Genomic DNA, 137,696 nt, shown 5'->3' on the forward strand with positions numbered 1-137,696 from the left:
AGAATCAGGTTCATACCACTCCTTAGCCGCTTGTGTTGAGTTAGGATCACGGTGATAGATCGAAGTCTCATTCATATTGATGATTCAATGCACAAAATCCACTTCATTTCGTCGAAAACGCTCTGAATGTTGCTGATAAAGTTGCATTTGAATATGTTTTTGTTCCATTTTTAGCAAATGTGGCACCCAATTTTTAGCAAATTTCAGTCACTTGGCGATTTTCCAATACGATATCCTGTATTTTTGCTACGATTTCAGGTGTTCCTGTTTTTGGACGTCCTTGACGTGGATCGTCTTCAAGGCTTGTAAATTTAAACGTTACGTTTAAATTCAGAAGCCCATCTTTTTAATGTATTAATTGATGACGAAGAGACCTTATATATTTTCAACATTCGTCCCTAAATTTCCTTTGCTCTTAAACCTTAAAAAATAAAAATTCAATTACTGCACGGTACTTGACAAAGCATGAATTTACAAATCGAAATAAAACTTCACATACGTTCATATGAAGAGTTTACCAACATAACAATAAAAATTGGGCTAGTAGCAATGCCCTCTGGTATCGATCCGCAAAACTTACTGAACACCCCAGTACCTTCCATTTGTTTCTTCTTCTTCATTGTACTCCCACCGTGTGAGTGTGGCGTTCTCCCGTGTCGCAACGCGATTAGAATCTCACCACCCAGGACACCCCAGGATCGCCGCTGAACCGGGGTGACGTTTCACTGGCGGGTCGTGTGCCTTGGTGTTGGTGCGACCGTGCAACGTGGAAGTGAAAATCGTGCGCCGTCGCCGCCACGGTTTATGTAGAGTGGCCTTGTGTGTGCCTTTCACGATCTTTTTCACGATCGCCGCCTCGTGCCGCGCATTTTGCACCATAACCTCGCCAGCCAGCGTGTCAGATGTGCCTGTGTGTCCCGTGGGTGTAGCCAATTCGCTGAGCCGACCAATTATCTATTGTTGTTACTCCGAGTGCGGCCGAATTGGTGTGCGAGGGCTGAGAGCAAACGAGGTCAATAGCGCACGCCTCGCGTGTGTGCGTTCGGAACAATGCGAAACATCGCGCTCGAACACACAACGCTCATCATTCGGTAGTAGTGAGCTACGAAGTGTCATAAATGACAGGTTGGGTTAGTGTGCGAATGGCCGGCACCGAAAATAAAGCGCCACGCCAGACTTCCGCCAAACTTTGAACTTTTGGCGTATTTTTTTTTGCTTTTCTTTTTGTTATGGCAAAAGGAAAATCGCCCCAACGTCCCGACCCGTCTTCCTGACTGGCCCGGAGGATTGCTGCCGGCGGGGTGAGGCGTTTGACCGAGATTTGAATGTGAATGAATGAACCCAGTGACGGGCGGTGGGTGGGTCGGTGCCGCTACCGAGTGGGGTGTGGTCATGGCCACCCGTTTCTGCTGACGTTTGCTGAATTGGTGCGCGCGAATCGCGCTCTGTTCCGCCCGAAGATCGTCTACCCGTGGCCGCCGACGGGAAGGTCTTTCGATGGGGCCGGCGACGACTTTGACGTGGCCATCCGTTCGTTCGGGAGCGGATTATTTGCGCATTACCCTTGCGCTGGCTGTTGAGGAGGTACTGTCGTTCAATTGATTCGCCCTTCATTCGCGCACTTTCCTGAAGCGGAAAGGCTTTGTGCGGCTATCGAGAGAATGAAAGCCAACATTCCGGCAGTCCCAGGAGAGATTGTCGAACGAGCCGAGCTACCGCGAGCTTTCCTGATAGACTGGCGCGACTAGTAGCAATGGCTGTCATCGGAGCAGCAGCAGCTGATCGCCATGATGTCCATCACTGTCGGGTCAGAAGGACGACTGATGGGCCGACAATGTAGGTCTACAAAATGTAGCGCAGTTACCTTCCTTTACGTGGCGTTTGTTGTTGGTTCCTGCGGGTCGATAAACATTCGGGTCCTATCGACCACAACTTTCGTCTGGTTCGCTGCTAGACTTCCCCAAGAGTCGTCGACGACGATACCGAAGCCCGTGATTAACTTCCATCCGTGATGGAGTCGGAATTGGGCGACATGGTTCTGCTTCTGACGCCTGGACGGTTTGGTTCCCGGTCGTTGTGGTGCCACTTCTTTCCCAGAGGCGTACTATAAATTAATAGTTTCCCAGTTTTTTACCGTTCGTTTCACTATTCCCGTACCGCGTCTGGGGTGCGCTTCCTCCCGCGGGGCCAAACCTGGTAATTTATTATTGGAACACCTACCGGAAGCCGGAAAATAAAAATAGATTATCCACTTCCCAGTTCCCACATGTGCAGTGGGTCCGACCGCGCGCGCCCTGGTGTCAGACTTTCGGAAAAGGAACCCGTCCGAACCCGTCGGCCGCCGCACGGTCGGCTGCTGGACGGTAATAATTTGCGTATTTTCGTCGGCTCCATTTTCTCCTGGCGCACGTCGAGTCCGAGGCTGGACTGTTCCACTTTGCCGCGCAGGGAGCGAGAAGTGTGAAGTTGCAAATTAAGCCGTCCATCTTTCTTCGTTACCAAGCCCAAAGGAACCAACGCGCCGGTCGTTCCTTTGGCGGTGGAACTTCTCGATGGCTTGCGGTGTTCCGGTGGTCAGCTCATTGGTGTTGATCCAAGATTATGAGGAGAAAGATACACGTCCCCGGTCGCCCGCCCGGCCGATGATGGGTGGCCAAGATCGTGCGCCTGGAACGATTTAAAGTGTGAAAATGGCTTGGGGCCGGTTCCGGTCCATACATTAATGATAAACGGTCGGAGAAGTTATGAAATGAATAAACATTTCAGCTATGTCCATGCCATTTGGGAGCGAAAAGAGCGAGCTTATCATTTGATTTGTCTAAGCCATTGTGACTTTCTTATCTGATTATGGATTTTCTTTTGTTTTCAACGCTCTAACTTGTTTTTAATGTTCACAATGCATTTTTAGTCCGTTCATTTCCGTTTTAATCATAAACGAAAGAAATGTGGCGAAGTTTTGTTTGAGTCCTTGTGATGATGTTGACGGAGAATATCTCTCGACACGAAAGCAAATCTAATAATCCTATTCGTTGATGAATAGGCTCTTAGGTATTTAATTTACGTAGCCACCGATCGGCTGGCCGAGTCGTGAAAAAGTCGAATCATGCTGTTCGTGAGCAAACGAACTGTCATGGCTCTGTAACTTTTTGGGTGAGCTGCTGATTTTTTCATTATCGTACGATAGCACGCCATTCCGAAGGGTGTGCTAGATAAATGATAAAAACGGTGAATTTTCTAGCCTACCTCGTTGGTTGCATGGTGATGTTATCTGTAGAGCCCGGCACACTGGGTCCATGGGCTTCGTGTCGTGTTCTAGAAATTTCCTTTCGTCCGATCAACTAGGCTCCACTTTTCTTTTGCGCTGAAATTTTTTCCCTTTCCGTTTTTGCATCCCATTTTCGGATTGTTCTATTCTGTGCGCTGAATCTCGGATTTAATGAATTTCTGTTTTCTGCGTAATTACAAAAAAGTTTGCGAAAGTACTAGCCGAAAACTAATCACGTTTTACTTTTTTTCTCATTTTAGGTAAGTGCAATTCTGTTCAGAAGTATCGCATGGATGAAAACACGCAATGAGAAGCACTGGATGAATGGAAGAACTATTATTCTGTGCTGTGGGATGAAAACTTTAGTTGTAGATGAATGGAATAGAAATAAGATTTACCTAGCTATAAATTTAGTAATTATTGATAAGTAAGAATAAGGCCAACCACTACTTTAATGTTGACGTTTTCGAAGGCAAGGAATTGAAACGAAACCTAAATAGAACCGCAGTAAAACATTAGTTGAGGTTGCTTGTTAAGGTACGTTCTTGTTAGGTTAAATGAAAATTGGCTAGTCCAGAAGAGAAATAAGATAATCACTTTGTTTTATCGGCATTGGATTGAAGATAAGATTTTTGTATGAAATTGAATTTAGAGAATGTGAACATGGTTGATAGAATCTGAACCTGAACCTGAATATAAAGAACAAAAATGTTTCAAATGTTTCTAGTTTCTAGTTTCTAGTTTCAAGATTTTTGTATGAAATTGAATTTAGAGAATGTGAACATGGTTGATAGAATCTGAACCTGAACCTGAATATAAAGAACAAAAATGTTTCAAATGTTTCTAGTAGTGTAGCTTCTAAAAAATACAATAGTTTTTATGAATTCGTTGTCAAATTTTCTCACAACACACCGTCATCTTAATTTAGGAGGAACTAGGTGAAGGAAAATCATACTTCCATTCTTGAAAATAATTGCAAAATTATGCTATGGCTCTCACGAAGCCCACAAAAGTGTCAAAGCTACCATAGTAAACACGAACACAATAGCCACGAACATATGGCGTTCAATTATCATGCATCGTGACTAGCTCGTTCTACTTTTAAACCATTGTTGATTTATACAATCGACTCTTCCGATCATGGTGAACGAATAATGTCAAATGAAATTACGTGACGAGGAGTGCAAATGGAGGACGAGGAGTGTCTGAGGTAAATCGACAATGACCCCGAAGTTGTAGGTACCGCAAGAAGAAGTCGTATGCCTCATCTTCTCATTATCTGAGATGTTAATGTTAATTCACGTAAAAAATGCTAGCGATTTAAATTGTAACGCTAATGAGGTAGAAAAGGTTCAAATATCCATACAAAATAATAGGAAATTGAAATTGATTCGAAGGGTTCGTTGGATACTTTAAAAGGTCAATAACGGCTAAAATCTCATCAAAAGTTTGACATCGTTAGAGTATGTTGACATAGTTCCTAGTTCAAAAGATTGCTGTTAAACATATTCATTCATTGCTAAACAAAGTAATTCTTTTGAAATGAAAAAAAATCATTTCAAGTTGATTCTTCATGAACTTTTGAAACTTAAATTTACTTTTACTCCTTGTTCTTTAAATTCATTTGCTAAAAGCCGATTACCAAAAAGTGCATTGGAAATCTTCAACAAATTGCGGTTATGCTACAAGCATTTAACAGACAATCTATTAACGATATTTTCTAAGAGGGAGGAAATGACAGGCAACATTATGTCATAACGGAATTACCGTAAAAGGTGCCGCTTAAGGCACGCTTGTCATTAATATGGCATGATTATGGTATTAAAGAAAACCGTGCCCAATTAGACGTGTGCTGACGTACCCTTCCCATTATTTGCATTGAGCTGTTGGATTCTTCAGTGCATTATACCGTAGCACACAAGATTAGGGTAGGCCCCAAGTCACGCTTGCCATTGAGCATCTATTAGGAAGCTAGTTTTTGACGCTGTCAAACAGGAAGGTAGCAAACACTGGTCACGCTAAGGTTGGTGTTAGCGCAACAGTATGAGATTTCGCATATCACATTAACGTGTCTAGCGGTACACTGCGGGTTGAAGTACCATAGGGTGCAGGAGAATCCCATAACAGTTACATCCACTGTCTGCAAAAGGTAAATTCCAACTAACTCGCAAGCTAGACTGACGGTCCCGATGTTAGCTACCAACCGTGGCATCTTTTGTGCTGTCGCAAACGATTATCAGTTTTGACGGCATCTCACACGCTGCAATTCTGCATCTTTACTTAATCTTTGAGAGCCTGGAAAGGGTTTGTGGTTACGAGGCTTGTTTGCCAATAATGGTTGCCTTTTGAGGTGTCAACTTTATCACAGAGATCACTTCTTTTGCCCGTTGCGAACTGGATTTGAAATTTTTGTTAAGTTTGGAAAAGTGGCAGAACTTGCAACTGGCACCATTATCGAAGATGATTTAGTAAACATCTGTGACGGAGTCGAATAAATTTAAAAAAGCCGGAAAGCATGCACTTCTGAATGAATAATTCCGATCTGTAAACGCACAATAGAGAATTATTTCATAAATTTTACCTCCGGCATTCAATCTGATCAGTATTTAATAACATCCGTCTCTAGGGTTGTGGTCGGCCAATACAACTGCAGGCATTACTTTCACGTCGTCTCGAGTAACGAACCTGTCATTGGCAGCATAAGCGAGGAAAAGTTTGGCACGAAGGCGTAACCATTTTGCATTGCTGGCTTCATGCTGTACTGTGTGCCAAAGCCGCAGTTCACGCGGAGATTATCGACGGACAACGACGATGGGATTTCGATTTTTGTTTGTTGCGCAACTACACCACAAGTCGCTGTAATATGACGCGCATACCTTTTCTGTTGGTGCATTGCACCATCGATGCTGTCTAGTGTCCTATCCGCAAATGGAATATAATGGGTGGCCATAACGAGCAAACAAAGTTCTCCGATTGAAACCTACGACAGTTGGCATCTCTATTTTGTAGATGTAAAGTATGTGGCGTGTCTTCTTATGTAGCTATTTACTCGTAAGATAAATGCATCTCTATGTCAGTTATAGAGAAACTTGATACTTCCTCTATTATTATACAGTTTTAAGCTGTTACACAAAGGCTTGGAGGATTATTGAGAATGGATCAACCCGACATACCTTGTACAAAATTATTGACACCTGCTATTACTGGCACTGGAAAACAGGCAGGTTGTGAAGAAACTAACAGACCAGATTCTTCAACGGATTTTTGTGGAAATCTTCATCGGCGCGTACCAATCGTGTGTTCCACAGTACTCTGCATGATCTGAGCTCGTTGCTAGCTCTTCACTGCAGAACACTTATCTTCACTTATTACACAAACTAACTAAAAAGAGAAGGAGAACTACACGTTAAATTGATTAGCTAAATTGGTGTAAGTTAATGAGTCCTTAGTTTGACCTCAATCAATTGTCTCAATATCCAAACGCACCCCGATTATGTGAATTAAATTTTCCGTTAAATGTAATGACTAATTAGCTAAACATCTTATCTTAGATTCTTGTATTGTTTGCTTGTTAATGGAAACTAATCTTTGCTTTCTTTTCTCTTACAGGCACAACCGAAGGTAAGCGATCGAATAGAACAGAACATGGGATCGGCAAATTTTCATACTCAGTGGATCAATAACGCGTCGTCAAGGATTTGAACTGAAATATTTGCAGATAAATAATCACACGTAATGAAAATTATCACGAACACTCGTATCAAAAAACATTCATTATTGATAGTAAAAAGAGTCTCCAATCGTAGCAAGAACATCGTTTTAATTTCTGTTAATCAACGAAAGGAATCGGTTTGATGATAAACACGTCGTCAAATGACGAAAAATGTAAAAGATCGACCCAGGCTTGTAATCAATTATAGACGGTTGGCGATCGAAGCTAAATTAATCGCCCTCTTCAGAGCTCTTTCTCTTTTTTGCTTCGCCGGTCAAATCAATCAACCGAAATAGACGGCCACTTCTTTCCCTTTTCAATCTTCCTCGTTGGTGGTGTTTGTGACGGTGTTCACCCCGTTTCGCGGACATTCGCGAGTTCACCTTTCGCGGCCAGTAGAGGACCCCACGCAGCGGGCCGGCGACCCCGTGTAATCAACGGTAATCGATCGGTTGTTTCTTGTCTGATTTCTCTGATTTTCGAATCACCTTCCGCTTATCGAAAGCTTGTTGTGGCAATTTTTCGTTGACATATTTTTGGCCCTGTTTTCTCTCTGTTTCGGATGCGTAAGCCTTCCGGGAGGGGGCTTACGGGGGATTACTTTGCCCGATTACGTTTGGCCGGAGCCGATTTTCGTCATGTAGTAACGAATTCGCCGCACCACGTGAGGCACCGGCCACCATTTCTCGGCCAATTTTCCACTCTTTCTCCCAGCACTGTTAGGAGACGTTTACGATGGGAATGGGATCTTGTCGGAGGTCGCAATCGATTCGCAAAACAGGAGGAAATTGACCAATCTTGACCACCGGTTGTTGGGTATAGGGGCCACGTTTCAACCATGGCATCAAGGCATTCACATGGAAAAAGCAGATTAGCTTTTTTCTATCGTGAACAGCTTTCAAGCGCTTGTCGGGGCTCGGTGGCATCGCCATTACGTGACTCCCGTTTCCGGTGGGGCTCAGCTGTGTCATACGCTGAAAAGGATGTTGTGGCTCGTGAGAGTCCTGCCCGAGGGCAAATGTTTTCTCATATGTTTCGCTTCGCAATGAATATTTTCAGTTGAATCGCTTTTATAGCCGGAAGCATTCCAGTTGTTGCTGCCTTGGCTGGCGTATGGCAAGTGACCGTTTCAAGGAGCTTTCGAGGCAAGTGGGGGTCTTAAGCGACTCACGTAGGAGGAGACCATAATCTTTTAGTGTACTGCTGACGATTGCGACTTGGTGATAGAGGGACTTCATGACATCTTTCAGATTCAACAATTCACTTTGGCGAGAGAGCCTTTTTGAAGTATTTTTCTTCAATTCGTTATAACTTTTTCAATTTGAAAAACCGCTAATCCATTAGGTAAGTTGATAAAAGAAAGAAAATCATACATTTTACAGTGCTTGAGACTTGAATTTTACATTAAGAGATGTTTTAATTATCGCTTTATGTCGCGAATGCGCAACTTTATTCTATTTCATTTGCAAGCCTTCGAAGGCAAAAACTGGTGTCGCGTTTGCGCGTTCAATTCCTTCTGGTCTCCGGCGGATCATCCGTCGGCTGTTGCCCTGATTCTGCACTTCGCCCCCGAGTGAACACTCGATCCGGGTGTGTTTACCTTCACTCACACAGCCTGGATCGAGTGTCTCCTTCATCCGCCGGCAGCGTCCTCTGTGCGTCGATCGCTGGCGTCACTTTTTTGTGACACTTTAGTTAATATAATCTTCTTCCTCAATTACTTTTAATTAGTTACTGCACTTTTGTTTTTATTTAATTGAGTTAAAAGTTGGGATGAGATGGTTTCTCATCTTCGTTCAGCGAAGCTTAAACAAACGAAATAACGACCCTTAGCCGGTATCGCAATCGTTGTTATCGTAAAACGATTCGAAGATCTCAAGAGGATAACCAGTTTTCGATTCGTTGGCTCCCATCTAGCTCTCATCTGTTCACGGTCTTAAGGACTTACCGGAATCGTTATGTCCCAACACGCTCCGTCTAAAAACTAGGAACTTTGCACTAATGAACGAAGGCACGGACCATTTAAAATATGCCACCAGAGACTCGAGAGCTTTCGTTTTGCGCGCCGTGCGCCGGGGTGGTGGCTGGCGGCGGTGGTACTTACGGTGCAGCAATTTTCTGCCGCAAATGTCATCTTCCCGTGGTGCGGGAAAAGAATCGGGGCGTGCCAAAGGCGGTGTAATGAATGAACAGAGCATGTAACTAGGCTGCTTCCTTGAGCAGGCAAAAAATCTTAAGAAAGACGTGCTTTCAGCGAACGTTGCCTAAGCCCGGGGTGTAATTAAAAGTGACTTAATCCACTTCCTCTACCCACGCGCCACCGTTGGTCGGAACCAAGTGGATAGCTAGAGCCACACTTCTTCGCCATGCAACCCACAAAGGCACCATAGTGCACCTTTGCAGGTAATTTGGGGCCCGACCGGGACGGTAATGCTGCACTCGTTTCCCATCTGTTGCCGCTTTTATGCGTTTTATCGACGCCTTCCTGTGGTTTGGTATTTTTGATACTTTTTTTCGTGCTGCCACACGCTATGCTGCTGGTTATGTGTTCACCACCCACTATGCGCATAATTAACCAGCATGCGCTCTCTGTTCGCGCTCTGTTATTAGCCAGTCGGAAGCCGGGAGCGATGATTAAAGGGCGTTTATCGATGTGTATCATTCCGATGCATCAGAACACAAACGATACTTATGTTTGCTTCCGTCTGGCAAAGCACGGGGAATGGGGTCCTCGTCAACATGAGTTCGATGCGTTGCGGCCACCGTTAATTGGCTTCATTTAAATTGTTCCAACGTTTATTATGCTGTGCGGTTTATTATTGCGTGATTTGTGCGATTTTCACGAAAAAGAAATATCGTATAACTGGTTTTGATGGTGATATTTAATGGTGACATTTTTATGCTGGGAGAACCACCACAAATGTCACGCTTCATTCATTCTCCTCGATGCCATCTGGTGGGTGAACCATAATTGGCAACACTCTTGGCTGTCGCCGCATAAAACTGCGGAAAAGCTTGGACAACAGTGTTTGTTCACAGCATAGAACCGTCCACTTTCGTAGCGGCTCCTTCCTTTCTCTCAGTAATGGGCATATTAAATTTAATATGCGTTGATGCTCATTAGCAACGTCTGGGCTGACCGTTTATTAGTGCGAACTTTGGTTTTTGGTCTTCTACTGTTTGGAGACCGTTACGAAGCGAAATGTGTGACAAACATGTAATTGTTAATCTGTTATGGTACGCTCCCAATAAGTTAATGTTGAAGTTAATTTCCTATAAGATAGGATGCTAAACATGCAGATTGTGGTTTTCCTCCGTCTGGCTGGCAACAGGCATCACACATCGATTAGTTTCGATGCTGAAATTTGATGGAATTGATTGTTGTTTCGCCATCGTGTTCCTCCTGTGTGGCCTCAAACTGGCCAGCAGGCGCTCGATGCGAAAGGAGGTGATGTAACCGATATTTCAAAATTGGATTGAGCCGAATTACTCAATTTCTTAGATGATAATGACGAGCCGCACTGTGCACCATCAATGTGTAGCCTTCGCCAGAGGTATGCCTTATTATTTTAGGCAAGATCACACAAACATGCAGTACGTATGCCGAATAATTACTGTCATTAAAGGATTTGCGATGGGCGCGTGCTGTGCTGTGGGGTTTGCTAAACAGTTTGTACTGTCGATCGCTGCCATCATCCGAACGGCGGCCTCGTGAGAAGTGGGCCTCCAATTTGTGAGATTTAATTTCCCATTTGGCGCCGTTTTGTTCGCTTGATTTGTGTTGCTTGCTTTTCGCCGGCCGTCACACGTGAATAGTAAGGGGAACGGTGTTGTCCGGCGTGTCTAGCGCACTACGGATTGCGATGAGAGATTTGCTTTCCTTGTGCTAAAAATTACTAGACCATTGAAAAGTAAATCATCTCGCCTCGTCTGGCCGTGGCTGCCAACCTGGTGGAGGTGTCTGTAGCGGTGATTGACGGCGAAAGTGATGGCCACATAATTTCAGTTACTAAGCTGCAGGATGCGTTAAAATGACGCGCCAAGTCAAGATGTAGAACCAATGAGCGAACAAAAAGGTTTGAAATAGAATGCTTTAGTGAAACGATTTCTTGTGAACGAACGAATTATTTACTTGTTGTTGATATTTTAGGATGAATGTTCGTCGGAAAGATATAAGGCAATTCAATATATCGTAATGATCTTCAATATTTTCTTTAGATTTTATTATTTTTTTCCAATTATTGGAATCTATCGTTTGCCGACCACTGCAATCGGTAAACTTTGTTCGATAAGACAAATATTTGTACATCATCAGCAAATGGTCGATCGGCAAACCTCTCCGAGTGCCTCTGTTTTTTGTCCTATCGCATAGAGCGAAAATGGGAGAGAGCTTTGAGCATAAAATCCTATTTGTATACCCCTCTTCACCATGCCACCAGTTGCGTGCGAAAATGTTATAGCCGGGGCCGGCTGTGCTCTCCGCTCCTCAGTGGTTCAACACGATGAACAGAAGTATGCGAAAATGTGCTTTCGTTTCCCTGGCGGTGATGGGTCGATCGGCACATTATGATGGGGGATGATGGAGCCCAAGACGGTTGATAATCATTTTAATGATGTTTGGTTTGTGGTGGCTGATCGGTGCATTGTTTTTAATGCGATGCGCTGTTGTAGTGGGTGTTGTTGATGATGTGTTTATCGGCTTTGTGCCAATCGGGACGCAATGTTTCCATTCCAGCGTGAACATCATCTAACAGAAACTCCAATCACTGAGTAATTTTAATCAACAGCATGCTAAATGAATTCGTTTGGTGAATCTTTTCGGTTTCGACTGCCGTGACTCAAGTGTTTTACTATTTAAAACAAAGGGAAACATCGTCCACTAAACATAACAGAACTATGTTGTGATAAGCAAACTAATGATAGTAAACGAAAGGAGTAAACGAAAGGAGATCAATTAAATCAATTCTCATTTGCAAAAGTATGCTATCATCAAAAAAGATATTAGTCTTTTAGCTTAACTGTTCGATTTGGTTTTAGGTAACGCTTAACTTTCACCTGAAGCCGACGGAGAAAGTTACATGATTGTTTACAAAATCGATGGGTGTTTAAAGCTGAATCGATTCCTGAACAGATATCATAATACAAAGAAAATATTTTTTTTCAACTCCGCTGATTGAACGAGTATTTTGTTTTGATAAAATCTTGAAAAATCGCCACTTCCATCGTTACAATGCAGTACACTCCACGTTGCGTTGCATCAGCTCATTGTGGCGCAGTGTTGGGGCCCATTTCGTGACGAAAACGACATTAAATCGACTGTCATCAGCAGCCCACCGATTCAGCGCTCTCTATGCTTGCTGGCACAGAATGCAACTGTTCCCCGACGGTGCACTTGCACTTGCTTCCGGATGTCTCTTTTGTTTCGTCTTACACCATGCTTGGTGAGAATGATCGGGCCGGGCCGTGCCAGGCCTAGTTTTTTTGTAAATCGATTGCATAATAAACCACCATCCTACTGTCGTCGTCACTTTGCCGTGCACCTTAAAAGGCGTGCGCCCATGACGGGTGCCGATGCAACTGTAAGGACCGACCAGAGAAAAATAGGACGGATGGGACGCAACGACAGTTCGCGATGCATTTGGCTACGGTTATGTGTCGCCCTTTTATGCTGCTTGCCACGGCACGGTGCCTTTTTCTCGCCCAATCACTTGTGCAATCGAAGAGCAGCTAATGCTGTGGAAGGCCCTAGTTAAATCAACAAAACTGTTGTAACTTAACCATAGGAACCCTTTCTTTCCACGCATCGCTTACAACTTCAAAAGCAAAAAAAAAAAAACGAAACAGATCGAAAGGAGCTCGGAGTGAAAAGATTTTACCAAGAGCCACCAACGTGGGGCAACAATGTTTAACAATTGGCCGCGTTGTTGTAGCTCGCCCCTAAGTGAACGATTAAAATCGGCGAAACATTTCCTCCGCAGCATGTTGTGTCGATGTCGCTTGTAGGGTTTTGTAAAAGCTTGTTCGCCGGCGACACGGGTGCGTTTGCTTAATGCTCCGTAGCCACCCAAGGTGGTGGCGAAACCGACGAGAGACGACATGCCTCTGTCGGAAGGAGTCATTTCCTTTTCACTTTTTTTATCTTTATTACCCCTGGCGGCGGTTTGCGAAAGATTAAGACTTTTATTTTCACATATTTCACGCCGGCCCCCCGGGGTCGAAGGTCGGACATGGAAATGCATATTCCGCCAAGGTTGTTGTTGGCTGGCCGGCCGCGCGATCGGAATGTGCTTTCGAGTTGCGAAACGAAAGGTGCCGTTACGGGCCGTTGGTTAAAACTTTCAAATTTACTCTTTTTTTCGCCTCACCCGTTGACCGGGAGCCTGCAACAGTTGGCCGGGCCAGAGGAGCGCAATGCCAATGGAGACATCAGTTTGGTGATAAATCAAAAGTGTTGCCTTGCCTCTGGTATGGTATGCTCCAGCCTGCCGGCGATGAGTAATCCTTGAGCCGCTAGCATAACTCATTCCTATCCAATGAGATCTGATCACCCGGCTCTCGAGCGTGTGGTTGTGGCGCAGTAATCGTGTCTTGAGAGCCGACGTTGGTCGGAGCGCAACCAGGGTGTTATGCTTTGTGTCCAGCCCGCTCTGTAGTTATGTGGCTCGCTGCTCCGGATGACCTTGGGCAGTTCGCGCACGATGTTGGCAGAAGATGTCCTCCTCGGGCGAAACACGATCCAACGCCAATTAGGCAACCGGTTAAATACCAGCAATCAGAGGGACTACGGGAGAGTAGCGCGAGGTGTACTTTTGCCACACTCTGAAGCTCATGATTCCCTCAGGGCCGATGGGGACGATTAGGCTTAACCGCGAAGACCGGTGCACTAAATGCTCTGGTAGTCTAATTGGTTTGTTGCCACAGGAACTACCGTTTTGTGTCGTGAGCTCAACAGGTTAGGCGGTGGGCAAGCGGAATCACTAAGCTTGAAGTGTTATTCGATTGCGAATCCAACTAGCCTTGGGTGAACTCGAACTGTCCGTTATGTTAATTTTGCGATCATCTTCTATGTCTGTTTACAATTTCGAGATATTCTTCAAAATATAGCTATTTAATTATAATACAAATCTAAAGCGAGTAAAATTTTACGGCGAAGAAAGTACAAATCTAAGGTATTTATTCAAATCTAAAATTTTTTGGTCGCATTATTTTCTTTATGCCAAGCCGAGGGCTCGTAACCGTTCGAACCATCACGTGTGCGGTAATAAAATTGAAAACCTTTTTACAAAACTAGCATAAATCTGAGTTGGAATGGATCGCGGGCGAGATCCCTCTTACAGCAGCAGCGATGCTGCCGGTGCTCCTTCGGTATCAGTGCAGCGTTAGCTGTGGGTCAGTCTAGCAAATAAAAATAGATTGCACAACCTTTCCGATGCCAAATCGATGGTGCTGCAATTAGCATCATCATCATCATCATTGGCAGCGGCGGCGGCGGTGGCTGTGAGTAGGGCCTCCTTCGCTGGTTCCTACTTCCTAGCTCGGGCGGCGTCGCGTCGCGGCGAGAAAACAATTGTGCGCATAATTTCCAACACAAAATTGGTAATTCAAGGTGTTATTAGTGGCGTTGGTACGTAACACTCGCTTACATACACACAGGTGGGAGCGCTGCGATCGATTCGAACCTAATCATCTGTCTTGGGTCAGTTTGTCCGGTCCTCGTCAACCAGACCCGGCCGGTGTAGCTATCTTGGCCACCGCGTTTCTAGAGTGACCAGAGTCCGACAGAGGGGACAGCATAAAACCTCTTCCTTTCGCGGACTCGTCCCACCCAGCCACATACACCCAATCCGTCGGGGCCAGCCCAGCGAATTGTCGAGTATAAATAATTCGACGCAATTATGAATCCCATTTTTTCTTGGGCGCGCGCGCCAGCCTGGCCGATGTACGTGTGTTTATTTAGCGCCGTTACGTTGTGCACGTTCGAAGTTAATTTGTCGCTGGCCTCGGTCGTCGTTCGATCGACTATGCTGCTGCTGCTGTTCATCGAGAAGTGCATTCCACTCCGGAGACGCACCAAGCAGTGCAAGAGGGAACGAGGCGGTATTTTGCACCGTTAGCATAATGAGCCGAGCATAAAATCACGTACGGGCCGCGAAGCGTCGATGCATTCGGCCACGCTGCCTTCTTCTCGCCGTTGAGGCGCTAGGCGATCGACCTCCCGCCGTTGGCTAATTTCCTACGAAGCTCCTTCGAGGCAGGGCAGACTCCAGTGAAGTAATTTTATTGAATTACTCAACAGCACCGCACACCAAATGTCATTGGGCGAGATACGATCGGTCACCAGTCGGCTCGCGGTTCTTGCGCAATCGATGTGGAAATAGACAAACGTTTTGATGTCCCCATTTATGTGCCCCATTCTCGGGTCATTTCATTGAACCGAAGCGACAGCCTCCTGTCCAGTTCGAGATAGAATCAAATTTTCAAATCGCCCATACAACATACTGTGTACAGTATTTGCTCACGGGCCGGACTCCTTGCGCTGTCAATAATCCTTCAAAAGCCCACGGAGTAGCCGTCAGCAGCCAAACGACCGATGACCGTGGTGCGTGCCGTCAAATTACTGTGCAACGCGATGCAATTACGATGCACCACCCACCCGCGGCACGGACGATGGACACAGCACAGACACGCCGATGATGGACCATGTGAATGACATGGCAGCTTGTACCGGGCCGGGCCGGGCCGGGGTGTTGAGTGAAAATTTCGAACGAGCGCCACCACTTATGGCGGGTGGAAAAGACGCCCAAGAAGCCCCGAGGGTCTTCTTTTGACCCATTTGTGCGAGACTTGGATGCACTTTTCCGCGGCGAGGTCAGTTTTCGAGGACTGTGCCTCACCCAATCCTGGCTTTCGCCATTTGGTGCTGCTGCACATGGGCACAATTATTTTGTCAGTGTTTGTCGTGCAACAACCACCACCATCTCCGGTATTTTTTTCGGGCTGAAGCCAGCAATAAATCTGTGTGCGAATCTTTGCACACTCTGTTGCAGTGTCGGGTCTTCGCTTTCAGCCCGCTGAGCTGTGGCAATAATGACCGTAATTGCTGTGAAATCACCATTGTGCAGTGCCAAAAGCGCAGCCCGGTTGCTGCATCGACAGCGCAGCTCAACACGATTGCTGTGTGGGCGAGTATTTTATTTTACTGTTCAATAAAAGGCGCAGTAAAAGCGCGCCACCGAGATACAAAGTATGCTGCCGATGCCAGACTGCTTTCATGTAACTGCGCCGGCTAACGAAGGAGGACGATCAAGAGCACCGATTATCGATTTTCTTCCTGTGATTTGTCGAGTCCGCTTTTGAGCTCATTAGTTGATTGAATTTTTATTAAATCGAAATGCATCTCTAGTCTTGTTAGCAATCGGGTTTCACTCTTTCTTTTCCCTATTTGCAGGTAAGGACTTTTCGCATTCTGTTCCGTTCGTAACTCGCCCGAATGTAAGTACAATGTAACGACAGTAACAAGACCATACATTTCCATACTGTCACATATACCGTTTAGTGTTTCCCCATGAACGGCCTCTTTCGCGTTCCTTTGCCCCAGTGACTCATGTCGTGCGATGCGTCATGTTCTCGGGCACGCTTCTAAATGGAGCCGCATGGTGACATAATCTGCCGCTCGATGGGTGTTGTAGTGCACATCGATTTTAGTCCCTCGGTGCCATTTGTTTTCACTAGGCGCTTGCCTGGACTCATTTCCTGTTTACTGCGTGCATTAATTTACTGCACCACGCTGCAGAAGCTTTCGCTCGTGTGCATCAGTGGCCGAGTGAGCCGCCGCTAGTGACTCGCAGTGAGAAAGCTTTCCTCACAGCGTGATGAGAGCGTAGTGTGAGTGAACGATTTCTCTTTTGCTCACGGTGAGAGAGCGCTCGGCTCGAATGCTCTCCCGATTGGCTCTGTTTGCACTTTCTCCTGCTGAAAGCCGGCACACGAGGACAAAAGCTCACTCGACACATCTCACTGAGAGAGAGAGCCAACCTTTCGGTGAGCGTGTTTGGAGCTTCTTCGCCCGTTCGATGTTTAGCAACCCTTCAGTGGCGTTTGTTGAGACCGCGTGCGAAGAAGCTACCGACCGGTGACCGGGACTCGTGTTTCTCTCCAGCTGGTAGGGCATTCGTCATTCGATCGACGCTACGATCGCCAACTCATCGCGATCTCTCGCACACCTCGGACTTGTGAGAGCGGCGACGTTTTGCGGGCGATGTTTTCCAGCGTGATTTACCTTCGCTCCGTACGACGGTTGTTGCTCAGCAGTGATACGCGCGAACGGATCGGTCGTTGGTGTGGTTCGTAGGTATCCCGGTGTTCCGTCGTTTTAGTCGGCGGTTTTAGTGTGAAGCACAGTGGTTCTTCCTGGCTCCAGGGTTGGTTTGAGAAGCGCAGTGCATCCTTCCCTGGCCCACACGGAGTGCATTGTTTTTGTTTTGCGTGCCCCGATGGGCATCAATTAAAGGCGGAATTGGTAGCGTGTGCGGGCGGCGGTTTCTGTGCTGTGTGCATTAAAAATGTTAATTCCAATTCACTCTCCTCCTGCTGCACTGACTGTCTGACGCACGGACGTGAGGTGTTTCTTGCGATTCTTCGCTCCGGTCCGTGCGCGTCTATGTATTTGGCACGTTAGTGAGTCAGTGATTTGAATTACTATCGCCCAGACCATGTGTTGGTTCGATGCGCTGCACGGATTCCGGAATCGGTGTGGTTTGCATTAACATACTAAATCGGAGCTATCGCGCCCGAGCCGGGTGATGCAAGCGAACTCATCGCATGACGGTAGCCGCGTGTGGCGGGTGATCGAAACGGGTGCCAAAACATTGCGTCAACCGGTTTTTGGCGTAAACACAGAGCAGGACGAAAATAAATCGGAACACCGCCCACAACACGGCCCCAATGCTGTGCGTTATGGACGCGATGCCGATGGAGAACAAGGACCAGAGAAAGTGTGACGCCAATCGGAATGGAATCGGCACTGCGCAAAAGCTGCAACCCGGCAGATGCCTTGCGGCGGAGGATGGGCTGCCTGCTACTCCGCAGCAGAGCAGCTGTTTGTGACATTGTAATCAGCGAACGTTTTGCGCGGGGCCAGACAACTGTTTTAGACCCGACGACGACGGCAGATACTCTTGCGTGATAAAATTTGGTTCAAGCACGCGCGCGGCTCTACTCTGGTGCTCTACTCTGCGCGGTGGATAAAAAGTGTGTACTTCACGTGTGCCTGTGCTGGATGCGCCAAGTGAGCCACAGTGAAACCTACGGCAGCGGCGAGGCTGTGAAATTGGGCCACGGCGATCGGCGAAGAAACGCTTCTCGGTGGCGTGGCACGCTTGGTGTCGATTTGATGGGCTCCTTTTGAGTGCCGTTAATTGAAGTTTTTTTCTTCACCCTCAACTCTTCTTCTTTCGCCATCTTAGTTCCTTCCGAATCACGCGTGCGCGGTGTACGGAATTTCTCCCAGAGCCACGCGAAGAAATCGTGTGGCGAATTCGAATTGATTAGATTTATTTGATTATGGCATTTTCGCAAAGCCTGGCCCCGGGTGTGTTTTGGCACGTTGTAGGTGCGAAATTGCCGCCCAACCACCCCAGTGTTGATTTCGAACGAATCACCTTGTGGTGGTGGTCACCCTTATCCGGTCTTATCTTGTTGATTGTTGGGCATCCATTTTTTTTTTCTGCCGGTGATGATGAATCCCCCTCACAACGATCAATCGCTTGATAGTGAAATGAAGCACAATGCTGATGAAATACAGCACGGCTTGCCATACGCTGCAGAAGAATGTAGATGCCTGTGGGCAAGAGAGTCAAGTAAAATCCCACAAACTACGAGCAAAATTAGAGTCCTATTGATAGTGTGCCGCGTAAATTAAATCGGCTTCGGCATGACAAAGTTAGCTTTCGATAATCTGCAATCTTCGCAAATCAATCGCCAATTGGCGCCAATCCCTTCTTCGGTGTTTCATTGGGGGCTCTCTTGCTCCATTTACGACGCCATCGGGCATTGGCAATCGCTTGGGCATTGCCTTGCGCGGTGGCGCATGGAAGAAACACTTCAATTTCACTAATTTTCGCCCCAAACCCGCGGGCCGTCGTCGGTTGACATGCAAAGTGCAGCCTCTCAAGCGGGACCATAAATCAATCAGAAAACGATGGTGCAACAGCGGCTAAGTAAGGATGCTGGTCACCGGCAGCTAATATTTTGTAACAGACCTGACCACCGGCGTCCACGGCCTAGCATCGCGAGCGTTCGGATTAAATTTCAATGCGAACCTCAAATGTCAAGGTGTTTGGTCGGCTTTTCGGAGGGCCGACGTGCCAGGAAAACGCCGCCGGGTACTGGTTGACGATGGCACGCTTTAATTTTAAAGTTAATGGAAGCTTTCTTCACTCTGACGACGCCCTCCTCTGTGGGTGTCACCCGGTGTCCAAAAAACAATCTTACCAAGTACTCAAGAGTAGGAGGAGTTCCGAAAGGAGCCAGCGATTACACGTCATCGGACGAGACCGGCAGATATCCCGCCGTTTTGCCGACGCCAGAAAGGCAGGCGTCTGTCTCTGAGGGGCGAATCGACAATGGACATGAATAAAACATTCGCCGGCCGGCGGCATGCTGTGGGAGTTTATTTTCTTTTCTCAAGTGAAAGATGGCCGAACGCGTTTAACAAATTGTGGGGAGGACTCCGGCAAGTTTCCGATGATCCGCTCGAAGGATCGGGGTTCCAGCTGTGCGCCTAGAGCTGGCTGGGACTCGCGTCGCAGTGGACAGTATGGGTTTTGGGAATGGCGCCAAAGAAGCTACTTTTTATAATTATAGAGCAAACTGTGGACCATATTTGCAATCTGGAACTGTTGGCCCGTCCCCCACGTCATGGCGTATTGGCGATGTATGGTTGCCGAATGGGGTCGAGCTGGAATACTAAAGACACCAAGAGGCGGACCTCATGAACTGTATGTGGAATATACACTGCAATAATAAGTAGTATCCGTTCTTTAGGTTGTCCGTTGGCCAAATATATTTTTTGAAAATTTCGTATAACTTGACACATCCCCCGGGGGGGCTCGAAAAGCTTTCGGTAGTCTCCGTCTGAAACGCGGAAAACTGCAAACCACATCGGCATTGAGTTGCGCCGAGTGATTTATGGACCAGTTTCGGTTGCGCAGGGTCACCCTGATCACGGCGCCCCCGTGCGGTGATGTGTGAAATTATTCCATAAATTGCCAAAATAAAACCAACCAAGTAATATCGTGTTAATGTTTGTGCAGCGCAGGCGAGCGAGCCCGCCTTTCGATTCGACGTCGTGCAAATTGGTATAATCTTTAAGATGGTTCACCCATTAATGTATTCTTATTGTGCCGCTCGATATGAAATCACTCAACCGGTAGAACAAAGATTTGGGTAACGCGGAAAAAAAAACGTTACGTTTGCGGGTTTTTCTGGTAGATACCGGAGCACGTACACCTGACGGTGATTAACTTTTCCCGTGTTTTTTGCCGAGCTTCCCGCGGGGGTTCGATTGAAGGAAATGAAAGTGACTAGTAAGTTTGCGCTTCATACTTAACGCGCGCGCGGTGGCGGCGTACGTGATGTGCGAACTCCTTCGCGCATTACTTTATTTCAATCACCGCCCACGGAAAGTGATCGATGCGGAAGTCGCTCCCGAGAAGGTCGGCCGCGGAGCGTCCTAGACTCACGTAGTTGGGGCCTGGTCAGCCAAGCGTAACGAGGAAGACGTTTTTCAGTCGCCACCACCGTGTACTAAAATGGTTTTTTGGGTCATTATTTCAAGAACTGCCGCGCTAAGGCTGAGGAAGAAGGCACTATTCTAATCGCCGCTACTCCAAAGTCCATTCCATTTGACATTTGCCGAACATACAATGGCCAAACGGCGGCTAGTCTGGCCTGGAATGAGGAAGAACGTTTGTCGGCGCAGATTGTAGCCTTTTTACGTTGCACACGACTGAACTATGCGTTCAGTTACTTTCGGTTTTTGTGGAAGAGGCGCGGCGATGTGGTTACGACGACGCTTCTGGCTTCTGGCTCAGATTGGATCGCTCGCACCGAGTAGCATTTAGCAAGCTGGTCCGGGGAGCATTGTTGTGCTGTTGTTTTGCGCAACAACGGCCGAAAATTGGTCAGCTCTCTGACGGGGCACAAACTTTTACCACCCAGCAGCCCAGGTTGGTGTCGCCGAAATCGACGCGCGCGTTAAATGAGCAACATTATGACAGGGCAGTGATGGGCGGCGGTTTTTTGGGCACCCAAGCCCCCAAGCTTTACACGATAAACAATAGACCTTCGCAGACCGTCAGGTGGTTTTGGTGGATTTTGTCAGCTACCGGAGTTTCATCAATCTCTAGCCTAACCGAAACGTGTCCGTCTGCGAGTGTGTGACCACAGTAATCGCAAGAAATCTTTACTTCGTTGGGAAATCATGCCAAAGATCGGTGAGGGGGCGGCCACAAACTCAGAGAGGACACCGAAAAAAGCGTAGAGCACGTGGAAACATTTAACGGCACAGTTTTGAACCTTCACGGCTCAACGGGTGCGGCGTGCGGGTTCGCCCATTGGCCAATCTAATTGGGCCAATTCCTCCGCACCAACCCCGTGTGATGAGGGGGTGCTGTTTCGCTGTTTATTGTCCTTCCCTCCGCGAGTCGAAAGCCGCCATTGAGGTCAGTGTGTATCGTAGGATTTTATATTCGACCTCCAAACACGCGCGCCTTCATAAGACATCGTCCATCGGTCGGCCACAGGTCTTTCTCTTTACGCTTACGATTATATTTTCCTTTGTGAGTTGTTAAATGACTTCATTACTTCTTGATGATGATGGTGTCTATGGTCGACAAAATCGTCTGGCCACCAGACCGAAGACATCACGCATCAACCACCATCCTTTGGCTTTGGGGGAGGTGTCAATCGGCGGTTTAATTGAATCTACTGTTTACGGCCCTGACACTTTCGAAACGGTGGCCACTTGCTGCAATGGAGCCGGCTTGTGGCAGTTGACTCTCGGTGGTCTCTAGGTGTGCTCGTCGGTGGCTTCCAAGAACCCGCAGAAACTCCCGCAGGTTACTTGCGACAGGTTACGATCGACGAATCGTCCCTCGCCGTAAAACCCTTCTAAGACATCCAGCAGATCAAGGGCGCGAACAAGGTGACGATAGCTGGAATTGTTTCTGGGAAATTAAATTCTGAGGTTTTGCGCAAGGGCTGGCTGACACACGCGGGGCAGAGTGATTGTGTTTCGCGATAAAATGATCGTTTCTTGTTTTTTCCGTCCGCGTAATTGCCGTCTTCCCGGCCCCCGGGAGATTAGTCGGTTGCTGCGCTCGCTAACCTCGGCGTCTCCGGCGTCCGTAAATCGGTCGGTTGACATTGACTTGCGGCCTTTTGAACGCGGTTTGGCGGTTTTATGATTGCCGAATGTTTTCGGTGTTGGCCGGGCTGGTTTTACTTAACTGGGTTGCCTCTCTGCCGATTGCCTAATCGTTGGTGCTGAAACAACGCAAGCCCCGGAGTGTTAAGTCTTGTCGTTTCGCGCTTCGGCTAGTTTTGTCCGAAAAGTGTGTAACAATTTGCCATCCAATTATTGGTTGGGTGCAATTTGGTGTGGTAGGCGTCATTAAGCTAACGAGTGCGAGAGAGAGAGAGAGCGCAAAAGGAAACTAAAGCCTAGCCTTTGCCCCAAACTGATTGGGAGTTGAAAGTTCACAGCTGTAGCAGGCCCACCGAGACTCGAAGGATGGCGTTACACTTACTGCTGGTGGTTTTTTCCGCAGCTTTCCGCCGCTTTCTGCGTGATTAATTCGAGTCCGTAGAGTGAAAGGTGTTCTAAGAAATTGGCCAATTTCTCGCCGCCGACGGCTTTCTCTCGTTCAATACGGACGACCCGTTTCTAGCAATCGTTTGTAGCATTCTGTGCGTTTATTACGTTTATTACGTGCGGTGTCAAAAGTGGACCAACTTTTGGTGGACGCCGCGGCCGAACATACGCGGCCGAAGGGTCTCGGTGTACAAATTTGACACTAATTAGACGGTGAACGGAGGAAACCTTGTGTCACGTCGCCCGGACGGACGGTCCAGTTTCTGCTTTCAACTGTTGTGTGCCCAAAATCCGCGTTCGTGCGTGCAAACGGACTAATTGTAGGAAGAGAGTGTGCGCGTTAGAAGGTGCGCGCGTGCATGTAATGGCCGACGCGGTCCTAATTAACCTCCGTTTGCGTGCGCAATGAAGCCTGAAGGAGGCCACCGTCGGGCGGCTTCTCGACAGTGCTTTGCTTCCCCATTCGCCCCTGTCCAGGACGAAGCCAGTCCCCGGTCGGACTTGGCGTTTGTTGGTGGAAGCTCTCCAGGCAACCCTTTCCAGATCGCTAGCGTTCTTAGCTTTGTGCCTCGGACATCCATGGAGACGGCCGATAGGGTGCTGGTAGTTCCATTTTAATGGTCTCCCGACTAATCAAACTCGATTTATCAGTCGCCCAAATAACGGCCCCCAAATCGTGTTACTGCCTAGAGGCTGAAGCTACGTAGGTCCAACAGGTCCCACCAGTGGTTGCTAGGGGCGGTCAAAGTCGAAAGTAGAATTTTGGAACAAGGTTCTCCATGATGTCGGCACTAAACGAGGAGTCGTTCTATGCGTTCATTCGCCCCGGACCCAAGGATGGGCAAGGCCACCTAGCGGCGGACCGACGACGATAAAGTGGTCCGAAACGGGGCACATTCCTAATTATGTGTTGGGATTGGGGATTGGATCAGCCCAATCCACCGCCGCTCTCTGGGCGCTGCTGGGCAAACATTCCGCGTTGGCGCTGGAGGAATTTCTGGAACTTCTACATCGCTTCTTGACAACACTCCAGGTCCCCAGGTCCAGGTCCGCGGCAGGGGTTAATGTATTCAGTGTTTCCTGCAGTCACGCCATGCTAAGCTCGGGTCCCTCTTACTTTCTCCGCTTTTTCATTCGATCTTCTGTTGGTGGTTGCCCTTCGGTTGCCTGGCCGAAGAAGTCTCGCGCCGAAGCTTGCGTGACATTTTTTTCTGGTCATTTTTCACACCCCAAAACATCGCTGCACCACGGGCGTGGTGTTTACTTCCTCTTCTTCTCGTACATGGGGCGTTTCCCATTTGCATTATCGGAGTGCTACAAGTGCAACCGGCCCGCAGGTTGGCGCCAAGCCAAGCTCATAAAGTGTGCGGCCGTGTCTCATTGATTTTCCACGCGCCAAGACCCCTAAGGGTTAATGTGGTTTAATAGAAGAAAAAAAAATGTTCGATCGATTAACGAAAGCTATGTTGTGTGTGGAAGTGTCCGCGCCGAGAAGCCGCCGATCGGCAGCGTTCAAATCCGAGTAATAAAATTTTGTTACGATCCGATGGGGCCACCTCAGTTCTGTAAATGGTCGCCGTCGCCGGATCACCGGGGCGTCGTCACCATTACAAATGGTTTCGTGTCGCGTCGCGCGTCGATTGGAATTTCTGGGTCTCGGAGGGCCGCCGAAGGGTGGTTCACCGCCCAGCACGGCGTGAGTAGCAGTAGGTCATTCACATGCCGACCTCTCGAGCCCGCCAGAGTGTCGCGAACGTCTCTCGGCGGCGGGGTGGTCTGACCGACCTCCCTGACCGGGGACGTGTATGCAAATGACGCGCCGGTCAGCGCGGTGACGACAGGTTGATGGGAAAGTGTACACCGAAGTTGTAGTCCCCAGCCCATGCGGTCAAGTTGCTGAGTCGCCACGGCAATTGCGATCGATCGAGGTGACCCAAACCCCGACTTAATGACCGACTTTGGGCGCTCCGATAATCGCACTGATAAACTTTTGGTGTCATGTGGGGCTATAAAATGGATTGGGTTTACTAAATCTTAGTTCACGTGACAACCTCGATATCGAACCCCGGGGGTTCCACAGACGGCGCTGCGATCATAGGAAATGTCAATTCTAACCAAATTTCTATGCCCCTGAGTTATACAACTTTAATGAGACATAATTTGGTGCGACCGAAAGTCGTCGATGCGTCGTTCCACAAGCGGACTTTGCGTGCCGAAAGTGCGTGTCAGAGAGGCTCCAATCAGTTATAGAAATTTAGTCGAGGTGAGGTAGTTTAATAGAGAACTGCCACAAGGCGGTCTGGCTCTCGTCCGAACCAGAAACCCGTATCAACATGTGCCTCGAGACACATCAATCTTGTTGCCGTGATTGCTATGTTTGCACTTTTAGGTTAAGTGGGGCACCGTTGGGGCGGCCGTTGGGTGTGCGCAACAAAGCAAGGTGTAACGCGATACTCGTGGTTTCTCAAGCTGCTCCCATCGGAAGGGTTCGTCCCCCACAAACTATGAGAAGACCGCACCGCAAACAAATCCGCGGAACCAAAAATATGTTTCATTTTCCCGTAACGGACAACACGCTGCTGTTTCCCGGGGTGTGCTTCTTTCATCAATTATTTCTGTTCTTTTATGTGGCGACGACAGAGAAAGAGAGAGAGAGCGAGAGTACTGTAATGTTTCCCTGTTTGTGGTTCTGGCAACATAAAAATTGGGCAGCTCCAGCTCCCCATACACACGTGCGTGCGTGCCGGGTTTTTCTGGGTCAGCGAAGAATTAATTTGGCGTTTTGGAACCGGGCCAGAATCGTTTTACATAACGGTCCCATTTAGTGGCGATTGTACCCCTATCGCACCCTACTATCACCTCTCGGTGTGTTTTTTTTTTATAGACCACGAGTATAGTGCCCGAAATCCGACGTTGAGTGGTGTGGTGGTCGTCCAGAAATACCAGGTCTCATGGCTGATCTCATATGCACGGGTTGTCCCTAGTTCTACTTTCCTACACCATCAGCAGAGCTAGCAAATGATACGTGTAATTATCCATAATTATCCGTTTCCGGACGGGGTGGTGGGATGCAATCCCCATAGTGGAACACATTTGTCAAACAAATGCCGATGGCGGAGGAGACGGCCGATGTTTCGATGCGATTCGGTAATTTGTCCGTTCGGGATAGTTGATTTCGGTCTGGTAGGAACCGAAATGTGACAGACAGAGAGTGTCATTAGTTAGCCCTCTGCGTGCGTGTGGTCTGCATTTTGTGGTTGATAATTGAAAATTAGTGCTCCACATTCTTCTTCTTCAGCCCTCGGAACGGAACTCGGGCATGGGAGGAGAAGGTACTATTTTGTGGGGTTCCATTTCGGAGCGACGTTAAGTTCCACAAACAACTTGCTTGCTTCGAGTGGGGGTTGTTTGTCTTTTCCTTTTGCCCTGCAAGAAATGTGATCCACGCGACGATTGAATGTGACTTGTGGAATGCTATTCCCCGGTCCTCTTTTCGGGTTAGGGGACTGCACGAGGGATATGCTGGCAAGAGGGCGACACTGAAAGTAAACATAAGCGCGACACGGGGGTTCATTACTCTTGGCCTGCGAAGGACTCCAGGACGACCTCACGGGGCGGACGTTCAAGAATGTGCGCCTGGGAAGTTGGAGACGATATTGGGTTACCACTTCATCGACCGTCTCTTCGATGACGAAGGACAAACACGTATGCGAAGCCATGGTAAAGAATTACAAATTATAGAGTAACACAAGATGTTACTCTCTTCCAAGCTCACGTTCAGAATGTAGCTCCATTAGCTAATGGGTCCCGCTTCATTGTTGTGTTTTATGAAACGCTTAATAAACGCTCCTCTTCAGTATCGGCATGAGAGGCCAGTTTCCGTAATTGCTATTTACGGTTGTTATAGTTCGTTCCCTTCGTTTCCGGTGGATGACACGCCACAGAAGGTCCTTGTTGCTGCCAAAGGGCGAACCCGGGAATTTCCTTCTCTAGGGGTAGGGCACTAACCTCACTTTGTTGGGTCATGGCCAAGCCGGTGTGTCTCCTTAGCGAAGTACAAAAAGTTAATACCGATGAGGTGGCACCGGTGTGTTGTGTGGTGGTGTGGTGAAACACGATAGAGAAAATACCTTGACACGGGCGTGGTTATAACTCATTCCAGTCATATTGCGCTGTCAAGTTGATTAATCCCTCAGGTGCCTCGCGCGGCCATTGCCATTTCTTGTCTAGGATGACGTACGACGAAGTGGGATTGCAAATAAATTCTTGGCTTCCCTTTCAGAGACGGATCGTAGCGGGAGAAGGTCAGAGGCAGAAGGAAGGCAGAACATGGTCCGATCGCCGACCCAAATCAATCCATTTGGTAGTCATTACTATACTAATGTGTCAACGAATTACAAGACTCCCGAGTCTCCGGGGTTGATGTTGGGCACTAGGACAATTATTCTCTAGACCCGAATGAGCTGTGTTTTGAACAAATTATTATCTGGTTAAAGCATAATTTGTTGTCCGTAACCGACGGTGGACTTAACACGAGGCGAACTAGTCGAACCGTGTGGGTTCTGTTGCGTAATTGTGGATTTCACTTCAATCTGCAGCAGCATAGATGAATCGATGCGACTGGCCACCGGGACCGGGAACGATGGCTTATGCAACGGCGTCATACGATTGACAACCATCATGTCCCCCGAGTTCTCCTCCAGTTGCTGTACTGTAATCACAATGCACAGAGCACTCTTTGCCATTAGCAGGCGCGCACTGGTAATGGCAAATGGAGTTCCATTGATTAGAATTTTGATTTGAAATGGTTCCGTGACGAATGTGATTGCATTATGGTTAGCTGAAGTTCAACCCGGTCCAATGGTTAACGCTGGCCTGGCACCAGTCACGACTTGCTGTTCCGGGTCATCCGGGTGACAAGTTGGAGCGAAGCACATGTAACACTCTAGCCCTCTAGCGGAGGTTCCAAGCCGCTGTTTCGTACGGTTGACGTGTAATCAATGGAAGGCTCGTCTAATCCTTCGGTGCTCTTTTCCCGCCATGTGACCTCATATATTGTAGACGTGAAATCCTAATTGACGATTCTTCCTGTTCGGGTTGGAAAAAGAAACAAACTTCAGGAGGTCGCCGTGTTGGGGAGGTGGAGAAAATGATCCAGATGGGGATTATGCAAGGATTATCGACCAGCTTCTTGAGCGGCAGCGTACCGGCATTGATTACAGTCCAACGCGCTAGCCTTGGACAGTTCGCCGCTTGCGGTCGATGGTGTAGTGGCTGCTTAGAGGCTATTTTCTGGAACTAATTGGATAAGAACCCGCAAAAGGAAAGAAGTGCCCAGGAAGTAGGTTGCCTGTAAAACGAAAATGTTTTACCTTGCACCGACCTAAAGGCGGCTTTCGAATGCGATGTCACCTCATATTTACTGAACCTCGATCGAGGCTGACTATCTCTTCAATGGTCCAAACCACCCGAGCTGCATCCAGTTCCGGCGGTCCACGGTGGGAATCACACGCCTTCACGATCGTTTGATTTGTTGAAAGCTTTACAGCAGTTTATGACGATTGACGGCGGAGGCCCTCCTTCCTGGCTGGGGGCCACCATCGCCGCCGACACTCGCCGTTGCGATGCGATCGTTGATTTTATTAATGCTCAATTTGAGTCACGCTTGCTTGGAGGCAAACCCACATCGTCGGTGCTCGTTTTCGACGAAGCATTAATTAAATGAACATTTTGTCGGAGAAGGAAGCACCACCCATCCATCAGCCCGATGAGACCCGATGCGGACATGGACCGGGGCTGGAAATGGGGTAGAGTGTGCTCTCCGTGGTGTGCCGTCCCCGTCTGGTGGAGACTTTCTTTCTGGCGACGACGACGATGAAGACGGAACACGGAAAGGAAGATCCGTGATCGCATCTCTAATTGTGGCTGACTTGCTCTAGTTAAACCGTTTTACATTATCGCGAACGGCGCATCTCGCTCGCTTGTCTCGGTTTGTTTACAGAAGCGCACGAACCTCTGCGTTTCTGTCTCTCTTTCTCTCTCTCATCTCTTTGCGATGCTAGGGGGCCAAGGTTTCTGCCACTGGGCAGAAAGAGGCGTTGATCGTCTGCCACACGTGCGCGCAATGCCATAGTCGGGTGTTCCGTGTGGAAGGTTTCCGGCGTGGCTCATACGGTCCTGGATTTCCAGAGATCAAAACAAACCGATGTAGAGCGAACCAGGCCCATTGCGTCGCGGATGGTAGCACACAGAAGCACAAAAAGCGCGCAGTCCGAGGAGGTCGATTTGGGGATATGAATTTTTTATTATTTATCCACTTTTCTGTTCGCATAAATTTTGCGCAAGAAACAACCGACGGAGGATATTGGTCGAAGCCGCCGATTGCTCTCTTGGGTGCGCGAAACTCCGCACGAAAGTGTAATTTATCGATCGGGAAACTCTAGTGACTGCTGGCCACTTCGGTGGCCAGAAACCAAAGCACGACACAGTCGCGAACGCGATTCGTTATCGTGACTCGTTGGCTCCAAAACGAGATTTATAAAAATTGGTGCAAAGGCCCAGTCTCTTTGTAGTCCAAAACTAAATATTGAACAGAGCCAGGAGACTGCATTCACTTTGTAGTTGCACCTTTTCCGATTTGGCTCCTTTTCCGACTCCGGTGAAAATTGGTTTGGAAAAACCAATAAATTATCGAATCGTGAGAGAAGCATTAGGGCGCTCCGGGGGTGTTCGTTCAGGATCATCGGTGGTTGATCATCACAGTCCTGGCGCGCGTAGTGCCACCGTGGCCCGCCCAGCGCCCACCGATCCGAGAGTGTAAATGGACGGAGTGCAATCGTCTATATCAGCGCCAGCCGGCGTCTGAAACCCGATTTTTATTTCCTATCATTATTTCTACTGCACGACTGTGGTATTATTTCGTGCCGATCACGGATGATCCTTGGCGCGGGGCACCAACCGGAAAAAAACGCGGAAGAGGCGTAATCTGGTGGTGCTAAGTAGCAGCGCAAATAAACGGCTCTCGGGAAGCTCTCGGAGGGACTTGGTGTCTTAGCGACCGCCCAGAAGAGTAAAGCAAAGGTAATTGTGGTGTGCCTTCTTTGTTGTTGGAAGCTAGCCAGAAGGTCCCAGCCCAGAGGTCTGGAGGACAGCAGGATCTTGTTGGCAACCTGTGGACCTAGGTCGGGGGGTTCCAGGGGTGGGGTTCATAATGCTGAACAATTTAGATAATGGGCTTTTGGGCAGTTCGCAACCTCCGATTGGATTCGCTCGCGTCGGCCCCGGTAAAGGGTGAAGATTATCCGCTAATTCGGACCAGACGAGACACAGTGTCCTAACGTGAGCACTGGAAGTCCAGATTCGATGGTGGTAGTCGGTGGAAAGTAATGCCCCACCGGAACCGTGAACGCCCGGCTCACAGATTGATGATCTTTGCCGGCCTACGCAAAGGAGAAAGATCGAGCAGTGATCTGCATTTGATGGTGATGATGATGATGATGATTCACAAAAGTGAAAGTTCTTCGCCGGTCGGTGTTCCAGTAGCTAGCGGTAGCTGGCCCCGTCCGTCGGTCTGCTTCTCGATATATCAATCAAAAGTGAAACACGAGTGATACACAAAACGGTAGCGGTGGCAATAGAAGTAACGGCGTGGTCAACTAGGTCGTCGTCAGAGCTTCAGGTCACTCTCGAGGGGCCACAATGAAGTCAAAATCCATTCAATATGCTCACGTGGGCTATGCTTGAGAACGTCCTATGAGAAACGTGTGGCGATCACCGTAAAGCGGGCGATCACCGTAGAGCAAATGGATGTTACCCGGAAGAAGTGCCAAATGCATATAATTCATTTTCAGGCACAAAAGTTGACATGGTCTAACATCTTCAAAGATAAATTGTAAATTACATTTATTTATTTATCAAGCTTAAATAATTTACCTGATGTCAAAACGAGGCAGTGTTGCCAAAAATCCATAATGAAGAGGACCAAATTGACAGCTAGAGCCATCTATTTGAAAGTGTCTTTTCATATGGTTAGCCAGCTGATACATCTGACGGGCTCGGCGAAAAAGATCCCTGCGCCAGCACTTCGCGACTTCTCATGAGAGGTAGTCCACCGAGAGAAAACACCGATCTCCGTTAATGTCCGGTGAGAAATGGTGTCGCAAAAGTCTCAATGGGGCGGCATTAGGTGCAAAGGTGTGCCACACGGAGGACATGCCCATCTGGGAACGCTGCTTAAATAAGAGCTAATCAATAAGCAATTATACGAACAATCGGCACCGTAATGGACGGCGAAAGGCCAGTAATTGCGCTTAAGCCACTGCGCCGGCCAAGTGACCAGAGCCCAAGAGGGGGCTATAGAAGCACTTTTTGCGCCACAACGCCACCTCCCAAGGGCTACCACCTGCTACTGATTAGAAGCAAGCAGTGCAAAGAGGAAAAGAACTTGCCCACTGCGAGGCACACACCGGTCACATATTATTTATTACTGCATTAAATGACTTTCCACGTTTCTCGGCCTTTTTTTGCGTGACTCGGCATACTTCTGGAGCTGCTGGATCTCGGCCCTTTCGTCTAAATCCTTCCATCGCTCTTGGGCAATGCCTTCGGACATAATACTTCGGACTTCGGACTCAGTCTCGTCCGGCGCATTACGCGACAACAATTGACCGATTCGAAGATCTTTCATATAGGGCGTCCACCGCCTGGGGGACACAATCTTAAGCGAGGCAGGGCTTTTTCTTACACCTGGACAAGTTGTGGGGCACCGAAAGGTACTTCTGGGGGCCACCTAGGCCATAGAAGTACTTCCAGCGGACCTGTTGTTCCTTTTTGCCCACCGCTGCTGCGAACCACTCGTGCGCAAACTGCATCGTGTCCGAGGGTTTTTGCAGGGTACAAAGGGACCGCCCCTCGCTGGACGTCGATCCCGGGTCTTTGCGGTTCTTCACCTAAGCGGTAGAAGGAAAGACCTGGACCGAGACTTAAACTCAAAGGTGCACACGAATTAAGTAACCGCGTTGCCCTCGCGATTGTCGCTTTCCGGTCGCCGCCCGGTTCAATGGGTTCGGGGCCCCTTTGACCCTACCGCTGACAGCGGCTTCTGGACCGATGCTGGCCGCCGATTGAAAGCCACCGCCCTAGCCTTGCGCGAGAAACCTTATGACCCCTGCGAAAAGGCGATGCATATCGCGCGGCCTCAGATTGTTGTTGGTCGCCGCGCGGGTGTGGTCTCTCCGCTCGGCAGTAGAAAGTGATACTTTCCGAGGCGCGGCCTGGAGTGCCTTGAAACGCTAACCGCAAAAAGGGTTTACGAAGGTTGATTACGGTTGATTTTCGCTATACTTTTGATTATTTCGAAAGTGAAAGTTGTGACAGAAACTCAACGGCAGATCAACGAAATCGCGGAACCCGGAATGGTTCTATCGATTTTGGGGTGTATTGGGGAATCGGTTCGTGCAGTTGTTGCGAGGACACCTTGGTTGGTAGTTGATCCCGGTTAACGCTTTGTTCCCAATTGGGCCTTATGGTGGGCTATAGTAGCTATCAAAAACTCAGACTCCAGCCGCAGAGTGTGCAATAGATCGATGCTCCACTTTGCTGTGTGGTTCACCAGAGCAGAGCAGGGCGGATGGAGAAGAAGATTGGATACAACAGTTCTTTATGAAACCGCGGCACGAATCGCGTTCGCCTGCAGTTACGGGCAACGTCTTTGGGGCGTTGGGCTGGACGCGTTCCAATATTTGTTCAATATCTTGTGAGACGGATGAAGGGAAGTTTGTTTGGCTGTGCCACATCACCTTAGCCTCAACCTGTTATCGTCCGATGGCGCTAAACAAATTATGCCTGTGTGTGAGCCTTCCAAATACAAGACCTCCTCCTTTTAGACCTCTTTTCAGAATGTTTTTATTGGTACACCACACACATTTTCCACCGAGCCCGTCCGCTCATTAGTCACGTTGATTGAAGTGCGACTTTCTCCCGTCGGCTCGTCTGCTCTGTGGGCATCGAAAGAAGGTTAAGCTGTGAGCTGCTTACGTCGTTTTTTTTAAATTCCTGCCGCCGGCATCTATTGGTTCGCCAAAAATCGCCCAATCAGACGGTGGTGGATTCAGACCGTACTTTCGGTCGGCCGCGGGGCATGGAACCCAAATTTGACGTCAGCACACGGAGCACGGTAGTTGGGGAAATTATCCAGCCTGCGGTCCAGCGCATACTTGTTGGGGAAAAATAGCAAAAATCGATCCGTAGAAATTGGCACAACATACGGACTTGCTCAGGCTTTGGCTTTTGGCGACTTCCCAAGAAATGCGCAGACCGTCCCAAGAGTGTGGTGGAATATGATCCAGATGAACGACGCGAAGGTTGATGAGCGTCGTACGTCAAGCAGGGCAGCACTCGCTGGTTTTTGCCGATCGGCTACGTACCGCTAACCATGTAGGGGGCAGGCTCAGAAAAACAAACATAATCGAGCCCCCCGTTCGATGGAAGTGGCCGAATCGGAGAGGTGTCGAAGGCGGCGAAAACCGAAAAAAACTTACGATGAGTTACGTTTCGACCCGAACGAAGGGTTTACGGTTTCTGTGAAGCATATGAAACCGAACCAAACAAACAAAAAAGTTTAATCGATCCATATAAAAACGAAGAAAGCAGAGTCGACGGAGTCAGTTGCTACCAAACGTTTTTCGTGCGCATGAAATCATATCCCATCATCGGCGATCGGTCGTCGTCGTGGCGATCATGCACAGTTTCCGATCGGCGTCAATGATGATGATGATGGGTGGTCCGCCACCCAAACTCGGTGTGTCATCGACAAGTTTTTCTCGACGACCGGCCCCACCAAAGAAAGAAGCAACTTTTTCCGAAATTATTTTTTTATGACGCGACCCGTGGCACGGAACGCACGACGCGGCACACATTCTTGGTGGCCGAGTGGCGAGAAAGAAAGTGAAAATTGAATTGTAACAACAAAACGGCGGGGAGGGAAAAGTGGGCCACGCCACGCGTGTGTGCTGCGGGGAGTGCAAGGTGGTCCAAGTTTGACACGGAATTGAGATAGCCTGGTTTGGGGGGTATGAGTAGCAGGAGGGTAACATAAACATGCCAGAGAAGCAGTGGCAGTGCCGGCCATCATCCATAACGCTACCGGGGGCCTCTCGGGGTGTGTGTTTCTCCATTTTATTTTTCCCAATAAAAGATGGCCAACCAACGCGAGAGACACCCTGCGGAGAACAGACTGACCTCTCGAGCCTGGCGGCGGTTGGTTTCATAAGTTTCGGAGCGCTTTTTGTGTGGAGATTACATTGTGGCTCACAGCGTGTGATGTGCGTAGTTCATAAATTATCAGCACCGCGGGGTAGCCTTTGGTGGCCACCCAAGAACACCACCCGGTTGCAGGTTTTGTTGGCTTAAGTTTTTCCGCTTGGTTGGTCAGTTTTCGTAGATCTCGATTCGTTTGCAGGACCGTCTGTGAAGATCACACAATATTTGGGTCGAGCATCCAGTTGAACTCCTGCGCAGTGACATTATTAGGTGCATGAATTCGTTCTTTCGGTTTGTTCGATCTAACGCAGTATAGATTTTTGTGTTAAATATTTACACCTTTGTTAAGCACCTGAGCAAATGTCGATTTTTGTTCCTGATAAAATGTTTTCGCGGGGAGGACTTCTTCATTATTTTAATGGATCTTTATGCTCTTGCTCAAAGTCAAAAAAGGTTGATGATGAAGAATTGGTAGTATGGCTCGATCGGGATGCACGTCAGACGCAAAAAGAACTTGGGGAAATGTTATGAGTTGAGCACACAACAATGTCCCATCGCCTGAGTGCCGTGAGAATGATTAGAAAAATGACTTATTGGGTGCCACATGAAGGGGTTCTTGTACAGACTCGTCCCTGGTGAAGAAAAGGGAAGTTATTACGATAATCGAAAGCCCTGGGTACAGACTGCTGATCCAGATCCATCGCAACCAAAGCGAAATATTCACTGGTTAGGTTATGCTGTGCATATGGTGGGATATGGAAGGTGTGGTGTACTGTGAGCTTTTAAAACTTAATGAAATACGATAATGAACAACGATATCGACAACAATTAATGCGTTTGAAGCAAGCCCTGGGGCAAACAAACGATCAGACCGCGGTTAAAACCTACCTAACGAACAGGTCAAAACCTACCTCGAAAATGTCGGATGGGGATCAATTCAAACACCTAATTACCAAGTTACACAAAGTGATAGTTACTTTGACAGACTCTGGAGATCGCCGTAGTCCTTTTGCGGAGGGTAGTGCATTTGAATCGAGGACTAAATTTTCCCATTGTCCCTGCTAGATACAAAATGATCGATAGCTGAAAGGAGAGAGTGGATAAGCAAGAGGCAACAGCTCCCCTGGAAGCACCCCTAAAACCACCGCGTGGGTGTGTGTCTGTGATAAAGTGTAACGATACGAGATTTCAAAAGTGTGTGGCAAAGTGCGTGAACTGTGAACGGCGCGACAGAAAGGTCTCTCTCCCCACCAAGTGCTCGGCGTGGTGTTCCGTTGGTGATGTGATACAGTTGGCTGTGTGTACGGTTCCGTCCGGACAATCTACTTCTACTTCTACTCCTACTCTCGAACCTTCCGCCGCCGCGAGGATAACCCGCCCGATGTGCGTGCTGCGTCCGCGTCTTAATGTCTGAGTCTGGATGCCCGAGCTGCGTGTTGCGGGCGGTTGTTGGCACTACTGGTCTCCTTGGGCCTCGGTAGAGTAGAGTATTACAAGAGACGAAAGGCAACCTCTCGGAGATAGTGCCAGAGCTATGATATCAGTGAAGCGTCCCAGTGTTCCAGGGCATCCAAGTGCACACCACCACCACCACCATCATCACCATCATCATCATCACCATCACCAGCAGCAGCAGCAGCAGCAGCACCACCAGCAGAACGGCCATCAGCTGCACAGTCTCCAGAACGGAGCGGCCAGCGCGGCTTCGGCTACGTCGGTGGGAACCATAACATCGGCCAACAACAACCGACTGATCCGCAGCCGAAACCAGCTGTCGGTGGTCGGGCCGCACCATCAGGTTCCCGTGCAGAGTCACTACACTCCCGGCTACCCGCTGACCAATGGCGGCCTAGGAGCGCCTAGTGGTGGTGCCGCTGGTGGTGGCAGTAACTTCCACCGACCGACGGGCGCATCCTCGTGGACCGGCACCGGCAACGGTTGTTCGATCATCACGAACGGTGGCAGCCTGTACTATAGTAGCAGCAACGGTGGCTACGGTGTGAGCTCGACCAGCGTCAATCCCAAGATTCGGGACATCTACGACTTTGACAGTCTGTTCATTCTGCCCGCCTGCGCCCTCACGTCCGACAAGGCGTCCAACTTGCGCAAGGACCTGGCGGCGTACGATTTCGACATCAAGATCCTGGAAGATACCGGCTCGAACGCGTCTTCGAGGGGCGGACACTATAACGTTTGGCAAAGTAAGTTTGGATGGATAGCTTTGGATCGATCGGATGATCTACGATAGTCCAACGTTGTGGCAATCGTTGTGTGGAGTTTTGACATTTTGCGAACCCTTGGTCATAACGTTCTTCAAAAGATGTTGATGATCACCATCTCCTGGTGATCTATTTGGACCTTGCAGGTTTCAGTTGGAAAGTTATTCGCTTAGCCCACTCTCTATTGATGGGTAATGGATTGTGGATGGATTGTGAACGATGGATTGTGTAGCTTTAAAATACGTCGACTGTGGTCGTCAAACTTGATACGATGATTTCTGTTTAGTCATCAATATTTTTCTATTTTTGTGATCAAAGCTTAACTAACTAAAATACCCCTCTTATGAATATCTCATTTCTACATTTTGAAGTGCCCAATTCCTAGTTCTGAGTTCGGTATGGGAGCTTAAAATCTCGTTAGTGTAGTACGCTTTGGTATTTCTCTCTCTTTAGTTGGAAAAGAAAACAATCACAGTCTCCGGTATTACTTCCGCCACAACATCTTTCTCGGCGGGGCTCCTATCTTCCAGTTGTGCACGACAATTGGATGCTAATTTTCATGCCTCTGGCCAGTTCGCCGTAAACCGGATGCTCTAGATCACCTCATATGGCACACGGAAGTCGAGGTACCTCGGAGATCACTTCGCTGGTATTAATTGGGCTCGGGAAAGAAATCTCGAGCGTGCGCGCGCCCAACAACGGCCAGGTGCTGCTGCCCAAAACGGAACCTCCTGCTGCTCACCTGGGGATCCGCACGACCTTCGCAACGCCACCGACAACGACATATCAATCGCGGCTGGTCCAGACGGTAAAGCTTACCGCGTTTTGTCACGCTCCCGTGCCCACGTGTCTTCTCGCGCTGACCACGTCGCTGGTCGCTCGAAACACTCGTTTCCGGTTCAGCGCCGGTGGACCCTTAAGGGCGACGTAAAACTTTTGCTTTTGGTCTCGTTTAAAAAAACGAGAAATTTCTCTTCGATTTTTTCAGCCGTCAATGGGGCGCACCCAGTCTGGGAGCGATGGCATCTGTTTTCTTTCTGTAATGTTGCAAAACACGACACGACAAAAAGGCCTTCAAGAAGTCGTCCTGCTGCGCTCATTAAACGCGCGCGCACGCACGTCAGTTGGACATCACTTTCACGCCTTTCGGGCACGCGAATCGGTGATGGGCAGAAAGTGAAGGAGACGAGAAAGATGCGTTTCGGAGGTGGCCGTGTTCGGTTGACAAGTCACTTTCGCGGACTGAGAAACGGGCCCCCGGCCGGTCCGATATTTGCTGCTCGTTAACTCGGATCGGTTGCGATCGGCCAGGAACCAATTGGGCGTAACTCTTTATTGTTTTTTGTTTTGGGAAGTGGGTTGAATTTTGGTCTCTATTTTCGATTTTTGTTTTATGGTTTCAACGCACCTTGTGACCGATCGTGATCGACTGATCGTTAGTTTAAAAATTGCGGACCACGCAGACGCGCTTTTTCAGGGTTTGCCGTTTAGAGTTGTGCAAATCGATCGCACTTTGTTTCGAGTGTCTTCTTCCATGGTCAAATTTAATGCACTTTTCAATACCAAACAGATTATGCTGCTTTTACCGTACCGGTCTAATGTGTGTTTTCTTTTTCAATTTTTCATTCCCAGGTAAGTGATCGTGCCCGATCTATCGCTCGAAACGAGATGAGCCGGTGTTCGAACGCCGCGCGACCTCATGCTGTTTGTAACTCAATTAAAACCCTCAAGGTAACGGGGTTGGCAAAAAAACATTATGGAACCACCAGAAGTGAACCGTCTTTTTTGGGGTTATTTTTTTTAACTCTATGCTTTGATTCTTTGATGGCTAATCTTTTGACCCGGTGGATCCCGGGGTTGCTTCGGGGCTGATAAATGGTTCCAGCCTTCCCGCTGCTATGATTGATTGTATGTTCCCGCCCCGATCTATCCACTTGCCAAAACGGGGGTTTTCTTTTCCTAGCGATCCACTTTAATATGACTAACAAAACAACAACAAAGTGTGTATAGAAAATGGTCTTTTAATTGCGCGATGTGCGCTCTCTTCAGCGACTTGGTTGGCTGAACGCACGCGAAAAGAATGTTGGCCCAGTTTATGTTTCTCCTAATCGCGCCCGCTCGCGTGCATAATGTTTAATTGTCGAACCAGGGCCTGAGGAGGGCCGTAAATTGCGATTCGCCACCATCTCCGGCGGGTCTGAAATGGATGCGGTGCGAACTCCTTTTCTTTCAATTTGTAGTTCCCGGTTGACGTTTGAAGTTTTGGTGTGTTACGCAACGGTTTCAGACATACGGTACTTCCTGCCTTGTTGTGGAGGACTCCTGTGGATACATCTGGAGCTGGCGTCTCAAGTGGTACCAAAGTGTTGCCTCAGATATTTGCGCGATTTAAATGCCAATACTTTACCATGTACCGGAGCTCCATTACAAGAGCTCCATCACACGACAGGACGCTCGAGGTTGCGGTCACTTGTCATTCTGCCGGTGAAGTTACATAGCAGACCGGCGATAAACCTATTTTCACCAACCACGAACTCGTAAGTGGGCCACATGTTGGATGTATGCTGAGGCATAAAAATTGATGCTGGCCCAACGACGAAACGGGGACAAAACAATGCACTTTAATGTTGATCGGCGCGCTGTGGTTGGAATGGTGAAATTTCCATTCCAGAATTACCGTGATGGTGTCGTGTGGGCCGTCGTCCCTGTCGATTGCTGTTGACCTCAAAGGGGCTGTCCCGCATGATAAAAAAGAAGAAAATCATGGAATCAATCCAAACGGCGGTCGTGGTTGATGCGCCGCCGCCATTGGTTTGATCGGCTAAGGGAAAATCGAAGTAGGAATACCACTACCACCTGAGCATGAAACTTCCCGAAGAAGAGCAAGAAGTTGGCCAATCCAAAAACAAACAAACTAGTCTCCAGCCCAGGCAATCAACCGAGGCTCTCCAGCTGGTACGTTTTGATGAACACGGGCATTCGATCGTAGAAAGGAGGTTAGGAAAAATGATGGCAACGTAACTCCCGCAGCTCGCCTGGTTGGAAGTAGTTTAAAGGGAGAAAGAAAGAACGAGAGAGAAAGAAAGAGAAGAAAGAAAAGGAAAGCACGATCTTGATTGTTGTAGTTTTGTTATCACAGTGAGACTTAATGTAGCGTCGGGGCCCTTTTCCGCAACACGGGACTGGCGCACGCGACGCCGGAAAAGAAGTCACACGGAACACGGAGCACCAAGAACAACAATTAACGTCATTTAAAGGGTGATTGTTGTGTGTGTTTTCGATCCACCGACCGCATAGACCCGCTTCCCGGTCGCTTCCGGGAAAGCTACCCCGGGTTTAGGAAAGATTTATGGTGAGCTTTCTGCTTCGACAGCACCAGCCAGCGCCAGCGCATGATGTTGTTGTGTTTTTGCGGAGAACGGGCCATTTCGTGGGCTACGAATCCGATCGGCGATCACGCGCGGCTGCCGCTTAGTGGCCATGTTTCGGTTTTGTCATTTTACGATCATGGTCTCTTGTTTATGGCTCAGACATCATGCAGTTGCTCTCCCCATCGCAAAACCGTTTAAACGACCGCGGATCGGTGGCTTGGCTGGCGGTGCAAATGAGTAGCAATGTTTGGTCGTTGATTTTGTGTGATTGTTTATTGGTCCTCCAACGGTGTGTTTAGATAAGATAGGCCAGGAATTCGGTCTGTGCTTCATTTTATGGAATGGTTTTGAAGAATATGTGTTCGTAGGTCTCTGTCTGAAAACAAAAGCTTAATTTTACATCAAATCAAATTGGTACTATTTTCAATTTCACATACTCCGTTTTTCAAGCATAGCTGTTTGTTAAACGTGTTTCTTCTACGTTCTGCAGGCACCATAATTATATGCACTAACGGTGATTCCGTATTGTTTAGCTAAACTTCTCGAAAAAAAATAGTAACTTAGTTGGAAAGGTTGGTTAAAAAAACACGTGAAACGGTTGAACTGGAAAAGCCGAATCATGATTTGCATTTAGCCCTCTCACGTCGTCCAACACAAACAGGTCCAGAGTGTGGCTCTCTGCATCGCAAATCGATGAGAACACACGGCATGGCATAAGAAACCGACAGCGCGAACCACCAGCCCAGCGTAAGTGAGCGCTCCTAATAGCGCTTAATGCGAATTAAACGAACGATTGCGAACGAATCGCGTTCACGCAAATCGAGCCGGGCGATTTACATTAACAAAATGAGCATAAGAAGAAGTATAAAAAACCGTGGGGAGAAAAATCGCCCGCTACGGGGGCCTCGGCAGACACACAATTATGCTTATTCTCACTGCAAAGCGGTGGAGGGATCTGCCGAGACCCCGCTAAAGACAGAGCAGCACCAATCCCATGGCCATTTAATTAAACCGGTCCGATTCTTCGGCCCGTTCGGCATACGAGAGATGGTTGCTGATTGTTTTTTATTTCGCAGCAGTTCACATTATGCTCGCGTTTTCCATCTCGGGCCGAGTGGGAACGCTCTAAAGTGTTCCTCTTCATCACGGCAGAGCATCTTCACGTGAGATGCACCTTTCGTTATTTTCCTGTTCAAACTTTAATTTTTAACCCAAATGCCGTTTTAACGAGAAGGTACTCCCCGTTCTTGGAAGAGGGATGCGCACGCCAACGAGAGGACGACGACGGGGGCGGGACGGTTTCCAATCAAAACACCGTCCGATTCCGGATTGGGATGTGTTTTACACCCTTGGTTTTGGCTGGCAAGCTGCTCTGCATTGCAAATCAGGGTTTGTTTTGATTGCGCAAGACTCCGCACGTGATGGAAGACCTGGAAGAACTCACTAGTTATACTCCCCACCTGGCCGGACTGTAAACGGGAAACCGATTCCAAAAGATAGCACATCATACCTCTTTAGGCAGCTCATTCGCGGTTAGGGAAAGCAAATTTGTGGCCAAGTTTGGCTAGAGAGCTATCCGCCATCGTCCTACTTTTCTGCCATGTTTGGCAGAATAACTGTTTCGTTTCGTTTGCGGAGTTCCTCTGTGCCCGGCATTCGAAGTTGCCAAGGTTCACCAGCCTTTGAAGACCTTGGGAGATGACTGTAGCAAGATTCTCACCTGGCAGGTTGAACATTTGCCAACGGCCCAGGGCTTTTTATGGTCTTTTATTGCCGTTAATGTGGTTTCTTTAGGAGTAAGTTTTGGAGGACGCGCACAAACTCCAATCGATTTTGTGGCCCCAAGGTGGCCACCCGCAGGTGTGGAGATACTTTGCAGATGTTCCCAGCAGTTCTCGGCGAGTAGGTACTCTGTCTCAACACTTTTTACCCAGCTCACTGAAGTCACCTTTTGGGATGATCGTTGGAAGCTGCGAACCCTTTCTTTGAAAGCTGCGTCCAAATTGCTGTAACCCGTAAAAACTCGGAATGCTATTCCGGTTTGACCCCAACAGTATCCACTGCGCCATGCGCCACTGACGCCACCGGTCATTTGTCAATCAACGGTTGTTTCTTGCGAACGGGGGATTTCTCTTATATTTCGACGGACTCAGCGACTCATCAATTGGGAGGAACGTGTTGTGTGAATGTTTTTTTTCATTGTCTCGATCGGGAGAAAGATCTCCCGATGATTGAATGGTGTCGGCCTTTGTCGGTCAAGATATCAAGAATGCGGCTGTGACCTAGACCCTTCGTCTGCAGGAAAGGGGGAGCCAGCTGGATTAACTATAGAAAGCGCTGAGATTTGCCGCATTCTTCACAATAAAACACATTACCATAAATCATTGGCTGTGGCTGATGTGGCGCTTTCGGGCGGACTTTGGAGGATCCCCATGCGAGAAATTACTCTCCGAATGACGGATCTGGTCACCAATCAAAGATGAACGGCTGTCTAATTTGACAGCCTTAGCCTTACCCAGACTGCGCCTGTCTCTACCGTCAGCAGTGTACGAGTTTGTGGGTCACAGTACCGAGTCCCCCATTTCGCTTCGTTCCATTTGTGTACGGGCGAAGAATGGAAATGTACTTCTGGTGCGTGGTACGTTGCGCTGAAGTTGAGCTTCCAATTGAACCCTGCTGCCATAGCGCGCACCACTCTTCGGAGCTTTCGGGTCGTCTTGAACGGGCGTAGAATTAATGTTTCTGGAAGGTGCTCTACCGATTGTGTTGGACTCTCTGGCACTGGCGGAGAAGGCTACAAAGAAAGTAATGAATAAAAATGGTGGAAAAAAGATGGTACAGTCTGCCGCCCCGGGGTTCGAAAAGATAATAGAATTGGCAGACAAGCAGCGCAAGGGTAGAGGTACTCCACACAACCCTTCGTGACCTCGAAATGAGCCACTTTTAACGGGACAGGGGAGAACGGAAAAAAAGGGAACTAATAGTATCCGGAACATATTACGAACCAGCGGTTCAAACAACCGTAGCATGACGTGGAGCAGAGGTTTTTGCCAGAATTCCAGACCCCTATACCTCTTTCTTCGGGAGAGGTTCAAAAAAGCATAGTTCCGTTGGATTCCAGCAATTTCGACATACGTCTGGTGTGGGACCTTCTTCCACATATGTGACTTCTAACGTGAAAAACTGTAGCCTTTCCGAAAACCTGTGGCCTCGTTTTGCGGAACAGGGAACTCCGTTTGTCTGGGCCGGGATTTGCGACACACTGCAGTGTGCCAACTCGTATTAAAAGTCTCCCAGGTCTTCGGCTTTGGAGTTTGGCCTATCTGTCTTCTCCGTATTCTCTCGTACCCACCTCGGGGCTACGCAAAAGCGGAGCGATCAAAAGATTGAGCTAGACTTGGGACCCTAGACTTCTCTTGTTAGCCAAGGTCTAGAGGAGGTCTGCGCTCTTTAACATTACTTGAATGATTTACGCATTCGCTACGGAGTCCCCGAGGGCAGCACACGCCCTCTCGGAAGTCGCACGTAGGAGTCTACGGATCCGGCTCAGTCCGCGAAACGAAGATGCAACTAATGAAACCCGCGATGGAACAGCCCCAAGTCTAGGCGCGCGTCTTTTATTGCGCACGCGTAATTGCGCACGTAGCGACCGGTGGCTGCCTTTCCGGGCCAACTAACGGGACCTTCGGGGGAGGTCAGAACGAAAGTGAAGTTTTTTGCTTGTGCCGCCGCCACCACCGAAGGCATCGAGCGTGCAATCACCAGGACCGGGAAAATGAAAAGGGCGTGTGGCGTTCCTACTTTCCACCCTTCGGTTTCTCTCTCATTTGCTGCGATCCTTCGAGCTCTGGTTCTTGCACATTTTGCTCGACACTGCTCCATCAGAACGGGGTGCCCTTAGATGTGGTCGCAGTGGCTGGCCGCAGATGTGATTGATCTTGCAGCAATTACGGGCGCGACTGGCACGGTTTCACTGCGCTACGAATTGGAGCAGATAATTTCAAGGCTTCCAGTGTTTCTAGCCAGCATCGCCAGGGAATTGAGGATCACCATTGCACTTCTCCTCGCGCACCTAACGGGTTACTTTAGCAATCTTGGCTGAGATCTTGGCCAACCAAACGGAGGCGGTGGGCTAAGCTGAGAAAGCCAACTCCATAGGAACTAGTGAACCGTTACAGTACGTTACGGACGGGATGGGCTTTTTTCTGGGAAGTGAGGAAGTCTACGGACGAAAGGCAATCAGAAATCGCACCGCAGAATAATGTAAGGTGGGCTCGCTCGGTGGGTGCCCGCGCCCCGCGCCCTGTTCTCCCTTTTATTTCGTGCCGTCTTGGTCGTCTTCGTCTGGGAAACCAAAATCGATGAATCGGTCGTTTACCCTTTCGATACGCTGCGGGGCCGGGCGTCTTGGGTTTGCCGGGGCTTTTTGACTCGGGATCGGAAGTGGCGTGCGTAACGTGGGTGAGCGGTGGGCGTTCTTATACCAAAGTCGAGTGATTCCCCTGACCAGCGCCAAGGTGAAGGTTTACAGCTTCACCGTGATGGTGAAGGTAAGCGCAACGAAATGGATGCCATTGCACCGGGACCATAAATATATTGGAATTTCTCTTAGTTCGAATGGTTTCCAAGAAAAAGTAATGACCTTTTATTGGAGATGTTTTGCTCCACGCATAGGAAAGCTTAAAAAAGGATAACGATTCTCTTCCATCTCGGCGACTAAGGTTTATGTGTCCTGAGCGGCATTTACACAAAGATAGTGGCTCTAGTCTCGCCGCCATGTCTCGACAGACTGTGAATGTAACGATCCCAAAGAAGGATGTGGCGCAAAAGAAGGAAGTGATGGGAGTTCCATTGTTGTCTGTCATCCAGTCCATTGGTGTGTGACTGGTTGGAGCCAGTTTCTTTCGTTGTGCTGTGCTTCCTCGCTCGCTGTTCCGTTCTATAAAATTTAGGATCGTTTATTCTCGAGGCAAACACATGACAAAGGATGCGTGGTCGGCGTTAAGTGCCGGCTTAATGGCGGGATGATTGTGTGCCGAAACGACTGAGTCAGCAGCCCAGAAGAATATTTACTTGGTCGTGAATCCGATAATAATTTCGTATTCGTACCCGGCCGACGATTGCTTACTTGGCGTCATTTTGTTTACCCTTTCAAGTCAACTTGAACGCCCGTTGACACTATCCGTCTGCCGCCGCCGAGAGATCCTGAGCGGACACAGCTCGACGGTTTAATGACTTCGCATAACTCAATCGAAGAAATGGAGAGTCACTAAACAACTTAACGGTACACGGTGTGGCCGTCCATTGCGTCTGGTCAAACAACCCGCTGGCTAGCCTTGTGTGCGCTGCTCCGCTCCCGACATACTGATGGCGCTCAGGGTTTGGATGGGCAGTTTGCAATGCAGTAGCAGATGCAGATGTAATTCAATTTCTCCAGTCCATCGACCGTGTGACATCATGGTGGTGGAACCGGACTTTCCCAAAAGAAAACGAACCGGTGGTCATCCAGCCTTCTAACCCTTCGGCTAAACGGTGTTACCGAAAGCGTCATCATCCGCCGGGAAAGTTGGTGCTGCATCTGGGTGACACTTCGCGGACTGCATCACACTCCTCGGACTGGATGGTGGGACCCCGGGGCATAAATCACTGACCCAACGGACGGACGGATGGATGGATGCAGTACGTCTTAATAATTAATTGCCTTTTTTGGGCGATTTCTCTGCTGCGCCTCGGAAGAGGACGAGAGCGACATTAGGCGAGGTACAGCTTTACGCGTGAATGTTTTGCTTTTGCAAATTCACAGATGAAAAAAGCACCCATAAACGATTCGCTAACCATTTTGCCATACACACGCTGGCGCAATGATGAGCGTGTCCCGAAACGAATCGGTACGAAAATATCGGAGTGAAAATTTAAGATGCATCTCGCCCGCAAATCGGTGCATTTCACGCATTTCCGGCGTGGTTTTCCCTGCTCTTAACGTGTTTGTGTTTGCGGTGAAGATTCTCCGCCGTCGTCTGGCAGTCGACTCTCGCCTTCATTAAAAGTTCATTTCGATAAATTTGCCACGCTTTTACGTTTCACTTCGAGGCATTGCTCCGTTGCGCGAAGAAATCCCAAAACCGTGTGGCGGTGTTCAGCCGAAGGAGCTGTTGCGCTGTTGTGGCGTATGAAGCTAGCCGTCGTCCCGGTCGTCATCGTACACAGAAGAGATGTGTCATTCGGTTCGGCTGGCCCCGGAGGGAGTGGTAGTCCTCGCCTTCGCCTGATCCCCGCAGTTCCGCGCAGCCCTCAATCAAGCTTTCCTCCCGCGAACCACGCATTCCAAATCCTCTCTTTGATGGACTGAAATGTGCGAATTGAAGAAAGGGCGTAGATGGAGTCCGGAGTCATCTTCCCTCGCAAGGGAGTCATTATTAAACCGGCAACGGCGTGGTCGGTAGGCCGGCGGTAGAGCGACATCCTTTAGAGTTCCTGGTCCTGGGCCCTGGGCTGGTGAAAGATGCGTTGGCGAATTTGTGCCTACGCACCGGACGTGGGAGAAGTATTTTACGCTTCGCATCTCTCGCGTGCCCCTCGAGGGCATTCGAGTAGTTCCCGTCGACGGTGGGGCCTTGCCCACGGGAAGCTGATTTTCTAATTCAACATCTCCGAAAAGACGGGCGGACACTTATTTCTGCAAGCCGAAAAGGCGGAGTCGCATCGAGCCCCGGGTGAGGGCCTCCATTCGGCTCGGATTCCAGGGTTTTTTGGGGGTCCGAAAGGCGTGTATCATCGACCGGTTGCGTGCGGAGTCTTTGCGGAGATGCCGATGTGAAGGAGGAAGTGTAGCTTAAATGTTTACGGGCGGCCACAGACAGCCGGAGCCGGACTCGAATCGTGTGACGTACGAAATCGAGTGTGGAAATTATGAAGTGCGGGCTGTCTTGTCCGAATGTCCGATGCGGCTAAGATTCGTCTGTTTTCATCGAAACGCTTTCCATTTCCATCGATTCCGACAATCGTAGATCGAATCGATGGCGCGGCGAACGGTTTATCTAAATACCATCTGACCATCCGGCTTCTGTGGCCGCTTCCCATTGGGGCCTTCCCATAGTCGAGGCTCTTGCCGGTAGTGGATGTGGTCAAGCACACTTCTTCGCACCCTTCGCTGGAAAGCCTGTCGAATCGATGTAACCGGAGTGGGCAGACGTGTAGCGTATTAGCGTATCGGCCTGCCGATCGCCACCGGACGCCGCGAGTGTTGATGGCGATGTGGAAGCTCCGAGTTCTGGCTTCGAGTTGCACCACCGTCGGCGTTTAATAACCGGGCGCAAGTGCAACTTTCCCGCGGGCGGCTACAACCTGCACGCAGTGGTGCAGTCGGTGGAGCTGGCCTACAGGTGAAGTAACGGAGTTTTAAATAACCAATCGATTAGATTATTAATTGTGATTGGTCTTACGTGTTACGTGTGGAAACTTTTGATGGAGTCCGAGACCCTCCGGCAGGAATTTACTTCTGCTCGAATCAAGATTATCGGCTTTATCTGAATATTTATTACTGTCACCATGTGGTTCTAACATAGTCTAACTCCATTTCCTTGGTTGTTGTTTCAACCTGTAACGCAATGTACTAAAGAAAATACAGCCATAACTGGTGTAAATTATTGCAATAACGTACAGTTATGTGACGTTTGTTTAATGTAGTTCCTAAACTTCTTAAACTAATCAGCATTCGTCTTTGGCGTGCGTTTACCTTTTTCTCCTTTTAAAACGGCGCTGGTGCTGCGTTTGACAGTTGCAGGAATCTTTAATTACCTCAATGACTGTTTATGCCATAACCTATCAGCCTGCCTCAAATCGGTGCAATCGGCAAAAAAGGCGTACGCTGTTCCCTCGCGGGGCAACCAGATCCTTCAGATCGAACCCTCAGCCGCGGGCGCCGCCGATCGGGCTTCGGGATTGTGAAAATTAAAACCTTATCCCGGACCCATCTATTACTTCTGTTCTGGTGCCCACGGCGCACCATTCCGTCTTCCTTGCGGCAGCTCTCTGCAGGCGACATCAGACCCACCTCCTACCGGATCGGAGTGAAAGGAAGCGTTTTAAATGCACACTTCATGCCTACACCTAGATGCTCTCCGATATGCCTAGCGAAAGCCTCCCAACCATCCCTAGGACAGGGCATAGCCCGGGGACCGGTGTCAGGTGGCTAACAATTTTCCAATCACCGCTGATCGGTGCTTGGACTCGATCGAAAGAGGAATCATAATTAATTAAGCATTGATTCCTTAATTACTAGCCCGCGGCCTAACCAGTCGTCGGGTCACCACATTTTCCCCCCTAGGTGTCGGGGGTACTTTCCGGGCCGCGGAGTAAACAGGGTCCGAAGCTCTATAAAGCCCTGGGGCAGGGCTCTCTGTAGATGAAAATTGAAAACCACATGAGATCGAAAGTGGTTCACGGGACGGCCGGTCGGCTCCGTGTCGAAGGTGTCGAAGAGCTGGTGTCGGAGTTCAACAAGAAAGGTGTCCCGGGTTATGAAACCGGCCCTCGCTCGTCGGTGGTGCTTACACATTAAACTGTGGACCGAAAGGTGTTTATATCCTGATTTTGGGCAACCCTTTCCGAGGTGAGGCTAATAATGAAACAGATATCATCGTCCGCAGCGGTGGAAAGTTGTGGTAATGATACCGCCTGGTTCCTTGGTGCCGCATAATTGATTGGTTGCCTTTTTTTGAGGTTAGTTGAGGTTATGTGTACGGAGTGCGAATGCGAAAAGAGCGCGATGGGAAAGCGCAAAGGTCCTAACGAAGGTTTGAGGAGGGCTACTTTTCTAACTTGAAAGGCCTGAAAATAACTGTTTGCGGACACAACACAATAAAGGCTGGCAAGATTTCTCCTCAAATGATGATGTTGTTGAGAGTTATGAAATACGATCTGACGCGCGCCGGCAACCGCGCGAGGTTAATAGGTAACGCGCAGCGCGCGCATATGGAGGAAAATAATAATATTTCTGCTCGCTTTCTCGACGGCGCGCTTAATTGTAGATCGAGCGCCCGACCCAGGATAAGGCCGTGCAAGTCTCTTTGCAAACGATGCGAGGAAAGTGAAACCCCTACCCGTTGTTGACAGGGCTTCGTTCGAGCACTCGTCTCAGGACGAGATCCTCATCAGTTTGCGAGGGCACACTCAACAGTCGGCGAATGGCGGAGACCGATCAGGGGTTTATTTAAGGCCCAGGCTACGAGCGTTTTATTGTAACGGGCGCGATCGATGCTTACGACCAGCGTTTTATGCGATGCCCGAACGACGATCCCTAGAAGGTTGAGGAGTGTCGGAGGAGGAGTGTCGCCAGTTTAAGTGTCATTTTATGGGCACCTTTTTCTCACCTCTCGCTCTCGGGACGGGTTTCACTTGTCGCTTGGTTTTGCGTTTCGTCTGCCCAAACACGGGAGATGAACACTAAATAGATAGATAGCATGGCCGTTCCCTCGTCACGCGACCCGGTCGAAGGGCTCGGAATGGAGCGTCAACGAAACATGCACACGTTATGCAATTGCTTTATGATTTGATTATGCGCGCCCGCCTCATAATGAGCCACGTCTGCGCATGCAAGTGTTACATCCGCCGTCGGATCTGGCCGTCGTCCGGTGTGCGCTGATCGTCTCAGAAGATACGCCGCCATCGTTGGCTGTGGATCGTGAACGTTTACGATCATAATGAAACGCATCTTGCTGTAGGGTGGGGGTTCGCGAAAGTGAAAGCAAATAAGAACTGATCTGTGGGAAGACTGCTTTCTGTGACCGCTCCTGCTGTCTGGTAAGGTCCTGCCCTGCGGGGCGTAATAAACGAAGTAAACGAAGGGCTTATTAAATTCGTTTAGCAGTAACGCGTAATGTAGTAAATCGCTGGCCCACGTCACACTGTGTGCGAACGTTGATTTTTTACGAACGTAACTTGCTCGTTTTTTACGAGCCTTAAATTAAACGTTATAGCCGCCGTGGTCGGGAATTACACAAATTAGTTGCAATAATCCGTAGCTTATGATTGTGCGCAAGAGGGTGCGCAAACAGAAAAAAAACATTCAACTTTACTATCTGATGATCTCATCTCGGAGCCGCTGTTGTTTCTGGGCGAAGCTGTATTTATTTTGCGGAACGCGGTGGTATTAACTTACAAACGTCATAATGGGTTGTAAGGCGGACCGAAATCGGAACCCATCTTCGCCCTCTTCTGAGGAGCTCGGCTTGCTCGGGGCCTATGAAGCCATTAACCGAGTGACTAATGCGATAGTTAGACGTCAGTCGTCCGCTTCTGTGTCCGCTGCAACACTAACTTATGCCGGACTAATGAAGTTCCTCACGGTCTTTCTGAAAGCCGACACCCGGCCACGCTTCGATGCACAGGTTGAGACTCCGAGTTCCGAGTTCCATCCCAAGCCGTTCGTCCTCTAATCAACTTCGGTTCGCTGCTTGCCGTTTTCCATCAATTCCTAGATTTCGTTCGCTGTAGTCCATCGCAGCGTCATGTTGCTTCGTTATAAAACGACTGGAGGACTTTCGTTTACCGATGACATTTACGATGACACGGACCGGTGGACCGACATCTCTAGACGAGATGACCCCGGCCAGTGTCGCGAATCTGATAAGTATCAGTCATAGCGGAAGAAAAGTTCATCAAGTCTTTCCAACTCTAGGCGACTGTCATGGGAGAAGCGCTAAAGTTTTCTAGCCAGCCCAGTCCAACAAAAAGGTCTGGGTTGTGTAGCTTCAGATCCATCGGCTAGGATGTTGTCCAACAAAAACCGAGGGAACCGAGGTGCACGGTTTGGACGAGAAGCCTCGCGATCTTCGATCTACGAGCCTGTGGCCGCCGTGTGCTAATCGGTCAGAAGTGGGCAGTTACCTCTGCCATCGGAGCGCGGCCAGCCATGTCATTAGCTTGTCACGTCACGACCACGATTTTGGTCTTTTCGGAGGCGGGTGTCCGCCGCCTGGCTTTTACGGCCACTCGGCGTATTTTGAACCGTTTTTTTTTTGTTCGCATCGCTATTCCTTCCGCTTTGCTCTGCCATCCAGGACCCCGGGAGAGAGCGCCCGATGATGACTTCATCATTGCCCGATCTGGTGGTCGCGTTGATGGACCCACTAAAAGCTGGTCACGCATCAACCTGGTCGAAAGCCGGGAGGCAGGCTCTACACAGCACTCTCTAGCAACCTGTGGTCGCTATCTTGTGTGTGCCTTTATGAGTCGTAGCACGTGATGGTTCGTCCGGATGGTTCCATGGTTGCGGGAGTTGAGTTTGTAATCCATCATTTGACTATTTGACCGGTTTTTCGTGTCATCTTTTGGGCCTTTTATCATGTAACCATCATCACCCTGCCACACCGCGAGAGGTGATAAAGGTTAATTCGTTTTTGGTTGCCATTTTTCCGGTTCTGTTCGTCCGCTAGTCCGACAAAGATTCGAAAGAAAGACGCATCTTCGGGAGAGTCGCACAAAACATTGTCGACAGCGGAGATAACACCATCGTTAAAACAGTCGTTGCGTTGAAAGTGTCTGTTGAGCGCTGCACCGAGTGCAAACGGTAGTCTACTGTTAGGCGTTTTTTCTGTTTCCATGACGTCATTCGCTATGCCGTGGATGTTGCATTTACACGCCGCTGCATTTGTTGCCTGGTTGCGACTTGCAGTGATAAGTTGGAGCTCGTCTCGGTTATATTTCAGTGGATCATATTTATGCTCTGGCAGGCAGCCTGTGGTGACCCTTGGCAAATAGCTCCAGAAAATAGAACAAAACGCAACCAGTGAGTGGTCTACAAATAGAAACCCGCCCTCGGGCGTGTTTCTGGTGGCAAACCGAAACCGAAACTGCCATTTTCAGTGCCGCTCGCCGCGTTGGGAGAAAGTATTTCTGGATCGCTGTGCGCTGTGCGTTCAAATTGAACGAATGACCCCATGCATCGTAAATGTCGTAAAACATGTGTTCCCCGCTGCGCGATAACCGTCGACCGTGGGACGACCCTCGTCGACTCCGGAGCCTCGATTAATGCGCATCGTTGCATTGCGCACCGTTTCCGGAACCCCGTTTCTGGGCTCACATTCCAGAAATGAATCTCGTTTCTAGCGCACACCATTTCGGTTCCGATGAAATTAATAAAGCCGAAGATCCGGCTCCCGGGTTTGGAATTTTCCGAATAAATTCTCGAGCAAACATTTGTTCACTCTTACGTATGTAGCCGATCGCGCTCCTGGCCAGCATTTGTGGAACTATTTGAAAATAATTATCGCTCGTTAATGAACTTACGGGCAAACGTCGTTATTAGCCCTTTGCCGTTGTTTGTGCTGTAAATTTGAGTCCAGCTAAACTGTACAAATTATGACCGAAACTCTCTTCACGGATCCCCGACTTTCTTCCGCACCTAACGGCGCCCCGGCGATTTATGACGTAATCGGGTTCGCGCGAACACCAATAAAATATCTGTTCGGTTCCATTGTGGACCTGTGTCGGTTGTGACTGAAAGGCGGAGTGGAGTCGATCGGCTCACGCCTAAATGTACGCTTCCCTCGCGATGCGGTTCAGCGACGGGCCCCCGACGTTACACCGCTCCAACTTAGGCCTTAGGCGGCCCAAGAGTGCGTTGGTAGACGTAAACGAAGAAATCACGACAGCGCGAACAACAACGGGTTGTCGTCGTGGTCGTCGTGGTCGTCGATCGCGCCTGGAACCGGCCGAGCATTAGAGTTCGGCCGCCAGTCTCGCGCTTCCAGTGCACGCGGCACGACGACGAGTGTCTCTCGGGCGGTCCTTGACGGTACGCGTGATCGCGCGGGCGCGTGCTTGTTGACTTAAGTCATTCTCGGAGCGATAGAGAGAGAGAGAGACAAGGCGAGAACGAGAACAAGAGAGACAGAGTGTGCGATAAGGAGTGCCATTTGGGAACTAAGACGGGGTCGTCACGAGAAGAAGAACAGAGCCACCCCGAGACGATTGGTTCGACGAGATGTGGGTTGGATTTGTTTTCCGCCCGGGGTGGCCCTGGCATGAGGCAATCGCTTCCAGGGCATATGCTGGCGTCGTGTGTTTTTCCGAGATTCCCGAGATGGTGTGGTGGTCGAGATCTGTGCACGGAATTGTGATTTGATGTGTGTGTGGTTCGTGTCTCTAACTAGTTGACAATAGAAAAGGAACCCGATCGAGATCGCTCTCAACGACCAACGGATAGCCGGAGCGTTTCTACAACTGTTCCGACGACAAACCGCGTTCCGTTCCTTCGCTCATGTTGTGGCCAATGACCATTGTGCTGTGTTAGTGTTTCCGCTGGCGGGCGATAAGATAGTACGCTTCGATTTGCCTGGTTGCCAACGCGTTCATCGTGTCTCGTTAAGATATTGGGCTTCATACAGTGGGTTGTATAGGATTAGGGGAACCTGTGGTAATCGGCGCTATTTCGTTTCATCGACCAGCTCCAAGCAAACCCGAGAAAGGCACGGATCGTGCAAGTCTTGGCCCCACATCAATCTTTTGCAAGGACGATTTTGACTCCGCCTCAAGGGCACCAGACCCCGGTCGTGTGTACGCGTTTGGACCTATTTCTGTTCTCGGACTCGGACATATGCAATTAGTCCAAGTTATGGGTCTCACCCGCCTAATGGCGGAACGCAAGCGGAATGATTTGTGGAAGCCGCAGCCCCAGCCCCAGCCCGTTTATCGAACACGGCGTTCTAGAAGGAGCCACACTTCGCGATAGGCTGGCCGCACTGCGGGCACGTCCACCTTGGACATTGGTTTCCCATCGAATGTTTGGCGGAGCTACATTCCGACAGGCGCGCCGCGCCGGTATCATGTTGTGGGCTTGTTGTGATGTGTGTTACTTTTTTCCCGTTTCACCTACTAACTTTGTGACCTTAGAAACCGCGTGCTTGGCGCGGTGCGAACGCCACAGTAACCTTGCCACAAGAGTCCATTCATGGACTGGTGGCAAGCGCCACGTCTTGATGATGATTATTGGTGCGCGGTTTTGCCGGTGCGTTGTTGGTTGTGGGGTATCGAGCAGCAACTAGCTGAGACGTGATCGAGAGACGATCGACCCGAATGCAATGCAAACCAGTCCATGCTAGCAGAGGAAGTAACGAGGGAGTGGTCTTGAGAATCGATGTTGTAAACCAATAATTTCCTCCCGTTCACTGGTCACGGAGTCTAGACTAAAAGCAGGTCATAATATTGAACTCCAATTGAACACAGATCAGTTTGTAAATATCAATCACTCGCCGTTTGGAACCTGCCATTGCCGGTTTCGGATATTGGACATGCTCCTACACTGTGCGCCCCAAAACTGTTGGTGGTGCGAACGTCAATATTGACCGAGTACTTATCGCTGAATGTGTCCCCTCCCCAAATGGCAGCGGCGGCGAGCTTCATGTCTTCAGCGGAAACGTACATTTTCTTGTCAACCTGCACACAACATATTAATGTCTGATAAAACGCCGCTGGAAAGACACACGTCGACTGCGACTTTCACGCGTCGCAGCGGAAGTCGTCGGTTCGGTTCAGAAAGAACACTCCCCCGGGAGCGGACCCGGGCGGTTCTTCCAGTTCAATGATCCGCGAGCGCGCGGTACCGGTTCGACGATGGCGCACAGTTTGAACAACAGTTTTGTTTATTTTCGTCCACTGTCCACTCGTGGACCTGGGCGTACAGCCCAGTGCGATGTTCTGTGGCCACTCCCGATAGCTTCACTTCTGGACTCTCTCCCTGGTGGTGGCCGCTGGTGGGTGTCAAATACATCACGTTCACGCATCGTCGATTTCTTGTCGAACCGCTTCTCGCGGTGCGCAGGGTCCGTCCATGTTTGGGCTGTTTTATTTTCAATGCAGCGGACGCGAACAGCAAAACATTCCGAAGTCCAGTCATTGCCATCATTTGGTGGTACTCGCGGGCTCTCTAACTGGAGGTTGTACTGGAGTTTGTTGAATCACACACCCCAAAGTTTGGTTTCTTCTTGCCTTCCTACACGAGAACCCTCCACGGTGCGGCGCACGACCTTGACGGAGGTGATCGGATTGGTCGCACCCCGCGCACGACATTGCCATCTTGTGAAGCTGTTTCGACACGCTGTTTGTTGTGGACGCTCGACGACGGCGGTTGATCTTAAACGGTTGACTTGGCGGCCCGCGGTAGGAGTTGTCTATGCTAATGAGTATAACCGGTGTCCCACGGAACCCCAAAGCTTTGAGGGGGACTGGTGGAGGATAACGGAAAATAGCCGTAAAGTTGGCGGTGACAGTCGATCATCAGCTATTTTGAAGGGGGATGAACTTGCAGTTTGATTGTGAAGTCATGTCGCGACCTCCGCGGTTTCCTATACTAGGCTGTTAAATAAGTTCGTTGCACATCGATAAGAAAAAAACGTTTGTATGGTTTTTCTTTGGTGCATTTTTTATTCAGTATAGTTTCCCTGAACATCAATACACTTGCTCCAAGGAGAATCCAATTTATGAATTCCATCCCTGAAGTATGAATCGGCAAGGGCTTTCAAATACGCTTCCACAGCTGTTATTACCTCACAAAATTTGATGAAAAACGCTTTCCACGCATGAAGTTTTTTAGGTCTGCAAACAGATAAACCAGAAACAGTTACCAGAGGCTAAATCTGGTGGATACTCTAACAGTTCGAACTTTAATTCATGGATTTTTACCATTGTCGAAATGTTCTTGTGACACAAAGACAAAGGATTTCTTTCTTTTACAAACCGGGTTTTTCACGAATTTTCTCTTTCAGCTGGTCTTCAGGTTAACATACTATTCAGAATTTATTGTTTTACCTGTTTGCAAGTAATCTACAAACACAATTATTTAGACGTCCTTGGCTTTAGACGTCTTCAAGGCTTGTACGATCACGAAGAGTCCTTATCTACTTTCAACATTGGTTCATAAATTTCCTTTGTTTTTAAACCTTTCAAAAATTGAAAATTAAATTGAACACGTCGATATTAAATGGCTTGTAAAAAAATGTAATGAATAATCAAAATTGAATGTACCAACCAAATTGAATGTAAGTGTACCAACATAACAAAAAAAAAATCCATAGCAGCGCCCTCATTTCTCGATGCTACGAACTTATTGAACAGCCTAGTAACTGCCCTGCCATACTGTTCGTTGTGGAAGTTCGTCATAGAGTACCGTCTACAGAGGCGATAGACCCAAGATGGACGTGTGCAGATAGGCAATGGTGCACTTGGCGCTGGTGCACTTCCGGCCGATGGCCGATGAAAAGCAAAGTATTCCCAAGGGTAGTTTGTAGTTGGGGGCCAACTTTGTCCGCGTATTCTCCAAGAGAACCGGTAAGCTTGTTGTGATCGTCGTACCGCGTCCGCTTCGACCGCATGTGACTCGTTTCCGAGTATGCTAATTGGCCTCTCTGCGGACAGAGGGCGTAGCAGGTGACAGGAGGGCTTACCCGTTCGCGCCAATCTCTAATGCGTAGCGTCCGCGCGTTTACTACACCCACGTGTGCGCAATCGCAAGAGCGCTAAAAGGAGCACGGCCGCCAGGCACAGGGCAGGGAGGTGTCAATTGCGCCGAAGGAGATCCATTTCGCGTTCGCCGAGCATTCTTTGTCTCATTAGTATGGTTAAGCGACCGATGCAAAAATGTTGGCCTGCGTTCGATCTCTCCCGGGCGGTGAAATAGTACGCCCGTATGGTTAGTGCTGGCCATTATGGCCAACACTGCGCACCGTGCGATCAAAGCCGCGGTTTCCATCGGGATTCCGCGCATAACTTACGAGGGCGTTGTGGAGAAGGTGTTGCAATTGGTGTGTACCGCCGCATGGCAGGAACAACAAGCCAATCCAGCGGTACCATAAGCCCCAACTCATACACATCGTAATCGTTTGTTCAAAAATAAACTCTTATGCCGCGACCTTTGGTTCTTCGGTGCCGTCTCGCGCATTACGTCACTGCTCGCAGGCGCCCAGAACTGGGGGTTTAATAATTGGTGTCTCCGCTCTAAAACCACGGACTCTGTCGCAATTACAACACCATTGCCAACGGTTCCCCGGTTACAGCTCTTTGTTCCTACTCCAGTTGAGACCGCCAGTGGCCCCATACCCCGAGCACACGAGACGGCGCACGTCTGATGCCTATGTGGGGTCTTTGTTTTGAGGAGTGAAGATTCGTTCGTTATTTATTTGCTTCATCCGTTCCCTGCAGCCAACCCTGAGGGCCTCTGCGAGACCTCTTAGTGTCGCGAATTCTCCGAGGCGATGGCTACCGTGCAATCGTTTATGTGAACTTCGTGCCGCTGGGGCCCAGGCTCTGTTGCGCGGCGCTACTATTATGAGATGCTGATGGATGAGTCAGGTTTCACTTTCTGGACCAACGAATGACGCGGCTGACGGCTGGTGATGATGATGATGATGATGACGGGGTCATATGTTATAAGGTGCGCGCGGAGGTTTCCCTGCAAACCGGAGCCAACCGACGAAGGAGACGATTGTTTATCGTGCCCGCGCGTGGTTTTGTGACTCCAATTTTTACTTTCCATTTCACGACGTTACGCAAGAGCGCGCAGAGAGCCAAATCAAACGGATCGGACACGATCGCGCCTAGTTCGGCCCGGTCCAATTTCGGCAGTTTGAAGTACATTTATCTAGCAAACAGTTATGCCATTCAGCATTACTCTAGCCTGGCTCGGCTCGGCTGGGAGGTTTACTCTACGGATGTGGGTCATTTGACGCGAAAAACCGAGGCGCACCATCCGGAACAGGCTGGTGCCTTCTCAACAGCTCAACAGCGGCCATAAAAGTCTTGCGCAGACGAGAAACGCCGGAAGCGCACGCAACTCCGCGGTTTAAATCGCGATGCTGATCTAATGTTTACGTAGCCTGTTTGACATGAGCCCCGGACTTCAGGCGGATGTCTCACTCGCCTCACAATCATTCGATGCGCCCGCCGTTCACGAGGCGAGTAGGTGTGAGTCAAGCGCTGCTGTAGACGGAACCTGAGCTCAAAAGTCACCCCGCGGGAGCCCGCGCCGACGGCGTGTTGGGTTACGCGTTAGAAGAGGGCTACACTTCATTGGGCCGACTGCGCGAAGGAGGAAATCTTATCAGGTTGCACCCTGGATTGAACTCTAGCGCTAACGTAGGCGCAGGATGTAAGTCGTGGTCTGTTCAAAAATTTTCGCGACATTTGAATTCCCCCGGGCTACCTATATTCGATTTTCCGTTTTTTGTTTTGTGGAATCATGTTGCTACTCATGTCACTCACTTATGCCGAAAAGTTCGGCCATTTTGAGTGATCAGTCAATTTTTGACCGGATTTTTGGCTGCCTGAGATCTGACCCCCTGTGACTTTTTGTTGATCGGGAAACTGAAGGGGGCCATGAAAGGACGACGCTAGGCTATGATGTAGGAGATAAAGACGGTATCGAAGGAAGAGCTGAAGAAGATCAGAAAACGTATTTTTTAAGTACTTCGAGGATTGGAAAAAACGCTGGCACAGCTGTATAATATCTGATGGGGGTTACTTTGAAGGGGACAAAATCGACATTCAGGATTAAAACAATATTTAAAAAAACCCAATAGTTGCGAAATTTTTTGAACAAACGCACAACCTACAGACCTACCCTTTGAACCTACAGACATGGTTCTCGCAACACCTTGCCAGATGTGTTTGGTTTTTGGCGCCTAGTAGTGGTTTAAGAAAAATGCCATAGAAACGATAAAAGATTCCGTGGAATCCATCCATCGTTGAATGTCACCGTCAAGATGCTGCACCGGCTATGGGTGACCATAAACAACGCTCAATGTCAGCGGCATCTCCGGCTCGATCGATGCTGAATGGGGGGCGCTACAGAGGGCACAGCAAATTGAATTTGTCAGATCTCCGAAATCACCCTTGGGAGAGAGACGACGTTGGAGGTGGTGATAGTATGCGCCGTTGAAGTGTTGGCTGTTGACTAACGCACCGGAGCGGAGCGGAGCGCGTGGGTCCAGCGAGAGGTGGTGGTGATATTGACGACAGTACGACAATTGCGCTCTGGCAATACTTGTCCGTGTCGCGACGCGCGTATGGTTCATGTTTTCGACGTCCTTTGCCAGTGGAGAGTGTCTCTCGTGTCACGTTCGCCAGACATCATCCAGCTGTGACGCTCGCCTCGAAAGAACGCTAATTGTTGAGAACCGCTAATATCGTGGCAGACATCGTGGGGTGAAATCTTTCCATCGGCTAACATTTTTGTAGGGTACGCGGTTATCTTCAGTCTCTCTAACTCTTGGTCTTTCCCGTGAGGGCATTCGTGTAGACTTCGGTGCGCGTCCATCTTTCATCCAGTTTGTTAAGTGAGTGTGACAAATACTGCAATGGTAGCCCAGTAAGCCACCGTGGCCATCGTGGCCTGTGTTGCTTTCGTCCGAAGCGCGATGGTTTTTATTGATGATGACGACCGGCACGGTGCGACAAGCCACCGCAGCATAGCGATGTTGCCCGACGAAAGTGATCGTATTCCGAGCACGACGCTGGCCGTGCTGCGCGGAATACTGGTGAAGTCGTTATCGCGCGAAAATCTCACTCTGACCGATCAGCAGCAGCTGCTCGGTGCACGACGAGACCGCCATGTGCAATTTAGCCTAGGTAAGGATGAATCCGTGCGTTGAAAGTAATTAAAATATTCCACGCTGTGGTGGGGTAGGCCGGCTAATAGACGCATCACTGATCGATGGGGGTCCTTCAGATATGCACCGTCGTGGGCCCGCGGTTCCAGTCGAACGACCTCGAGACGCCTAGCGACTCCATTACGTCATCCGGAAGGTATCGGGTGTTGGTCACGGCTACGCTGGTGTCAGCGATTCGCATCGGTTTCCGAGTCCGATCGGTCGATCCTTTACGTAGAGGCTAATTCATGCACGATTAGCTTACGCCAACTCACGCCTAGCTCACGAAAGATGAATATCATTACCCTGAGGGAGGGTTTAGCACACACAGGCGCCCGCCCAACACATTCCCACGTGTGCTGCTGCGGGACGACGTGTGTTGGAATTATATTTGAATTTAAAGCTAATCGATGGTGACAGAACGGTGGCGAAGTTCACAGCCGTTCGTTCTGACAGCTGGCCAGTGACAATGACAAATTCCTCTGCCACACGCATTACGGCCTATTGGTTTTGATCGCTATGTTTATCATTTCTATCTCTCTCTCTCCCGTTCGTTCACAGCTGGAAACAGAGATGCGTCCGCACAGAAACAGTCAAGGCCGTCTTCAGCCAATAGAGGTAAGTGAGCGTCGCCAAATATGGCCAACCCAACGCACTCGTCGGGCCCACACGGACGACCATTCAGAGGTAGCAGCGAATAAACGTTGGTGACGCGCCTGCCAGAAGCTATCGGTGTGCGGCGATCTTCAGCCCACAGGGGCCCCTTTCGCCACGGTCTCTTATCACCGCCGTCGGTAGTAGCAGTGACAGTAGCCGACTCCCACTCAATCGCGGGCTTGATATCGATACTGGGAATCGCCAAAACCTTTGCTCTCTCAACGGAGGAGCCTACCCTCTAGGATGGGGATTAACAGCACCTTCTTCAGCTTCAAAACAGTTACTCACTGCGCCCGGTTCTCGTTTCTTTCCACGTTCTTCATTCTTTGCGATGCGCAGATCGCACCACGCTGCACGATCCTGTGCCGCACACACTTCATTGGTTCGCTTGCGTAGGCGACGATAGCGTCGACTGCGGCAGCAGAAACACGGAAGGTACGAGACGATGCTACGGGCGAGACCGGCTCAGCGACTCCTACCCCGGTGGTGGGTGTCCAAGCTGGTCGCTCGCGTAGCGTCAAGACTTTGTTGTCGTCATCGTTGCTGTGGTCGTGTTTTTTGCTTGCATTTGCACGCAGCCACGGTGTTGCTACCCACGCGTGCGCATGGTGTGCGCATAATAGGAGTGAAGATAATGTTGCTTGCCGCGCTCTGCAGGGCCCCGCGATTATCCAACTAATTGCACTGTTGTGCATGTGGCCGGCCCCCGGCTGCCCCCTGCCAGATGCGATAATTGCACGCTACGTTAACATGTTCCTTAAAGCAGACCCCTTGATCCCTGTAACCGAAATACCAGATCTGTGAGGTCCTGGAGCTTATAGAGTGTCTTTGTTTTTAATTCATGTTTTTGGTAACATTCCAAAAAATAATTAAATCCCATCGAATTTTGTTTCACGCAAAAGTTGATGTTTGAAAATAGAGCGTACTTCTATTAGAGTCAATATGTTCATAACATCGAACGAAAGAAGGAACATCTTCGTTCGACTTAAAATTGAAAATTAAAAATTCAGCCCAATGTTTTAACAACCACTTCCACCCTTTGGCTTTCACATAGAAGAAAATTGTTGAGCATGACCCCGATAATCAATTAACAGATGCTGCACACAGGGATGACAATGAATAAAAATTACAAAACAACAACTCGATTCGACTTCTTTGACCTTTTGTCTTAAATGCAACGCCTCTTCCCAATGCTGCCCGCGTGATGTCGATTGTTGATTTACCAATTCTGTAACCTACTCAACCTGCACGCCCGTGTCCCGTATTATTGACCAAATCATTAATCAGCCTGTTGGTGTTCGTGTGAAACAGTTCCGCACGATCTTGCGGAGTGATCCTCTCGTATGATGTTGATTCACTCAGTGTTCACTAACAACTGCTTTTTGCTTTCACCCACCTCCCCAATTTCACCCCCATCGATCACTGGCAGAACTGCAAAAGGAGCGCGAGGAGCGAATAAAACAGATGAAGGAGCGGCAAAACGAGGAGCGACAGAAAAAACTCGAGGAACTGAAGGCACAAGCGCTGGCGGCACAAAAGTTCCGCGAGCAGAAAGAGGAAGAGCGCCGACGACGGATGGACGATCTGCGGAGGCGAGAAAATGACCGACGGTCACAGGTCGAGGAGCGGCGTCGGGCCATCATCGAGGCCGACAACGAGCGGCGGGAGTACATCCTGCGCAAGAACCAGGAGCGCGACCAGCGGATGGAGACGAAACGACGTAATGACCGCGGCTCGATTCAGTTCGCCTTCGGGTCGTCGACGCCGCGGATGATCGACACCAGTGACAGCGGCATGTGCAGTTCGTTCTGGGCGCACAGGAGGTAAGTAGGAGCAGTCAGAGCCTCCGGCGGAGGTCCTAGCGGATCCCCGAAACATCACTTCCTAACTTCACTTTCGTATGTTTTAGGGCAACGTCCATCACGAACGTAGCATACACGGGAGCGGCACTGACGAGGCGCAGTTCCGAGCGTGAGCTAACTGACGGTGCGGCCAAGAAGCGAGCAACCTCTGCCAGTGGTCTCGACCGATCGACCGATGGTACGTATTCTGGATTTGAGTCTACGGCCGCACCCCCCAGTTTGAAGGGCTTCTGCCCGGGAAGCATTCGGTTCCTTTCGCGACAGGAAGGACACCTCCGAAACACACTCCATTACACACGCCATCATTCTGTGACACCATCACCATCGTCATGAAGTTCGCATCCATTCCGGGGGGTTTTCAAGTCATCCGTTGGTCGGTTTTAGCTGCGCGTTATTTAGACAGTTCCGTACAGTTAGAGAATTGTTCCGTTCGCTTTAGATAAATTGAAGTTTAGGAAGAAGTGTTTCCTAGCTGGGCTGGTTCTCTACAACCATCTGACGTAGCGCTGCGAGCTTTTGCTGAAAGGGGATACCTAGTGGTTCAACATTCTCTCTCTGCCTCCCTGTCTCTTTTTCTCTTTCTCTTTGTCTTTTGATGTTCTTTTCGTCGTCTTCCCCGATGGTGCGCATAATGTTCTAGTTGCTTCATTTGTATACCGAAATAGTTTCTTCTATGCTTTTGCTTTTACGGTTGAGAGTTATCTGCTGGTCTCGGACAGTGGTGTCTTCGCGGTCAAACGTGTTACCGGAAAGCTACTGGTGAACGAATGAATAGCCGACGTGAACTAATGTTTCAAAATTGACGTGTTTCCTGTTCTCGTTTTCGACGCAAGGATCTCTCTTTTTACTACGACTCTACTCCACCGCTATCTAGTTTGACTGTTTACGTTCTAGTTTCTAGTTGTTGTTTGTTTGTCTCTTGTTTACGGCTGCGATTTTTTTAATTCTTGAGTAATTTTCCTTTGTGTTTCTACATTTGTTCTATGTCCGTTACACCAACACAACACTACACAATGCCTAAAACCGTTTTAATCTCTTCTTCAACCATCTCTTTTTCTCCGTTTCAATGAATTGTGTGTGTATTTACACGGCCCGCTTCAATGTTGCAACTCTGAACGATGGGGATTCTGTCTTCCTAAACCGGAAACCCACACACTCTGTATTTGCTTGTTTACACGCAAATTGGTGCTAATATACACGTGGATGACCGCGACGAATGGATACAACGCGAACCGCGTATCGTATCGTATTTTTCGTGTTCCCTTCCTGGCTTTGTGCTCGATCGGCGGCCGTTTTGTCACATCGTGCGCTGCTACCACCCGATCACGCGATATATGCTGCCCGTATCGGGACGAATTCAACCGCCAACGCACGCTGATGCACTTCCGGCTGTTCCTCCTCATGTCTCGCGATGGCTGTGGCGGTCACTCGTTACCCACGCTTTGCCCACCGCATCCCAATCAATGGTTCCGGCCACATACTCTTTGTGATACCTGTTCCCCCAAAATCCGTGCTTATTCGTGCACCCGCCACCGACAACCGTAGACCAACGACGAATGTCCAGCTCGATGTACGAGGTATTCAACTGGACCAGCAGTAGCGAAAGCTGCCCGCGAAAGCTCACCTTCTCGCTGGCCGCTGGGCCCGGCATCAACATCGACGAACCACCGACGGCGGCCGAGTACCAGCCGGCTATGACCCGCAGTAGTTACGCTAGCGGAAAGGGTAAAGCCACCATCCTTAGCCGTGCTCTTCATGCTAACCGAAGAGCATTGACGCTTCTCTCTTCTCCATTCGTTTGTTAGTTTTTACTTTCGCTGCATCCTTGTTTACATTTCCGTTTCCATTTTCGGTGTGCACCCTTAAGTTGTTTCCCTAAAGTTTTCTGTTTCCGTTTCATCCACTTGCTGTGGCTATTTTGTTATTTTTCATTATCAATTATGCACTGTTAAATATTTGCATTGGTTTGTAATTGTTTTCTTATTTCTTCCGCCCCTTTTCCTTTCCACTTTGTACTCTGCTGCTTCCCGAACTTGTTTGTCTTGCTACATACCGACTGCCTGTTTGTGCAATGTTTCCGATCGACGCTGACGTTCCTTACTGTTTTTTAGCATATACTTTCTCTAGAGCCTGATCTAGCTGTGTTTTTCGCGGGTGTTGCGAATGTTTGTTAAATACTACCTATACGCGTTACATTAGCGTTGATGTTCCTGTATTCGATCATTCGCCTATCATGCCTTTGTTCTCGGTTGTGGCTGTTACTGGATGGCTTTTCCTATCTGCTGTTTTCTATTTTACGTTTAGTTTGATAAAATTACTTGAACCGTCGTCCTCTGCGTCTCCTTATACACGCGAGGTATCTACGTACAGTGTAACTAGTACGACAAAAGTAAACATTACTCGGATATGGTTTTCAAATACTCTTGTAGTTTCAATACAGAATATCATTTTCAAATTGATTCTCAAACAGATGGAAAACGATGTTTGTGTATTTCAAAACGCATGCCTGTGGAATATTAACTGAGACAGTGTATATTTCTCAATGTACTTATTATGTACTTCGCTAAGCATTTTACGTACTGCTTTTCTTACGATTTAGTTTTTAGTGAAAAAGTGTTCTGTTGTTTGACTAGAACTTACTATGTAAAATAGCGGTTTTCCAAGTGACTAACCAACAGTTGATAACACTAATTGACACAGAATTAAAAATATTTTGTCTTCTTTTTTTCTTTCTCTTCATCTCTTTCTATGTTTTCTCTTATTGTTTCTACTATCAACCCTGTCTCTTACACTGCCACTCTCTTCGTGCCTCTTTCATCATGTGCAACTACCTGTTTTTCGTTCAAATAATACGACCAAATATCTACACTTCGTGCAACAACCTTTCTGGTGGGTGGTTTATTGAACGCAAATGTATCTTCTATCCTGTTTTGGGGGGGCTCAACTTACTTTATGTTTATGTTTCTCCTTTTGTCTCTTCTTTCTACTGTTTATTATTTTATTTTTCTATGACTATTCCTCGTGTGGTCGCATTTGTGTACTGCACTTCGACCTTCTGCCGTACTGTTCTTCCCGTGATGGCTGTTTTCTGCTATCCATTCCTCTCTTTCTCTATCTCTCTCTGTCTCTCTGTTTTTCTTTTTCTTCTGTTTCTTTTCCTATCGTTCTATCACTTTCTCTCTGTTTCTCCTGCAGACGATACAGCAGAAATGAACTATCAGCGCACTGTCAATCGTCGAAAGACCGATCTAATGCCTACCATTCCTAGTCCTCGCGATAGCTCTAGATCGTCTCTCGGTACACATACTCCCAGAACACCAGGTAGTATTTTATTGCTTTTGCGTCTATGCGTCTCTTGTTTTTTCTTCTCTCAATTTTTGTTACGTTCTGTTTCGTTCTTCGTTTGTTTCGTTTTGGTCTGTTTGTAATCTTATTTTGTCTCTTTGCTTGGAACGCTACCTACCTCATACTGCTTCAACGATTATGAACACGATTCGATTTAAAATTATTATTTTTTAGTTGTTTATCTTCTTGTTTGTGGTAATATTCAAAACAAAACTTTTCGGTCATGTAGAAAAGAAAAGGGCCGATAAGCGGCAAAACGTCATTTCTCAATACTTTAGTGTTCGGCTCCATTGCACGCGAACACGTCTAATAGAATCGCTTATCAGAGTTACACTGTTTCGTCTGCTTTACGTTTGAGGTTGCGCTCTTCATTTGCGTATTTGGCTTACGGTGCAGTGCAGTTGCAGCTAGAAAACGCAGTCAGATGTCTTTAATACACCCTTCGTTACTTGTTTCGTCGAAAGCCCAGTGCACTGCATGTTGTGAAGCGCGCTCAGTGGCTATGCATGACTTGTTAACCTTGTCACAGAGATCGTTTTTGCTGTGTCCCGACCCCGATTCACTGTGTATGATTGTTTTAGCAGTAGTTCCATTGGCTCATGCTCATATTCGACCCCATTCATCACCGCATCATCATATGCGCCTCTCACTGGCCAACTGGCTGTCGGACAAAAAGCTAAACTGTGATACGAACGAAATCGTCCGAACCAAACCCCGTTATCTATTACTTGCAACCGAGTCCACCTTTATTGATCCGCATATTGTTTTTCTTTACTTTTCTTCTACTCTACCCCATTTTACCCGACATTGTTCTCCGATCTTACTCGCAACTTCACTTTTATGCATGATCTCGACTCACATCTCACACACGTATCACACTGCCAACCGTGTTTCCCGTGGCAATAAACACTACCACCAATCTACGACGACAAACCCGACACTGCATCCAAAAGGACGAGCGTTCTCGATGACACGCTTGGATCAGCTGGCGACACCGCGTCGGCGCAACGGTGAACACATCAGCGCGATAGTGGAGCGCGAGCGCCGCCAAGCCCTGGAGCTGGACAACCTGACCCGCCTCTCGCTGTCCTCGTCCCGCTCGTCGCCAACCGGCACGGCCAGCAAGCGCATGTCACGCAGCATGTCCCAGCTGGCTGGCGGCGGTGGCGGTGGCAGCGGTGGCGCCAAGTATCGGAATCAGTCGCAGGACTCGAGCTCGGGTCGTAGCTACGGTGGCGGCGGAGGTCGCAAGTCCCTGTTCAACAGCTCGATTAACAGTGGCAGCAGTTCGCCGATGCGCCGTACCGACACCTCCAAGAGCATGTCGCAGCTGAACGCCGCCACCAACTTGTCGGTCGGAAGTGGCCCCAGGGCCACCACCACTAAGACCGAGCGCTTGCGTCACCAGTACCAACAGCAGCAGCAGAGCCCCTCGCACCAGCAGCAACAGTTGACGAATGGTGGGTCCCTCGTGCGCGCGTCGTCCAGCCTTTGGCCGGAGTCGAACGCACAGGAAACGATCGCAGGGTGATCCCCTCAGTGTGCCTGGGGTAGACTCTCTCTTGGTGGGGACAACTTTGTGGTTTGCTTCCCTCTCTCCCCGTGGTGGCTAACCGTGGTGGTCGTATGAAAATAGGGAGCCTCTTACCGATAAACGTATCGCTCACACTAACCACCGGTAGCAAAGGGTTGTTGGCTGAACTTTCGTGAGATATTTTACTGGTCGATAATTGCACGATAGAAAATCATCGAAAGGACGACGCGGATCGTGTCGTCCTGCTCGGCAACGTCCTCCTTTAAACCGTATCCCCTTCAATCTTGAAAACACCCTTGTTGCTGTTGGCCACGCTTGTTCACACTACTCGAACTAATGACGGGGAAATTGATAGAGTATCTGTAATTTGGTTCCTGGTTGTGGACTACTATGCAGCGTTGGAGATGAAGGCTTCGTTAAAAAAAATTATTTATAATCTACCCAAAGTTCTTGGTTTAAGCTTGAAAAACGTTTAGGAAGCGCAGGTCTCCTAAACGCTTGACTGATTCGAAGTTTGTTGATAATTTGTACATTTGATATCCTCTTTTCGGAAAATAACTTACTTACAAGCAGGTCTACACTTTATATTTACAGTCATCACTAACAAAAGTATCTTGTCTTCGAACCAATCCTCCATCTTTACTTGCTTCTCTGGAATGGCTTTTAGATTTTCATCCTCATTTCTCATCATGATGGTTGCCGCATTTGTCGTGGAATGGAATTGTATTGTTGCTCTTTCGCCTCGTTATATGCCTCGTAGTTTTGCAAACGCTATCGTAAACCAATGCGCTGTTTTTGCTCTTATTTACACGATACTTTAAGGTCCTTGTATATACTACATTCTAATGCATCAAGCTCGTATCTACCGCAACGAAGTTCGTATGTACGAACAAAATCCTTGCGCCATCTGATTATTCGATGTTTTCTTCTCTTTTCATTACTACCCGTTCCCTTCTTTACTTCTGCAATCCCGTGTCCCGTTGTATCGTTAACCAATTGGCCACGTAATCGGAACGCCGGGATCAACATCAATCGGGAACAAAACACACAACACACTACACACCAATACGATAAACTTCCGGTTTCGTCCTGTTGCGTCCATCTTTGCTTCCGGTGCCATTCCATGCTGTCGGGCTTGTGTCGGTACATTGCTGTGTTGGTGTCTTTTGTGTGCGTGATGCGTGCGTGTGTGTGTGTGTGTCCACTGGGTTCCCTTCCGAATGGTTCCGGAATAACCAATGATGGCTGGTTTTGTTGAACCACACCCCGGAAAATGCAGGTCTCCGTTCCGGCGAAATGACACCGACCAGTCTGAACACGTCGCGGCCCGGAAGTGCCCTGTCCAGCTCGACCACTGCGTCCGGGGTCGTGTACCGACGGTCCTTGCCAGCACAACGCAAAGCACGACCGGCTAGCATTGCCGTTACAGGGGTGACCGCCTCCGGGTTGAAGGAAGGTTTGTGTGTTTTTCTGTTTTGTTTCTTCAGCATTCCATTTTTATCGCCCCTTCTCACGCGGTCACGCCACCGTGCGTTGTAATCTACTCTGCAACAATTGATTCACTGACCGATTACGCTATTGTGCTTCTAAATCAACTAGTCGTTGGTGTACAGTTCACTAGGAAAACTAACATTGTAAATTGCTGAGAACACTAACAACTTGTGTGCACAAACGCAGAAGAATGGATCATACTTCTGTTAATATCAAACTTTCATTTTGTGTCTGCTAATTGTACTAATACGAACGTTAAACCTTTTTAAAGATTATATGAGCAAACCACACTGCCAACTAGTCACAACATCTCCTCCGCTGCCTTTAACACAAGGTTCCGGCACAACCACCGGCTTTTTGGCCTTTTTCGCTGCTGTTCCACAATGAATAAAAGCTTGAATATATGCTTTACTTGACAGTATGTTGCATAGATATCTTTTAAATATGTTTTTTGGCGCTTGTCTCTATCGCGATATCATCGCTCGAGATTGCGTGTCTTGTTAAACTACCTTAATGCAGGAGAAAGCTACGCTTTCTGACTTTAATAAGGAATGTGCTCGCTACCATTTCGTCAAAGCAAACACTATCTAACCCCACTGTTGTCCACATTTGCAGAGAAACCTCCACTTCCAAAGACAGGATCCGGTGCGTCGGCGGCCGGTTTTACGCACGGTGGAAGCAAGCTCCGATTGTCGAGTGCCGGTTCCGGGAGCATCAACACGACGCCCGTAAAATCAGCTTCCGGCACGGAGACACCGACCAGAAAGCCACTGTCGTTGCACTCAGCCGAAAAGCGTGCGGCGCGCGGTGCGATCACCTCGCGTGTACCGTCGACTGCTTCCGCCTCGACACCATTGCAATCGCCCGGACCGGAAAAGGCTGCTCGCAATTTGCAGGACTCACTGAAGAAATCGGCCGAGGCTACGAAGAAGTTGTCCTCGGCCTCGGACGATAAGCCGGTCCCCAAGCAACAGCCGGCTAAGCAGGAGCAGGAGCTGCCGGTTGAAGTAAAAGTTGAGCAGAAGCAACAGGAACCTGTTGTTTTACTGGAGGAACTGTCAGTTGCTGCCCCGGTGCAGCCAGAAACGATGCCACAGGAGCCGTTGTTGGAGTTTGAGCAGCCGTCCGGACAGAACAGTGAACAGCAGCCAATCGTCCAACTGGAATGGCAGCAGCAGCTGCCGGTGGAGGTCAGTACGGTGGTGCAACCGGAAACGATCCTGATCGTAACGGAAGATGTCGTCGCACCAACGGCATCGGCCGCTATCAGTGAGCTAGAGCTAGTGTCGCCAGTGAAGCAGCAGGAACCAGACGGCCGTGACACTGCCCCCGAGACTACAGTCGCTCCGGTGGCGGAAGTGCAAGAGAGCAATCTGGTTGCTGTCGATGCTGGTGCCGGCGGTGATGCGATGACGGCGTCGATGATCGCCAAGCGCATTACGACCGAAGAGGAAGCCAAAGCGGCCCTGGCCGAAAGACGTCGGCTGGCGCGCGAAGAAGCCGAACGGCAGGCGGAACTGGAGCGCCAACGGATCGAGGCCGAGGAGCAGGCCGAACGTCAGCGCGTTCTGGACGAGGAGGAACGATTGCGCAAACTGGAGGAAGAGACGATCCGTCTAGCGGAGGAGCAGCGCCGGACAGAGGATGAACGTCTACAGCAGGCCATCGAAGAGGCGCGTCGTCGCGACGAGGAAGACCGCAAGCGTCGCGAGGAAGAAGCGCGCCAGAAAGTTGAGCGTGAAGAGGCGGAACGTAAAGCACGCGAAGAGGCGGAGCGCCAGCGGCTCGAGATGGTCGAGCGACTTAAGAAGGAGGAAAAGGAACGCGAGGAACGCCGGAAGCGCGTGGAAGCAATCATGTCCCGTACCCGGGCGAAGGGAACGGCCAACAATACCCCTACGAAGGTACGAAGAGAAAGACTTAATGCAAAAGTAACATTTTAACTATAATTTTAATTTTTGGTTTTAGAACAATGAGGATGACAAGGAAAACTCCATGTCGAAGAGTCAGATTGTACTTTCGTCGACACCAGCCGCACTTCCGACTGGCACCGCCATGTCTGCGTCAACCATTTCGATGACCGACTCCTTCATTGCGTCCGAAATACGACAAGAGCAGGAGCAACAACATCTGCAACAACAAAATTCCCAAGAATCGCTGGAAAAGACCATGGAATCGTTGTCGCTAAGCAATAACAACATTAACGCCACCCACAGCAGTAGCAACAGCAGCAGCAACAGTAGCAGCAGTGAAACAATAGCAAACAACAATAACAACAACAATAACGGTGGCAACAACAGCATCGAGTTTGAACGGTCCGTGACGGACAAGGAAAATATGCTCCTTGCGTCCGGTGGTGGCGGCATTCCTGCTGCCAACAACAATCTCAACAACGGAACCAGCGGTGGTACGAGTAATGGTACCTCGGGGCCAACCAGCACAGATTGTGCCCTCAACGATGTTCCGATGGTCATGACGACGGCGAATGGTAAGGCGGATCCAGCCACTAGTAACGGCAGCCACGGTAGCAGCACCAACAGCACCTCGGATCTGATCATCGAGGACGCGCTGATGGGTCAAACCAACGGACACAAGAATGGCACCATCGACAATGTGTTGTAAGTAGCTTGTTTTGGAATTGGAAATTGCTTCATTACTTCACTATTTTCGCGCTTCTGGAAGGGATGCAAACATGGTCCAGTATTGTAGCTGTGGACCTAACGTTGCCTTGGCGTGATGCATACGAGTATGTCTTTCGCTTTGTGGGCGAAGCTTTTGCTGCACTTAATGCTGTCTGTCGTGGGTTTATTGTACGAAATGATTCAAAGCGAGACTATGACAAATTTACCTTCCGGTGGATTTTATACAGTTACAAAATTATCCCGAAGTATGGTAACTCTACTTTTTGCTTAAATAAAAAATGAGGTTACGAGTCCCTCGTACTTTGAGGCTGGTTTTGGCTTCCAGGCATGTTGGCTGCATTTTTGCTTTTGTACCACGTCAGACACATGTAAAGTCAATGGTTTTTCACGCCAGATGATGGCTTCTTATCTCGTTAACCAATTTGCAAACTTTTCCTCTTTTAGATTTCCGCGCGTCTCCGACATCTAAACATACCGAGATGTGCGAGCGGCGAGACTGTTCCATGCGTTCCGATTCGCTCGCCGAGCAACAACCATCCTGTCCGGTTGGCATCCATTGATTCTACTAGTTTCCTTCTTTCTGTTTTCTTGTCCCTTGGAAAGACTTATTCTTCCAACAACGTCTTCGTTGCACTTAATCGAACAGTCAGAGGTATTATTGAGGGTTTAGTTTTTGTTGATTGTTGCGGTTCATTTGAATGTGTGCCGTATAGGGCAGGCTAATTGTAGCATGTTGTTGGGAGTTTATCGATTTCATAACAAACGCAGAGAAGGCACAGTGCGATTATCAGCAGTATTTCGTGACATCAATTTTAACACAATGTGCCTCGTCGAAAAAAAAAACAACACATTGAAATTTGTCCTAAATTGCGACAGATACTACTTTCTAACTAACCGCAGCACTGCAACGGGAAAATTCACCAAAATTATTCCACAAAAATTAATCACAACACGTATTTTAATATGTTTTCTGTGATGTTATTTCGTTATAATATGTTCCGTAAAATATGTTCATTAAAATATGTTCCATAAAAGTTTCTTAGGATTGTTGTATTATACGTGCACGCTTCCCTCTATGTTACTGTTTCCCCGATTTCAATCAATCAACCGAAAGGCTGTTTAGATTATTCTGTATTTTTAATCCACAATCTTAATCTACACGGCCAGCGGCCCATATGCCCGCTTTGATGGATAAAAAAAAGTTTTTGAGTTCTTTAACATCTTGCGTCTCTCCTACTGGCAGCTGTGCGCTCGCACGCGCTCGTGTTCGATGACTCACAATGCATCCTTTTTAAAATCCTTTCTAAATCATAACAATCTTGCTTCCTAATCTGTTTGCTGTTCGCGCCATCCCTCTGATCCCAAACCACCAGCGAGGAGCATGTCGCTGACGCAATGCCACTTCGCACCGCCACCGTCCCACTGGAGATCGCTGACTTCCTTTCACCGAAGCGACAAAGTTACGATCTATGTGCCGCTGCCGCTGGGACATTTGATCCCTTTTCTCCTTACGACGATGGTTCATATGACCAGGATGCCGATCAGCAGCAACACTCTTCGTTCGATTCATCGGCGACTTCGTCGACTGCAACGACCGATACGACAACCGTTACGACGACTGGTACCGGGGCTGTCGCTGGCTACGCTCAGTTGATCGACTTCGCTAGTCTCCCAACGGCTGACGATGACGACACCGGTTCCAACACTAATGATTCCAACTTCAATCCCCTGACGGCACCGTTCGGTGGTGCACACGGAAGCAGCGATACCCAGCATCACCCGTTCGACTACCATAACCTCTCCAACAATAATAGTATTAACTTGTTCGACATCACGTCGTATGACGACGGGAGTAGTTCAACCACCACCAACACTACCACCACTAAGTTTAACAATAATAACAATGCATCCATCGCCAACCCGCGGCTAGTCTCGGCGACATCCGACGGTCAAGAACATCGAGGTAATTAGGAAGACGCGTGTCGTAACGCATTCCTCTGCTGCTTTGTTGGCCTCTTTACGGCGGTTCTAAATTACACCAACACCAATCACGGAACAATGGTGTTGGTGGTGTGTCTTTTTCGTGGTAAACGATTCGTGCACCAGTGTGAGCTTCCGTTTTTCTTTCCCGGTTTGGTATGCTTGAAGTTTCCTGCACGCTCTAATATCCTCGTCATCGTTGTCACTTGTTCTCCCCGCTGTGCTGTCGCAATTTTAAAGTCCTTACTTATTGGTAGTGTTTGGCAAAAGACGGATGGTTGTTTCATGATGTTGCACCGTATGTGGTTGGATAATATTTTTGCACAACGATTAAACTTTTTCTTGTACAGTATCATTTAATTTTAATTTCAACACTTTCTTATCAATTTTTTTCATCACAAACATCACGCAATAATTCGGCTCAATACATTGGCATCGACATGACATGGCATAACTGCTCGATCATCATCCATAAACACTGTAAATGGGATGTACGCTGAAGATAGTCGTAAGACTGCGCAGCTTTTGTTCCTCCGGACGTTTCGCCGTTTGGCACCTCTGCACCGATTGGCTCTAGTACTGTGCATTGTTCTCGTTCCGTTTGGCTATTTATTTATGATGGTTTTGCCGCACAACGACGTCAACTATTCCTGATTATAAGGCAACCGTACCATCGATAGAACTTAGTTTGAACAACTGAGTCTCAAACAGATGGTCTGATGCTGTTGAGATTTACTCTTATTGTTGTGCAGTTTGGGGTCAGTAAGAATGTTGTTATTATGGTATTCATGTTCTTTACTCTATGGTGTCTAATATTTTTGAGAAGAAAGCTGCTGTTCCGTTCGTGTTTTGTAAGTCACACATAACAGCTGTTTGATCGGACGATCGAGGAGTGATCGGTACGAATTTCTTGTTACTAAAAATGAATGTATGGTGTGACAATTTTGTGAAAAAATATTTATCTTGAGTTTGAATAAAGGATGATGAAGTAAAGATGCTTTTACTTAACGCATCATCCTTCTACATTCTGAGCCGTTGTCGGAAGAGTCAATAGGACTTTATTGTCACAAATAGGCTGTGATCTTCATTGTCAAATGATTCAAATTGTATTACTTCTCTTGTGTTTGTGTGATATCTTTGCTACTTTTTCCTATCCAATACGTGTTTCAACTTCTCTTCGTGATCTGCACGCAATTGTTAGCTTGCGCCGTGTGTGAGTGCTATGCATCGCAAAGGATCTTACAGCATATTTCTATTTCCCAAACTTCCTCTTCCAGACTTGTCGCTCTTGTGAACGAGTAAGGCGCATGAGAGATAAGCAACACGCCGAGATGAGGAATGCAGCTTATCAGATTGATCAGCTATAGCAGATTGTAAACCGATAGGATACTATTCGCCGTAGCAGTAAAGCGAGGCAACCGAGACAGCAGTAGACATGCAAGGACGAAGGAAAAGCATTCCTGATTTTCAGCCACAAGCAACTGATGATATCGGAACTAGTCCATCGGAGAAAAAGCGGATGGTTCCCTTAGTCTCAGTGCGGCACAGCGTGGATCGTAGGAAAGAATGTTACTGCTGCCAGGTGTTTCTCTTACGTTACGGCGCGACGTAACGTTGCTGTCACCAGCAGGATAGATGTGTTTTACCAATAGTCAAACATACTAGCTAAGTAAAAGAAAACATGCTAACTCACACACGAGCAAAGAGCCGGTCAACCGACAGGCACAAGGAACGGAAAGGTCGCCGCTGTGTTATTGTTGTAGGATAGTTAACAAGTGGGAGAAAAAAATAGCTTGTGTTATTGATAGGATAGAGAACAAAGTTTCAAATGAAGAGCAGCTTGACAGGCATCACTCCCAGCGAAGCGAATGTCGGTGGCGATCGGTGAATCGAATGGATATATATTTATATTCGCATATACATTTATACTACACGCAAACTGCATATCTAACTGAAGGGTTTGCTCCGCTGATGGACATTGAAAGGATGATTCTTTTTTATTCACGTTGGTTCGATGGTCAGTATCGTTTTGGACAGCGCGTTGCACACTCAATCGAACAAGTATTTGCGTTGCGCCTGAGTTTGGATTGATTTTTACTTAGCCCAATTTCTACTTCTATTTTGTCTCTAACGATGATGTAACATTTTGTTTCCAACATCCGTTAGAAAAATTGTTTAGCTCAGGTAATGTTTGAACACATTTTTGAACGTTTTTACATTGCACCAGTCATCCTTTCTGATCGTTTAGATTTGTTTCTTCCCTTATGGCCTCGACATTGTTGTTTATACAATTGTTTTAATCAAACTCTTTTGAACTGTTTGTTTTAGTAGAGTGCGTTTAATATTTAATGTCATGTCTTTTTCCTTTGTCTTTTGCGATAGAATTCTATCAAATGAGTCAGCATTTTGAGTGGTTATGCCAACGAGAATGTTAATCTACAAATGTTTAGTTTGCTGCCTAGTTTGCAAGTAAACTGTCCTACCTGCTACTGCTACTGCACATTATTTGGTAGATGACTGATGTTAAAGTGGCAATTCATATAAGAAATGACAAGAGCGCAACAACGATTGGTTGATGCATTTGAGCAACACATTCGCGCGTTGGAGAATTAAAACGAACGACATTATTCGCGGTTGTTGTGGAGGATGTGTGCAGTAAATCTAATTTACTATTAGTGCCGAGCTAATCAAAATCAGCGCAGAGCGGGAAGCGGGAATAGTTTCACCCAGAGAGGACCAGGATTGGCCGTTGTAGTTTACACAACAGGAGAGATTTGAAAGTGTAATGTACGCAGCGAACAATGCATAGCCCAGGACGTGAGCCTTTCCGGGATATTCAAAGTAAAGCAAACCAATAGTTATTGTATCCACATTCATGCGTGCTTGGTTGACTGTTGAAAACCTGCTGACTACTGATTAAGTATAGTACCGTGGTTGATGTGCGCCTTTTCCTTATCACTAATCAAACTAGTAGCGACGCAGTTAATGAAGGATAAAGGGGAGTAAGTCCACTGATTCGGCAGTTAGGTGCAATACAGAACAGTGCAATGTGATGCAGTATAGAACTTGGAAGGCAACATCAAATTGTTCGGTTCGCTGCTCTTCTTGTTGCTACAGAAATTGAGTAGGATGTTGTGGCACGCCGCTGAGGGCGACAACCCTGTCAGTGCCGAATATTTGATCCTCTTTGCGCAGGGTACTGCTGTGGATATAAATAGAATGAATGCGAATAATGCCGAAGAAACCGGAATGGTGGAATGAGCGAGAAACGATAATCATAGTATTCTAATCTGTTAAATTATGTATAAATCAAAACAATTGTGAAGTTAAGTGTCTTTGTAAACACACGCGTACACAGATGGACGAAGAGGGAAGTTAAAACAAGAGAAAAGGGGAAAGATAACGAGCAGAAAGAAAGATATGAGAGAGAAGGAGTCAAATTGAACGAACATGCAATCGTAAAGAAAAATATTGAAACAACACACTAACGACACTTCCTACATTAGCATGAGAACACAAACCTACATACACACGTACACACATCTACCTTAAAACTAAAACTATGCATACATGTGTTAATTAACGTATCACGACGACGAAGTTTCCCTTTGCTCCGCAGCTCCGAAAAGGGGTCTCATAAGTCTGTTGCTTTCAAGTCAATACCCCGAGCAAAATGAAGAAGATCCTCCACAGAACATCAGGTTCGGAGCTATAACCTAAAGTATGCTACGGACAAGGGATGCTCTCCAGTGGAAGAAGGGTCGGCATTCATCGTGGCCAGAGGCACACACATACACACACCCAACAGTAGCTCTATACTAGCCTAAAAGCTGCGCAGCGAGCAAGGGAGAACTAAAATTAAATTATTCAATTGTATGTTTTCCAATGATAATGTTTTTTTCTTTATCTTATTCTTTTTTGCAATAAAACCAGAAGAATAGTACCAGGATATTTGTTTTTGTTTTCGACGTGGATATTTTATTTTTAACTCAGCGATTTGATAGTAGCTTAGTACTTGTTTTTACCACATTTCGTTGAATGCTTTCGAATGCTTTTTTAAATGCGTTGAATTTCACGCCGAAAGAAATCAGGTGTCAACAGAGTTGAAGAGGGCGTACAATCAGAGTGCATCCGGATTCATACCCCAGTGTGCTAACCAATGGTCTAGTTGCGTATGGTGTGTATCTTTTGGCACACAACCCACTCTTCTGACGATGGTGATGACGGAGGTTAGAAGTATGATCCAAATTTAAAGTAAAGCAAAACGCAATACATAAGCAAAATAATAATCCTACTAACACTTGTGCAAAGACAAGACAGTTGCAGTCAGGCAGTGAACACTGTGCAGGGCACTCGTTGGTGATCATGATGAGAGCAACGTACTATACTCCTATAATCGACTTGTATGACCTTGTAATCATGCTATTTAATCATCCAGTAATGTGCGTATCCAGAGCAGTGACATTTTCTTGGAATTTTCATCTTCAGTAAGCAGAAGGAGCAGGAGCACGGTAAAGCATATACAGACGGAACGGCATGAGAATGGTGCAAGCCGGACGTGCTTTAGTTTCGGCAGTTTTTGGACTTTGGGTCTGTTGCTGTGAATTTGTGAACCAATTGCAAGGGACACTGGATTGGGTTTTGGTTAATAGATGCAGGTAGATACAATGAGCCCACCGGCTCAGTTACACCAGGGAAAGGAACCAAATGATCGCTTGTAATAAATGCTTTACATCAACCGGAGATATATGAGAACTAAATAAAATTCTATTTATCAAACAGTGTTTCGCTTGTGACAACGAGTTGCGCTTCTTTCAACAATACCTTGGCCGGGCACTTCAAACACTTTGGTGATCTCCGAGCAACTAGTAGTACATCCACGATGAGGAAAAGGTGGTGATAAACTAACTTTAAAAAGTGATGTTTTAGTTATATTTTCCTAAAATGGATAGGTTGGCTATGTGTGGTCTATGTCATCTTTTAGCCACTTACTTTAACCGGATCGTTAGCACAATTTTGTAACAAAATCGTTAAAAAAAATATGTAGATCTAAAACTAAATATGTCAACCTGTCCAATTCCCCATAGTGAGATCGGCAGCATAAATCGCACACAACATTTCGTCTAGCGTGCAAGTTATGTTGCCACTTGTATGGATGCTTTTCAAATTATTTGACAGTAATTGTCCTCCATTTTCACCACTTCAGCACACTGTTACGATGACGCGCTCTGAGTCAGAGTTTTCTATGTGTATAGTGGCAAAAGTATGAAGAAAACCTTTTCACCAAAACAGCGCTTTTGAGCACGCTTTCGAACCGATTTGAACCCCGCAGCACGTGGTTGTAAACGGGTTCCCGGCTTGGCGGGTTCATGAATTTCAATACCCACACACCGTTACTGGCGCTATGCAATCCGGTTTTCGAGATCGATGTGCCGTGTTTGCAGTTCTTCTAGTGCCGTGTACGCGTTCGGACGTTCCGCCAGTTGCGACTCTCGCCTCGTTCGGCTTCCTTCGCACGCGTTTAAGCTCCGTTCTCTCCATCATCCCCGTGCAGCGCCGGTTGGTGTACTTTAATCCATTTAGTTGCCAGTCCGCGCAGTCCACTCGAGTCTCATCTCTCGCACGGCAGCCTCTCAGCTGGAGCACGAATCCTGTCACCCGCGTCCTGTAATTCCGTGTGCTTCGGCGTCTTTGTGCCTACCGTGATAAGCAGTGACAACCTCTGAGGGTTACGTACCAACGTGCACGAGCACCGTAATCTCGCTAGCCCCAACACGGATCCCAACGAGATGTCGACCAACCGGGCCCCGAAATCTGGATTTGCCGCCGAAGCGCAGCGAAAGGTGAGTGTCGCCTGGTTGACCCCGAAACCCGGGCCGGGCGAGCGTGGGAGACGACGACGTCCACATGCCATATGCCAGTCCTCGGGCGATGCTTTCTCTCGGTCACGGCACCGAATTCCTGGCCGGTCAGTAATCTGCATTTCATCTCCCGTGCCGGGCCGGGCTGGGCTGGGCTGTGGGGGCCACCCGGCGGCCCACTCGAAACTCCGTAGAAACGAGACGCCGCTCCACGGTGGCCACGGTCTCTCGCGCTCGCTCTCTCTTGTCCCGTTCTGTCACCCGCTGGGCCACGGCCAAAACGGGAATAGGGAGTGCTTTGAGTACAGGTTTTGTCTTTTTTCTTCTCTGGCCGACCCAACCGAAAGGCTTTTGCCCGTTGTGCGACTCCCGATGGGTCCCGATGGAGTTTGTTTTCTTCCCGTGCTTCTTCGGTTCCCGAGTTTTACCGTTCTCTCTTTCGGTTTGTCTTGGTTTTGGGATCAGTGTGTGTCTCTCCATTTTTTTTTAAATTCTTTTCATCCCTTTCGTCGTTTCGGTGGCTTGTCACTAGAAGTCCTTATATTAGGTGGCGAGTGTTTGTAGCTAATAATTCGATGTTGTTGTCCGAAGTTACATCGCATGCATTCGTCAGTTATTTACGCAAAATATCATAAATTTCCAAGGTTCTAATCGTTATCAGAAACGCAAATCGTCACTGCATGATACGCCAGTTCCGTCCGCGATTGCGAACCAATCAATCAAACACTAGTGGCTAGTGGTCGTTAGTGTCATATCACGACCGTACCACGCCTTACTCATCGCTCCATTGATGACGATGGCATTCGTTTACCAAAAAGACTATCATATTCTGACGACACTTATATTCCGGCAAACCTGAAAAGAATGACGTTTGATGTGAAACATCATTTTTATCGCACACCGCGATTTGTGGCATTAAATTGCTGATAAAACAAAAAATAAGGTGTGATAAGCCACCGTTCACCTCGTGTATTGTTTCGTCACCTTTATCGCCTCACGACCTCACATAGGGATCGTTCTACAGGGTGTGCACATACTAAATTCATTTTTTGCACACATTACTCCTTCGGTCTGCCTTTAAGTGATAGCTTTTCGTCTAATGCCTTTTTGATTATGTTGATTAAAACCTAAACGCTTACCAATCGTTTGCCGTTTCCACGGCGGCCGGCAGGCCTGCTCTGTGGGTCTGTGTATAATTAATCCGCAATTAGACCGCCTCTGGCCAGCCGGCCGGCAGGCATCTGGGTCCAATTTGTGCGAAACGGTGGCCCGGGAGACCTAAACACACCCCAAACCGGCCTCTCGCGAATGGCGGCGAGCAGCATTATTGGGATGGTTTCGGTTTTTTGCCAATCCAATTTCCTGTGCCCGCATCGGTCACCCTTCTGCCGAATCTGCCGAATATCGGAGCATGGCTGCCGCCGACGAGCGTCGTATCGTGCCAGGAATAGAGCTGTGCCTTCTTCAAACCGGCGCTCCTTTTGTGGACGCCCGCAGGAGTGACTTCATTCCGGCATTCCTCAGAAGATAGGACACGAAGGACTCGGTTGGTGGTGTGCGGTCGCTGGATGAAGCAATAGGGGGTTTCGTGGGCCGCGCCTTTTTGTCGAGGAAACAAGGAAAAGGCACAACGAAAAAGGAACCACCAATCGGTAAGAAACGGATGCGCGGCTACGCCAACGATAACCGGTACGGATGATGTCATCCTTTGGCCAACGATCGCACCGATCCGTTTATTTATTCTTACTTTGCTTCTTTGTCCACGAGCCTTCGCGGTGTGGCAGGTTCGTGTGTGCGTCGCAGAGAAAAAAAAAGCAAATATCCTTCTTCGGGCAAGGAAAACAAGAAAGTCATTGAGGATGAGCTAAAAACGCTCATGTGGTGGCCCCTGAAGCAGGAATTAAAAATATCCAGACGATCATGGGACGAACTTTGTAGAAAAATAGTAATAATTTCCTACTTTTCCGCATGCTTAGCGCCTTCTTTCGAGCTGTCCAATTTTGTGTTCCTCTTCAACCCGCACTGAAGAAGCCTTGCGTCATCCGTTCCGTCACCGTTGCGAGAGCCGTTTGAGATTTGAATTCAAATTTTGCGCTTCACTTGACGGAGCTCGCGGATGGCTTCACGGTCGGCTTCTGTGCGATGATAAATTGGTTTCGATTCCAACGAGCGGCCTGCGAGTGACTCACATAAGCACATTCCGCGTGCGACCCAAACGACCACTGTGTATCCATAAATGGCCGTCCAAGGGGCACTGGTGAAGTGTTTTGCATAATCTTTCCCTATCTCTCTCTGTCTGCCTTTCGTTTTGGCCGCCCCGGTGCTTCACTCCAAGCGAGAGTGCTCTCCTAGCAACAGAGTTGAGGTACCAGCACTTTTTATGGTCGAGGACGCTGGGCTTGGGCTAGATGCTGGTCACTGTCGAGCTGCCGATTAATGCTTGATGAGCCTATTTAGCCACGCGAAGCAATGCGAACACCAACGCACCCGTAGCCCAAGCGTGGGATAGCGCATCTCGAGTGCCATTCGGCGAATGAAAGAAAGTGGCCCCAGAACCGGATAGAATTTCTGATGAGTTCCAGTAAATAAGGGAACGTGGCCACCGGGGGAAACTTTTTACCCTTTGCGGTTTGCTTTCGTTCCGGGAGAACCTTGACCGGGTGCTTCGGCGATCTCCATGTTTTTGCACCAGAAGACAACTCCTGTCCGGGGTACGTTCCGGTCCTGCGAAGTAGTTGACACCGTCCTTGGCGCGCTACAAGGTGTGGCCAACGCCAACGGTGGAGGACACCCACATTTCGTACCGCTAGGTTTTTGGTGGCACCCGCCACGTCCGGACCGCTTACCCGAAGACCTTCGGTCCGCTTGTGCTTCGTTACGCATTGTTGACTTTCTGGGCTAACGGGCAGAAAGTCCGGTGGGAGTTAGTGGGAATGCACTGTCCAAAAAAGCCCCCTCGGTGCTGGTCGTCGTATCAACAGCGGGACGATAAAGCCTGCGAAGCGCCACGTATCACAACCGGCACATTCTTGGCGCTTGGCGCAAAAACCTCAACCACAACATAAAAAGTCCATTAACTGCCAAAGTGTCCTGCGAAAGTGTTTGTCTCTGGAGCCACCTGGATGGTGGCGAATAAAAAAAAAAAGCCGTGAAAGGGCGTAAAATGCTATCACACGCCAAGGTGATAGAAAGTCAAGCCTATCGTGCCTGTTCGTGGAAGCTTTACTTTTCGCGCCGTGGAATGTTCATAAGAGGGAATTGGAATCGGTGGCCTAATTGAGATAGCAACAGAAAAAAAGGCTACAACCATTTGACAAACTGTAATTAACGGGCAGTTACAGTTTTGAAACTCTTTCCGATGTTACGGCTTTTTTGAATACTCCATTAACTTGTCCATTCCTCACTCACTGTACGATGTTCAAAAAAACAAACGGTAAACTGTGACCGTGACACTCCCTGTGCTGTAGCTTGGAGTCCAAAACAAACGACGGATACAACGCTTCACCGGAAAACGGAGCTGATCAGTAGTCGACTCAACAAACCCGGGCAGCCCGGGCATAGCCGTGCCAAGAAGGAACTAACCTCAAAATACATTAAAACCCCTGCCCGGTCTGGGCGTTAGAATCACAGTTTGGGGAAAGATACGACGAATAGAGGCGTGTCGTTTATGGTGGCATCGGTTCACCGATTAGCCACGCCAGACAACCCGAACCCGGGCTGCGTGCATTCCAGGAAACCGTTCGGTTGAACTCCGGTCGGGAATGGTTCGCTGGTTCAACCGCTACGGCAAAGACACGTGCCAGATCGTAACGCAAGAAAGCACCCGACCATGGGTCTCGGTCGTAGATTTATTTTTATGACACTCACAAGAGAAAGACGCTTTCGCTTCACGGTTCAAGATGTTGATGGGTCCTGTTATCTACCTGCGCTTATCGCACCAAGCACGCCAGCAACCCGTACACGTTGGCGTGGAAGAATGTAAACAGTCGGATGCGCCGCGGAGTGCATTCGTATTTGATGCATCGCATCGCTCGGGACAGTCATCAGAGCGTCCGGCTCCGAGAGATCAGCATGAATTACGGGTTAGCATACGGGTCGCGCCCTATTAAGTCAATCACTTGAAAATCGAGTCACGTCCCAGCGTTTCACATGCGCAGCCCGGGCGCTTTAGAAGGTTCCCGGAAAATGTTATTACGAAAATTACAGCAGCCGTCCTAAATGTAGGTTATCGTTTGCCAAAACCGACCCCTAAGGGAAGGAAAGTGCTTCCGTTCCACCCTCCGGGCGGGGGGCGAATACATTATTTCACATCGCCCGGTGCAAACCTGGCGTGTTAAACTTCCGCCTCGCAAGCTGGCGTTGGGCTGTGGCCGCGTTCCATTAATTATTTCATCCCGGGAGGTTTCCAACACCTCATTAATTGTTGCGTTACTTCGTTAATTTGTCCGAAATCTTAAACCGCCAAAAACGCGGACGCCGACGGCGCCGGCTTAGTAGAGCGTGCCCAATCTCCGGGTACTCCGGGGGCAGGCAGTTCCGATCGGAAGGATTGGGTGGGTCCCGTTAGCGAACGAGAGGATATGATTAATTGCACTGGTGTGGCGCAGTTTTTGGACCAGCATGTGGCCCAGCCCGCCGTAATACAGTTGTGTCCGCCCGTTAACGGGAAATCGAAGCGATCGGCCGCCACGCTTACGCTCGGCCCGTAATTTGCGCGGTACCATAAATCGGTGTAAAAGATCGGCAACATTAAACGGGGTTCGGCCAGGTTCCCGGAATCCGTGTAAGGTGTTAGGTAGGAGTCTTTTTTCAGCGAGCTTCTCGTTTGTCGCACCTTTTGTTCGCGTCATTTGCACGATTGACACGAAGTTTATGTTGCTGCATTATGTGGAAGCTTCTTTTTGTCGAGCTGTAGGATTCATGAGCAACTCCGTCCCGCCGGTGGTAGTGCGATACTCTTGTTTGGTGTGCGTGCCTCTGGCCACTGTTTGATTACAACATTTTTATCTCATTGAACCGCGCGCGCACATCCCATCATCCCGGCCCGGCAACGTGCACCCACCGATGTCACATCAATCAGCGGTTCTGTTAAAGAGAAACTTCCTTCCCCCCTAGGCGGTTGCGGAGAAAAATGGCGGAAAACAACGCCCCTCTCTCGCCCGCGAATGCGAAGGGTCTGCGGTTTGTGTTTGTGCTTAGTGGAACCGTGTTTAGATAGCGACCGACCGAGTGTACCTTTTCGGGCGGGAAGTGGCGTTTCATGTGGTGCCACATGCTGTCATATTCTCCGTCGCCTTCGGTATCGAATGATCGCGCTCTCGACCCACTCGACTGCCAATGGGCCGTGTCCTGGGCCGAGCGTGATCACCGCGCAGCTTACGTCAGCGCTCTGGTGCGCGGTAGATAAGCGTGGCCCAGTGTTAAGTGATTGGAGTGAAGCCCCGTTCGAGCCCTAGCCGTTACAGAAGAACACGTTCTCGCTGAGGTCATGCAGCGCATGGTGTCATCCCAGACGTTTTTTTTTCGGGGCTGAAGCCGTCAGTTCAATCAACCTCCCAATAAAAAATGCAGTCCCCGGACGATGGGACTTAATCAATCAAGTTGATTATTTCTGCAGCTAAGCTGCCATTCTCGGTCAACTGGTCCGCCGAGGCAGCCATTTGCAAACAAACGGACACATACACGCATGAACGATTAACGATGGAATGATTAGTGCCGCCATTTCTAAGCGATTCGAGTCGAAACAGAAACTCCAACCAGCTACAGTCAGCTACAACCACCCCCCGGGCGGGGGGCGTAAATTGAGTCAATCCGTTGGAAGGTTTCACTACGCGTCTGGGCTTGACAGGGGCTTTGCTGCAGGGGCAAATCTGCTCGCCATGCTCATGTACCGGGCAGAACTTAGTCCGATTACGGGCCGAAGGCAACACAGACGGGGGTTGGAGATTTCGCTGGCTCAACGGAAGCAAGCCTCGGTCCGATAAGGGCAACGGTAATGGCCGTATAAGGACACTTCGGGTGGCCTACGTTCCATGGCTGTAGTAATGAATCGGGTCGGCTTGCGTAGCGTTTGCTTGTGATTTGCACTTTGTTTCACATTCCATTCCGAAAGTAAACTAATGCTTTGTCGGACGAGAATAATAAATTACTTTTCGTGTTGAAAATGTTACACGAAATCGATTAATAGGCATTCATAACAATTCGTTTGATCGTTCTTTTTATGCATTCTAAAGTTTTCGTCTCGAGTGCGAGACGAAAGTTGGCCACTTCAAGCCTAGAATACCGATCACCTTCGTGCTCGGAGAGCGGACGACTCATAAACGCGAGCGATAAGGTGTAAAAATATTTATTGGCAGCAAACAGTTGCGTCATACTCGTGAGCTGAAGCAATGGAATGCGATTCACAGTCTGCGTCAAAGTGAGACAGACTGGCGATAAAGATAAAGACTGAGAGAGATAGAGAGAGAGAGAGAGAGAGAGAGAGTAGGAATTCTAGCACGTCGCGTTGGCGATACGTGATTAGTGCGTTCGCGATCGTCCTTCGCCGGTTACCGCCCCGTGAATCATCACCACCAACAACCGAGTCAGAGTCGAGCTAGGTTCGCGTGATTACTGTTTATCGGCATGTTTGCGATCGATTTATGATCTTAGATCTATTATGGGCCCGAGTTCAGAGGTCTACATGCCTCCTCCAGAGTTAAGAGGGAGCGTTTGCCTCAAAAACTTGTTGTTACGTCGATCAGATTTCGATCTGTAAAGTGGGCTTGCTGGACTGGGTGCTTAGGGTTGAAGATTAATTGAACAACCCACGAGCATCAAATGCTAGCGTTGGATGGATCACGCTTCGTAGGGCGCGTTGGGATGATGTTGTCTTTTCGCGGGACTTGAATGGGGCACTCGCGGAAGCGGACGGCCGGTGGAAAATGGCATCGACTAAATCAAATCAAACGCCATGATTTGGCAATCTGGTTTGGCCTGGTGAAAATGTGGCCCCAGGAAGCGTGAATGCCGACCATTCAGCCAACGCGCTCTCTATCTCTCTCTCTCTCTCTGCTCGTTCATTCTTTCGTTCAACACTTGGCATCATCCATCACCAACGGCGTAAGCAGTGCGCTTAAGCCCATTCCGTTAATTTGCAGGGAAGTTGCGATAATTTTGGTTGATAATTTCTGTCAAAATTTTGACAGCTCCGAAGGAAGCGCGAAAGAAGAACCGCAACCGTTACCATTAGTGCGCGGGGGATTTGGTGAAGCGGATCACGACCTCGCTCATCACGGCCACTGTTAGTCCATGGGTCCGAACTGGTCCGAGAACTGTGTATCTCTGATGTTCATTAAACAATCTTTTTAAGGAGCTTACTTTGAATGTTGAGCACACGTCAAATCGCAGTAATTCTTACGATGCGAAGACGAGATACTTCTTGAGGCGTCAAACGATCGGGTTTTTTCAACGTACTGTACATGTGCAAGTTGGTGCGAATAAAATACATTATTATTGTTCAACTTCGATGGTTTGTGCAATTTACTCAATTATTTAAATATGCGCGATTTTGGCGCCCTGCCTCTTACTCATGGTGGTAAATTTTTCAACTGATAGTGGAAAAATTCGAACGATAACGCGGGCTCGATAAGAGGTTCAGATTGATTCAAACGTGTTCTGTTCGAATTCGAATTCTTGGACCGCAGCACATTTTATCGCCAGAGACGCCAGAGAGTTGCCAGCAGCGGTCAGCCATTTGCCGCTATCTCTCGACGAAAGTGGGCTCGCTAATGAGCTTAACATTCCGATTCAAATACCGGTACCCGATCTGTAAAACTTTAATGTAGATAAACTGATTTGCACTCAGCCCATCGCGAACGGCCGTGGTGGGTATTAAATTTTTATTTCTTATGCAGCCGAGGCAATCTGAAATTCTTTCATTTATTCCACGATGTGTTTCATGCCAAATCGATATTTTTACACACTCGCCCATAATGATAAAGAGCAATAAAAATCCAATTTCGAAAATACACCATCATAAACCGACGATCGTAAAGCGAACCTGAAAGTAAAGCAAGTTGTTTGACCCATTTTTAACGACGATGAATCGCTACGTCTCCATTCGACGGCCGCGGCTCGCTCTTGTCAGATTGTGCACCAACCACCATTCAAGAAGGGGAAGCTGTTCTTTTGGGCTCGAAGGTTTCTTCGGCTTGACTCCGCCGATGCTGACCCACCGCGCGACCCACCACCACACCGGTTGCTCTCCTTGGTGTCAATTATGGTTGCCGCGGGTCTGCATCGTCGGGCCTCTCGGCGATCGTGCCATTGGGCTGACGTGTACAAATCGTTTCGTTAACCGGCCGACATTTAACGAAAGCACCGTAACACAGTGTGCCTTAAGTCGTGCCCGAATGCCGGGGCCCCCCAAAAAAGCGCCCTGGATGCGAAAGGGACACAATTGGTCGAAGCTGAGCATAAGTTTCCGGTCCACACAGAACCGGTTGGGCATCCGAGCCTGCATTGCACCGTTCCGAGGGGTCCTTAAGCCAAGGGGAGTGTGTCGTAAAAATGTCGTAAATTATGTGTAAAATAAGCCTTGCAAGTACTGCGAAGAAGTATCAACGTTTCACTCCTTGCCAGCATTTTGACCTCTAATGCTCCAAATTAATTACACGCCCATGTAAGGGAAACAATCGTAATTGCAATCTGCAATATTACTTAACATGATAACGAAGGAAAATTAATAGACGCATCCATCATTGGGATGCGTTCGTGGTCGTGTAGCCCGCGAACCCAACCGAAATGGGTCTATTTCTTTTCGGGCTGCCCAGACATAAATCAATAGAACGGGCGGACAATGCAGCAGCCCCACGGGCTGATAGCCGTTGACGTCGCGCCATTCAATTGAATCGACAATCGAAGGAAATTGAAAACGATTGCCATCGCTCCATTAGCGCATATGGTGGAGGAGATCCGCAAGTAAATACGATAGCATTTAAAGGCGGGACGCGAAGACCACACTCACTTCATCGCGGCGAGGCTCGTGACGATCGTCACGAACGGAATGGTTTTCTTGCCGGGCCCGGAGGGCATCATCATCAGCAGACTGATAACGGATTGAGCTGCACTCGACGACGTGCGCCAAATTCACCACCGTAGCGCGCCCTAAGGGTCACATGCGAAAGGAAGTTTTCGAGTGTAATGTGGGGTAAGCGAGCAAAATACATTAGCGGTGAGCCCGGGGCCGGCGAGATAAACTATTTATTGGATGCTTCAAGTGGAACAATTTAGATAGAGTCTCCGATGCTCGATAGGTTTCGCAGATAACGCTGTACTATGTTGTAAAGCGTTGTTATTGGTAGATCTTTAGGCCCTGATTGGAAGATCACACTTCACACGTATCGTTAGGTTATTTAAGACATTACAGTGCGGTAAGGGTCCTTCATTTTGCCGTCTCGATTCCATTCCGCAACGTAACCTGGAAGTGAGTGAGTGAGCATTACGATGGCTGCGGTAAGTTTTTGTGCAATTCCCAAAATTGATACCGTGTTCGATGTGCAATAGCCGAGCTTATCCGTCGGCAACGAACACCTGCAGTGTAATAAACAAAGCTCCAAGACGAGCATGACAAACAGAACTTTCTGTGCCTAGTGTCAAGATTGCTGGGGTGTCAGGTTTAAGGTTATGCGTGTGGTTTCGTCGGCTTAAGCTCACCGATATCGGGGAATCGCGAACGATCGTTTTGCGCGCTACTTTTCAAACCATTCGCTTGACACTGTTCTAGCCTCCGATGTGTCTATCGAGAAATTGCTTATGTTGGCACCATTCGGAACCCCACGGTGGCGAGCAACCGCAGGCAGGCAGGCAGGCAGGCAGGGAGGGAGGCAGGTATGTCAGGGCAAGTTCGGACCACCCTGCGGTGGCCTTTAAGTTGCAGCGTGAGCAGCCAAAGCCATATATGTTGATGAATCGCAAACGACGCGCGGCCTAAAGTTACAGCCTTCTCCCGGCGACCGACAGGCGCCCTCAGGCGGCCAGACGCTGATCGGCCCCACGGAACTGCTGACTAAACCATCTTCTCACAGGCGCCCTGCCCATTTCGGTGTGTCCCATAGGAGACGTGGTCCCAAAGTGCCAGGCTGCCCAGAGGTGGTGTTCCGACGACCGATCGCATGACCCGGCGGATCGTGACCCGAAAACGCGGTCGGTCGCAGTCGAAGTTTTGTGCAACGTTTTGCCATTTTTGAACGCAAAGCAGTAGCGAGTGGAGCTGAGAAAAGCGAGAAGTGTGAAAAAGTAGCCAAGCCAAGGCACAGTTACCCACTCTTACTGGAACGAGCTGTTTATGAGGCGGGCAATGCTTTCAGATCGATGTTGGCTACCATCTGTTCAGTGGCCAGAATCGTAAACAGAACGGGGTTCACGCAAGGGCCGTTGATTTTATGGCGCCCGTTAGTGGACTGGTCGAAAGAAAGTAATCTCGGGCCGCCCGAAGAATCCCATCCAAGCGGGAAGGATATTCCTGAAGCAATATCTGGTTCTGTAGCTACCGTGTATCATGCAGGCCCATAAATTTGAGATCGCCTCTCCCAGTTTTATACTATTTACAGCTGCCACACTCAGGGCAGTAACATCCGTTGGCACTCGCTGCGGGTGTGTGCCATATGGTAAATCAATTTCTTTATGATGATGTACTGCTCACAGAATGAGGTCACGCGAACATTTGGTGCACTGCCCAGGAACAAACTGTGTCCCTATTAAATGGGATAACGTGCCATACTGCCGTTGCCTAATTTGTGTGGCATTTCCGATTCGTTTGAGTCATAAAGCGATTACGTCGTTGAGTAAGCGACGAACCGGAAATCCTCTAAAGCCCTACGGCTGTAGGTTTTACTTTATCGGACAAAGGATTATCCACTGGGTGCGGCACACAATATTGGGGACAATAAATCACTGTACCTGAATGATATGTCTTTTGATTGCACTTACATTAATTAGAAGAAGGATATGAGTACAATAAACTTTATGTGTTGATCGTACCTGCTGAGTTTGCAAACGTTTAAGTTCACCGATGGCATTGTGGCATCAACGGGGACACACGTCAGCCACCTAATCGAGTCATAGGTAAATTATTCGATCAGTCGCCCGCTGCCGCGATCGACGAAGGATCGAGCAAAAATAGCGTCCTTCAACTTGTCAAAAACGCCATTTTCGGTACGGTAGACCTTGGCCGATGACTCGGCTGCTTAATTCGATTTGTGTGGCCATGGAACGTAGGCTCACGGTGTGCGGCGGATCGAACGGCAGACGGTCGCTCCGGTTGGCCTTATTTAGCTCCGCTAGATGATGATGTGCTTCACTTCAGCAATCTCCGCAATAATGATGATCACTCCGCAAGTGCGGCCAGGGTTCGCATTTGGCTTCATCTGGCGAACACTTTTAGACCCGGCTTCTTAATTTCCTGAATTTATGAAGAAAAAAAAACCATAACCGTGGTGGGGATTTCCCCACGGGGTGCGCGTGGCAGATGCCGCGGCGTGTCTTGGTGAGAAGTGTCGGCCGCCGGGACGAACACAATCGCGGACACAAGCCAAGTGCTTTCTGTTTTATCATCACCCGGCCCGGCGTTCAGCGGAACAGGTTTTGCCGGGGCCACGATCGTCACCCGTTGGCAAAAAAGGGAAACTGAATGCAGAAACTAAACAAACACGCCTGAAACCGGCCGCGCACGTAGCTGTGTAGGAGAGGCACCACCTAGGGCACGGGTCTTGGGCTGACCTCCCGGGCGAGCCGGGGGGAGGTGGGGCTGAGGGGGAAACAAGTTGCTACTCTCTGCGCAGCCCGTTCGCAGTGTGCCGACTTTTAAATCCAAATATGGAAGAATCTTTAAACGGAACGGATCGAAAGTGCGCACGCACGTCGCCTCCAAGGGTGGCTCCAATTGGGGACGCGCTGTTCGCCGTCCGAAGGTTGTGAGGTTACGTTCGAATCGGTTCGCTGTATGTGTGCGTCGGGACATGGCAGCCACTGGGCGGCTATCCGCTGCTTCAGGATTTGCGTTTCGGCCAGGATCTCGATCTCGTATGTGGCAGTCGATCGCGCATGAATTATGGAACGATCCGTAACTTCTTACACCGCACGGCTTGGCGTGGCTTACGATTCCGTTTCAGTTTCTTGCAACAAATTCGCAACCAAAGGCCGGCCGATTCCGTTTGTTTGCGATTTTAATCACGTCTTATGGCTTTACGCGGGACGAGAAGCAAACACGAACCTAACCGAGCGTGTCACAGCTTAACAGCTCTGATCTGCCAAATTGTAGCAAAATATGAATTAGCATCCTATCAACGTTCTGTCGGTGATTTGTACGATGTGACGGATTCGTCACTGAAACAGGAAATCAATTAAAGAGCCACAGATATCCCGGAGAGTGTATCGAGTGTCGGAACCTGCCTTAAAACACCTGCTGAACGCGGCGCTAAAGCTACAATGTTGTAACCGTCCCCAACATAACAGTCCTCACCGGCATCGCAACGGTGACAACAGGAGTTACATAGTAAAACACAGCGGTTCCCGTATTTGGGAAGGCTGATCACTCTTCGGCAAACTGCTTCGCCTCCATCAAGTGCTCGCCAAAAATGGCCACAATCCGCGGCGGGATTGATTTAGGTGCTGCCAGCTGGCTAGACGGCAACCAGTTGGCTAGTCGCACCCGCCGCAGGAAGACAAATCAGACGCAACCGGCCATGGCCCAACAAATGGGAAAATGAAAAATTTGTTTGACACGTTTGTTTGTTTTTTCTTTTTTGGTCGTAGTTAAGCAGGACTAACACGCCGTGGTCGTCGGGGCCCGGAGCTGGACCGCGGTCGATGGAATGATGTACTTAAAAGGCGATCCAACTTTCTGCAGCCGCTGGGGCAGCTTTGAGACACTGTGACAGCCTCTCTCGCAATTAGTCATCTGGTGTTCGCCGGGGTAAAGTTTCAATCGGAGATCAACCGAACTTGCCACACGATCACACTAGCCTGGGGCAGGATAGAGAGAGAGCTTAAAAATGTTGTCGTTACCGCGTTGCGATCGGTATGGAAATTTCGATTAAGCCCGATTTCTCCCAAACCGGCACGACGAACCGTGAAGACAAGCCGTTTGCCAAATGCACGCATTTCGAGTGGGGCTCTGAAGCGCGCTGCTAATTGCTGGAATTAATTAGCACCGTGCCTCTGGCTCCAATCTCCGATCTTCGCCGGGTGGTGCCCGGCGAACGGACCGTGATCGCGTGACATGTCACACAGTTTTCTATGGGCGCCACCGTCGTCAACGATCACGGGCTCGCCGATACGATGGGGGCAATTTATGCTACCGGGGTTCATGTGGCGAGTTTTTGTTGCAGTTCATCAAAAGTGCACATAATTTGCATACTCCGTTCAGCCACCGTTAACCGCTGCGCGTCGCTTTCCCTTTTAGCGTCAACGCTTTTTAACGACAGCAGTATTTTGAGCCTCGTTTATCTGCCTCAATCTAACACAAGTGGCTTGTACGGGAGTGAATTGTTGCGTCGGGGTTTTGTCATTACCAGGCCATTGCTTTGCAGGCCAATTGGAGTCGCATATCGTCTCCGATCGCTGGTTGGGAACTACAGAGCGATAATCTGAGTGCACAGTGCACAACGCAAGCTTGCGTTTGTCAAGTTGAAATTCAAATAAATGCAACTGTACAATCGTGTTCGAGGCACACGATGGCCACTTGGCGACTTTGTTTGCGATGACATCAGCCTTCGGACAGTATGCTTAAACAGTCCACCACCACACCATTTGGCGATCGTGGAATTTCGAAAAACAACGGAAGGAAACGCATAAAAAATCGCATGTTTTGAGACGTGTCTTGGATGGGAGAGTGCGATAAGAGCAGATGGTGCGGTCATATTCAGCACTAAAAATAATCTCCACCCGCGTTGTTTTCTGGGGATTTTTTTAAAAGTAGTTCAGTTTGTTTCACTGAATTCTTCATTTAAATATGATCGCACGAAGGCAGAGACCCTAACCTTTTCAGTCAGCAAGTGTAGATCGCGGGGTGTATGGAAAAGAATATTCCAGTTCCTTCCGGCGAGTGACACTCTCAGCGTGAGGACAGAAAAGAAACGGGTAGCGCCCGCGGAAGTGGCCGGTGATTTTTTGCGCGCATATCCTTGACGCTCTGCACATGTAGGTGCACCCGGGCGCATTGTGGTTGCCTCTCAAGTGCATACCTTGACCGGGCTCTGCCTTTAAAGGAAGCCCAACAGCGCGTACATTTGTGATGCAAAGTAAACTGGCGCCGGCAAGGTCAAGGTGCGCCTTGGAGAAGATTGTAAACGCACTAATGATCCGCACATTGGATCCGGCCGCGGCTGCGGTAATAGAAACACATCTCTCCCGTATTTGGAATTTAGCAAGGGACCTGCCACTGCCGATGCTCCACGGAACTTGGTTGGTTAATGTCGTATTTCGTTTCGCTCTGTTCACAGATCAACTCCAAGTACAGCGAGGAGTTGGCCGCCGAGTGTCTGGAATGGATCAAGGAGGTAACCGGTGAGCCGATCAACACGTCCGGCGATATGGACAACTTCTACGAGGTGCTGAAGGACGGCACCGTCCTCTGCACGCTCGTCAATGCGATCGAGGCGGGCACGGTGAAGAAGGTCAACACCAGCAAGATGGCATTCAAGTGCATGGAGAACATTTCCGCCTTCCTGGCCGCGGCCGTCAAGTTCGGTGTGCCGCCCCAGGAGACCTTCCAGAGCGTGGATCTGTGGGAGCGCCAGAACCTCAACTCGGTCGTCATCTGCATCCAGTCGCTCGGCCGGAAGGCGGGCAAGTACGGCAAACCGTCGATCGGGCCGAAGGAAGCGGATAAGAACGAGCGTCAGTTTAGCGACGAACAACTGCGGGCCGGCCAGACCGTCATTTCGCTGCAGTACGGCTCGAACAAGGGTGCTACCCAGAGTGGTATCAATTTCGGCAACACAAGACACATGTAAGCGGTGGGGAGCACCAACCACCACCGCGAGCGAGAGACATGCCCGGCCACCGAACGCGCGATGGCCACACGTTTCCGATGTCTGTTTAAGCTTCACGTAAACGAGCGTGTTTTTTAGCCACGTAAGAACTCAGTTAGAGGGTAGTGAACGGTAGAAGTTAAATCATCCAATCAAGCCTGGATACGCACTCACGCATCCCTCATAGCGCCTGTAAACAGTGCCGGAAGCACCGATCTTCGGAAGAGTAAACAGCTGCAAGCGTAAACACGATCCGAATATTTACCGCTTTCCGGTTGGTAGGGCCAAGGCCGAATTCTTCACTAGAAGGCGGCGCTAGGCGGGGAGACAGACACATGATTAATTACCCATCAGGCGATAGGATCAAACGATCGACGATCGGTTTTCAGAAAGTGCATTTGAAACGGAAACGAAATTAGACGAGTAGAAATTGAACGTACCTTTTTAACCGAAAACAAACAAAACTAGAGCGCCTTAACATTGAGAGACTTTTCCATTGGCTTAGTCAACGTAGAAGCAAGAAAAACTATTTACTCAAAAGTGAACATTTTTACACATACGACAATGTATTTCTCAAACTTAGTCACTGTTATCATTCCAACTCGATTCCGCGTATATTAGAGCGAGAAGGATATAGATATTCATCGACAGTTATGCATTCCATAAAGAGTTACATTTACAAACAAGCAACGTATCATAAAATAAAAACCAATTGACCACTAGCGAGTTTAGCACCGTAGCCTTTCCTCCATTAGAAAGGAATTCCGGGATGGAGATGATCATAACCATTTACCGACGACATCCAACCTTCCTGGTAGGTCAAGCCGAAAGGCAGGACATTTTGGTTTACCAGACGCGAAGGAAAAGATAAAGTTAGCGAAAACAACGATAATCACTCTGTCCTCTGTCTGGTTGAGTAGGAAAACCTCGTTACAAACAGGTAGTCTCGTTAAGCACAGTCGTCCTGTTTAGGCTGATACATGAATATTTTTAGGACTCTTAGGATTTCGAATGCAGTTTAAAATTCGTATAAGCTGTTCGGTTCTATCTGATTCGAAATTCACTTAAGGTACCGACTCTAGATATGTTAACGCTTTACAAAAAATCGAAAACCTACAAAACCTTTCCTTTTTTAAATACTGTAAACGGTATCGCCTTTATGCCTTAAACTGTTTGTTTTTATTCTTGTTTGGTTTTTGCGCGCAGTTGAGATTGGCCTCAGCGCGACGGAGATCGTAAATTATTGACAGTTTACTTTATGATGTATTTTTGTTTAATGTAATCGTTAAAACAGTAAGTTATTGCCTAATAAAGCGAAAACGAAACGTGCAAAAAGATGCGAAAGTAAAGCTTTTTATTTGCAAATGTTGAATTGTAATTATTATATCCACATCAACATCTTCTAAAACAGATCCCAATATCTGTGCTGTTAATATAAATTTTAAATTCGTGAAACGAAACCCCTTTTTCAAATTGCTTGTACTACCCCCTTTGAGTTCATTCGGTTCATTGCAACTGTCAAAACGGAGCTGTCACACTTTCCGTGCGTTTGACGTTGGCGGTGTTTTGGTTAAGTTTCCTGTGAAGTTTTGTAGTTATTTTCGCTAGTCAAAACGTACTTGTTCGTCTAGTTATTAGTGTAAAACCTGTATCCGTTTTGGTCTTATTGCGTACGTGTGGTAGGTATAGCAGTTTTTGTTGAAATTCCTTAAAATGCTCCGTGATTGATTACACACTGAACCGGCATCAAACTTCTAACCTAACACTCCGTCTTACAGAAAGTGATTTGTTTGTGAACCTGTGCACCGAAAGTGCTTCTATAGCAAGCCATGGGAACGTGGAGTAGATTTATGTCGAAAAAGTTCGTTTCCGCCACGGCCATCGGCGTGAGTGGAGTAACCGGATACTGGTTGATAACACGGAACGGAACCACGGAACTGACGGATCGACATACGGTTCTGAACTCTTTCACAACTAACTATGAGCCATCTCCTTGTTCTCTTTGGGATCACAATTGGGATCAGTAAGTGTGCTTCAAGCTTTGGGCCGTTTCGAAGTTCTGTTTGCAACATTCGCTCTCTGTTATAGCCGTGATCCGCGAAGTCTAGTGAAGCCACTGAAGAAAACTGAAGACACGGAGGCACAGAAAGAATACCTCAAGGAAGTGGAGAAGAAAAAAGGCCGCGCCACACGGCATCTGATTCTGATCCGCCACGGTCAGTATAATTTGGACGGTGAAACCGATGTCGAACGCATACTGACGGAGGTTGGAAGAAAACAGGCCGACTTGACCGGCAACCGACTGAAGGCTCTCGACATGCCGTACGATGCCATAGTGCGCTCGACAATGTCTCGCGCGCAGGAAACGGGAGCAATCATTGGCCGTTCACTGCCCCACCTAAAGTTCAAAGATTGTTCACTCCTTGAAGAAGGTGCCCCAATCCCGCCGGAACCGCCGATCGGACATTGGCGTCCAGAAGCTTCGGTAAGCAGTGGATTACCAGCAAGCTCGATGTAGGAGATGTACTAACTATTGGTGCAATGTTAATATTTTTAGCAGTTTTTCCAGGACGGCGCTCGCATCGAAAGTGCATTTCGGAAGTATTTTTACCGCGCAGACCCTTCGCAGAAAGAGGACTCGTACACGATCATCGTGTGCCATGCGAACGTTATAAGGTATTTTGCGTGTCGTGCGCTACAGATTCCGGCCGAAGCCTGGTTACGCTTTTCGCTTGGACACGCGTCGATCTCATGGATATCGATTTACCAAAACGGGCGTGTGTCGTTGCGAACGCTGGGCGATTGTGGTCACATGCCAAAGGAGATGCTTACGCGATAAGTGCTTTCCGGCAGTCGTGCTCCGACAGTGATTTGATCGAACGAAAGGTGGTCATTTTGGACGATTTTAAGAGAAGTATTACCTCACATGTTTGTTTCAGACGAAGAATTTACGAAGAAATAGAAAGATGTGGTTTTCTTTTAACGGATGTGCGCGAGTGCTTTTAATAGAAAGAAGATTTCACTGTCTTTGGAGAAGATGCTGACAGGTAAGTCGCTTTCTTATTACATAACCATCCACACATATCAAGAAATCGGACAAGATAACACAAGACTCATACAGACATCGCTGACCAATGACCCCGAATTCTCTACCGTATACAAAGCCGACATAACAGGACATTTCGAAGGAAAGATTGTACATTTGTTTAAACATACATAAAATTTCTTATCATTTATTGATGTTCGGTTGGTAGTTTCAAAAATTGTACAATGGGCAAGTATGGTAACGAACGCGAATGCTTACTGTAGCCTGGCATGATATGCCGTAGGGATATAATCTCGTAATATTTATGAGCTTGTTTTAAAACTTTGTTCGTCGGAAATGTTTCACTCGGCTTCATTCTATCCACACCGTAAAGTGTTGCTCAATTCGACTTTTCTGCTTGCAAACGATCAGAAACGAATTATTTCTTTTGTTCTGAATATTACTCATTGTTTTGCCAATTAAACCCCACATAAGTTTTGCAAAATCTGAAAAAATAACATCGGATTGATGCGGTGTGGCACTCAAAATGCTTCATACCGGCACCGTGGGCGAATAGTACGTGATATGGTGGATGATTTGAAAGTATTAATCGTAAAATGTATCTCTGGCATTGGCAAGATTTTTTAAATCACTCATCTCACTAAAATAAACACTAATCTCTCAAACTTCACTTAATCATACTTTATCATTCTAATACTAGTTAGATGTAGTTTGATAATTGCTTCTTTTTTGTGATTTTTCATATGATTGATTGCGAAACAGCGATTATGTGGAAAAGGATCTTTAAAAGTTGCTATTCATATGTCTGACTGCCAACCGACAAGTCGATCGCTCGGTCGCAAAGTTTTGGCGCAGAATTAGCCCCCAAATGCGTAAAAGTCTTCCGGTCATTCCCTTTACATTCATCAATGGGTATGTATAAGCGAAAAATCGATTAGTTTTAGGTTTACGTTACGCTGTAACGCTGGCGTTCGTTAGGTCCTGCAAGCGGGAACGCAGTTGTGTGTCCATTCCGTTCACTTGGTCAATTCCGTAATCATCTCCGTATGGTTGGCCAAAGTTTCGGTAACTCCATCTCATTATGCCTGCACATCGAACGATGGCGAGCGAATGGAGACGATCTCATCGTCCTCGTCGTTCTCCTGCGAATCTTCTGGCTCGCCCAGCGCGTGTACGAACTCGTAGAAATCGATACGTCCGTCCCCGTCGACGTCCACCTCCTTGATCATGTCCTCGACTGTAAGGGAAGATTGCCACGGAATAATGCTCCAATCGTTCCGCTCCACTGCTCACTCTACCCGCTAAGGAACTTACTTTCTTCTTCGTCCAGATCCTCGCCCAAACACTGAAGGACCGCCCGTAGGTCCGAAGCCGTAATGTAGCCTCGATTGTGCTTGTCAAACACTCGGAACGCGTCCCGCAGCTCGCGTTCCTCCTGGTCGGCCGACGATTCCGCCACCGTGTCCGTCATATTGGACATGATGTCGACGAACTCTTCGAAGCTCACGTTACCGTCACCGTCGACGTCGATCTCGAGCAGCATCTCCTGCAGCTCCTCGACGCGTGCAAACTGCCCCAACGAGCGCATCACCGTGCCCAGCTCTTCTTTCGTGATCGACCCATCGTTGTCCTTGTCGAACAGCCGGAACGCTTCCCGGAACTCCTTCATCTGGTGCTTCGAAACGAAGCGTCTGTTCAGTGCACACTCCACGGTGTTGCCAGACGCGAGGGAGTCCGTGGTCTGCGAGCGGCGCTGTCTACCGTGCGAGGGCGCACTCGCACCATCCACAAACACGTTCCCGTCCAGGCTGGAGGTGTCGCTGGGCGGCTGATTGACGCTGTCCTGCCGAGAGCCACTGACCGAGTCCGGGCGGCTGTGCTGCTGGTAATCTACACTATCCGCGGGGGTCTGATTGGTAGAGCTCGTTCCTGGTGTGGTCGTTGGGTCGTTGTTTGTCTGTCGGGTCTGAGAGAAAAGAATATTTACTTAGGACCGCACAAAAAGCACTTCTTCAATCATGCGTGTTTCAGCAATCGGAAAGGGTCAGGGCTGATAGTACTGAAGGGTTGGAACAAGCCACTCAGAAACATGACTGCATACTTTGCTGATCAAAGCCAGGCTCGTTTGTTAGCAGATCGTCTTATGAAAGGGACTAACATTCGCCAGATGGTACGTGGTGTTCGATATGTCGGATTCTATCCTAATTTATTTATACGGATACTACTTACACATTAGTAACAAAGTAGAATCAACACTTTAAGGCAGAAGAAATAAGAAAAATTAAAACCCTAAAGACCCAGTGTGTGGCTTGATTTTACGATTCCACTGCACGTCGGCACGTGGAAAACAAAACTCCCCACCACCGTTGTCATCTCCCGGGATTCAAAATGCGGTTTCGAAGATTCAATTGACTCCGAAATCCAATCAGGGACTACAAATCGAACGCAAGCGACGAGATGGAGAGAGTATCAAGGAACATACTTCAACAATCCCCGGCCTGGCGGAAGACCGGTTAAACAACCGCAAGAAAACGTAAAGCACGGCTCAGGAGAAACGAAACGATTTCACGCCTTTCTTTGTTTCGCCTGCGGCAAGTAACGTCGTGGTTCAGTTTGGCTATCCTTAATCGATGAAGTGAAAAAGCTTTCGGATGTTTTACACTACGTCACCCCGGGGCCATCCGCATGTGTTCACGTGTATTGCTGTGGGAGCCCTATAGGTCGTGCCACCTTTACCTGGAACTGAGCAGAAAGTAGCATATTGCCTCGTAATGCGAGGCTCCGTTTTCGGGCGGAGTTATAAAAACTCGTTGAGTTATATATGAATTCCTCGTGCTTATCACTGGCTGAATGCAGAATGCCATTTTGCTTGTACTTTGCTTTCAAGACAAATTACTTCCACGAACAACGGATCGTTCCGGTCCATTGAGATGTTTGTTCCAGGCAGTTGATCAATCGGCTTTTAGTTTTTCTTAACTGTTCCCTGTTCGGGGATGTCGAACCGTCCCTTAACGTAATCAGAAAGGTCAATTCAATGGATTTCCATCGATCCTTTTTGGCCCACGCAACCAGTCGGAATTCAACGAAGTGAAAGTTGGCACAATATTTTAGTACCAAACTTTGGAGGCCTGTGCAGGCCGATTTTGTTTACGATACGTTGTCACACGAAGGAGACACTGCCGAACCATGGATGCCGTACCCGATCGGGATACACTTCACAGAGTTCGTAAAGCTGATAAATATTTGACGAGTTTTTTTTCTTCCTGTACCTTGTTCGCCTCCCGTTCGCGGTTGGAGTGAATGAGTTATTGGGCCCGATGGGACATTTTGCATCGCTTTTTGCGCCCTCCGATATTTACTCGCTCGTTGAACGCTCTGTTGGCCGAAGGCATTAATTTCGCTTTGTGTCGGTCAGAATTTAGGCTCTTCCCTGTCGGCTGTTGTTTGTTTGGCCGTGAAGAAGAACTTACAAAACGGCAGTCAACATAATTAATGATCTGCTATGGAAGTCCTTTTAACTACAGTGGCTCGAAGTAAATTGCGAAACCTTTAAGTGAATCGATAGTTTGGCCGAATTATCCTCAGTTTTCCGCTTCCGCTAATTCCACTACACGTTTGGTTGATAGTCGGCCGCTCTTGATATTCGTTTCGCGCACCAGTGCACCTGAAACCGGAAAGCAAATTTTCATTGGAAAACCCAATTGCTGTCCGAAATCGATTTTCCGTTCCCAATCACTCGCCCAACGGCTTTCTGTGGTCACGTCGTTATCGGCGGGGCAAGTAATAAATTGCCCCTGCGGCCGGTGGGACACCAAGAAGCAACAAGCTGTCAAGCTGTTACACTTTTCACATAATTGACCATGAAACTTTCCTCTGGCGTCCCACGCCCGGGTCAGTGTAGTACCGTGCTTCGGGTGCTTTAATAATATTTGCAGTTCTTTTTTCCTTTGCTGGCTGCACTCAATTCCATCGGCAAATACAATTTGCAATATGGGGCTCGGGCTGCTTGTGGTGCTTATTAAAATTCAACAACAGTTTACAGCCGGCCAGTCGGTTTCGGTGGGTTTTGCATACATTTTCTGCCCAAAGTTCAGGTGCTGCTGCTGCAAAAACGTGCGCATCAAAGAGCAAAAGTTCGCTCGGTGCTACGTGTTGCCGCGGTGCATCATCCGGGTGTGCCGAGAGCGCAATCGTCCCTTTGGGGAGCGGTCAGCAACTTTACGATATCGCCACGGGCAAATAACGTTTCGTTGCCCCGCGAATCGGGCACCGGATTTGTTGAATCCTTTTTAATGCTTTGATGCGAACTCGATAAGAAAGTAAATTCAATAACAGGCTTCGGCTTTCGCTTTTGAAGCTCTCACCTTCCAGGAAGTCAACCGTGGATAATACGAATGGTGTCGAATTTTATGTCGTTTAAAAAAATAAGAGATTTACTCGTTGTCGTTAAAATAGAAGGAACCGCCGTACATTAGCACGACTGCGACACGGTCATCATAAAAATACGGCGTATGGTGTTAATGGTGTTGACCCGCCGCGGCGTCCCGTTCCATCTGCGATCGACTTCCGGAAGGCCATTTACGACGACGAACGGATAAGCTGAAACATGGTTCACCACACGCATTCCGACGGGCTTGGCCGTCAGATTGGTTGCAGACGACGTCGTCGATGAAAGCTAATGGCCAAATACTGTTTCCCTAGCCGTGGGTTGCTACTAGAGTGTGGCCCGCACTGCACCAAATGAGCCCTGCCAACCGTGCCGATGATGTCCTCCCAGAAAACGTCCCACTGCCAATGAACTAATGTGCTGATGTGTTGCCTTCGGTTTTCTTTATTCTTTCTTGGTGTGACCATTTTATCAGCCTTTGCTCGGTTCCCGCACCCCAATAATCTGTTGATCCTTTGCTTTTTGGGGCCAAGGTGAACCAGGGGAGCATTTAGACTATCGTCGGAGTCTAGTTTTTCTTCAGATTGGATCGGAACGACTTTCTTTCCAGTACACCGATAGTGGTTGCAATCTTATTGAGTTTTGTTTCCGAAGTTATTGTCCCACAACAGTAGTTTCTTAAACTTCCTATACACTCCGGAACTTTTCTCACCTACACGACGTGTGAACACGGTTCCACTACAAAAGTTTTGCTGCACTTCCACCCTGCGGGGGCTCCTTAAGCTATTCCCGAGGCGTTGGTTTTTGTGTCATAAATTTACCATTTCTTGTCGACCGGAAAGCGGAAGTTGCGCAACCACGCACGCCATAGTTCCGTCGTAGCGGGCCAACAGATTTAGCACACACTGTGGCACCGTGGTTTGTTGCGGATCTTAGCCAAGGTTTGTGAGGGCTAAAACTTCTCTCCTGCAGCCGGTGGTTAGATAACGGATAGTGCTTCTATCGTAAGGCTTTCGGGGGAACCGTCTCGCAGCCGGGTTAGTAATTAATAATTTATAACGCCCTGCTCGTTATATCACACCTACCCACAATGTTACAGATTCCGCTGGCGGAGCGTACCCTCAGGTATTTACGTTCCCAGAACCCACGACGGGCTGACGAGAAGGTTAATCAGTTTAGATGGATTAATTTACGGCACTAATTGTGCGGATTGTTTGGTGACGGCGAAGAAGAAGTTCAGCGAAGTTGGCATCCGTTGAGCTGGGTGTTAAATTTTAACAGGGTCACAGGTAACCATAATAGACCTGGCAACACCCTTTGTGTGCAAGCGATCTAATTATGATTAGCGGGATCCGTTTCCACGTAATTTGATTAGCGGCTTGGACGTGATCAATTGTACGGCAGAATGGATAACAGAGCGTTCGTTGTTTGTTTTACGATCGATTCGAGTGCACGAAGGCAACAGATGACAATTCATGAGAGCTTCATACACTGGAGGAGGTGTTTCCCGGGAAAACGACGAATGGATTCGTGTGCCCATTGACACAACCTTCTTCTCCGGTATGCATGCACCGTGTACGTTATCGGAAAATATCACACGTTAATGAAATGTCTACCTTCTTCACGCAAAAAGGGTCGTCGTCGTCGTGGATCCTACGGCTGGAGCGTTAAATTAGTTGCCGCTCTTCCGCTGGCTTTCTAACGAGACGAATCCAATTACGAGTTCCTTCATCACGTTACGAACTTTTCGTGCCAAAAAGGACAGCGCGGCCGAACCGAGCAAAGCAAGGAAAAAATAGTAAACCCAAATAACGCCACGAGGCTGTATTTTCGCAACCCCTTCAAATGGCTTGGGATGGTACCTAATTCACATCTCTGGCCAGTGGCGTATTTCAGTCATGTTCGCACCGTTTGGCATCGCATGCGTACGATATGTGATCTCTGTCACATTTGGGAGCAGATAAAAGGGTTTTCCAGTTTGTTTTGCTCATTTTTCCCATGTTTTCCACTCACCATGATCAGCTGTCTGATGTCTTTGACGAAGGTCGATGCAGTGAGAAAGCTGTTCACCGCCGAGAAGATTTTTCCTTCCAACTTGACGCGATTTTTTGCCGGCCCGGTGTCCTACGTAGAGTCCGTGGTGTGTGGGTGGTGGCCGGGGTGGTTAGCTCGGGTCTTCCGTGTATCGTTTGATGCTGGGACTTGGAGGTTGCACTCTTTGATGCTTGTCAACTTGGAGGCCGCCGGGAGTTGATTCTTTTTACACGGTTGATCCTTACCTGGTTTTACTCATTCGCTACCATTCGTGGTCATGGCTTATGCTTTTTTTCTCCAACTGTCCTTTAACAGTTTAGCGCACTGCGAACACGTCAATGGTTAACACATTCTCGCTGCTTCTACAAACGAACGCGCCGAGCATTCGAAACCAAACCAAATTGAAGAAAAAAACAACATGAAATTTATGCAAAAAGAACCGCAGAACGTTTCACAAAAGATGCTGCCCAAAAGTGTTGACGTCAAACGGGCAACCCAACCGGTAACTGATCAAAAGGTGTCAGAAGGAACGAGAGAGAGAGCTTCACAAACCCCCAGCAACCATCGGTGTTGTGGCGCCGCATGTAACTGTTGGCCGACTGATGCCGTAGCTGGACCCCGGATTATCACGCAAATATTCGATCCCTGCGGGGCTGATGAGAAGAACCACTTCACGGCCGGTGGCTTCCAATACGTGGTGTGTGTTGGGACCACTTTGGGATCGGCTCTGCGGATTCACGTCAATCCGTGGTGGTGTCGAGGGGCGGCCTTTGTTTACGTCCCCGACCACAAACATCACCGGGTTCAGCTTTGGGGATCGTGTAAAGGCGCGTCGTCTGGCGGATTGTGTTGGGTCGTAAACTGTGAACCTTTTCTGCTTTGCGCACATTTAATGTGTTCCCGTGTGTCCGTGTTTGTCTGTTTAGCATTTTGCCTGTTTTTTTTTGTTGGGTTATTTTTGATAGAAAGGTTATTTTGAAAATGTTGCCGGAATGCCGTCGGTGCCGTGGTTCGGCAAAAATCCCCCGTCGGCCGATGCTTCGGATATGGGCAACAATTTTTGACCGTTGACGCGATCTTTGGCGTGTGGTCATAAATTTAAACTGCTGCCCAGCTTATGGAGAAGTAGTTTTGGGATTAAAAGCTGTGAAATGAATTAAAACATTTTTGGCAAACTTATCAAATCATTGGAAGCCTGATACCGAGCACTCCTCGCTCGTTAAAGAATCCGAAGGGAATACGTTCGTAAAACTGATTAAAAAACTTGTAATGATTTTCCACGAAGCCATTCGACTGAAAACAAACGTAGATAACGCTTCCACCAGTTAGCAGCTTCTTTTCGTTCCCGGTGAGTCCCCGGAGAGAGATAAAACATAATTAGGCACACCGGAGCGGCAAGCGCAAGCATGGTGGGAATTGGCACACCCAGTCAGTGGCGCGGAATAAAATGTGTTAGCAAAAGGAAGGGGAAAGAAAAGGTAAAACGCCAAAACTAAAGCGGAAACCAGTCGAAACTGGGCCGTGTTAATAAAAGAGAATATTAAGCAAGATAAGGATAACAGCCAAGCGCAAGCGATAGGAGATAGCACATAAAAACGCAAAAGCACACCATCTGACTAGCAGCTCGGCACAAGTAGCAACAACATGGCGCAACACGGGATACCGACATCCGGCTACAGCATAACTTCATTCCGGCAGCGTTTTTGGGGCGGTCTCAGGATACGCACCGGCCACGCTAAGTGCAGTTTGCACCAAGTTTGCAACTGGTTCAGTGGGTGGTGTTTGCACGTAAAAAGCTACGACCAGACGGAATGTGATGGGCACGCAGCTCAAGCAAAACATCCGGCCTGAGCACTCGCGTACGCAGTGGCCAACTTTTACTATCTTATCACCATGCGGTCCAACGAGCATGATTAATGCAAAGAGCAGCAGTGAAGCGACCAACAACAGCGACCACACTATCCCATCCAAGGCTCGCTCCGTGCGAGGTTTAGTGTTGGGGACGACGGTGAGAACACATTTTTGGCTTGGGGCATACTTGGGGTTTGGCATACTTTTCGGAACTTTTTCTCGCCGTTCTTCGCCTTCGGGCAGAAGAGCGACACGGACGCTTCCCGTTCGCCCGACTCCTGGCAGCACATGCACGAGCGCTCCATCTGCCAAATCTTGCTTCCGGACACCTGGATGTAGCTGGCACAGCGGCCGATACACGCGAATGACGGAATCGGCTTCGGCACGCAGCCCGGGTACTGGAGCACGTGAATGACCGGTGTCACCTGGCACTCGTCTGAGGCCGAGGAGGAATAGCGCGAACCATCCTCTGGCACGCCACCCAGCCCGCGGTTCCGCGCGGTATGTCGATGCGATTAACAGACCGAGCCAAAGTGAAATGGAGGAGATCAGAGAATGGAAAACAATTTAATTATTTGCAAAATTATTCGACAATCAATCCTGGCATCCCGCGTATGGTGAAAAGGTCCCTCCCGGAGAAAGAATAGTCGGTCACCCTGGCCAAACCCGGTGTGACTGAAACTGAACCCACCAAAGCCCACTATTTTCCCGCAAAACGGCGTTGGTGTTGGCATGTGATTTAGCGGTTAGTTGGTTTGCCGTTCGGTAAAAGGTAAACATGCTGTTAGTGCGGTGCTTTCACGCGGATTGTGGTCGGTAGTCATCGCTGTGTCAGGCCTCCTACGCGGTGCGGGAAGCTAGGGCGTGCGACTAGCATGTGTTGCGGTTGTTAGTGTGACTGGACTGGATTTGGGTTGACTGTAATTACAATGAAAGTGTGATGTTTAGCAATGAATCAAATACGGGGCTTGTATGATTAAATATTAGATTAGTTGAAGTTGGTTCATACTTAACTTCCGCATCAACCCTTACTTAAGTTTGCTCACATGAAATATGTTTATGGTATAAATATCAACTAAATGCTTAAAACTTTGATTCACACTTCAGTGCAATGGAGGCGCCCAGCACTTTGTGGTGCCAATTTTCCTTTCGCTTTAAGATTAGTCCGCTCAGCGTTCAGACTCGTAACGTAACCCGGAGAAGGTACGGAACATGGAATACTTGACGCTACTTGCGGTTACGAAAACGTTATGTAGAGGAAAATCTCGACGTTTCGTAACATTCTTTATCGTTCCTTAGTAACCTGGATGAAAGTAATGTTTGTAATTGCTTTGTGTTGAGGCATTTAATAGCTCTTAATAATCATAAACTGAGTCGCCAGCTCGGCCGTGAAAGTTTCATTGAAATTTATGGTCAAGTCTATGGCATGACATTTCCGCATGAACCATGAGCTGTCGACCCATCTGAGACAGTTTGCAAACAATCACAATAAATTTACATTCCACGCGAGTAACTTGTCCATAAAACTGAATTAGGCCACGATGAAGACCTGATGCAATACCGCTATTCATTCTCAGACACAACGGGAACCTTTTGGGCTGGAACAGGACTTCCAAACTCACCACCGGTACCGTACACAGCAAGAATGACTAAAAGCCTCCATTAAATACGTGCATATCTTTGCACAAAGCGCAACAGATTAGAAGTTCATGTAAGCATTCCTTCTTCTTCTTCTGATGGAAATCCTAATAAAATCGTCACACGACAAACAACCGAGCTGAACCAAGCGGGACAAAAACGTGTCCCTCTCCGGGGCAATCGTCCATCTCCGGGCGAAGCTCATAAACTTCCGGATCTTTTTAAGGGTCCCCAGCATGCCACTTGCTGGGGCGGCGCAACCCTCGATGCGATTGGTGTCCTTCAGCGCAAACACACAAAGGACGAAACGTAGCACGTCAACTCGGAAATGACGTGATTCGTGTTGGCAAACATGTCCGTGACACGAGCTCCTCGAACTCGCTGGCGGTGGTGGTGTCCGTCAGAGCGCTCACATCACACTATAATCAATTCGTTCGAGTTCATCGAAGTCCGTGGTGCTTCTGTTGACATATTGGGATACCTATCCGCCCCCCGCGGGGCATCCGCCGCTAAGAAGGGGTCGACAAACGGGTTTCGTTTGCCAACGTGTGCTGATTCGCTGCAAACTTCCGTTCACACCCGTCACACTCGGCTCCGTTCCGGCGGTCTTGGTGTTCTCCGGTTCTACTGGGGGGAAAGTAATCAAACTTTGACGTGGCCATCACCGGCACCGTCATCATCACCCGGAGCAACATCATAGAACTCCAACTTCTCCGTCTAATGTCCGCCCGGGTGGAGCGGTGGTTCGTTTGACTTTTGGCGTATCCTTTGTCAACCTTTTTGCGCCATCGCAATATGTTTCTCGATCGAGGAAAATTTGTTTGAATATGAATACCGTCGGGCGTTAGCACTACGGCACCCGCGATGGACCCCCGCGGTGGAGCGTAGGGACAAATCAGACTGCTCAGAATCAGGATCCATCGAGGATGGCGCATGGGTGATGTTTGATTTTCGTGGCGTGTCCTTACTTTATGACATTTCGCGGTTCGCTAGCAAAAAAACCATTCATGTGTGTCATCCCAACCAAAAGCAACCGCGAGGGTCTAGCTCTTGAATGGCTCGGTTTTGGGTTCGTTTCATTTGTGCCGAAGCATCCTATCCGCGGACTACCCCGGATTTTTTATGCCGCTAACGAACAGATCTGCGAACAGTGATTGAGTTTTATTGGATGTAGACCATCAGCACGACACCGGGCGAAGAAGGAAAAGTTACTACCCATCGTTGGGAATGGACTGTTGGACTGTCGCAGCATATCGGCAGGCAGGGACACGACCGAGCGAGCGATCGTATGATTACGCTCCGGGGTATTGATCGCACGATTTATGAACGCCTTCGGAATTGGACCAGGAATAAAATGGTCACCATGGCCACTGCAACCGATTTCCGCGTTAAATATGTTTGAACGTCTGCATGCTGCGTGCCAACATTTGTCAGCAAAAAGAGTCACAATTGGACGCAATTCTTTTTCATGTCTCCTTCACGGCCACACTGGAGCCTCATTTATCAACCCCCGCATGATGACAGCAAAAATCCCACGGTCGTTGGCCGTGGTATTTTGACCATTTCGAAATGGTCAACATCAATCATAGCTGAAGCCAATTTGCCGCTAGTCCACGAGGAAGGTGGCCCCACTTCTCACCGAAGAAAACAAGAGTGACTGAGTGCCTTTGTTGATGCGCTTCCTTTTACATGGTCAATTGTAAAATGTCTCTCCATCGTTTTCTTAATGTGTTAACTTGGCCGTGCGGTTCCGTGGCTCTGGCCGCGGGAAGCACACCAGGGCGGAAGATTGTAAGCATAGCACGACACCAGCTGCACTAAATAGTGGTCTGTGGAGGCTGCTGAGCTCAGTATGCAAATCGGCGGTCGGTCTTTATCTCTACAAGTGCCTTGTCCCGTATCGCTTCGGATAAGATGCGCCCTGAGATACTGCATCTGCCTTGGGTGGTTCCTCTAGGGAGTTGGGTATGATTAGATTCGCACGCTGTGTGAGCACTGCGGGTTAGTTTTATACTTTGGCACCAAGTTTTATAACCACAGAGACCTTCGGTTCAATTACTGTACAATGACAAGCACTTCGCGCTAGAATAGCCTGCCTGCCGAATGGCCACGTCATCGAGAGTTTCAGCTAAATCAACTCGATTCCAACCACCAACAGGAGAGCAAACGATGCACTAACCTCCCAACAACCACTACCAAGTGCTGCTGGCAAACACTTGGTTCGAGCGCGGAAAAGATGATGAAAACGGGCACGGGCAACGGCACAACGCGATCCGAAGGAGATTTCGATGGATTCGCTCGAGTGGGTGATAAGAAAATGGAAGAAGTCCTTCCGCAAGCGGATTCTACATCCGAAGAGAACACTGAACGGAGCCCCGTAGCTACGCTCGGCTTGCGTTGCTTGCTGGCTTCTGGCTGCCACGAGCAGCACAAAAACCCACCAGCCACATCTGGTGTCGGTATTGGGAGATTTTTGAGGACGCAATTTCCGGTAGCTTTCCGCCACCAAATGCGGCGGGCATTCGCTTTGATACAATTACTGGCAAAACTCTTCCATTGTGGCCCCGTTTATGCCGCCGAATGTTTTTACGGCTTCAAGCGTGTAATGTACCAGAGCTTCGCTTCACATTTCGATTCGGTTTCGGTCGGGTTTGGAACGCCCGGAAATGGGAACATAATTTGCGTTTCGAGGGTATTTAGTAGTAGCAAATTGAGAAAAAATGGAAAGTGGCACCCCATTTAGGGACACTGATTGAGTTGACTCGCTAAGCGGGAATTGCTGAAACTCGGATGCCTCATCCGGAGTCCGACAGAGCCGTGTGCGACAGAGGATGCGAAAGCGCCACTGTTCTGTGAACGGTACTTCCTTTAATGACTTTCGTATTATCATAGAAAAGCGATAAAGATGCATTCCGCTTTCCGGGTTATGCTATGGGGTTTCGAGTTTTGCTTCGAGGGCAAGGAGTTTAATTTTATAAAACCGGACGGGCGCTTCTCAGCAGAGGGTCCAGCACTGAATGCTAGAATCTGTGGCTTTTGAAGCATAATTTGAAACATAATTATTATAACAATGGAGGATCCCGCAACATTCCACGTTGACGATACTCCCGTTTACGAGCACTAACTCGAACTCGTCCCACTAGCCTAAAGGATGCGTGCTGAAGTCTTTTGCCAAAAGCACAAAACACTACAACTGACATTAAATAGCTAGAAAATGCTGCTCTAGTTCTCGCTATTGTTTCACTTATGCTGTTTCACCCATCTGTGTGCTGGAATGTTCGTCAGCCACATGCAACACTTGACACTGGGTTTTTTCTTCACGGTCCAGCGTTCATGACACTAAGAGGGAGCTTTCACCTGACGGAATCCTCAATTCGTCCGGACAGGACACACTTTGCACAGTAAAACTGACGGTGCCAAACTGCACCCCTTTTTCGCCACACTAAGGGACACTACTTGGGATTTTCACTGGCAGCGTTATTTTGTTTCGCTTGCGGAATGGGGAAGGGTTTCTAACAACCTGGGCAGGTTCCCGCAACACGGTCGTTCGAGTCGAGCTTTCCACCGAGAATGAGCATTTTCCGAGCGCGGGCTGTTTATTTTATCCTCCAGCCGAGCGCTCGTTTGTCGTTTTATTTTCCCTAGCATCTGCTCTCCGTGCTCGCTGGCTCCGCTGGCCATTCTCTCCGCTCGCTGTGCTCGCAACGCAACGAAGCTTCCCGCACTATCCGTTACAGATGCTGAGGCACAGCTGGAGTTCTCGGCCGAATGGCGTCTTCTCAGTGGGAGGCACGATTAAAGGATATCGTACATTAAAAACCGTGTGCTACGCTCTCGGCCAACTTCTACAGAGAAAGTGCGAGAATGTGAACCACCATCGCCGTTATGCTTCGGCAGCATGTGCTGTCGCATATCGCGATACTCATTTAATAATCATAAGCGATTCTAGATTACTTTACTTTTAATATGCTTTGAATGATGAAATTAAATTAAATTTCGTGGGTTTCAATTTTACTTATTACGGTGTTTGATACGCTTGCTAAATATCTACATGTCCCAAGCATGCTACATGCTTCATAGCATACATTCTTCATAGCATACATTAAATTGACTGTTGATACAAAACGAACATGGGCGAGGACTAGAGATAACGGAGCCATTGACCGTGAGTTTTCTCCTCACGCACACGCACTCTCTCTCTCTCTCTCTCTTTGTCTCTCTATCTCTTGATCGATGGACAAGTCTGTTAACAGCGCAGTACATGCTTTACGCATTTCCGTTCGTCCTCGCATGTAATCTTCTAAGGATCAGCGTGTTCAACAACACTGTTGCGCGCGCTCCCGTTGGTAGGTCATGTGTCGGCAGCTAGCTTTTCTTTCAGTGTGCCGCAAACCCTTGTTTTTTTCGCTTCGGGGGGGGGCAGAGCCTGCGCGTTGTGCACGGTTTCGGATGTGGAATGAATCGACGGGCCCAATATTTTGTTTCCCCAAGACCGGCGTCGAGGAATTGCTTTAGTAAGCGAATGAGAATAATGCACGCCATGCGCTACATAACGAAAAAGTATCACAAGAAAATGTTTCCACCCAGGGCTCTCTCGGTGTTCAGAAGGCAGCGCGCTCCAGAGCCGTTAGTTGCTGCACAAGCCGGTCCTCCTTCGCCTTCCGTTGCGTGTAGAGTTTGCGGGTTTCGATGAAATTTTGCAAAAATGCTCCGACGTCCGTGTCGCCGGCTAGGAAACGCTGCGCTTCGTCGTCACTCTTGGCATCCGCCGTCGACACGGCAATCTGGAGCAGCTCCTTGATGTGTTGTGGTGAAAAATCTTCGGCCTTCCGCTGATACCGCTGGCTGGCACTTTCCCAGTGCTGGCCGAGCCGCTTGAACTCGATTGCCAGTGATTCAAGGTGGCCTTTGCGCTCTTCGAGTGCTTCGCGGCGGGCCAGATTGTCCGTGGCCAGCGCTTCGATGCGGGTCATCAACTGCTCCATTTCATCGGTTTGATGCTGCACGAACGGTAGCTTTTCGATAAAGTCCTCCCGATAGTCTTCGTCCTCGTCCAGGCGGGACAGTTCCTCGGTGGTTAGTTTTTGCAACCCGAACGGATCCTGTTCGTGACTGCTGTTCGGCGACACAACGTTCCGGGGTTCGCCGGCGAACTCGTGAACGTTTCCGTTGCGACATTGCGACTGGGGATGGGAATGGTGTTGCGGTGTGGATGGGGTCTCGTTAAAGACCATCGGCGGGTGCTTCTCGAACTCCCTTCCTACCGCCTGCACTATTCGTCCCAGGTCGGAATGGATCGTATACTACGCGTTTGAATCCATTGAAGGCATTAGTTTTGGTCAGCAAGGTTTCAAAAAATGTTTCTTCTTCACTTACATTTAGAATTCCTGGAGCACCCTCAATCTCACCGGTTGTCGGGTTAACCCACTGGTGGCGCAGAATGGGACTAACGATTAGCTTTGGCTTTTCATTCGGAAACCCGGTGCCAAGGTGAATGTTGATTGCAATTTCACGACCGCCACAGTCGAAGTTGACCAGATATTCTTCATTTTCCACCACCTCTTGTACGCTGTCGAACGGCAGGGAAAACAACAGAACTGCAGTGTCTCGTGATTGAATACTTGTTTGTAACATACTTGTGATTGAATATCTTCAACGTATCGATCTGCCTTTTACGCATCCTTGATGGGTGTCCTAGAAACCAGTTCGGCCTGTGGCAAAAATTACCATTGAAAATATTTATTTGATTGGCGAAACAGTGACTCAGCTCCGAGGCCTTTTACGATGCTGTTTTGTTTTGGTTACGTTTGAGCAGATTCTTTTTTCTTCTGCTTCAAATGACGTTTGCGTAATAAACGTCAGAAGCCATAAATTTGTTTTATCACTTTCTATAAAAGTGGTACGTTAATTTAAAATAATGTTTTCGAACAACGATAGATCGTCATCACGAGGATGAAAAATTACTTTATTCAATTAAAAATCAACCCACAACACAATTATTAAAAACTAAAAAGAATTATTTAAAATTAACACATAAACCACTTTTTACTATCATAGTATTATGCAATTGTTTAGCATCTAAACTTCGCCACTGCGCTTCGGTATAACAGTTCGGCATAACGGTCTGGCGGAGAGTTCGGCACCCTTGAAAATGAGAATAAATAAAAAAGGGGCATTGCTTTGAATGCGATGTTAACTTAAGGGATCTATAAAATATATTTAGAATATATTAGTTATATTTATTAATTTTTATATTTTTACTGATCACAAAATTATAGGTAATATTCATGTTTGGCATTGCTTGTACATTGTTTTTTTCGGGAATTAGTATAGAACATTACGAAAAAAAAAGTTTATCAATTATAGCAGCGCAGCTAAACTAGGTATTACAATGTAAAGTTGGGTAATTTTACATTTAAAGTTACATTTTAAAATATTATTTATGGAAGAGCAAGTGATTTCTTTTTTATCTTTCGTACCCGCTTTTCAAATTGTGTGTGTCAAACGAAATTTGAAATGTAGTTGTTGGAAATATTTCAAAAATTGAAGCGCGCGGTTGTGTTTGTGTTTCGTTCGGTCTCTTATTTGCGTGCCGTTGAGTACTGTTTTCGTTAAGTACTGTCAAATGTATGATTGATTTCGGGCAAAGTGAGTGAAGAAGTTGCCACGAGCTGACGAGCTGTGTGTTTTGTAGTTGGGAAGGGTTTTTTGCTTTGATTCGATCCGATTCGGGACAGAAGCCGTGGCCATTCGCAGATATTGCTAAAACAGCAAGGAGACGAGCGATACCGTAAACCCCGGAGGCACACTTGCGACGGGTTTTGGATTTTGGGACAATTTCTGTCACAAAGTGCCCCAGTTTGGTAATAGCGTCCGCACTGACCGATGGCGCGACCATCGAGTTTCCGCCGGAGCGACGTGCATTTGTAGTACACACTGCAGTGAACGGGAATACGATTGCGATTGGCCAACTGGCCGCGCTCCGCACTTGGCGCTCTCCTCCAACCGTTCACCGGATCCACACTCCCGGAACGCGGCAGCCGTACGTCAAACGAGCGTCGCCTTTCGCGCAGGAGGAGGCGAACGCGGGCTTTCTTCACGGGGTGCGTGTGTTGCATGTGAGAACGGCACGGATCCGCGTGCGGCGTGCGTGTCCCAGTTTCCGTTGGTCGAGCAGGCCACGCGGGGACAGCGCCACAGACACGACACCACCGCAGGGACCGCCACGGAACGCACAGACAGATCAACGATTATCCTAGAAGCGCACACCGATGGACCCGGGAGCTAAGCCGTTCGAGGGTAAACTGTTCCTGCAGACGATCGACATCCGCGATGAGAACGAGGAAAAGTATATGCGGGCGTACCGCAACTTCGAGGAGACGACGGCCGGTCTCAGCGACAAGGACTTCCACGACCTGTTGTCGGCGCTCGTCAGCAAGGAGAAGCAGCACGAAGAAATTTCGCTCGCCCTGGTCTACATCATACTGACCGATCCGTCGGCGGCTGCGAAAACGTACCGCGATCTTACGCTGCTGACGCGCGATGGGCTCGGGTTCGTCACCAACAACCTTGCGATGCTGGTGGCCGAAAAGCACCACAAGCTGACGGACATGGGCCGCAAGCAGTTGTTGTGGTTGCTGCGGGAGCTGATCAAAAACCAGGTCCTGAACGTGGACAACCTGGCGTGGAACATATTGCGGCAGGCGAGCGGCGGCGACATTAGTCCGAAAAATATTGCCCTCATCGAGGGCCTGCTGGACATCTTCACCGATCATCGGGCGTGGCTCGAAAAGGACCCGTTTCTCGTCGGCACGGTCGCTTACACGTACGTGCGATTGATCGAGGATCACTCGGGCCCTCAGTTTGGACATTTGCGCACCCGCGAAGTGAAGTTTGTGATCAGTTTGATACGCGATCGGTTCTCCGACATAATCCCGCTCGGGCGCGAGTTCGTGCGGTTGCTGCAGAACGTCAGCCGCATACCGGAGTTTGATCAGTTGTGGAAAGACATGCTGTACAACCCGAAATCGCTCTGTCCCACGTTCAACGGTGTGTGGCAGCTGCTGCAGACTCGCACCAGCCGCCGGTTCTTACGTGGCCGCCTTACGCCCGACATCGAACGTAAGGTGCACTTCCTCACGAGCAACGTCAAGTTCGGCAATCACACGCGCTACCAGGATTGGTTCCAGGAGCGCTACTTTACGACGCCCGAATCGCAGAGCCTGCGGTCGGACCTGATACGCTTCATCATCAGCGCCATCCATCCGACGAACGATATGCTTTGCTCGGACATCATGCCCCGGTGGGCGATCATCGGGTGGCTGCTTACATCCTGCACGAACGCGGTCGCCCTGGCCAACGCCAAGCTGGCACTGTTCTACGACTGGTTGTTTTTCGATCCGATCAAGGACAACATCATGAACGTGGAGCCCGGCATTCTGGTGATGTTTAACTCGATCAAGAACCATCCCCTCGTGAGCTGCACGCTGCTCGACTTTCTGTGCCGCATCATGAAGAACTTCTACCCGAAGTGGGAGGATCGCATACGGGCCGGGATCTACAACTCGTTGCGCAAGATCCTGGAGATGAAGGTGATCCCCAATCTGGGCCCACTGTTCGACTCGCCGAGGCTCGATCGCGAGCTGAAGATGATGTTGAGAGAAAATTTCCGCGAGTTTTGGACAAACAGCGCACCGCCCAACAGTGTCAAGTACGGGCCGGGCGGCGCAATGTTGTTTCCAGGCACGCTGGAAGCTCCGGGGCCTCATCCGGGAGTGCACCCGGGTCAAACATCAGACATCACACTCATGACGGGGGGACGGTTGATGGAGCAACAGCGAAAACTGCACGGCGACTCGGGTGGAGGAGGATTACCACCAACTACGGGGGCTGCGGCGGGGTTTGCAGGACTGATGGCAGCCCCGGTGGGTACTCTGTCCGCCCAGCAACAGCGGGTAGGCATGATGCGTGTTGCGGGGCGAATAACCACCAACAAGGCCGGAACACCGGAAGACCCAAAGTTCAGCGACGACGAGGCTGACGCGGATGCCGGAAAGATGAAGCCACCGGCGGTGACGACGAATGCGATGCTAATGACAGGAACTGATCGGACGATCGGTACGGTCCCAGGGACACTGGCGGCACCTACGGTGGTCGCTACGAAAACCGAGGACGTGTCGGACGACGACGATCTGCCGCTGGCAAAGGTACGGCTACTGGAGAAACCACCGGCGATCGCGAAGGTAGCGCTTCCGGACACACTCAACACACACCTGGAGGAGTTCCTGAAGGAGAAGAGCTCCAAAGCGTTCGAACCGCTGCTACAGAGTCTCGGCAGCTGCGGGAAGCAAGCGCTTAATCAGGAGCAAGAGAACTACCTCACGGAGAGTGTGCTATCGGTGATACGGCAAACGCTGCCAGACAAGAGCTACTTCCCGGAGTCGAAGACGGACGACAATCTGTCCGAAAGCATCAACTACCCGCTGTTTGCCGCCTACCGATTGCTCTACCAGCAGGAAGAGTCGTGTAAGAAGCGCGTCATGGCGCTGCTCGTCGCGATCGTGAGCCGCGTGAACGTGGCCGGCTACATGTTGCTTTACTTTCTGAAAGTGCACGGTAAACTACAGTGCCGGCGGAAGGAAAGTGGCAGTGGCAGCACCAACACCGCTTTCAAAGCCTCCGTCTACACGGTGATGTGTGAGGCGCTCGACGCGCCCGACACGGTCGACGAGTGCATCGAGAAGGACCTCAATCTGCTGGAGAAATACAACACGCAAATGTTTCTGTGGATTCTGCCCGACATGTACCGCGAGTTTAAGCCGACGATGCTGAACAACTCGACCGTGCTGCATTTGCTGGTCGGGTGCATCGACGGGACGAATCTGCGCGACATCATCTACAGCATCACGCAGGGCAAGCTGATCATCTTCGACGAGGACGGCATCGTGGACATACTGCGCAAGAGTCTCGAGTACGAAACGTTCGAGCAGATCTGCATCTGGCAACTGGTGCAGGCGCATGACATCCCGCTCGACACGTTCCAAGAGATCATCCCCGACCTGGAGGCGAGTTTGCACGCGGAAGCCCTGACCGCGATCCTGTTGCTGCTGCGCAGCGAAAAACCAACCACGGAGCTGGTGCGGTTGCTGTTAAGCCGCGGCTCGGATGCACCCAAACACCGTGGCGACCCCTTCGTTACGTCCGTGCTGCGCTACTGGTGCCAGGAGTTTGAGGAAAAGCTGTCGGAGCTGATCGCGGCCCTGCTGACCTCGAAGTATCCCTCCAATTCGCCCAACAAACGGAAGCGACCGTCGAAGAGCGCGCAACAAAATACGGCCCCCAGCTCGGACCAGCTGCTGAATCATTTGGAACACTTTCGGCGCAGCTGCCGGCACGGGAACGGCACGGGGACTGGACTGTTCGTGCAAAACGATATGCAGCGGGCGTTACAGACAGCGTTCGCCCACAGTTCCGAGGCCCAGCGGAAGCAGTTCACCGACCTGTTCGCCCTGGCCGCCGAGGACGAAACATCCACCACGGTCGGGCGAAGGGGCACGAGCAGTCGTGGCCGGAAGGCGCCCTCGAGCAAGAAGGAAACGGCTGCGGAAAAGGCAGCCGCTGCCGCGACACACACCAACAATAGCAAAAAGGCTGCCGCGGCCGCAGCGGCGGCGGCTGCCGCAGCGGCAGCCGCGGCCGAAACGACCTCCAACTACTTCAGCGACGATTCGAGCGACGAAGACTGGTCCAAACAGAAAGCCTCGAAACGACGGAAAACGCTCAGCGATTCCGATTGACACGATCGTCGCTCGTCGGCGAAACGATCGGAACGGAGCGGTCGGACGAAGGTGGTCCTTTTGTACAGGAGCAAGGTGTTCATGGGCGTCGCCGCTGCCGGTTGCTGGTCGTGGACACGCGGATCGAAACTGCCATTACGCTTTCGTTGTCGTAATGACGGCGAACCCGGGGATGCTGTTGCCGCTATGTCCGCGTTTGGTCAGGGAGTCGTCCCGGAGTTTTCTCACGGAGTCGTCCCGGAGTGTGCTGTTTCGCGCCACTGTCGAGAGGATGCTGGGGCTGGGGTGTCCTTTTCCGGGTTCCAGGTGGAAGAACACATTCGTTTATTCCTTCGTTTTTACGGTTACGTTTCTCCCGTTTCGTTCGAACTCCCGCAGATGAACTGTAAAATATCCGGCTAGTGTTAAGGGTGGGCAGGGAACTCGCGGATCCTCCGAACAGCTTACCAGAGCAGCAAGCCAGAGTGCTCGCGGCGCAGAGGTTGTAAGCAACGTGGCGGGGCGCGATAGAAAGAGTTAGTAGCACATTCTGTTTTTAATTTTTGAATTATGTTTTCGATCGAGACGGTAAGGGTAGCGCAAACCGGCGTAGGCAGCAGGTGTTTAGACTGACATACGTACCAAGGACCTTCGCGAGGGCATTGAGCTTCCGGGATCCACCGGAATACGTTGTGGTATGTGGTATCAAATGCGAGGAACACAGGGACCCACTCACGGCCAGCCATATGGGACGGCCCCAGGCGGCGATTCAGGAAGGAAGGCAAACTTTTTACACTTTCACTTCCTTCACTTGGCGCAAATCAAAATCGGTCGTCAAATCATCGGTCCCGCGCGATCGATGTACAAATGATGATCAGCTAGGAAGGGCCGATGGGTTCATTTCCGGGTGGCCAGGCAGGTTCGTAGCGGACGCACTGACGCAAAACAAATGGATGCAGTTACACAAAACACCTAGTACTTGCGGTCGACAGCATATGTAATAGTATTTCTAAAAAAATGTTTATAGTTTAAATAAAGCGAACATTGGTGTAAAGATGTCCTAGAAAAAGCATTCCGAGAGTAGGTCGCAGGATTAGTAACCTTTTTTTAGCTTCAGCTCGTGTCTTGTGGCAACTAAATAATGATTATTTAAGATTTTTGTATATTTCTATAAACCGGATACGTGGTCGGGCAACTGCAAAGATCGGCGGCGTCGGCAGCACGACGCGTTGACGAGCGGCTAAGAGCCCTTCCCATCTGTCAGTTCGTTTTGGCGCCGGCTGTCACTTGAGCACAACGAAGTCATCGGCGAAAAAAAAATAAACCGAAATAAAACAAATCCCACGAAGATCGTCAATCCGCACGGGTTTCGCTCCGAAGCGAGAGTGACGGTTTCACGAAACCGAAACCTGTTCACGGTCACGGTTTCTAGGACATAAACAAAGTGCTCACATTCGCGTGGTGGTGATTATTTAATCAATGTATCCTGTGCTTTACATAATCACGCTCGTTCTCGGTGCCGTTCAGCTGGTCAATATTTAGTGATCCGGGATTTTGGTCGTTTGATTCGGCACCCCGAGCGGTGCAATCGCAGAAGGCGCTGTTGAACGCTTATGAGGGTTTTGCTTCCTCTTCTGCAGCGCGCCCAGCAACTGCCCAAGGGGTTACTACGAACGTGTGAAGGGTTCCGGTGGCTACCACTAGCCGTAGCCGTAACCGGACTATCCGCTCGGATGGCCAGCTCCGAGGAACGCACCTACCCGACCACATTGGAGGGATTCGGGTACGGTTTCAACGATGGTAAGCTGTTGATGCTAGTGGAACATTGGGTCTTCAAGGACTACTCGACTTGACGACGTTCGGCATACTTGCAGCGGGCAAATTGCGTCAAATCGACAAAGAAACGGGAAAGCTGACCGACCGCATCTTCGACTACCAGGTGTACACTTCACTGTCGGAGAATCAGGCACACTACGAAGCACTCGGCGATGTCATCACGGAGTACGTGTACGAGAGGCTAGAGACCGATGTGGGTCTTAAGAAGCTCTACCTTCCGGCCGACGTACCACCGGAGGAGGCGACGTTTATCTTCAGCACCCAGGAGAAGCTGCAGCGGCCAAAGAAACTGCTCGTGTTGATTCACGGAAGTGGTGTGGTAAGGGCTGGCCAGTGGGCTCGCAGTCTCATCATCAACGATTGCCTCGATTCCGGAACACAAATTCCGTACATCGACAAGGGGCGCGAACTGGGCTACGAGGTGCTGGTGTTGAACACGAACGACAACTATCGGACGGTGGACGGTGACCGGAAGCCGATCCGTGGTAGCCGCAATCCCACCGAGCATGCGGCCACCGTGCTCGAGCAGCACATCTTGGCAAGCGAACCGGAAGCCGTTGCCATCGTTGCCCACAGCTACGGTGGAGTGGTGACGGTTGAGCTGGCCCAACGCTATCCGCAGTTTTTCCAGCAGAAGGTGTTTGCCGTCGGGTTCACCGATAGTGTCCATTCGGCCTCGCTCGTGCCGGAAGTGTTGAAAGGGGTAATCGTGGCAGACGGCGTGTAGCCGCTGGTGGATGTTAATGACACCACCTTTCTCCTTTTGCAGATCGCACGGAACTGGGTTACGGCGAAGGATCCTCTTGATACACCGCTTACAATTACGAAGCGAGACATACCGCGACACTCGGCAGGTACGATTCGCGCTTCGTGAATAGGTTTCATGGTTTAATACTTGTTCCATCGCTCCGTAGGCCATCTCAAACACGAGATGACGTCGTATAGCTGCATGAGTGCACTGTTTGACTTTCTGGAGGATCGTTACGCGGAGTTTAGTCAACGGTCATCGGAACCGCACCGTAAAAAGAGCAAGGGAGACGAATTGTGAGATGAGCAATGATCGCGCTGGCAACCAGTGAACTCTTTTTATGAATGTTCTTCGGTTGGCGCTTATGTACAAAATGTGGAAAATAATTTTTTATACTGTTACTAAAGTTCATCTCCACAAGAATCATGTCCACAAGCTGCTGAGAAAGAATTCGCACCAACCGTATTTTAGAGGTAACAAGAAACTGCGAACAGTCAAATGGCAAGACCGTGTAAAGTTGTTTGTAATTAAAAAAATGTTATTTCTCTCATTTTCGAAACGTCCAGATAGGAAACTGAGTGAGATAAGGTTTTGAATAGTGCAACGGAATGTGCCACCGAATATTTCAACGCTCAAATGGACAATGTTTCACGCAAGTGAAGTATTTCACTTGTGGTTCTCGCGTACAACTTACGCACGTTCTTTTCGCCTTCCTTCCATTTCTTTTTCGCTATAGACCAGGATTTTTCTCGTTTTCTCAATAAAATGAAATCATTTAAGCTGTGCCAATAATTTATGTAATGCATTTTCCGCTGTTTTTTATTTTGAAAAATGAACATTCGATAAAAACACACAAAAAAAGCGTGAAAAAACAGAAGCAGTTTGCATTAAATAAAAGGGAACAAAAAGTGTGTAGTCACTGAAAAACTGTTGCGGTTTCTGTTGTGAATTGAACTAAAATCAATATAGTCATGATTCACATGTTATGCCAGAATTTGTTTAATTGCTTCAGTTTCTCGCCGAAAATCATAATCTGTTAATTGCTCTGTGAACCGTTACATCCCGAAAGAGAACGGCAGCTTACACTACATTTCTACAATGGCCATCGGACAGTTTGTTGGTAGTTCGTTCTTATCCTGTAGTGGGTTTTGGGATGAAATTGTGAGAGATCCGTGCGGGATCCGTGTTCCGTGCCGATTATTTGTAATCATCTTGAGAAAATGGCACCCGTCCTGCCGGTCCTTGGGAACCTCAACGGACAATCTTTCGATCGTTCTTTCGAGGACTTACTTTAAACGTACGGTACGGTTTCTTTACGACGGAGTTCACCATCTTGCGCGTGATTCCATCTTCGATTGAGCGAATCTTCCCCGCTAATACACCAACCTCTCGCAACCGGTGGTGTCGGTTAAATCCGTTTAAATCGTAACCAGTGCACAACCGTTACAGGCAGTGACGCCCGTCGAGGGGTTTATTTTACATTCACCATTTTTGTAGTAAATCTCGCCACCGATTGTGTCGCACGCTAGATTACCATCTTCTTCCTCCCTGCGTTGGTTGGTTGATTATTTTTGCTGCTCTTCTGTGGTCTGATTTTGAGTTGGTAGATTGTCCTGGCGTTCCTAGTCTGGTGGGACCCGAATTCTGTGTACGCCACGACGGGAACCGGGAGTAATCACGCGGCGTAATTCAGTGAAGCAGCTCCCGATCTTCTTAAGGAAATTTACAACAAGACAAGACGGTGCTTCCTTTCCGACGTTCCCGCCTTCCTTTCGGAACCCACATCGAAAGTAGCGGAGGAGTCGCGGATAAAGAATTTCTTTCTGTGCGTTACCGATCCGCATTGTGAAAGTTTTCTCCGGTGAAGAAATCTACGAGCTGTACGTCCTTTTGTCCCAGCACCGTAAGACATTTTGCACTCGTCGATGGGTGCCTGCCTCGTGGCGTTGCTTATCAGCGCGTTGCATCATTATCCTACGCCGAGGAGCCACGGACCGCGAACCGCGACTGCCGAGATAGACTTTCGCGTGAGCGAAAGACTCATCCGCACATTAACAGCCACCCGTTGGTGGTAGCAACGTACGATAATCGCAAAGCAATTGTAAACTGGTTGTTTTCGGCGGGCGGTACATTCGACGGTGATCCTGTGGAATACCGCCCATACCGCCGTCCGTGTAATGCTCGACGAGATAAGACCCGAGAACGCGTGGTGTGACAAGCGCCTTAATCCAGCCAGGCAGTGTCGAACGGTTCGTGGTCGATTTAGCTTAAGCCGACGGACTGAATGGCACAACAATCATCATACGTTACACTTTAAACGTAACATTCTGATCAGCCATGAGCCGTTAATCGTACCATTTCGTACGAGTGTATTAAAATTTTAGGAACGTTCTGCAACAACTCGTTCTATTGAGATCATTTGACCCATCTGCTGCTAGCATGATAGCAAAGAAAGACACAATCAATCAGTTAACGCATCTTAAATAATCCCAATGTATTCGGATCACGCTGCAACCCAAAATCATGTACCTAAAACATGCCTAACTCCGATAATTTTAATTTAACATACGCCAAGTGGTAGCTCGGTTTGGGCAGTTGAATCGGATCGAAAAGGGGCCAAAATGTAGGCAATCTGCAAACTGCATCGATTCCTGCAACTTAAAACGCCCGAGAGTATGCAATTGACAACTGGCTGCATGTGTCCTCTTTGACCAGCTTAATTAAGCAACAAGCGAAACAGAGATGAAAAAATGGGAAATAACAAGAAAATCTGTGCCGTTGGCTTAAAAACACTGTACACGTTATAAGATTAAACCGAAAACGCTTTTCCACTGAGCTGACATTTTTCGAGCTCTGTGCCCGTCCACGTTAATCGTGCAGAAAGAAAGAAAATCGTGTTAAACATGCCAAAGCGAATCAATTTAAACCTTTTTTTTCGCGCTGGCCGTTGACATTCGATAGTCGATACAGAAAGCGAAGGGAAAAAAAACGCTCTTTGGCCATGATTAATTTGCCGATCTGCGCGCTGCATCATCTCCATGGAAATTGCACCTCGGACCCCCAATGCCAATGGCAGGCGATGCATAAATATTCGCATCGCAGCAACCGTTGGCGGACGGCGAAAGCGAAATCGATCAAAAAAATGGTTCAACAAAACGGTTAAAAAACGGAGCGGGATGACCTCCACCGACTGGAGCGGCGAGGCCTGGTGTGATGGGATTTATGTTAAAATCTGACGCAAATGCGACATTTAACCAGCGCCAGTAAATTATCGGTCCGCTCGCGGCCGTTTTCATGCGCATAGCGCGGGCGGCTTCATGTCATGAAATTATTGTCAACTCCAAAAACAAAACAATGAAAGTATTCTCATTGCGCCCAGGGCAGGGGTCTCAACAGCAGTGCAGCCGCGCTTCGGTTCCGGCTGTCCGTTCCGGTTGGTTGACCATTGCGCCCCACCAGCACAGGACAGCAGCGACAGGACCGAGCGACGAATCATGTTTCGTAATTTATTTTCACGCCTCACCGGCGCCGTACAAATCTGTGTTTAAAAGTGTAATTACTTGTGCCGTGCCTCGGTCGGCCCCTGTTTTTTATTGGCCTCCCCCCCCTTTTCATATCCTTTTCGGGGTTCGTCAGGGTCCGCTCTGATCGTCGGTATGTGTCCTTGTTGTGGTTGTTGGCAGATTCGGTTGATAATTTTATTTGATTAACTTTTCGAGGCTACGACCGGGACCGGGGGTGGGTTTACCTTCCATTTGGTCCACTTGGTCCTTGCTTCCGGCCCATTCTGGGACGGAAGTTCGAAACCATAACATGTCGGGGCGCTTGTCGACGGCTGACGGAAAGGATCTCCTCCGGCTGGGTCCTAACGGGTGTGTGTGTGGGAATTCCGAGTTTTGGGGTCTCCGATTTCCCACTCGTTAGCTGCGCCCGTCAACCGAGAGTGCAGTTGCACTTTGCCACAATCGAGTGCACACGCAGCCCGCCACCCAAAACGAAGTCCTGTCCGTTGCTGTCGAAGGCGAGTTGTGGGAGCGATCGGTGATCATCGAAGCGGATCAACCGCCGTCAGGCAGCAAGGATGTTGAGGGCAGGACACGGCAGGACGATGGACGCGAGATTTGATTTTTCCGTTTTGTGGTTTTTTGCCGTCCCGTCCCGTCGAGATCTCGGTGCAGCCCTTCCATTGGCGGTAACGGAAGGGTGATTGCATTGATTGGTGTACGGGCAGCTGGACACGTCGTCCCGTGCGTGGGAAAGTGTGCATTTATGTTCGTATTGGGGGCCCAACAGTTGCTAGTTCCAGGCAGTCCTAGCAATCATTCGTTTCGTTGATTCCTTATGGTGAGCCCTACACTAGCAAAGGGCCAGCAACTTCTGTGACTTCTTCCCGCTTCAAGTGACATTAAATATTGTGTCAGCCCTTTACCGATCCGCCGGTTGGCGCACAATGAATTGGTCAATAATTACGGGGATTATAACATACACCGGGAGATCTTATTCTGACAACCTTCACGTATGATGATCGATTAATAATCATTCTTAATTAGGTTAATTAATTGGGTTGTAGTATCAAGCATAAAAATTCGGTACAAAATTATGTTTGCAGATTAATAATTAATAATATTATACCATGAAAATGTCACTCTGACCCATCTCAAGGACCTTCAGCAAAATGTGCTCATCTCAATGGAGGCAATTCCAACAATTGAATTTTCCCTGTGAGCCGCTGGAGTTATTGGGCTTCGGATCGTCTTCGTAACAGTATGCTGACAAAAGAAGCATAAATCTACCCGTTCTCTTCTCTCTCTCTCTCCTTCTCTCTGTCTTCCAGATTAATCACGTCACAGCCGGTCGGTCCCTTCACTGGTGACTGGTTAGCATAAAACAATGCCACCAGCGCCAATAGAACCATCGGTGCCGGGCCACTACAATCTTACGGTAAGTTTTAATGATTTTGTGCTGATAAATGGCCCTTGCCCTTGACATGATCATGTGGCCCCTACCGGGGAACGGGGTTTGCGTGCGTCCGTGCGTGCGTCCGAGCGGGGTGGGGGCTTTAGCACCTCTCGGACGGGCAGTGAGCATAAAAGTGCGCGCCAGAGCGAGCATAATCGATGCTCTCGGGGGGGCAGCCCTCCCAGCCAACATCCAGGCCGACTCCAGGCCGGGGATGATGATGATGATGATCTACGCGAACCTCCGGTGCCTCCTGACGAGGTGGTGCCGATCCTCGCGTCGCGTTGCGTCGTGCGTTCTGTGCGCCAATCAGGCCCAATAGCGGAGAAAGATTGATGAGCCCCCCCCGGTCCAGGCCACCGCCCTCCGCACGCGGCCCCACGGGGTGACTAATGGTCAAAATATAATAAATTTTATTCAATAAATTAACAGATTTTGATGATTCTTGCGTGTATGTCGGTTCCCCAGGACTGCTTGACCCCGCCTTTTACCGGCTGAACTCTCGGGCGAGGATCCCGGAGGATGGGGCGCCCTCGGGCGTTGCAGAATGCCCTTCCCTTCTTGCGTAGGGTCCTCCGGCCAAACGCGCCAAACGCATCAACCTCGAAGAAGAAGGTGCAAACTAATTTGTGGAAGCTGCTAACTGCACTTGTTTGCCGAGAAGGTGCTATAGGTGTGCCGGTGTCAGCGTGTGTTATGATCCGTTCGTTTCCACCCGGTAAAGGGGGCCAGTGGGCGGCCTCAAAACAGATGCGTTGCGCTTGACTTCGACCCACCGACAGAGCGTTCGTTTGTGGATCTCGACTGCCAGTGAGTCTGCTACAGTTGGTGGCAAGTGTAGCGAATCAAATAAAATTAACAGCTTTTAGATTGTTAACACAAAAATAGGCGTTTGTGAAATATAAAACATGGACCTAATTATAACTGATATGCAATCAGAAGTCCAGAACGAGTTTTCTTCGAATTCGTGGAACTTTGTATTCAAATCAAACAAAATCCAAAAGTAAAGAAAGAAAGAGTTAATATTTTACAGTTTATGAATAAATAAATGAATCTTTACTTACTTTTTGATGCATTAGTCAAATAACTCGCAATCGGTCTTCAAAAGACAAATGGAAATGGAAAACTGGAAAATAAGAAACAAAAAGAACAGAAAAGAGAATAAAATAAAGCTAAACAAACAAAATAAGATAAAAAGGAATGAAATAAAACGAAATAAAATAAACAACACAATAGAATAGAACCAATTGAAAAGGTTAAATCGGAATGGGACGCCAACGCAGCGCCGTTCCGGCTGACCGTAATCAGGAGCGCCGCCGCCCTGCCCGGCAAAGGTCAGTTGCAGTTGTCCCTCGGGGTGATGGGTGGTGTTGTGATGAAATTATCATTCTCGCACCTCTCCAGGCACCGGGCGGGTCCTCCGTCCCGTCCTCCGTCCATGCCTTCATCGGCGTCCATCCCGGCTTCATCCGAATGGTAGGCAAAAAAGTCCCTTAACGATCTCTCTCGGGTCCTTCCCTGCGACGGTTCCCCCGCCGCCGCCCCGCTGCTGTTGGTGGCATTTTTTAGCCTCTTCCCCTTTCCCGGCCCGGTCAGTTCGGCATTGTTCCGTTCCGGGGTCCGTTCGATCCGCGCCGGGCGAGAGTGTGAGCGCGCGTACAAATCGTTTTAAATTCGAGAAAATGATAAATGATACACGGTAATGAATTTATGAAACACTTCGTTTGCTTTCGGTCGGGCCGAGCGGGATGGCCCTACCGTGGACCATCGTGTCTCCGTCTTTCCCCGCGTCTTGAACCCGTGGCGGCAGCGGATGATGCGCCGCGGATGAGTAATGATTGACGTCTTCCAATATCGGTTGCGCTTTCCGGGGTCCGGGCTGCGCTTCCCCTTGGCCCCGGCTACGGTTGTTGTGGTTTGATTGATCTCTGGCCAGCGCTCCGAGGCACACGGCGCAGCGCAGTTCGCATTTCGCTCGTTACGGGCCCGTCGCGCGGTGTGTGTCGCTTTCTTCGAAGCCCTCTGCGCCGAACCGAGAGCCTGTCGATAATGATGGCGATGGTCGGGGCCCGGGGTCGCCCTGGGGAGTGAGAAAAGAGATTTATAAACATTTCAATTAGAAATAGAGTCCATTAATTGGATTTACACGCCGTTTTTTCCAGCGATGGTGGGCTTCGGTTTTCCCGTTGTCTTCTCTTTTTGTTGTTACGTCTCCCGGCATGAGACGGGCCGGTGCGGGGAAAGGCGATCGATGCTCCGAAGAGGGGTCCCGAGGGGTTTTTGATCGTTCCATCGGACACGGGTGGCTAAAAAGAAAGGAAAACCAAGATCTTCACCAGTCATTTGTCTCGTTTGTATTTGGTTGTTCACTTTTTGTTTTATCGTTACAGTTTGTAGCTTTCGATCCTTTATCGACTTCATTATAACTGTTGGGACTTTCTTTTGCAATATTCCGTTCTTATTTTGCAGTTTTAACATATTTTCGATCTTAACCGGCTTCTTTCATAAATAAAGGATCTTCCTTTTGGTCCGCCAATGGTCCTCGCTGGCCGTTAGGTAGTAGGAAACCTTTTTAACCTCAGTTGAAGCTCCAACAGACCTCCGTGGTGTCAAAATTCTCTTGCTCCAGAAAGCGGATCGTTCTGAGAGCCTCATTCCATTCCACCCTGGCCACACAGTCGAACATCGTTTATCTTCGTCTTGCGCCTCCCGGACCTCAGATCTGTCGGCCACGAATCTGTGGCTCGTGGGGCCTCACGTGGTGTTCGTGGGGTCCCAAAATCTTCTGCCTCGAGGCAGTGCCCGGCACCCGAATAAACGGTACCTCAGCTTGACCTCTCGCGGCTGGGGTTGCCCCACCGATCGGTGAGCCCGGGGTTTGGTCCGTTTATTAGATTAGGACCCCTAGTTGATCTCTGAGCCGCTCTCGGGGCCATAATTAATCTAAGCCCGGGCGGGGGGCCGGTCAAGCTAATTGTGGCCGACTCGCTCGGTGAGCGGATCATCGCAATCCCTGGCGAGGCTGTGGATTTTTCTAAGTCCGAAACCGGAGTCCGGAGTGACAAATTGACCATTATAATAATTACCCTCGATGCGGCGGCGGGTTGGGGGGACTCGTTTCTAGTTGGAGTAGTGCATCTGGTCCAGTTTTTTGTTTCGGGTTCATGGCGTCCTTGGCGTTTGGCGAGAGGTTACAGACACACCACCCAGCAGCCCGGGGCCGTGGAAAGGGTGCTCCGTAAATCATAATAATCATTAAACAGCAATCCACTACCGGCAAGCACACACAGTGCGGGGAACCGCGTGGTCCTTGCTGGTCCGTCCAGCATATCGGCAGGCGGCATATTGTTGCGACGTGTTCCGCGCAGGAGTCCGCTCGGAACCGACGGAACGGAAGCAAAAAGTGCATCATTTAGCGATTCCATTTAGGGGCTCGCTGTGCGCCATTTTGCCTGGCGCTGGTCCTCCCGTTGCTCTGGTCATTATGTTAAGTACTTAATAATACCGTTCGGGTTCTCTCTCTCTCGCTTTTCCTCGTTAGCGGCACACTTTTTTCCCCGGTAGTGCCCCACTCGTCGGATGATTAGTGAAGCTGGGAGAGATACCCTGGCTGGCTGCTGCAATATTTATGAACAACCTTCACCTGAGCCCCGGAGCCGGAAGTCGAAAGTTAGTCCATTTTCGGTGGTCGTGGATTAAAAAGTCCCAAACCCGGGCCCGGGCGTACCGGCGCGAAGATTAACGGGCGGCAGTACTTAGGGGGCTAGGATCGGCCGCCCGGGTGTGTAATCGTCCTGACAGGGAATTAAACCGCCTTTTTGCACCCTCGGCCGGTGGTGATGCTCCATCGCTCAGCTGGTGCGGTTCATTATTTTTACGGTTAAGTACCGTTCCGACGTCAACAGGCTCCGCAGTCTTCCGCTTGCTCAGGGATTAGGGTTTTTGTGCGCGTTTTTTTTTCGGGACAAGCACTTCGCCTTCGGGGTGTGTAATTACTTAATCAGTTAAGATGATCTCTTGTTCGTTTCGCTCGTCGCCGCTTCGGTGATGGTCGATCGAGTCGAACTCGTTTCCAAAACGCATGCGGCAAAATTAGGCCAATATTTTATGTAACCGAAGCCGGCGAATAATTCCATTAGCAAATAGGTTCCACTTCTGGCACTGGCAACCACCGCGCGATGATGCATATGTTGGAGGACGCCACGCGGCTAATTATGGGCCGAAGTTTGTGGGCCACAGAGCCCCGTGACACGGGGAAGTAATGCATCTTTGCGCTTAAAACAACAGTACCAACACACTGGCCTCGGTCCCAGCTGTGCTCCTTCGTGCAGCCATTCCGGGGATTAATCAGCGAGTTTCCTTCGGGCAGGGAAAACACGTCGGCTCTCTGAAAGTTTTCACGTTTAAAATTTGTTTGGAGATGGAAAGAATTGTTTCAAAATTGAAGCGCATGGAGGCGTTGAATATTAGCAGGCTTTAATTGATGAGACTAGAACCAAAGCCGCTCCCGTATGCCAGCGACTGCGACGAAGGTCTACAATTGAAGATAATAAACAAGATCATTAAAAAACATTAGTCCATTCCATTCACCAAAACGTTAGTTATTTGGTTACCTTCTATGACATTTTGAGAACTTAATTTGATCCACTGCCGACAGACATTTCTCATTCTTAGACTCAATTTGTTTTCTATCTTCTTCTGATAAATTTCAAGGATTTTTACCATTATAATTTAAGTTACTTGGGTTAATTAAAGTTAATATTGCACTGTGACCAGATCAAACCAACGGAAAACATAATTTGAAACATAACGTAACAGTTGAAACAACATAAAAAGAGATAAAAAAGGACTTCTCTAATGATACCGGAAGCGAACTGGTGTGTGCTGGTTGTTCACCTTTTTTAAGGATAATCCCACTAGAATGCTCGTGAAAAATGTTACTCTCACTTTCCTGCAATGAATTCCTGCGATACATCCGACAACTTACCGACAGCATCGGGCTTACTTACGGTTGGCTGCTTTCTGAGACGAAATAACTCAATTAATAACCAGCCGATGGGAGGAAGGCGCTTCATTTGGACCCCCTTAACCGAACCACTTCCGGTGGTGGTTAATCAATAAGCTACCCGGCGCCAACCAGAATTTCCGCCGTCCCTGGTGACAGCCGCTGTCAAATCAGTCCTCAACGATGCCGTGGTAAGTGAGGGTGATGACGCCTCCGAGATTTGATGTGATCGACTCGAACTGGGCCGCTGAAGATGAGGTCCCCTTTTTCGCCATTACCTCAACGCGGTGTGCGGTGGCGCCTCGTCAACCAGCTGTTGGCGCAGGGTGCCCGAGAGTCAAAGTTCTTGATTTCCGGGACGTTTTCGTGGGAAGGAAACGATGCGCATCCTTGCGGTAAGCTTATCACCCAGACACGACCGCGCACGGAGCGGAGTGCAATTTCTCAACTGCCGTCGTCCCGACGATTTTACGACGTCGTCGGTTCCCACCGACGATTCCTGCGAGGGGCGACGGTGCACTTGAAGTCGCTTCCTGAGCGTCTCCTAACCGTTTTGCCTGCGGGCGTGTGACCTACGGCCTGCTTCCGTTTGGTTTCGAACCCCGGCAACGTCGGACCAGATGTTTCGCTTGGGCTTCCGACTTCCGCGGATGCAAATGACACCGTGAGAACCTGACTTCCCACGCGACGTAGGGAAGACATTTCGGACCCCACTTAAGCTGGAACGGGAAACGGCGAATGGCACAGATTTGACGTACGAGAAAGACGGGGACTTTCGGGTTGGTCAAAACCGAGAGTACCTTACGGTCCCCATCGATATCGCTTCCAAGAGTCCGCACTGTCCACAACTCTTGGATTATCCTTCTATACAGGGCAGCGATGGAAGTCGGCCAGTAGTAGAGATTCGAAGCCAGAAATGTCGCCAACCACCGCTAACGATATCCCGGGGTGGGCCGGGAAGTGCCGTTGGGACGGGAAGGAATCGTAAAGTGCGTCCGAACAAGGAACGGCCCTGGAGCGGAGAAGGAATCCTCGAGACAGGGGCATCGAACAGAGCCGAAACCGTCTTCCCAATATGTTAATCACTTTCCGGTGTTGGTTTCGGGCGAGTGTCAGATTACGGGACCGGACGGTCAGTGAGGCCCGTGGGTCGCATTTTGTGGCTCAAAGTGTTGAGTGTGTTTATGGCGTAACGTGGTTATCGTAAAACATACTCTGTCACATTTGGTTACCTCGGATTCTTCTTCTCTAGTCCCTGTAGGATGCAGTCGTAGACAACTTACGTATATTTCAGGGTAAAATCTATCAGTTCCATATCTTTTTGTTTAATAACGATAATTGAGCTAATTGGATAATTGAAAATGAATGATAAGATAATAGAAGATAAAAAATGACGGAAGTAAAGAAAACAAGGGAAAGTTGAAAAGTGAAGGAGTAGTTAGACAATAAGTGACAGTATTAATGTACACAAATAAAATTAATTACAAAAATGAATAAACGAACATAAAAACTATGAAAGAAAATCTCACAGCAGCAATCGTAACAACCAATTTTGCTGTTTGCAATCAAATCGATTAGTTCCGCCTAATTCCGCATCTGAGCGGTGAAATCCCAAAATATACGACCTGTTAATGGGTGGGACCGTAGTTGTAAATTGTCCACCGTTTAGACCGGGCCTGCTATAATCCTCCCAGCTGGTGGCGCTGCCTGTCATCGCCCGGGTGTCATCCTCCGACCGGTCGCGAACTCGACAGAGGCCACATCACGGCCACACACAATGTAATCAAAAATCAATTTAAACCCGAACGGCGGTTCGATTGCATCGATGCACATCGCATCGTTGTCGGCCATCCGGGGTCCCATCATTCCGCAGCGGCCCAAAGCCCGCGTAATGTGATTATGAAACATTTATGAGTTCCCCAAGGACCGCGACCAGATAACAATTATCACGTGCCGCACACGGAGCGTATCGTGCGGTGTTCCGGATATTGGCACGCCCGAACGCCTCCCGTGACACGGCGGTGGTGCGTAGTTCGCGGGGTTTTGGTCCAGCCAGTCAGCAAGCCAGCACAGGTCATCCATCTTCAGGCCATCATCGTCATCGCCAGCCGATGACAGTGGTGCCCCGCCGTTCCATAATTACATTCCGGTTGACAATGATCGATCGGAGGGGTTGGGGGGGTGGCGCTGCGGTCCAGAAGGTGGTATGAATTTTTGCGGTGAGTGATATCTTTTATTAAATTTTACAAATAAATTTCAACCTGCCAACCAACCGGTAAAGTGGACAATGGCACAGTCGGCGTGCGTTACGCAAGGACACCAGCGGCCGGATGTCACGGGGACCACATTCAAAGTGGCTGACACTAAAGGATGGGATGGCTTTTGTAGCCGGGTATTGAATTCCACACCATTCCGGCCAATAATGAGCAAACGGCTATCGTCAACCAGAAGGGAGCATTTTAATTAATCCATCTAATTCCAGCAGGACATCGGAACCCGGGGCTGGCCATTTAGTGATGACCAAACCCTTTCGGGAAGAATTGAAAAATGGAACCCCATTCGGGGGACGCGTCGGTACAGGTTGCAGCTCTCCAGGCGAAAGACACCCTCCAGAGATGAATTTATGGTCGAAACGGAAAAGCCCAACGTAACCGCACGGCGTCATGTTAAAAGATTACGATGACATTGGAACAAATTTATGCGTTTCCAAGTCGAAAACAAGGTTCGACGATTCCGAGCTATTCCGGAAATACTTCCCCGATGGCCCAACAGCTCTATTTTCTCACGTATGCCACGCAATTAGTTTACAGCCACAAAACTAGGCCCTAGGCAGCACCTACACATGTGACGGTAATTAGTCGATCCTGTCGTAAATCTCCGCCCGAAGCGCTCCGGAAGTTGGGCGACAGACAGAGGTCCTTTCGGGCGTTTTTTTAACCTCATTCTCTCGTTCTCTCTGTGGGGCTTAGATAGTTCCGATTTGACACCGCCGACCAGTTCCGGGTCACGTCAGATTTTTCCTTCCTTGAGTCATTTTCTTAAAACGGCATCAACTCGAAACTGTCGATCAGCCGTCAGCGCGACACTGAATTGGTAGCGCTGACCACAGGTGATATCCACGCGAGGACCATGCACGCCTGAGTCCGGGGTGGGCTTTTTTTTCGCTACGACTGACCTATCCGTCGACGGCACCTCAGCCACGGTCTACGGGGTTCGCGTTGTTGGTGGTCCTCACCCGGTCCATCCACTTGAGATGATCCACAGAAGCTCCCACAAATGAGAACGACATGTGGAACGGAGTCGTTGGAATGTGCTGTCAACCAGGGGCCAGTGAGCCAATGTTAACGTTTTTCCCACAAACCATAACACGGGCGACGGCTAACTGGACGGTGCCGAAAAACTGCGCCATGCTCCGCCGCCGTGGTCGGTGTTTCCCAGGAGGTAATTAAATTATTTATGTGCGAGCATGGTACTCCGGGTTTTGGACGGCCTGCAGGCGACAAGGTTATGGGTTCCCCCCCACGGTGCTTGGATTTTTTGCACGGTCCAAGTGACCAAAGGACACGGATACGAAAATGGAAATAAACTCACACGGAAAGTCGTAAACCGCGGCAATGATGTGTACCGTGTGGCTGGTGATGGTGGAGCTAATCGTTCTCTTCAGGTCTCTGTCTCTCTCTCTTGGGGACGCATCCATAAACGCATCATCTAGCCTACTAGGTGTTTTGATGCCATGAAGGACAACGCTACGCCTCGACCCCGAGAGATGAGCCGTAAATGCGTCAGCCGAATGATCATCAAATGTCACCCTCGGCAGCTCGCCGAATGACAGCGCTACCTCCGGAGTTGTCCGCTTCTGAGAGAGGTGCGCTTTAATTAATGAAATTTGGACAGAAGTCTGGCTGGCGACAAAACAAAATGTTACTCCCAGGTTATGACGAACAGGAGCAGCAGAGCAGTAAGATCAACGGCGTCCGGCGTCGCCGTGGATCTCTCTTTCGCTTGTAGACGATGCGACACGACAAGATCGTCCCCCCGAGGCGGAGATCGTGAGAAAGTACACCGTGGAAGGGCTTCCGGGAACAAGCATCGCGTCACGTCCAAGACGGTAGACGGTCGTCTGCCGGAATGCCGCATACTTTCTGGAACCGGACTAGGAGTTGTCAGCGGGTAGTGTGCTGTGCGGGAACCGCTTGCGTGCCAGATACCCGCGAGCGTGTGACTGTAAAGTTTTGATGGCTTTATTAGTTCAGGGTCAGGGCAGGGCCGGCTCCGTACGCCACTTACCTGCAGCAGTGTGGCCATCGCGTCGTAGGTTTTCGCCTTCTTGCGCGTCTGATGTCCTCGGATCACCGACTGAAGCAGAGTGGCTGCGGCTTCGAGATCCGGTCCGGGTTGTGGTTTTGGCCCCAAGCCCCGTTGAACTCGTTGTCGATGTCCGCGATAGACCGATTGTATTAGCGTGGCCGCTTGCTTCATATTGGGGGTTTCTGGGGGTCTCTCACCGGCTGACAGTGCCCGGCTGACGGCCACATTGACCAAACGGCGAACATCGTCACTGGGTGAGTAACTAAGCTCGGATGCGGAAGTTACCGGTTGCAGGACTTCGTACGCCAGAATTTCGGAACTGACTTCCTTCAAATGTTGGTGTCTACGGAACGCCCGCTGTATGATGGTGGCTTTCCGGTCCAGCTCCTGCCGTTTGCGGGTGTAGTAACCACGGTACGCGGCTTGAATCCTGATGGCGGCGGTTTCCATCTCTTCCCGGGTGGGTCCTGTCTCGGCGAAGATCGCCAGAGAGTGCTTCGCTGCCTGACGCCAATCGTTTGCACCACCGTCCGGTGCATGTGGATCTCGATAAGCGTTCCGGAAGTAGAACGTCCGATAGGCTTGCTCGATAATGGCCGATGCTTGGCGTGCTTCCGTTTCGCTGAAGTGGCACTCCTTGATCAGCCGATCAAGGACTTCACGTTCGCGAAACGCCTCCCGTAGCCGTTCGTCATCGGTTCGTGTTTCAAAGTGACGGTGAAACTCTTGCCGGATACGTTTCACCGCAAGCTCGGCACGGTCCGCGTCAAAACCGACCGCTTCCAGCATGGCGACGATCTCGACACTGTGGTCCAGTACGTTGTCGACGACACGTTCCGCTAGGCGGCGATTCTCACGCCGGACCAGCTTCTCTTCGAGGTAATCCGCCAGGAAGTGGATCACTTTCTTCGGCTGGGCTCGCAGCACCTCATGGCTCATGTCCTCCATTAGGCCACGGAGGTCCTCCGGGATTGGAACCACCGCGCCGGGACTTCGTTGCTGGTGCAGGAGAAAGTTCATCCGTCCGGTACCCGATAGGAGGGGGATTCTATTTCTTCCACTTTCTCCAACAACGCGCACTCAACTGATGCGAACCGAACAGAGCGAAGCTCACTGCGATGTGCCGGGTGCTTTGATTGACAGTTTTATTTATGTGCAGTTCCGTGATTAGGAAACAATAAACAACGACCGAAAGGCGACTCCCATTGCGCGCGGGGACTTGTTGTCGGTGGGAACGAATTTGGAGATTACGGACCGGCAGGGCAGAAGTCCCCAGATAGTCACCCTCGTTACCGGCCAAGACATAGAGAGCGAGAGAGATATGATTCTCGCCGGAAGATTTCGAAGGAGGATTCGAAGGAGGCTGCGTGAGTGAAGTGAGAGGTGTTCGGGGAAATTCATAAATATTTATTGAACATGATATACTACACCGGGCTGTTTTGGACATCATTTACATCAACAACGTACCACGGAGTGTAAGACAGCAAATAGGATACCGATTGTCGTCCCCGAGACTGGACAGCATATTGGGTGCCACTGGAAGCTAGAATGAAGTCATATTTTGTGTAAAACATGCCGGAATACTAGGAACAAATAAATAAAATTTTAGTTCGACACAGTAGACTTGGCGATGCAAAGGATGTTCTTCATGCATCATTTGTCAAATAACACCAAAAGTGCTCGAAATTCGTAACGCCGTTAGCCGCAGATTCCGAAGCCAACATTCGAAATAAACTTTCTAATATAACTTTGTCAACTTTGAATTCTTAGTACGTCTCAATAGGTTGTCCATTCGTTCCAATCGGAGAGTTGCTAAGCAATAGAGGATCACTAAATACTGGACTCGCAACCGAATTTGTCCGAAAAATCACAACAAAATCAAGCCTCCCTGGTACGGTATTTAATTCAATTTTTAATGCCAGAAGTAAACGCATGGCATATCTTTGGTCGCGTTATTTATGTCCTTAAAATCATATATCATTTCCTCGAGAGCGGAAATAGACTCTCCCACGTGCCCCGGTGACCATAAAGAACTGGGGAGTGAATGTTTTTCCGGCTTTCCTTCGTTGTTCGTTATTGTTTCAGATCACCATCGTTGTGACCCTCGCCGTCGGCCGTCGCCGCATTTATGATTCCATCGGCGTACGGTGTGTGGTCGCGAGCAATAAGAATGCCATAAATCATTTCCGAGCGAAAAGTCAGAGAAAGTCATCTGTTTCGGTTTTGGGTTTTTTTGCTTCCCGCTTTCCTCGTAAGGCCTGCCTGCTGGGGAGGTTCTTTTTTATCGTCCACCCTACGCCGGTATCTTAATGGTCGGCGCGACAAGTAGCAGGAAGGACCCTCGCGTCCACCGATCTCACGTCCGAAATGGGAAAATAATTCCCGGACAACAGCCGCGACCTCCAGAGGGCTTCACTGACCTTTCCGGGTGACGGGATGCGCCCCGACCATCTTGTCGATATTTACTTTGAGGAACCTGAAGAGGGCCAAGAAAGTTGGGTCGCCTTCCGCGAAAAGGACACTTTCTCGGCGCATCCTTCGGCGCCCGGCCCGGGCAAATAATTTGACGATTTGCATTTCGGTGGTGTTGATTTGAATTTTAAATCGCAATCTGGGGCGCCCTACGAGCGATCCGGTGTCGTCGGATCGGGGTTTCGACAATCGTGTCAGTCAATCAGGGGAGCCGCCGGTGAGGTGCCATCGCCTGTGGGGTGGTACTTTTCACCCAATTCCCAGGCGACACATCCTGCCGATAAATCTCTCAATCCCGCCAGCCGGTGGCGATGGCGGTTGGTTGGGTGTGAAACGACTGCTGCTTCGGTAGCCGGAGAGACCCTTATCGAACCGAGACACCGCGATAAGAGCGCTCAATGACAGCTGAAGAGTCCCCGGGGGGGCGGCCTCGGGGGCCTATCCAACGTCTGCAGAGGGCGACGCGCTGGCTATCGAGATTTTTGGCAAACTTTTCAGCACTTCGCACCGGGAAAGCTGGTTTTCGGTGTCTGTGTGAGTTTTTGGTGATTTATTGGACTGATTCTCCACCGGTGGCTGTTCAGCCGAGTTTTCCGAATGGTGGCGAAGGCTGTTTCCCGGTGGTTTACGTTATTTGTCTAGCGAACGGGCTATTAGATAAACGACGCCGAAGATTTGCTGGAGGAGAATTTGTACTGCTGCGGTGCCGACGGTAGAAGGATTTTAAATTTAACCTTTATCGGATTTAAAGGCGGTTCGGAGTGTTTGGGTTAAATAAATGGCTCTTTGGCACGGTCATCTCTTACCCGTTTTTTAGCTCGTTTTATTTGTCGTTAGCTTTAGATTAAATTTTTTTTTTATTATAGTGTTTTACAGCTTGATTTCAAGCTTTACCAGTTTTGTATACTATT

The 137,696-nt window shown here is 49.0% G+C and overlaps 9 protein-coding genes across 14 annotated transcripts; 5 read left to right on the top strand and 4 right to left on the bottom strand.

Annotated features, from left to right (window-relative positions):
- The first annotated feature begins 35,644 nt into the window (after positions 1-35,644).
- LOC131211705 (ensconsin-like) lies at positions 35,645-76,794 on the top strand. 2 transcript variants are annotated; one of them, XM_058205285.1, is made up of 13 exons: positions 35,645-36,311; positions 59,902-59,958; positions 60,337-60,432; positions 61,427-61,820; positions 61,907-62,037; positions 63,405-63,584; positions 65,055-65,180; positions 66,158-66,664; positions 68,018-68,194; positions 68,845-70,133; positions 70,198-70,847; positions 72,245-72,834; positions 74,129-76,794. In XM_058205285.1, the coding sequence occupies exons 1-13, from the start codon at positions 35,645-35,647 to the stop codon at positions 74,143-74,145; spliced, it is 4,881 nt and encodes a 1,626-aa protein (XP_058061268.1). In that variant the 3' UTR covers positions 74,146-76,794. The 2 variants fall into 2 exon arrangements, with proteins under 2 accessions (XP_058061268.1, XP_058061269.1); XM_058205286.1 differs by lacking the exons at positions 35,645-36,311; positions 60,337-60,432; positions 63,405-63,584; positions 65,055-65,180 and adding an exon at positions 59,003-59,320.
- Positions 76,795-78,314: 1,520 nt separating this feature from the next.
- On the top strand, positions 78,315-95,057 carry LOC131212700 (myophilin). The gene is made up of 2 exons (XM_058206669.1): positions 78,315-78,694; positions 93,196-95,057. The coding sequence occupies exons 1-2, from the start codon at positions 78,641-78,643 to the stop codon at positions 93,706-93,708; spliced, it is 567 nt and encodes a 188-aa protein (XP_058062652.1). The 5' UTR covers positions 78,315-78,640; the 3' UTR covers positions 93,709-95,057.
- A 230-nt stretch (positions 95,058-95,287) lies between these two features.
- Positions 95,288-96,646, top strand: LOC131209913 (serine/threonine-protein phosphatase Pgam5, mitochondrial). Of its 2 annotated transcripts, none has more exons than XM_058203069.1 (4): positions 95,288-95,405; positions 95,505-95,749; positions 95,815-96,211; positions 96,284-96,646. In XM_058203069.1, the coding sequence occupies exons 2-4, from the start codon at positions 95,556-95,558 to the stop codon at positions 96,563-96,565; spliced, it is 873 nt and encodes a 290-aa protein (XP_058059052.1). In that variant the 5' UTR covers positions 95,288-95,405; positions 95,505-95,555; the 3' UTR covers positions 96,566-96,646. The 2 variants fall into 2 exon arrangements, with proteins under 2 accessions (XP_058059052.1, XP_058059053.1); XM_058203070.1 differs by having other exon boundaries at positions 96,287-96,646.
- A 330-nt stretch (positions 96,647-96,976) lies between these two features.
- Positions 96,977-110,244, bottom strand: LOC131210909 (calmodulin). 4 transcript variants are annotated; one of them, XM_058204226.1, is made up of 4 exons: positions 110,203-110,244; positions 103,173-103,555; positions 98,087-98,738; positions 96,977-98,009 (listed from the first exon to the last, which is right to left on the bottom strand). In XM_058204226.1, the coding sequence occupies exons 2-4, from the start codon at positions 103,173-103,175 to the stop codon at positions 97,852-97,854; spliced, it is 813 nt and encodes a 270-aa protein (XP_058060209.1). In that variant the 5' UTR covers positions 103,176-103,555; positions 110,203-110,244; the 3' UTR covers positions 96,977-97,851. The 4 variants fall into 4 exon arrangements, with proteins under 4 accessions (XP_058060209.1, XP_058060212.1, XP_058060211.1 ...); XM_058204229.1 differs by lacking the exon at positions 110,203-110,244 and adding an exon at positions 110,040-110,186 and having other exon boundaries at positions 103,173-103,549; XM_058204228.1 differs by lacking the exon at positions 110,203-110,244 and adding an exon at positions 110,040-110,186 and having other exon boundaries at positions 103,173-103,552.
- Positions 105,152-109,727, bottom strand: LOC131207068 (bursicon). The gene is made up of 2 exons (XM_058199676.1): positions 109,664-109,727; positions 105,152-105,480 (listed from the first exon to the last, which is right to left on the bottom strand). Exons 1-2 carry the CDS (start codon positions 109,725-109,727, stop codon positions 105,152-105,154), a joined length of 393 nt encoding a protein of 130 aa, XP_058055659.1.
- Positions 110,245-111,180: 936 nt separating the features above from the next.
- On the bottom strand, positions 111,181-112,429 carry LOC131210908 (vacuolar protein sorting-associated protein 37A). Its single transcript, XM_058204224.1, has 3 exons — positions 112,319-112,429; positions 112,059-112,251; positions 111,181-111,985 (listed from the first exon to the last, which is right to left on the bottom strand). The coding sequence occupies exons 1-3, from the start codon at positions 112,360-112,362 to the stop codon at positions 111,284-111,286; spliced, it is 939 nt and encodes a 312-aa protein (XP_058060207.1). The 5' UTR covers positions 112,363-112,429; the 3' UTR covers positions 111,181-111,283.
- A 1,524-nt stretch (positions 112,430-113,953) lies between these two features.
- On the top strand, positions 113,954-118,365 carry LOC131207069 (integrator complex subunit 3 homolog). The gene is made up of 2 exons (XM_058199678.1): positions 113,954-115,734; positions 115,828-118,365. Exons 1-2 carry the CDS (start codon positions 113,954-113,956, stop codon positions 117,476-117,478), a joined length of 3,432 nt encoding a protein of 1,143 aa, XP_058055661.1. The 3' UTR covers positions 117,479-118,365.
- A 395-nt stretch (positions 118,366-118,760) lies between these two features.
- On the top strand, positions 118,761-120,526 carry LOC131209292 (FAM172 family protein homolog CG10038). Its single transcript, XM_058202326.1, has 4 exons — positions 118,761-119,257; positions 119,332-119,996; positions 120,063-120,147; positions 120,208-120,526. The coding sequence occupies exons 1-4, from the start codon at positions 119,071-119,073 to the stop codon at positions 120,339-120,341; spliced, it is 1,071 nt and encodes a 356-aa protein (XP_058058309.1). The 5' UTR covers positions 118,761-119,070; the 3' UTR covers positions 120,342-120,526.
- Positions 120,527-134,158: 13,632 nt separating this feature from the next.
- LOC131207070 (abnormal spindle-like microcephaly-associated protein homolog) lies at positions 134,159-135,333 on the bottom strand. Its single transcript, XM_058199679.1, has 2 exons — positions 134,293-135,333; positions 134,159-134,227 (listed from the first exon to the last, which is right to left on the bottom strand). The coding sequence occupies exons 1-2, from the start codon at positions 135,331-135,333 to the stop codon at positions 134,159-134,161; spliced, it is 1,110 nt and encodes a 369-aa protein (XP_058055662.1).
- Between the last annotated feature and the right edge of the window lie 2,363 nt (positions 135,334-137,696).

The sequence above is a fragment of the Anopheles bellator genome, chromosome 2, assembly GCF_943735745.2.
Source record: "Anopheles bellator chromosome 2, idAnoBellAS_SP24_06.2, whole genome shotgun sequence".
Classification (NCBI taxonomy): Eukaryota; Metazoa; Arthropoda; class Insecta; order Diptera; family Culicidae; genus Anopheles; species Anopheles bellator.

What these genes read in the sequence shown, in the direction of transcription:
- LOC131207069 (XM_058199678.1), top strand. Translation starts at nt 113,954, where the DNA reads ATGGACCCGGGAGCTAAGCCGTTCGAGGGTAAACTGTTCCTGCAGACG. An exon ending in GAGGCTGACGCGGATGCCGG is followed by an intron (nt 115,735 to 115,827) that starts AAAGATGAAGCC and finishes ACTGGCGGCACC; the next exon opens with TACGGTGGTCGCTACGAAAA.
- LOC131210909 (XM_058204226.1), bottom strand. An exon ending in GGATCTGGACGAAGAAGAAA is followed by an intron (nt 98,010 to 98,086) that starts GTAAGTTCCTTA and finishes CTTCCCTTACAG; the next exon opens with TCGAGGACATGATCAAGGAG.
- LOC131207068 (XM_058199676.1), bottom strand. Translation starts at nt 109,727, where the DNA reads ATGCTTCAAAAGCCACAGATTCTAGCATTCAGTGCTGGACCCTCTGCT. An exon ending in TGCTGAGAAGCGCCCGTCCG is followed by an intron (nt 105,481 to 109,663) that starts GTTTTATAAAAT and finishes CCTCGGCCTCAG; the next exon opens with ACGAGTGCCAGGTGACACCG.
- LOC131207070 (XM_058199679.1), bottom strand. Translation starts at nt 135,333, where the DNA reads ATGAACTTTCTCCTGCACCAGCAACGAAGTCCCGGCGCGGTGGTTCCA. An exon ending in CGATGGCCACACTGCTGCAG is followed by an intron (nt 134,228 to 134,292) that starts GTAAGTGGCGTA and finishes AAAACTTTACAG; the next exon opens with TCACACGCTCGCGGGTATCT.
- LOC131209292 (XM_058202326.1), top strand. Translation starts at nt 119,071, where the DNA reads ATGAGGGTTTTGCTTCCTCTTCTGCAGCGCGCCCAGCAACTGCCCAAG. An exon ending in CGGGTACGGTTTCAACGATG is followed by an intron (nt 119,258 to 119,331) that starts GTAAGCTGTTGA and finishes GCATACTTGCAG; the next exon opens with CGGGCAAATTGCGTCAAATC. An exon ending in TGCCGGAAGTGTTGAAAGGG is followed by an intron (nt 119,997 to 120,062) that starts GTAATCGTGGCA and finishes CTCCTTTTGCAG; the next exon opens with ATCGCACGGAACTGGGTTAC.
- LOC131212700 (XM_058206669.1), top strand. Translation starts at nt 78,641, where the DNA reads ATGTCGACCAACCGGGCCCCGAAATCTGGATTTGCCGCCGAAGCGCAG. An exon ending in CCGCCGAAGCGCAGCGAAAG is followed by an intron (nt 78,695 to 93,195) that starts GTGAGTGTCGCC and finishes CTCTGTTCACAG; the next exon opens with ATCAACTCCAAGTACAGCGA.
- LOC131209913 (XM_058203069.1), top strand. Translation starts at nt 95,556, where the DNA reads ATGGGAACGTGGAGTAGATTTATGTCGAAAAAGTTCGTTTCCGCCACG. An exon ending in TGGGATCACAATTGGGATCA is followed by an intron (nt 95,750 to 95,814) that starts GTAAGTGTGCTT and finishes TCTCTGTTATAG; the next exon opens with CCGTGATCCGCGAAGTCTAG. An exon ending in ATTGGCGTCCAGAAGCTTCG is followed by an intron (nt 96,212 to 96,283) that starts GTAAGCAGTGGA and finishes TAATATTTTTAG; the next exon opens with CAGTTTTTCCAGGACGGCGC.
- LOC131210908 (XM_058204224.1), bottom strand. Translation starts at nt 112,362, where the DNA reads ATGCGTAAAAGGCAGATCGATACGTTGAAGATATTCAATCACAA. An exon ending in TTGAAGATATTCAATCACAA is followed by an intron (nt 112,252 to 112,318) that starts GTATGTTACAAA and finishes GCCGTTCGACAG; the next exon opens with CGTACAAGAGGTGGTGGAAA. An exon ending in GTGCTCCAGGAATTCTAAAT is followed by an intron (nt 111,986 to 112,058) that starts GTAAGTGAAGAA and finishes TCAAACGCGTAG; the next exon opens with TATACGATCCATTCCGACCT.
- LOC131211705 (XM_058205285.1), top strand. Translation starts at nt 35,645, where the DNA reads ATGATATCAGTGAAGCGTCCCAGTGTTCCAGGGCATCCAAGTGCACAC. An exon ending in TCTCGACCGATCGACCGATG is followed by an intron (nt 62,038 to 63,404) that starts GTACGTATTCTG and finishes CGACAACCGTAG; the next exon opens with ACCAACGACGAATGTCCAGC. An exon ending in ACATACTCCCAGAACACCAG is followed by an intron (nt 65,181 to 66,157) that starts GTAGTATTTTAT and finishes TGCATCCAAAAG; the next exon opens with GACGAGCGTTCTCGATGACA.